We start from the raw sequence: 139,772 nt of genomic DNA on the forward strand, positions 1-139,772 counted from the left end.
ACTTTAAACACGTGGATAGTGTCTTAGCGGAAGAGAGCTGGCTTCAGAGAACCTCTCAGGAAATTTACTCTATGGCAGGGGTCAGCAAACTTCAAGCCAAATGCAACCACCACCTCTTTTTGTAAATAAAGTTGTATTGGAACAAAGCGGGCTTGTCATTTACAGATCACCTACTACTGTTTAAGCTACAATAGCTGAGTTGAGAAATCATGACAGACACAAACCCTAAAATATTTACTATCTGGTCCTTTACAGAATGTTTGTTAGTCCCTGGTCCAGAGTCCAGCATGGCTGTCCATCCTTCAAAGAATACAAAGTGACACGCGACTGTCCCGTGTGCTGAAGAGCCCTGCCACTTGGCTTGTTAGGCAGGAGGACTTCTCTTCTTAAATCTATTTTTAAAAAGGCCAACAAACAGTCTCAGGATACCTGTCAGGCCGATGAGGGAGTTCAGTTTTCATTGTGCTCTTCCCAGGAACTCAGTGAAGGGGAAATAGAAATCTTAATTTTGGGGAAATTGCACAGGGGAAAAGGGGAGGGAATCAGTTACAACACCCCATTGCGACACTCAGCACAGTTGAAAGTGACAACAGCAAGGGTTTCTCATTTTGGAAATGTGAGGGCATTTCCGTTTCTCAGAGTAGGACAGGGCGGCTTGGGTGAGTGACTATTTTCTTTATAAGCGGCAACTCGGGGCCCGAAATGGCAGTGTCGTGTTGCCTCGCTGCGGCCACAGAATGGAAACCGGCAGGTGTCCCCTCAGTTACCTGATCTCTTTCCTCCTTTTCCTGTTCCATTCAGAGACAGCCTGCCATCCCTTGGGGAAGAGACCTTGCAGGATGCAAGCCTTCAGGTAAGGCCACCCCTGAGGAGGCGGGGTGGATAGAGAGGTAAATGGATCCACCGCGGCTGTTGGGGGGGCCCGCTGGCCTCTGCAGCACCTGCGGACTGAGTTTGGGCTGGAAAGGGAGGTCCGTTATTCAGAAAAGGGGAGCCACATCCATGGTCTTCAGGGCTTGTGTTTCAGAATATCTCAGATGGGCAGAACTTGGCTAAAGGCCTGGCTTATTCTCCCGGAGACTCTGGCAACTCAGTGAGTGACAGACAGGTGCCGTGGAGCCAGGCCAGGGCTCTTTGCTGGGCCGCGTGGGCAGCGCACAGCCCAGAGGCCAAAACTGCTGGTCAGCATTGCAGGTCCGTGTGGACATGATGGAGGACCCCATTCCTTTGCGGCCTCAGTTTCCCCATCTGTGACATGGGGTTAAGGATAACCCCCTGCTTGCCTTACTGGGTTGTTGTGAAAATCAAACAGTGCTTGAACACTACTGTGATTTTTTTAAAAAACTGGGCCAGGAGTTTTGTGAGAGAGATGTCACCAACCCTGTTGTAAAATCGAGAGGCTGTGATGCTGTCCCCATGGGCCCTCTGTCCTGGGACATTGCAGGCCTGAGCCACGTCAGGGTGACTTCACCGTCAAACCGGGTTTCCCTGGCTTGGGGCTGCAGTTCGGGATTCCGTGCGTGTGTGTGTATGCGTGTGAGTGCATCCTGGGCAAGTCATTCCCCTTTCCAGACACGGGAACTGCTTCACGAGCTTTGCCTCTGCTTCTTCCTACTGGCTGGGGGCTCCAGGAGATGCACCTGGAGGTCTCGAGTAGGAGACTTATCCAGGAATGCAGAAGAATCTCGAAAGGTCAAATGCTCAACGTGTGCAAAGACCTTTACAGTTTGTCCAACCATCCCTCACTGAGCTCACGAGCTCCCCCAAAGTCACCTGATGCCACGGGCCTTGGTAGCCACACTTCACTTGTGAAGAGATGAGGCGCAGGTCCAAGGTCACGTGGGTGGGCAGCGGGGCACAGAGGGCCCACATCCTGGCTGGGGCTCTGCAAGCCCTGCTCTCAGCCCCTCACCACATGTGGCTGGTGGCTACCGTACCGGACGGTGCCGAGAGAGAACACTCCTGCCCCCAGCAAGTTTTATTGGATGATGCTATTCTATGATGTTTTGCTGAAGTAGAAGGTGTCTGCTCTGGGAATCTGAGGATGAGGAGCAAGGTGAGGAGAGGGGTAGAATGTGGGTGCACTGCTTTCCAGCTGTGGGAGCTGGGCCGGCCTCGACCTCAGTCTCTCCTCCATGCCAAGGCTGGGCTACAACACCACAGCCCTGGCAGAAAGTTGAATGCAGATTCAGTGAACTCTGGGGGACACAGGAACAGGGGGAGCGCAGGGCTGGGCACACGGAGGTTGTTCACCATAGCTGGGGCCTTTCACATTTCAGAATCTGGGATATTAACCAGAAGACCTTCTACCTGAGGAATAACCAACTCGTCGCTGGATACCTGCAAGGATCAAATACTAAATTGGAAGGTGAGTGGTTGCCAGGAAAGCAGATGCTGTGTGGGTACCGGGTCACTTTGCCCTGGAGTCTCCAGCTTGCCCTTGGAAAGCTTAGGTTCAAAGTCCTAGTCCCCACTGGGTCTTTGTGGTTGAGTTGGAAGCTGGGGGAGGCCTGGCCACATGTGAAGGCAGCCTCAAGAGGGTAAGAGGGTTAGAGCCTAGGTCTGGAGCCCCCACCTGCTGGCACCGTGTCCCGGGGCCAGCACTGGCAGGGAGAGGGCACAGAAGGCAAGGTGCTCCCTTTCCCTCCTGTGACTATGAAGCCTTCCGTGTTCCTGTGTTGTTCACACCCTAACTACCACCCAAAACGAATACACCACATCTAAGGCTGGGTTATGCCCCTTATTCATGGACACCACATTCAGCCGTGGTCTGGTCCTTGCTCTAAACAAGCTGCATGACCTTGGGCAGGCTTCCCCCACTCCATGGCTCAGTTTTTCCTTCAGTGAACCGAGGCCTGCCTCATGGCAGTCTGGGAGAGTCTTTCAGCGTGAGCTTCCTGGGATGTTTCCACATCCCTGTTGCCTGATTGGTACTATGGGATGGCACGATCTCCATCTTCCCACCTTGTTCTCAGCCCCCTGCCTTGCCCCGAAAGAGTGTGAGACCGGCCTTTCCTGTCCTTCTATTAATTCCCCTAACGAACAAGCCGAAGTGCAGAAAGGCTGAGCTTTTCACTGTCACATGAGGGCTCAGAGATGACCAAGGGACAGGGTCAGAGTCACCCAGGTGCCTGTAGACCAAGCCCCAGGGCCCACTGTGTGCTATCTCCCTGCCTGTGGGCAGCACCCCTGGGGACCTGGAGCACAGGTGTCCTGCGGAGAAGGGAGGACAGGGACCACGCAGAGCAGAATCTAGGTGACACGGTCCTTGAGGGGTAACTCGATAACTCCTTGGTGTGATCTTCCATTTGAACGCAGACCAGGAAGATGGGACCTCACTGCTCTTCTGACCTTTGGGTTTTACTTCGGGTCGGGATGGGATGGGGAGACAGAGAACTCTCCTGCGAGAGTCCGGGCTGCCTCCCCCTCTCTCTACAACCTGACCCTGCCTTCTGCTCTTCCCCAGAGAAGTTAGACGTGGTGCCCATTGAGCCTCATGCTGTGTTCCTGGGGATCCGTGGGGGGAAGCTGTGCCTGGCCTGCGTCAAGTCTGGTGATGAGACCAAGCTCCAGCTGGAGGTAAGGACCCGCCTCCGATGACAGCCACCCCAAAGCTGGCGGCTGGGACAGCCGCAGTCGGTTCCTTCCTGGGGCCCTGTGGGGCACAGCTGGGCAGTTGTGTTGCGCTCGGCGTAGCTCCCGTTCCTCCGGCAGCGGCAGCAGTGGGGAGCTCTGCTGGGGGGGGCACAGTGACTTCTCACCACCACCCCACCCGCTCCACGTGCTCTCTCAGAGCTCCGCGGCCAGCGTGGGACTCCTGCCAGCATGGGTGCTGCCTTCCGAGACAGATTATGCCACAAAGGCAAGCCTCCGTGGGCAAAGGCATATCAAACCCCCACTGACGTCGTACGGCTCACGTCCCATGGGCCGAAGCCAGCCGTGTGGCCAAGTCTAGTCTCGAGAAGGGCAGGGCCGGGAAGGACGGTTCCTTCGAGGGCTTCATTCTCTGTGTGCCACTCTCGAGCCCGCCGGCTCCCGACCTTCTTAGACTCGCCCTCCTCCAGGGAAGCCAAGCTTTAGGACTTTTCTCTTCTAATCCTTATCTGCTCAAACCCACGAGTTAGCATCCTATCCAGGGCCCTGTACTCCTTGATCCCTGCAGCATGAACGGGCTGCCAGCCCTGGGAGGAGATGGCTTTGTCTCAGGGGCTTGTTGGTCAGGATCTTAACCCAGTGTGAGTGGCTGTGACCGGGGCTCCGTCCCTTACCCCCAGCCGTGGACAGGGCCATTCTTTGGGAGGGTGACTACTCCGTGGAGTGGGGATGACCAGGACGTTGTGTGTACCGTGTCGAATGCACTGCATTGATCTCTGCCCCCCATTCTCCGCCGCGCCTCCTTGCCAGAGAGAGGCACAGGCCCCGACAGAGTACCAGCCTCCATGAGCGTTGACCTCTGCGGCTGATGCCATGTGTTTACCAAACCTACTGGCCCATGGCTAGAGGGGCCAGATTTCCCAAAGTCAAGGTGTGACCGTGGGATGGCCTCTTTGTGTCACTGTTGTCCTAGGAGAGCCGGGACATGTGGCCTGCTGCAGGGGTCCCCGGTCAGAGTTTCCCCAGTGCTTGTTCTGGGCCGGCTGGAGGCCAAGTCCTGGTTGGGAGAGGGAGGCAGCACGGGACCTATGGGCTTCCCAGCCCTCACTGCTCATGTCTTGGCTTCCAGGCAGTTAACATCACTGACTTGAGTAAGAACAAGGATCAAGACAAGCGCTTCACCTTCATCCTCTCAGACAGCGGGCCCACCACCAGCTTCGAGTCTGCCGCCTGCCCCGGCTGGTTCCTCTGCACAGCACTCGAGGCCGACCGGCCCGTCAGCCTCACCAACACGCCCGAAGAGGCCATGATGGTCACCAAGTTCTACTTCCAGAAGGACTAGTGGTGGGTCCATGCCGCACGTCCCCCACGCCCAGCACACCGATGACCCCGGAGACGCCTCTCCACCCTGCCCCGGGGCCCCTGGGCTGTCGTTGGGGCTCAGAGGAGCAGCCTTGGTGGGGTGGACCCTCGGAAGGATGGATGAGAGCCCCGGTAACAGGACTCTGTCGCCAGCCTCCTCAGCTAAGCAACCTCGATGCTGCCTCCACGGTGGTCTTTCTATCGTGCAGCTCAAGCCACCGCACTGCCCCAGGCCTTTCAGCACTGCCTGTGCCTCCCGGTCGAAAGCCAGGCCGCTCGGCCAGCCTGGGCCCCCTCTGCTCTCCCCTCCCTGACTCCTTGGCCTCCTCCCTCGCACCGTGGCCACGTCCCGGATCCCTCATGCCCCTCACTGGCCTCCCAAACCTTGTTTTGCCAACTGATGCTGTTCTGTGGGGAAAACTTTTAGAGCCTATGCCACGGTGGAAGAGAAGGATTTCCTTTTTCTTTTAAGCCAGCTTCATCCAATTTGAAGGCGAGTCCTTTCTTTAGAGACTGTGTCCTTTCTGGAAAGGGGGCAGGGGAGGGTGGAAGGAGCTCTCCCTTTTGATTTCCCTGTCTTCTTTCTGTAATGCCCTACCCTGCAAAACTGCGAAGTTAGTGTGTTATGTTGGTCCCTAGTGTTTTTTTCTTTCTGTGACGTTCCTAAAGTCTGGCCCCCACTGCTCAGGCCGGGCACCATTTCCACCACAGACCTCGTACAGCCGCCTGCCGCGCTTTTCCTCCCTCAGCCCACCCATCAAAAGCTCCCAGCTCCCAGGGCAGCACAACTGCAGCTCCCCTGGGGCTCCTTCCAGGTCTCCTGGGAGGGAGGAATGGCTCTTGGACCATTTTAGCCCTTCAGACACTCTGAGACTTGCTTGGAAGACGGTTGTGCCTCCGTCTGTGTTCCGCCGCAGACTATGAGCTCCTGAGAGCAGGGAGCGTGATGACCCGTGTGTGTTTCGGACCCTCAGCACGTGCTCCATAAACGTGTGTTCTGTGTGTTGAGTGGAAAGTTTCCTGCTTCCTGTGACTGAAGCTGTTTTACAATAAAATCTTGAAAACTCATCTACTTTGCTGGTTGTGTCTCTGGCCTCACCAGGCTTGGCGCATAGAGAGCTTGGGAAATGGGGAGGCCAACGGGCCTTTCTCACCCCGGGGACTGGGCCTGGCTGCCTCTCTTCTGATCTTCTGAGAGTCCTTTCCTCCTTGGGCTTCACTGTCTCTGGTTCACGAGAGTGAATCTTCCTGCCAAGAAGGTGGGTAGCACCACTGTCACACTAGCCGCCAATAGCAAACAATCCAAACACCCATCACAGAGGAACGAATACAGACACCAGGTGTGTGCATACAACACGACGGTTGACAGCAAAGAGAGTGGATGGACTGCAGTCGGCTGCTCTCCACAAAACAGATGCATCTTACCCACATGATGTGGGGAACAAGATTGACAGAAGGCCGCACAGAGCATGAGTCCATGCACAAAAAGCTAAAACAGGCAAAACTGAGCCGTTGTGGGGAGGGATGTGTAGACAGGTGGTGCAAACACACGGAGAAGCAGGGACGGGCTGTGTCTGAAAGTGGGGCTGCTGGCTGACTCCTGGGAGACAGAGGGTCAGGCGGGAGCCCCCGGAGGCTTTTAGGATCCAGGACACACCATAATTCTTGGCATGGATGTGGTTAGGCGGTTTGCTGGATGTATATTTCACAATTTCAAAGTCTAAAAAAAATGAAAAGCCTTGCCCCCTGGGGTGTGAGCAAAGGGGGCACTGGGAAATAATGAGATCACCAGTTGGAATATTGAATCTGGCCCCGTGAGATGGAAGTGCAAGACCATCCTCAGACACAGCTTGGCTACCACTCAGAACTCCTGCCCGGCTTCTGCTGACTTCTGCCCTTGGTCTCTGGAGCCCTCGAGTTGAGCCCAAGGATGGTCTCCCTCCTTGGGGCCTGCTGGTCACTTGTTCCCAGCGGGAGCTGAGACGGGGTTTGCAAATAGCGCTCTTGGCACTTGTCTCCAAGGCCCGGGAAACAGAACCTAACAAAGCTAGGCCGCAAGGCTGGGCTGCACATCTCGAACCTGGCTCTGGCCGGGCCTTTTGTTCCTCTCCACTTCACAAACTAGACTTCATGCACCGCCTTGCTGGAAGAGGAGATTTCATCGCTAAAAACTAAGTTCAACAGGTTAAAAGATAACCGTTTGGAGAAAATCTTTAAGATCTCTAGATCTCGGCTCCAGAGGAGGTCACCCTCGGGTCAGCTTTCTCTTCCTCATATGGAAGATGGAAGTTGTCACACTTGCTCCCCGGGGACGGCCTGGGGATAAAATGAGCCGGTATGGGCACCGTGTTGTGTGTCAGGGAAGGGTGCATGTGGCTGATAGATTTTTAGTCCTGGCTGATAGACTTTTAGTCCTGGTAAAGGGGGAAGTTCAGGGCCGAAAACCCTTCAAGGCTTAATGGTAATAACAGCAACAACGCTTGTGGGGCTGGCTCTTCAGCCATCCTGCCTCCTCTGACAAAAAAGAAACCTGAGGCTCAGACCCTTCATGTGATTAGATCACGCAGCCGGGTGTAGGTAAGTAACAGGTGAGGGAGCAGACAGGCATGCACAGGAGCTCTAGAATGTTCTGGCTCTCCTGCTTGCAAAGTGCACTCACGGACAATGAGTTAATATCCTGCAGGCTCCGTTTAGTCAACTCTAAATGCAGGTAATAGCTAGTGCACAGGGCTTACTTACTCGAGCTTTGCAATATTACTGTGGTAGTAAGTCGTACTGGTATTTGTTTTGGAAGAGTCAGTGCTCAAGGGAATCTGCTCTAAAGCCTTGCTGCTCAAAGTGCGGTACCCAGAGCAGCAGTGGCAGTGGCAGCATTTGGGAGTTAGAAGGCAGAGTCCCAGGCCTTGTGCCAGACTTCCTAACTTAGGATCTTCATCTTTAGCAGGTCTCCAGGTGATTCAATGCAGGTTCAAGTTTAAGATAAAGGTCTGCTTCAAAGTGCAGTGCTCATGCGGTGTATAAACTCAGGCATATTTGTTAAACTGACCCTCATAATTACAAACCAAACCCATGTCCTCAACAGTACTCCCACTAGCTCACTGACGATACCCCAAACTCCCCTCTTAAGACCTCCTCAGTCTGGTAAAGTGTTCTTTAAGAGAGGAAAAGCTTTAGGGGCCCCTGAGTGGCTCAGTTGGTTGAGTCTGCCTCTTGGCTTCTGCTCAGGTCATGATCTCAGGGTCCTGAGATCGAGCCCTGTGTCGGGCTCTACGATCAGCGGGGAGTCTGCTTGTCCCTCTCCCTCTGCTCTCTCTCTCTCATAAATAAATAAAATCTTAAAGAGAGAGAGAGAGAAGAAAAGCTCTAAGCCTTTTCCATCCTGCTAGAACATCATCAGCTCCACACACGCAGGGATTTTGATCTGTTTTGTTCTATGATGTATCCCAAGTACCTAGATCAACACCTGGAATGTACAGGGTGGTCAATCAATATTGGATGAAGAAGTGAATTGGCCATTGATGTATCAGTAGGCACTAATGTATTACATGCGTCAGAAAATTTGGGAAGACAGGGAACTTAGGCCAGGGAAGTTTTGAAAGGGGCCCAGAAGCCCAGGGCGCTGCATGTCGCAGAGATTTTGGAGCTCATCAAGGAAAAAGCAACGGCCACAAGGTGGCAGTAACGCACCCACGCTTTACTGGGCCGCGCCTTGACAGGTTCCCTTCCTTCACATCAGAAGTTTGTCCAGCGGTGACTCAGTAGGGAGTTGCTACTTAGGAGGAGAGGTGGGGCATGGGGACTTGGGGGAGAGGGGACTCATGTGTCTAGGTGATGTCACTCAGCCACACAGTGGGGAATTTCTGGGTCAGAGAGCTCCAAATCACAGCGGCAGCTTGGGGCTTTTATGGCCTGGGGCTTATCCATGGCTATCAGATGTTGGGAACAATTTCGTGGGGTATGCAAAGCAGGCCGGCTCTAAATGGCTAAAAATCTGCTTATATGGGTGATGTTTAAAGCAATTGGCTGTGGAGACGTTTGAGTTTGGCCTCAGGTGGGCTTTGGAGCTAGCCCATCTCAGTCTGCTGTGAACAAATCAACCGCCGAGGGCCCGGTATGCAGAGGCCACCTTTGGCTCATTTAGGTAACACAAGGCTGGGGGATGGCTCAGGACAGGCAGGCCTGGGCAGCACGTGAAAGTGACAATTTTGTGCGAATAGGGGGCAGTGAGGGTGACTGGGAGGTGGGAGGCTCAGCTGGAAGAGCGAAGCTCAGGGAGGGACGATGAGCAAACTTCGGAGAGGAATGTGGCCTTCTCTGTCACTTGGAGGCCTGACTGTGCTGTCAGACCACAGGATCATGGAAGAGCTCATTTGAAACTTCGAAACTGAAAGTACAGGGCTCCAGTCTTTCAGGCTTTCACAGTCTAGTCAGAATTTCCCTGCTAACTAGCTGGGTGACCTTGGCCAAGCGCCATCTCCTCTCTGGGCCGCGGTGTTCTCACTTACACAAGGAGGGGGTGAGACTAGGCCCGTGGTTCTCATTCAGCTCACCTGTGGAGCTTTACAAAGACTGATGGCGGTGCCTGACGCCACCCCCAGAGACTGGTTCGGGGGTGGTCTGGGCACACCCAGGTCAAGACCCCCTGGACCGGAAGGCTCCTGTGTTCAAGTCCTCCCAGCTGCTCCCTCAGAGTAAGCCCCATCCGGTGGCATCTGGAAATGCAAAGGAGGGAAATGGTCCTTACCTTCAGAGAGAAGCTCTTGTACCAAGTCAGTGGTATATTTTGACTATATTTTAACTTGAGTTGAAGGTAGAAGAAGGTTTTCTACTTTCTTAGTCTGGTTAAGACACATTTTGAGCTTCATTGTTTTTTTGGCATAAATTATGCTATAATAGTAGATGTTAAATTGGTGTAAAATTCTTGCAAATCTTAGGGAAACCAAATAATGTTGTGTTTTCTCTTCATAAAATCATGAGATCCCTAATCATAGCAGCAAGTCTTAACATGCTTGATATTAAACCCAACTCTCAGAAAAGTTTGGAAAGATAGCGAAGTATGTGTTTTTGGGTTCTTATCCTCAAACCTGACAAAGCCTAAAGAGAGGGACGTTCAGCTTTCAAAAGAATGTTTTGCCTCTGGGTCTCCTGCTGCATCAAGTATGTGGGGTTTAAAAAGAACAACAACAAAAAAACCCCAAACCAAAAAAACAAAAAACCAGTTTAAGAAATGTCCACCAGAGGTCAGCATTTTGCTGAAGAGAATCCTATATGAAATAACTAGGTTCAGTTTTTAAAAAAACTCTCTGAGAAACAGCTGGGTTTTCATGCCAAGGGAAGTATATTCTCATTCAACCTCTCAATCAGGCTGTAGTCCTAATTTGAGCTATTTGCCTCATGAAGTACATGAGCCCTGAGAAGTATCCAACCAACGGTGTCTCTTACTGATGTCTCTTTTCCATACGGTGAGATTCAGGAAGTTCACCAGGTCTTCTTGTATTTGCTTGAAAATCGACATCCTGTGGTTCTGTTTCCAGCTGAGGACTCGGTAGCTGGATGATTGATTGATGCATGGAATTACCACCACCCCCTCCCCCGACCCCCCAGGGAGAATGTGCACCGCCTTGCCAGGAATCAACACAGGAGCCCCAGTGGGCATGCCTGCAAGGGACACGGGCACTTTTTTGTGTGCTGGAAAGGGGTTAATGGAGCTCACAAAAGACATAAACAAAAAGGCCTGGACACTTAATACGATGAGGACTGGATCCAGGTCCAGGGAGGGAATAAACTGGCCTCTATCCGCTCCCCGGGGAAAGCCTACACACAGTCAGCTGACTCGGAGTCAGAGTGGAGGTCACTGATCCTAGTGACCAGGGACTGCAAGCTGCCACACCTTGTTATCCACCTCTATTCAGGGGGGTCTCCCCGCCAAGGGATGGGAACGGCCAATTCTTAAAGTCAAGGCATACTCTTCCTTGGACCTTGATGGAATCATCTGGCACCTTCTTCTTTCTCCTTGGCAGTATTCCTGATTAGTCATGGAAGTTTTCTTTCCTTCCATTGAAGGCCTGCGGCTGAAGCACAGGCGCAGGGGAGAGGTAGGCAGGGGCTAGATCCCGCCAGGCCTGGCTGGTGACGGTCTGGATCATAGTCTCTATCCTGAAGCCCGAACAGGACTTGGAAACTCTGAAACTTACCGTGTCAGCACCCCAGGTCCCATTTTGGGGTGCACACTCTCCTCCTCAGCACCACCGAATTCCTAGTCAACCTTCATATCCAGGCTCCTGGGCCACGGTTTCCGTGAAGCCGCCGAGGACCATCTGTGCCAGCCCTCGGTACACCACTCTCTTGACACCTCCACCAGGACCTGTGGCTCAGACCCCTGATTTGCACAGTACTGATGAGACCTTTCCAAATGTGCATGTTTTAACTGTCCCCTCAATGCCTGAAGGTGGGGACGAAGCATTTTGCATTTTGCAACCTCCAGAGCACTGGGCCACTTCCCTGAAACTGATGAAAACTCATTGCAAACAAATTCCGAAGTATATTCATTTCCCATGCACTTCCCATTTACTTTTTCCTCTTCTTAGAGTGCTCTACCCCAGAGATCCCCGGGGAGGGTTTCCTCTTCTTCCCTGAGGCCTCTGCATACTTGGCCCCTTATCAGGTCTTTTCTGGTCCCCCTATCTAAAATAGCATTCTACCCCTTGCCCCCCAAATCCACCTGCATCTCCCTTACTTGCTGTCCTTGTACCTTGCTTTGTTTTTCTTTCTGGCAATGATTACCTTCTGACACGTTATATATTTGCTTGTTTGCTCATTTAAATCTATTGCCCTACTACATTTTAAGCTTCATTAAGGCAGGAACATTTCCCCACACCAGTGCCTGATTAGTAATTCAACAGTCTTCTTCATCAAGCACCTGCTCGATGTCAGTTCCTGGTGCTAGAGACAATACCCAAAGTGCCCCCTAGCAAGCTTGGCCAGGCATAGAAACCTGTTCAAATATATACTAGCAATGGGTAGTATTTTTACACGGTTAAAACCTGTATTCCAGTTTTCCTCTCCTTTCTCATGTGGTGTGGCGTGAAACAACAATTCCTTCTCCTGGGGTAGATATGGAGGCCCAAGGGTACTAACGGGGCATCTCTATGTCCTTGTTCTGAGAGCCACAGAAATCTCAGGGGTGTGATGGAATGATCTGAGGAGAAAAAGAAAGGTTTGGAATGTGAGTGAAGGGTCACAGCCAAGACAGCATGAGCCACAATGGGAACTGAGTGGGAGACCCCACCATCCTAAACTATTCACCGGCCTCCCCACCCCATAGGGCAGGATCCCAAAGCCCGTCCGAGCGCTTTGTTCTCAGCCCCTCTCTTTCTGTAAAGACCCTTCCCCATCACTCTCTAGCTGCCGGCCCCCAAGGCTCACATTTCTGCAAAGGAGCCTATATCTCCTGACCTCCTTCTACCACAAGTGGGTCCAGGGCTGACTTTGCGTTTCCAAACAGACCGAAGAGCTCCGCTAAGCACCGGGCCATTGTGCTCCAGGAGGGGCAGAACTTTCAATGTACTGTTGTCTTTAACATCAAATTCTTGGGCAGAGCTTCCAGTGCTTTCAGACCAGAGCAAAGGGCCTGGGGACCGTCCACATCTCTAGCCCCTCCAGAGGCCCTCAGTCAGGAGGCTGGGCGCTGCAGTCAGCAGAGGGGCGGGGGCGGCTGCACAAGGGGCTGGCTCCAGGCCGGCCACTTTCCCCTGGAGAGGGTCGCCTAGCAACAGGAAGCCAGACTTGAAGTCAGAAGGCTCAGGAAGAAGGTCCAGCTCCATCATATCATAGCTGGAGGATTCTGAGCAGGCTACCGAAGCTTCCTGAAGCTCTTTTGATTCATTTGGAAAACCAAGATCATAACTTCGCAGAGTTGTTTTGATGATTAAATAACATACGTAAAAGTACTCTGTATCAAAGCTCTCTGTAAAACCCGGTTTCATAATGGTATAACCCAAGTGTCTCCAGATGTCTCCAGGCTGTGGAAACAAAGCAAATCACACAGTCCGAGTGTCCGGGTCCCCATCCGGCTTCCCCTGAAGCCCCTGGCTGCCCCCGACAGGACTGCTGGGATGACCCAGTAAGGGGCCTGCACTCGTGTCTGTCAGAACCTGAGCCCCAAACCTTCCACCACTTACTTCCCTCCTGTCCTTAATGCAACAGCGTCTGCGCCAAGGGCAACTTCTCCAGATGATCCCGGAGCGTCCAGTTCTCAAAAGTGTCCAAGTGGGTTCCGAGAAAAGGAAAGAACATTTATTTCTCCAGCTTTTGTACCACTAGGTGGCACTTGTCGCCCCAAAAATTGCTCAGTGAGGCCTTTCCGTTCCCAATGAAACACTTGGCCTGTGATCGTTTGTTTCATTAACGAACAAGTTGTTTCATCACGTTCCCCAGAAGCAACAGCAACATTTTGCAGGCACAGCGAAGTCGGCTCCGGATTTGGGAAGGAAACGTAAGGACCCAGTGTACAGGGCCGCCGTCCCCTCCTCTCCTGCTCCCACTGTCCACAGAGCAAGGCTCTAAGACCCCCTCTTTGGAGGATAGTTTCTGCTTGGCAAATGCCTAATCGAATGGCCCCATTCTTCACCCAGAACGAAGGACCCACCTGCCCCAAATGCCTTTCCAAGTGTTCATTTTTTCCCCTGACAAAATTGTTTGCTGCTTTGAAATAACAATTTCTCATTCAACATAATGCTTTTGAGATTCAGCCACGTGTTGTGGACAATCAATAGATTGTTTCTTTCTAGTTGCTGAGCATATTCCAACTTATGAATAGATCACAACTGTTTACTCATGGGCTTTGGGGGTCGTTTCCAGTTTTCGTATTTGATAAATGAAGCGGTTGTGAATATTCCTTTGTACAAGTCTTCTCACGGACATTTAGTTTTCATTCTCTTGGGTAAATTGCTAGGAGTGGTGTGTCTGAGTTGGGTGGCAGATGTGTGTTTCATTTCATAAGAAATTCACAAATTGCTTTCCAAAAAGGCTGCACCTTTTTTTACATCAACAAAGTAACGGTTCTACTTCCTCACCGATATTTGGTATTATTAGTATTCAAATTTTAGCCATTCTTGGAGGGGTGATGTGGTATCTCGTTGTAGTTTTATTTTGCACAAGTGATAGTGAGCATCATTTTATGTGCTTATTGGCAATTTATCTTTCAGTGTAAAGTGTCTGTTCAAGTCTATTGGGCTTTATTTTAATTGAGTGGTTTGTATTTTTACTACTGATTTGCAGCAGTTGACTATAACCTGGATATAATTCTTCTGTCAGATATATGTTTTGTGAATATTTTCTCCCAGTCTGGAGCTTGCTTGTTCATTTCCCTAACAGGGTATTTTGATGAACAGAATTAAAAAATTTTTAAATCTAATTATTGTGTTATGAAATCTTGGCCTCTTACAAAGTTGCAAAAATTGTCTCCTTATTTTCTTCTGGATATTTTATAGCTTCAGTTTTATAGTTTTCTATGATCCATTTTGAGTTAATTTTTATGTGTCATGGGAGGTGAGACACAAGGTTATTTTTTTTTTCTTTTGTAACTGCTTTGTTAGTTTTCATCATTCACATGCCACACAGTTCAACCATTTAAAGTGTAAAATCCAATGGTTTTTGGTACTGTCATGATTAATTTTATGTGTTGGTGGAGCTGAGAGATACCCAGGTAGCTGTTAAAACATTATTTTGGGGTGTGTCTGTGAGGGTGTTTCTGGAAGATGTTAGCATTAAATCAGTAGACTAAGAAGGTGGCACTCACCGACGCTGGTGGACATCATCCAATTCATTGAAAAGCACATAATGGCAGAGGAAGGGTGAATTTGCTCTCTTTGCTTGAGTCGGGGCATCCTTCTTCTCCTGCTCTGGAACCTCAGCTCCCCTGGCCTTTGGGCTCAGACTGGGACTTACATCACCAGTGTTCCTGGCTCTCCAGCCTGTAGACGGCAGATCGGGAGCTCATTCCCATCATAAATCTCCTGTTTTGTAGAAATCTCTCTCTATACCCTGTCGGTTCTAGTTCTCTGGAGAACTCGGACGCTAGCATTTATGGAGTGTTGTACAACTATTGCCACAATCAATTTCATCCTTTTCATCACCCCAAACACACACCCCATATTTTTAGCAGCCACTGCCCATTTGCCCTTTTTCCTAGTCCTGGCAACCACGAATCGACTTTCTGTCCCTTTAGATTTGCCTATTCTGAATGTTTTATACAAATGGAATCATGCAATATGTGGTCTTTTGTGACTGTTCTTTCACTTAGTAAAATGTTTTTGAAATTAAATCCAGGGGCACCTGGGTGGTTCCATCAGCTAAGCGTCTGCCTTGGGCTCAGGTCCCCATCTCAGGGTCCTGGGATCCAGCCCTGCACTGGGTTCCCTGCTCAGTGGGCGAGTCTGCTTCTCCATCTCCCTCTGCTCCCTCCCCTCAACTCGTGCTCTCTCTCTCTAATAAATGAAATCTTTCAAAAAAAAAAAAGAAATTAAATCCATATTGTCGAATCATGTATCAGATAGGACGAATAATATTCCACTGTATGCGTACGCTAAATTTTGTTTATTCATTCATCAGTTGATTGACATTTGGGTTGCTCTCCTTTTGGCTACTATGAATAATTCTGCTATAAACATTCCTGTACAAATTTTTGTGGGGGGATATATTTTCATCTCTCTTGGGTATATACCAAAAAGTGTAATTGCTAGGTCATATGGTACTTCTATGTTTAAACTTTGAGGAACTGTCAAACTGTTTTCCAAAGTTGCTAGATCATTTTATGATTTTATAATCCCACCAGCAGTATATTGGGTTCCAGTTTCTCAACAGAGAGATTAACTCTCTTTTTTATTGTAGTCAGCCCAGTGTGTGAAGGAGTATCTCATGGTGGTTTTGATTTGCATTTCTCTGATGGCTAATGATGTTGAACATCTTTTTTTTTTTTTTTTGTGCTTATGAGCCATTTGTGTATCTTTTTTTGGAGAAATGTTTATTCAGATCCTTTGCCCATCTTTTAGTTGGGCTATTTGTTTTTTTGTTATTGAATTGAAAGATTTCTTTATTTACTCTAGATACAAGTCCCAAGGTTCACATTTTACCATGTGGATTTCTAGGTGTTCCAGAACAATTTCTGGAAAGACTTTTCTTTCTCCACTGAATTACCTTGACACTTGAAAAGGTGCCAATTGCTCATATGTGTATGGATCTATATTTGAACAGTCTGATTCTGCTACATTGATCTGCTTCTCTGTCTATGCCATTTTGGTTTGAAGTGTTTCCTTTTTCCCTGCGATGTCTTCTTTGACTCATTAATAAGTTATAGGATTGCGGACCCAGCATTGGGGCCCCCTCTAAGAAAGACAAAGCATCAACACTGCGTGGTAATGCAGAGCATGGACTGTAGGTCCTTCTGACTGTGTGATCTTGGTCAGGTTACTTAACCTCTCTGTGTCTCAGTTTCTTCATTACGTGAAAAGCTTCCTACCTCATTGGGTAGTTGCGAGGATTACATGTGTTAGGACAGGTAGAGAGCTATTGCCTGGCACCTAGTTAACAGAATAAACATTAGCTGTTGTTCCTCGTAGAGAGCCTGGTCAGCTCCATTTTAGGCAGCATCAGATAAGGAGATGGGCTTCTCCAGGTTGCCAGTCTCTAGGAGAGAGCTACATATCTATCCCTGGCTATGCTGGAAATAGGGAATCACTTAACTCGGATTTTCACACACCGTGCCTTACACAACTACAGAAATAGAAACTAGATAGTGCCATCAAGTGGAATCCTGAAAAAAGCTTCTTGCCAATGTCAACCAATGTCTGAGGATATGTTTGCTAAAACAGGCTCGTTTCAAAACCCAACGACTCGCCATCACGCCATCAATTCCCGACGCAGCCAGCAGCTAGCTAGCGCCGTAAGTGCACACGCACAGACAGCTGAAGTTCTGGGCTCTGCAATCACGCAGTTTTCCTCGCGCCCAAAGGGCTTGCGGGGACCCGGAGCAGCGCGCGGCTCGAGGCGTGCACACATCTGGGTCTGGCCTCAGTTTCCGGTTTCTGGGCCGAGAGAGACGAAGCAGAGGGCCCCGGCCGTGGACGGCTCGGGCCCGGGAGAACGCAGGCCGGCGGGCCAGCCCGCGCCGCGGCCGTCAGACCAGTCGGACGGCTTCGCCCCCAGCCCGCCCCTCCCCGCCCGCGCCGCCGCCCTCCCTCCCGGAAACCCAGTCCCTCCCGCCGGCGCCCGAGCAGGACGCGCGCGGCCCCCGCGCAGCCGCCGCCCGCAGCCCTCGCGCTCCCGGCCCGCGCCCGGGCGCCGGGCCATGGGGCAGCCGGGCCGGCGGGAGGCCGGATCAGGAGCCCGGCGGGAAGTGGGTAAGGGCACGCGGGGAGGCCGGGCCCGGGGCGCCCCCGCCGCCCTCGACAGTGACTGCGTGCCGGGCGCGGGGCGCGCCGAGCCGGGGAGCACCTGCGCTGGGCTGCGGGGCCTCGCGCCGAGGTCGAGGGGGCCCGCGGACGGGGAGAGCGGGAAGAGGCCGCGGGAGGGTGGAGAGCGAGCGGGGGAGGGGGCCCTCAGAGTCCACCCTAATCTGGTGACAGGGACGGCACACGGTGGCGACAGTGCCCCACTGGGAGAGTCAGCCCGGGGCCTGGGCTGCGGTGGCTCCACAGGCTTCTCCAGCTGGGCCGGCTGGATCTGGGTGACAGCGAGAGCTTCGCTGCTAGTGTCCGTCGCCCTGTGCCGCAGTGGCCCCTGACCTCCTCCCTGCCCTCTTGGATGTTGGCCCCTCTCCTTGGCCCCTCTGGGTGTCTGGCCAGACATCAGAGATTCCCGGGAAGGTAGACAGTGTCTGCTCAGCTAACAAACTCACATCCCCTCTAGGTTCCTTTCTGGTCCTAGAATGGAGTCTGGCTTGTCCTTTCAGTAGGACGGTGGAGCCAGGGATGTGCGTTCTTTGCTGGTTTCTTCCATGCTGCAAGATGGATTTTGCTGCTCTGGTCAGTGCACGCGTCCAGACCCCTGTGGCTGTGGCCTGCATGCTAGGTCAGGAGGCCAGCATCAAAATGAGGGCCTGGGCAGCTTGGGGCTCCACCTGCCCTTGAACCTCATTAGCCCAGCCCTTTCCCCAGCCCAGCCCTTTCCCCAGCCCAGCGCTGATTGAATGTAATTAGCAACTAATTGGATGTCTGTGAGCCCCTCTGCTTAAGAAGTACACCAAGGTCAAGGTTAGACAGCAGATAGTGCTGAGTGATTCGTTCTTCAGACATGGTATTTTCTCTCTGTGGGGCCTGTGAAGAAGAGCCATTCGTTTATTCATTCATTCAACTCAGATATTTACTGAGTGCTAACTACTAATCAGGCAGGTAGGCATCGGAAATACAACTGCTCTTGTTTAGGTATGAATTGTATGAGAGGGAAACAAGGGGGTGAATCACATTATTTCGGAGAGTGATAAATGCTGTAAAAACAAAAGACACTGGCTGGTGATGGGCATGGTGGTGAGACAAGAGAAATTAGCCCTTAGCTAGACAAGGGACAAGCTTTCTAAATGAGGTGGGAGGATGTACGATTTTCAGGCCCTAAAACTCTGGGGGCTCAGAATAGGATGTCCTCTGTTTCCATGAGCAGGGACTTGAGAGCTGCCCATGAGGGGTGAGTGAGCAATGGGTGAGTGGTGAGTAGCTCCTCTCTGGAGTCCTCAGAGTACACTTGGGGGGCTTACATCAAGGCGGAACTCTAAGCTTTCCCGGAAGACAGGCTCTGTGGGCTCGCTCGCTCATTTGTTCATTCAACAAATGCTTACTGAGGGCCTGTACCTTGCAGGCACTATTCCAGGTGTTAAGGATACATCAGTGAACAATACCGTCTTGCCCCCTCACAGAGCTTATTTTCTGGTGTGGAGAAACGAATAATAGACAACAACAACAGTGATTTTAAGGTCCTATCTGATAAATGCTACGAAGAGAAAGAAAGTAGCTTGAGGGGTTAGAAGGTGATGGGCTATTGTGTTCATAGAGTGGTCAGGACTGGCTGTGCTGAGGAGATGAAATTTGAATGGAGACCTGAATGTAGATAAGACAGAGGCATGTGACTCTCTGAGAGAAGAACATTCGAGGCAGCGGGAATAGCAAGTGCAGAGGCCCTGAGGCATAAATAAGGCTTGAGCATGTTGGGCATCTGAACATGCCGGAGGAACAGGAAGGAGGTCAGTGTGATGGGGAGGCGAGCAGGCATTTCAGAGGCTCTCCTTGGACGGGGCCTCAGCCTGATGACCAGAGGCATCCAGGAAAGCAGGTGATGCTCCCAGGTGCTGTGGCAGGAAGATTCATATGCTCCCTGGCAAACCCAGGGTCAAGCCTGGTGGTTTACACTGAGCAGGGGAATAGATGATCACTAGAGATAGAGAGTATGTGTCTTGGTGGGAGAGGCATCACTTGCTTTCCTTACACCCAGAATCTGTCAAGAACACCATCATGGGCCCACAAAAAAGAGAGCTAAAGTGGGAGGCCGATCCCAAGTTTTTAAAAAGAGGTAAAAACTCTGGAAACTGGATATGGGGAGAAAAACTCGCCTTCTTGGAAGATTCCAATAATCTTTCATTCTTTAATTAGGTTTTCTCAGTAGTAGTCTTAAAAGGAAAACAGAAGAGTATATAATAATTTACATTTATTGAACACGTACTGTATGCCAGGCTCTCCTTTGAGCACCTTATGCGCAAACACAGATCCTCACAGCAAGTCTGTGCGAAGTGGTACTGTCCCATTTCACAGATGAGAAAACTGAGACCCAGAGTAGGAAAGTTGCCCACTTTTACACAGCTAGCAAGTGAAGAATCAGGATTTACAGTCAAGTGGTACAGTTTAGAGTCAAGTGCTGAGAGACAGAGACGGGGTGGGGGAGGTTTTGGCTGAAGGGATGTTTGTCCACAATGGAAAGGGATCCTAGCGCCTAACAGCAGGGGGTGGTTAGAGAAGACAGTAGGGGTTGGGAGCCCATTCCACTTCTTTTGTTCTTTTTAAGATAACATTTGCATGGGTTAAAAATTCTTTAGAAAGTATTTTTAAAGGTATCACTTGTATGTGTTAAAAATCTTTTTATAAATGTTCATTGAAACAGCCCGTAGGGTGCACAGTGAAAAATCTCCCTCCCCCTCCTGTGCTCTCAGTTCCCCTCTTCAGAGGCGATTTCTAGAGAATATTTCCAGGGAGATAGGTTCTGTTTGTAAAGGAGCATACAAGTATGTGTAACTTCTCGTTTTCTACACAAACAGTAATAATACTCAGTTCTGTACTTCTTTTTGTTTTACTGGAGATACTTAACCTGATTCAGGACCTATGGAAATACTTGATCCATTTTAAATTGTAATGTCTCCCTGAGTGGAGGCACCATGTTCATCTAGTCAGTCCTCCATGGGCTTCGAGATGGTTCTCCCCATTTTTGTGTGTGGGTTTGATGTGATAGACAGTAGTGCGTTAAGCACACTTGTGCCTACATACCTGCTCACTTCTGTGACTGTTTCAGCAGGAGAAGTTCATGAACGCAGGATGACTGATTTAAACGCCCCGAGGATTTTAGGTGGTGGTTGCTGCTGCCAGCCGGCCTTCCAGAGCCTTGGTGTGACTTGGAGCTCTTGCTCTGCAGCGTGACAGATAGAAACCCCTGGCACCACATTGTAGTTTTCATATGTATTTCTAGTGAGTGCTGTTAGGAACCTCACGTGTGTTTTTAGCTCTTTGTCTCGGTTTAAATTGGATTTTCGTCTTGTTGTTGTTGTGATTGAATTATCTGGGGTCTTATTAGGATTTCTTCTTCACCCCTCAAATCTTGTCCCGTCGACTGCCCCTCCCCATCTCCCCCTGCCCTGCTTGTGAGCCTCAGCTCCATGGATATATTTCTGGTAGGTTTTTCCTGGGACCGGGATGTATTCTAGAGAAATAGATGATGTTGATCTATGTATGCATGTATTTTAAACCTACATAAATTGTATTGTGCTACAAATCATGCTCTTCTTGCCTTTTAAACCCGAGGCTGTTTTTTTAAAAAAGATGGATCTGACTGCTGTGTTGAGCCCTCAGTTCGTCACTCCCGATTCTGCCCCGCGCTCCCTAGCTGGCGTTACGGAATTCCTCTAACAGTTGATTCTTTTCAATTAGCAAGAATCGCGCCTTGCATAAACCTCATTGGCTACGTGGCTTGGTCTACAAAGACTGTCTGGAGAGATGGCATTATGGGGAGAGGCTCGGAGGACGAGGAGGATTGGAGAGATGCATTGGAGAGTGGGGACAGGAACAGAGATGACCCAGTGCGCCAAAGTCCCGGGAGCATTGAGGCCCCTAGACTCCCCTAGACTTCAGGGTCATGCTCCAGCGTGTGGATGCGTGGTCCTGGGAGAGGCTAGGGGGTCTTCCATGCCAGTGTTGGGCCTTCCCTGATGGCAACATGGGTGACGGAGGGGGTGGGAGTCAGCAGGAAGAATTTTTCAGGGGCAGGAGTGATCCCCTGGAGAACTGGGGACTTCTGCCCACGTGAAGGGGCAGGAGGTCCCTGCCGTTCTCCTGGTGAGGGGGTGGGGGCTCTGGGGTGAGGGTGGAGCAGTGGCACCTGCCGGGGAGGGTGAAGCCGCAGGACGGGGCACCGGGGTCAGGAAGAGTCTGGCCTGGTGTCGGGGCTGTTAACCTGGGAGACCGGGGCGGATGTGACGCCGCAGACAGGACCCAGGAGGGGCGGGCCTGGGCACGGGAATGGGAAGGCGTGTTCGTGGGACATGGGCATACTGTGGGGCATGCTACTAAATCTAAGACCTGCTCATCCGGCTAGAGGATTCCTGCCGGCAGTTAGGACCCGGGCATCAGCGAGCAGGTGGGAGACGAACCTGTGGGGTGAGGGAGGTCATCCCGGGAGAGAGTGTAGGCAAGAGCGGCCCAGGCAGAGCAGAGACTGCGGCGGGCAGGGGAGGAGAAGTGGATGGACTGGCTGAGCTGGCCAAGGAGGCTGGGTGCACTCTGGAACTCTCCCTTTGCTGGTTCCGTGACCTCAGGGAAGCCTCCTCTCAGCATGGGAGCCTGGGCAGGGGTGAGGGCGGGGTGGGCCCTGCCTTCCTGGTGTCTCCCGGTGCTGCCTCAGAGGAGGCAGCATAGACGTGCAGAGACAGGAGGGAGAGGGCCTCGGGCGGCGCAGGTGTGTGGGCTCTCTTCCCAGGGGTGAGCTCTGAGGCCCCAGTGCCGTTCCCACTGGAAGCTGCCACTCCAGGCCGCCCCTCTGTCCCTGCGGGCGACTGTGGACAGAGCACAGATCAGCTCCTGCTGGCACGGGGAGGGCACTAAGAAGCCCAGGGCTTTGCTGCGCTGGGCAGGGTTAAGCCCGGGCACCCCCGGGGAAGTGCGGGGCCTTTCAGGTGGCCCCAGGAAATGCCTTGCTCTAAGTGTTGTCTTCCTCCTTCGCCAGGTCAGAGCATACCTGTTCTCTCTTTTCTGTAACAGCGGAGCCTTCCATTCCTGCTCGTTGTCCTGTTCAGCAGTTAATGACTGATCAGAGCTAATTAGCATTATCGTATATAACTCCCAGTTCTTTCTTCAAAGTAAATGCTCAAAAGGTTTGAGTCAGCCGTACACAGTGTCTACTCATTTACTAAGTATCTTGTCATGATTTTTGACAGAAGAGTTTTCCACCTGTACGATTTTATTTCATACTTTTCCTTGACGACACACAATGTTGAAAATAAAGTAGCCACTGTTTACTTCCATGTGGTCCTAAGAAATAACATCTGTGGAAGCGCGGGTATTTTTTAAATGCGTATTCAAATAAATCCTCAACTATTAAAAATGTTCATTATGTGTACCACGTACCTGCTTAGGCAAACACAGCCTCAGATTCATGGCGTCCTGGAGGAGGTCATCTTTGCCATGTAGGAGAGGGAAAAAAAACTCTTCCTCTACCCTCTTAGATTCAGTCACTGAGACAGGCAAATTAAACTGACGAAAGACAGGTTAACAGTAGAAAGAGGTATATTGGCATGCCCCTGAGAGCCAGCCAAGAAGTAGCTGGCTTGTGAAATGGTGAAAAGCCTATATACCTAACTTCGTAGGGGGATGGGGGCAGGGAGAAAAAGGCTTCTATGGGAAGAACCAGTAGGTTTCTTTAGGAAAGACAAATGGGTTTTTAGAACAAACGAGAGATGAGAAAGTTTGTGGTAACGTTTGTCTCTATGGTATGGGTGGCCTTTGAGTGTCCCTCAGGGCCATCATCCTTCTTAGAGAAGGGATTTGGGATGGTTTTTATATGGTCTTCTGGGAGTAGCTCCACCCTGAAGAAGGAATTTATGGTACCCTTATTTTCCAGAAGTTGCTGCTATTAGTCAGATGAGGGAAGCACTGAGAAGCCTTCTTCTTGCATCTGTCAAATCTCAAAAGTCTTCACCTTAAAATAATCTTCATAGTAACTCTGGGGTTCCAAGCAGGTCCCCACTCCACCAGCAGAGAGGCCACCTGGCAGTCCCTTGAGGGGTGGTGACAGTGAGGGGTCGAAAACGGTGAAGGCCCTCCCTGCGGCTTGCTAGCGCCCCGCCTCCACTGGAAAGGAGGAACGAGGTTGGCAGAGAACATCGCAGTCTTTAAAGTGAGGAGAAATAGTCATTATTTAATTCAGCATGTTTAATTTCCTAATACCTTTCTTATTTTTGCTGATGGTAAACATAATACATATTTATTTTTTAAAATTAGATACATACCAAAAAAAGTATAAAGAACTTTCAATCACGTGTACTGTTGCCACACACAGATAGCCACTATCAACCGATGCTTTGGTATTTTGTTGCCTAAATACACAAACAAGGTTTTTAAAAAATCGAGATCATAATGAATATGTAATTGGTATTCTTAATAATATGCCATGAGCGTCTTTCCACTGCATTAAATACTCTCTAAAACTGAGCTACTTAAAGGTGGCTGAGGCTTACCATATGGCTACAGCCTCTACCATAATCTATTATCCAATTCCCAGTTGTGGGTGCTAAGGTTGTGAGCATTTTTGCCACTAGAACAACTGCATGCTCCCGGACTTCAGCAGATGCTGGTGAGCATCTGTTGGGTGCCAAGGGGGTTTGGAGACTGAGGTGAATGGCTGGAATCCTACCCGCTGCTTCCCTAAGGAGGGCAGACCCAGGACGGGGGGGCTGTAGGGAAGGTGCCCGTCTGCAGACGCGCCGAGTTGGGAGGGAGCGGAGAAAGGGAGCCTTGGCAGACGGAGTCTGGGGTCCAGGGAGCCGTGGCCTGGGCATCTGTGCCCACGGAATTGGGCAACCAAGTCCAAGAGGTAGAAGCTTGTCACTCACTGTTGTCATACTTCCTGCCCCGCTCCAGGAAACCAGGGGCCGCACTGGGGCCCGCATAGGTGTTGGGTGGTTGGTGGTGGTATTGCCGCCGGACTGGGTCCCTTTCCTCGTGGCCCTGCCTCTGAGAGACTTCTCCCTCCCATTCTAGGACTATAGGCATTAGGGAGGGAAGCCCTCACCACCACCCCCACACCCCTCCCAGCCCCCAGCTCTGGGCTCAGATCCCCAGGGGGCCCAGAGTCACGTGGGCCAGTGCAACTATAACCATCTAACCTGGCAGAGGAATGTTTAGGGAGGCGGGTGTCCTCCGGACTGTCCTGCCTGAGGCCCCAGGCATGTGGAGGCTGGAGAGCTGGGAGGGAATAGGGCCTTTGCTGGAGGAAGGAGCATGTGGCCGCCTTCCCCCCCAGGCATCCCTAAAGGACAGAAGTTTGTCCTTTAGGCACACAGGAGGACACTGAGTACTTCTGGCTTTGGCTCTCACGCTGCCCAACCACTGGTGCCCCCGAAAGGATGGTAGTGAGCTTCTAGAAGCTTCGAATTGGGAGAGATGCTGCCATTAGTGCTGCTCGCTTGGAGAGAAGGCCTGCTCCTTCCCATCAGCAGAATGCGGGTGGCAGCGGGGTAGAGCAGAAAGTGGATTCGCTTGGGTTTGGCAGTCCTGGGTTCAAATGCGGCCAGAGTAACTGCTCAGACCCTCCGTCTCCTCATCTGTTCGGCAGCATGGGGGTAATAACACCCCATTCCCACCCCAGCTTCATGCGCACTGGAGATGCTGCTTGTGAAGGGCCTGGTGAATGTCAGCACATGGCCGGCAGGGGCAAGTCAGGTGCACCTCCCTTCCCTGCCGCCCGCCCCCCCTCACGCCTCCGCCTCGCAGGAGGGCAGACTGGGTGCTGGAATCCCCAGAGCCCGTCTCCTGGAAGGCGGGCCCCATGCCCTCTTCTGTGCTCAGCTTATCAGCTGCCCCCTCCCCACCCGTGCTGAGCCGCTTCCTCTGTGGGCAAACAGGAAGTCTCTTACCTCGAAGGAGGCAGGAAGGGGCTGCCTGGCAAGGCTGCGTGCCCAGGGGCTGTGGTCAGGAGAGGAGGCTGGGTGTCCTCTGGGCCCTGGGGAGGGGATGGTGGGCCAGGCACGGGGAGGGGTGGCCGATCAAAGCTCGAGCTGGCAGGGCTCTGGGGCAAGAGCCCGTTTCCTTCCTCCTGCCCTCCTCCAAGCCCCACAGCCACTGAGTTGGTGCCCTCCTTGCCTGTATCCAGGGATTCCCCCCTCCAGAGTTTCAGTCCTGGCAACCTTGGGAAGGAGATGAAAGCTCGGAGATGGAAGGGAGCCAGGGGCAGCACCAGTCGGGGAGTCTGCTTTTGGAGATTGCTGTGAGCAGGAACGCCCCACACCCCTAGATACGTGCCCCATTGGCCTGCAGACGAGCCCCACCGCCTGGGAGGAAGGCGGGGGGGGGGGGCGCATTCCATCGCCCATGGCATTGTCCCGGAGCGATCCAGGAGGAGACGATGAGTGGTTTTCGCTCATTCATTCCTCAAGTGGCGGTGGGCACTTATGAGCCAGGCCTCTGCCCCACAGCCTCGGTGCTCCGCAGGTGAACGCCGGGCCTTGCCCTTGAGAAGGTCACGTGGCAGGGAGCGTGCGGACTCCGAAACACACGGAGGAGGTGGAGCACTGGGCCCCGCCTGACCAGCCGCGGGGCAGTCACGGGAGCTGCTGGTGCCAGGATCACGGCTGCGCACGGGGGGGGGGCAGACCCGGGGTCGGGGTCTGGGAGGTCGACCCCAGGTCCTCCCCTCCTCATCAGTCCTCACCTCATGGCCGCTTGGCTTCGGATCCCCTCATGCCCCCTGCTCCCCCAACCCCTGCTTGTCCATGACCTCCGTGTGGCCACATTCGATGGCCACTTTGCGCCTCACCTCCCTAGCCTTTCTGGCAGCATTTGACATAGCTGACCACTTCCTCCTTCTAAAGTTATCTCCTCCTCTTGTCTTCTGTGATGCCACACTCCCCATGTTTCTGTCCCCTCCTTGACAGCCCCTTCTCACTCTCCTTTGCAGACCTGTCCCAAGTAGTCTCCATCAGCCCGCGGCATAGCCCCTTCGTGCTGCTCACCCACGCTCACTTCTGCTTAAACAGCTGGTCTGCCCACTCAGCCCAGTGTGTGTCCCAAGTCCTCCGCCTCCCCTGTTCTGCTCTTTCTGCACCCCTCCAAGCCCGCCTCCCCTGGACTGCGGAGCCCCCAATGGGTCTCCCTGCGCTCAGTGAGCCCTTGACTGGCTGTTGTCCGTACAGCAGCAGATGGTCTTATAAACCAACATGGCAGGGCTCCCTGACCTGCCATTCCCCCGCTTAGCATGCACGCTGGCTGACCACCGGGGACCCCCTGGCATCTGGTCCTGCCCATCCCGCCTTGTCTTCTCCCACTGTCCCCTGAGCCAGCTGGCCAGCCATACTGGCTTCGCTTTCTGTCCCCTTAATGCATGAAGAACTTTCCAGTCTCAGGCAAGGAACTAGACATGCTGGCTCCCCTTCGTCAGGGTATAAAGGTCCCCACAAGCATTGCTGGTCCCCTGCCTCCGTCCCTGCTGCCGGCCCTCCATGCTCCCCGCCCCTTCCTTCCTCAGCATCCCTCACAGTTTACAATCAGATGTTGATTGCTTAGGCCACTTGTTTATTTTCTGCCCCCGTCACTAGATTGGACCCTCCCTGGGGACAGACGTCCTGTGTTTTATTCCTGAGGGCTCAGCAGCTTCTCACATAGGGACCGCAGGAGGATTGGGTGCTGGCCACCAGGGGCCATGTTCCAGAGAGGCCCTGGGAGGCCCGAGGCCTCGGGGGAGGGTTTGCATTCAGGCTGAGGTGACTTTGGGTTCCTGGCGTACATAGCTGGGCACAGTTCTCTAAAATCCCGAATACAGAAGGAGGGGCAGCCGGGGGGAGGTGAGGAACCGGGTCAGCATTGCAGTGAGTCTGAGGCACTGGTGAGATAAGCCTGCCCTCCCATTTGCCAGCCCCAGAGAGTGAACAGTGGAGGGCCCCATCGGATGTGTTCGAATATGTAAAAGTTACAACTGCAGCCGACAAAGTGTTCTTTCTATAAAGTGGGTCCTATCATCCTACCTCCCATCTTAATAGTGACCGGGGGGTCCAGGCTTGAATTGAGATTCTCGGCCTCCCGCAAATGTGGCTACTGCAGCCGAGCCCACTTCCAACCTCCAGCCCCTGCCACTGCCCACCTCCCCTCCCGCTTCTCTACCCTGTACCAAGTGTGCACGCTGGGGTGGGGGGCAACCTGCCTACAGGTGCAAGCCCCGTCCATGCCCTCCCCGTCTCTAGGGCCGCACAGAGCGGTGATGCAGTTCCTCATGGCAGGCAGATGGCACGTGGGCCGGGAAGCTGAGACTTCCAGGCTCCTGGGTGCTCTGAGGGTGGTGGAGAAGGGCCTGGTGGGCCCGGTGGGCCTGGTGGGCCTGGTGGACCTGGCCTTGTGAGGGAGGGACGCAGCCGGAGGAAGGGTAGAGCTGGAGCTAGGCCCTCTAAACTATGGGCCGGGGTGGCCTGGGTCAGAAGGCACTCTACTTCTGGGAGCCGGTGGCAGGGTCTCCTGGACACTTGTAATGGTGCGGACTGGAGCTTGTGGGTGGGGGGGCGGGGTGCAGGGGTTTTGGAGCCTCAGCAGGGAAAGTGGTAGCGGTTGGGGCTGGAGACGTCGATTGTGCAGAGAGAGAAGAGACTGGTGAGTGAGCGTGGCTCCCCACCAGCCTCTGTCTCACACTCGTGGACACCTGCGACCTGCATCCTGCAGACACATGATGGGAATTCAGCAGTGGGAATGCATGACAGTTGGTTCTCGTGGTCAGACACTCTTGAGTTCTAACCTCTTCTGTGCAACCCTAGGCAGTGGCATAACCTCTCTGGGTCTGCCTCCATTCTGTAATGGATATAGCAATGCTCCATAAAGGAGCTGAGAGGGGCGGCTGAGGTGCCACTGGGGGACACTTTGTAAAAAAGATAGTTGTAGCCACACCGCGGTTACCTACATGAGAAGAAGCCACGCCGCGTTCCCAATGTCATTTATGAGAAACAGAAAAAGGAAAGCTGCTAGGCCCAGGGCCCTCCTCTGTCCCCCAGGTGCCGGGCAACAAGGGACTGCCAGCTGGGGCAGAGATGAGAACCTGGTGACAGAACCACAGGGAGGAAGGGGGAGGGGCCTGTCCCCAGCCCAGGGCACAGCACCTTCCCCTTTCTCTCCCCAGGGCCCTTGACTGAGGAGAAGGGTGTCGGCACTTCTCTCCGGGCCTCGTGCAGGGTAGGGGCCTCCCGGCAGAGGGGGGCCTGGGGAAAGGGGCCAGAGGCAGTGGGCCTGGGAATGGAGGCGCTTGCCTTGTGGGCAGGAAGTGTGAGGTGGTGAGCAGCTCGGGAGCCCTGGGGAGGCCGCAGGCTGGGAGGGGTGAGCGTGTGTTGGTGAGGGGAGCGGAAGTCGGAAGCACGGCAGCCGCATTCTCCATTCACGGGTGGACGGCCCTTGCATCGGGAAGGCCCGCTTACCCTTTGCTGGGGCCTTTGGAGGTGAGCAAGGTGGGCCTGCTGGGGGTGGCGCCCACCCGGGAGGGAGCTGGGGGGAGCAGGGGATGCGGAGGGTCCCGATGTGGGCCCTTGTGGTAGCTGCTGGGGCAGGTGGACAGGAAGGAGGCCCCTGTGGGCCCACTGCGTCCACACCTTCTGTGAGCCTGGCAGGGCTACCGCCCTCACCTTCGTCTTCCTTCTCTCTGTCCCCCTCCTCCCTCAACCTACCCCTCCCAATCTGGCCCCCACTTACCCTGGCCTCTCCAGAGCCGCTGGGGGTCTGCAATTACGAAGGGGGACGGGGCAGAGGAAGGGGCTCCTTCCTGAACCCCTTGTGGGCCTCCCTGGGTCCCTAGTGATGACTGGGGCGGGGTACCCAGTGAGGGCTTTTGTGGCCAGAGGCCCCCAGTGAGCCTTGGAGAGGCTGGAGAGAAGGAAGCCAGACAGGCCTGGGCTTTGGGGCGGGGGCAGCTTTGGGTGCAGGTGCTGCAGGGGCTCAGATGCAGAATCCACCATTAGGGGGCCCCCAGCTCTACCTCGCCTTCCGGGCCGCACCCTGAGAGGACAGGTTAGTGCTAGGGACCCCAGTAGCTGGCTTGCCAGGGCAGCCTAGGCTTGGACCCACGGACCTGATGCATGACGGCCATCGTTTTACTCACAGAAGCCTTCCTGTTTGGGACACTGAGGCCTTCTGCTCATAGCTGTCATCCTCATGGTAGATGGAGTCTCACGGAGGGAAGGGCCTTTTGGGGCCTAAGATCCTAGGGTTGGTGTCACTCCTCTGCTAAAGACAGACAGGGGAGGGTGACCTGTCGTCGGCAGATAATAAATACCCCTCCGGCCTGTTGAAGCTCAGCCAGGTTGGAAGGAATGTGCCTCAGATGGGCCTGTCTCCCCAGCCTCCTGGGCCTTCAGAACATCCCAGAGCTGCTGCTTTCTACAGATAAGGAACCACCCAGCACAGGGCTTAGAACCTGGGCTGCTGGGCTCTCAGGGGAAGGAAGGGGAGACCCAAGAAGGGGGGGTGAGGGTGGTCCAGCCTGGCCCTGAGCCCTCCTCGGGGGTCCTTGTCCTTCCCAGGGGACAGCTGCTCTGGGGACACAGCAGTGCTCTGCCCCATCCTCTCTGTACCCCAACATCTCTGCCCCTCATCTTCTCTGCCCCCCATTCTCTTCCCCCACCCTCTCTGCCCCACCATTCTCTCCTCCCTCTCTGTTCTCCCTCTCTGCCTGAGCCCCAGCTGACCCCCCCCCCCGCCCCCGCAGGGTCCTCAGCACCACTGCCCCCCCCCCCCCCGCCACTGCACACTTGCATGAAGGCTTCTTCCGCGTGGGCAGGATGTGGGGCTGCCCCTAGTCCTGTCTCTCACGGTGCTCTGGCCCAGGTTCAGGCAGGAGCATGTCCTGCAACTCCAGATAAGGAACTTCTCTTTTCCTCTGCCCTCCGGATGATATCCCTAACCTGGCTCCTCCGAGGGCTATGTGGGGACAGGCCATCTCCTAAATCCCTGGACGGGCCAGGAGCCTCTGCTTTTTCCATAGGAAGGAAAAATTTCCAGGGCAAAAGGGAAGAATGTCTGCTGAGTCTGGAAGCTTAAAGGGAGTGAGGGACAGAGACAGGTCGCTCCTGGGGCGGGGGGGCGGGGGGGAGGCTGAGCGTTGAGGGAGCCCCCTGGGAGGGTTGTTTGTGGGCTTATTGTTTTTGGCTTCTCTAAATGACCAGCAAAGGAGCAAAGTTGAACTGAGCAGGACATGCTATTGCTGAGCACCTACCGGGGGCCAGGCCAGCGGCAGCTCTCAGGCCCGTCCTGCTTTATCACAAATCTACAGAACAGCTTTAGTCCATCTTATTTCCTTATTTTACAGATAATGAAGTTTTTGATCAGAGTCACAGAGCTCGTCAGTTGTAGGTAGGACTTCAGTCTCGTCTGTGAGCCTCCAGACGTAGGGGGGCTGCAGACATTCAAGGCTGCCACCTCCCCTCTCGGGGCAGGCTCTCCCCCAGCCTCCTGTGGCCTCCCTGCACTTCAGAGTACAGGCTGTGTGCCCAAGCAGCAAGCAGGGGGGTGAAAAGCAAACCCACTCTCAAAAAGTACAGTCCAGGAGCCAACTGGTCTCCTTGCCCTCAAGATCAAGACAAAGTCGCACTGAAGCCCAGGGCAAGGTCGGGTAGGGGTGGGGGAACTTAGGCCCCTTAATCCCCCAGCAATCAGGTTCTGCGTCCTGCACTCCCATCAGCCAGGCCCCGCTCAGCCCCTGCAGCGTTCCCCACTAGGGTCAAGAGGGGGCACCTCCCCAGCCTCCTCCCCGCCTCTAGCCTCTGCTCTTTCCCATTCCTTCCTCTCACTATCTCTGGAGCTCAGAGCATTTTGTTGGATTCCGTAGAGTCATTCCACTTCTCCCGGAACTTATCCTTCCGCTCCCCAAACCAACGGAGGGCCGCTTTATTTTGGAGGTGAACAAAACCCACCTTATGAGGCACGTGGCAGACTTTCTTCCCCCTTTGTTCTGGTTAGGATACCTGAGAGAAGCCATTTCAACAGAGATTTCACTGAACATCAGGGCTGAGAAAGTAAACCAAGAAAGTTCTCGGTGTGGGAGACCTGGGCTTCTGGTCCCCAGTTCCTGGCCCACCTCTGCCTGAGAGGTGCCATCCTACCCCCAGGAAAGGAAAGCCCTTGCTCCACCCTTGGCCCTTGCTGTGTCAGGCTGCCCCCAGCCAGGTGACTAGTGGGACTGCCTTGATGGTCATAGGAAGTGACGTCACCCCTCAGTTCATCCTACCCCTTCATTCAGGGAGGAGCAATTAAAAAAAGGAGGAGAGAAAGAGGGAGAGGAGAAGGGGAAGAGAAAGAGAGGAAGAAAGGGGGCAGGGGAGGAGAGACACTTCTTAAACTCTCCGTGACAATGGCCTTGCACAGGCCGAGAGCACAAACAAGATGATTGATGGGTCTTCCTCACGTCTCCTCCTCTCTATCCAGCTGCTGCCTGGGAGCCAGGACCCATAGGAACATTTTGGCTGCTGGCCTGGCAGGACCCTACCTCTGGGAAAGCTCTACCCCAAGGGCACTGGGCTTCCTGGGAGGAAGGAAGATGTGATTGGTTCATGGGCAGACTGCCCTTGGGAGGAAGTTGTGAGGCCAAAATGATGCTAAATCTCCTCCAAGCCTCAGTCTCCCGAGTCCTCTAGTAAGGTTATTGAAGAGGGGCTTTCTGAGGATCCATCCCTCCCACCCACTCATCTGTCCATCATCCATCCACCCATCCGTCCATCCTTCCCTTTTATCCATCTGTCCATCCATCATCCATCATCCATCCATCCCTCCATCCCTCCATCCATCCCTCCCTCCCTCCCTCCCTCCCTCCCTCCCTCCCTCCCTCCCTCCCTCCATCATGTCATCTAACCATCCACCATCTATCCATCCATCATCCTTCCCTCCCATTCATCCCTCCCTCCCTCCCATCCATTCATCCATCCATCCATCCATCCATCCATCACCCCCTTTACCCCTCCCTTACATCCATCCATCCATCCATCTTCTCATTTCCACAAACATTTTTGGAGTACCACTTCTGAGTAAAGCAGGCATTGCACTGGACTGTGGGAAAACAGATGAATTCAAGAGACCCTGCTTCACAAGTAATTCATGCTTCGTTTAATTCATGAAGGCCCAAGGGAACTGATTTATGGGTGGGGAGAGAGAGTGATACTTAAGAGAGCCACAGACCTGGATACAGACCCCAGCTCCCCTACTTACTAGCTGAGCTCCCTGGGTCCATTTCTGACAGTCTCTGAGCCTTAGCTTCCTTATTAGTAGGAAAGAAATGTTACCACTTGTCTCATTCATGGGGTGGCTGTCAAGACCCACAGATGAGCTCATAGCTGTAAAGCACCGAGCTGGGTGACGGGTGTGTTGCGGGGGCTCGGTACATTCTTTTCACCTCCCCCAGGGGGTAGGGTTGCCAGCTAAAATACAGAATGCCCAGTTAAATGTGAATTTCAGTTAAACAGAGTAAGTTTTTAGTATCAGTATGTCCCAAATTTTGGGCATCCTATATGTATATTTGCTAAAGGTGGCAACTCCACTGTGGAGCTGTGTGCTGCCCATTTGGAACTGCCAGCCTAGAGCCAGGAACACCTCCGGAGGGCTCTAACTCTCCAGGTGTCCCACGGGCGGTCCCGAACTTCTCAAGGCAACACTAACCTTTAACTTTCTAATGCACTTGAACTAAAGTGTAAGGACACGCACCCCACCCTGAACTTTGTAGGTGGAGTGGGTAAAACACACGTACTCAACTGATACAGTCCTTCAGCACGTCCATACTGAGACAGGTGAACAGAAGCACAAAGAACCTCTCTTCTTGGTGCTCACGTTCTGGGAAGGGGATGCAGATGAGGACCATGTGGGTAAAGCACCCGCAGTCACACCCTGGGATAAATGCTCTGAGACGAGAGTGAGGGGTGGGGTGTAGCCAGGTCGAGTTTGATTCAGAGTCATGGCCTAGCCAAACCGCACACCTCTTCCCCCACCCAATGCTCAATCAGTCTGTCTGTGTGTCTGCTTCCTCCCTCCATCCCCCAGTCCCCACCCCACCTCCCTCGGACCCTTGAGACTCCTAAGGCCCCAGAAATCGGCTCTTTCCTTTTTGGTCTCTGGAAAACTGCTACAGCTTCTGATTTTTTTCCCCTGGAGCCCATTGAGGAATGCCCGGCTTCTTCTGGGAAGGCACATCCAGTGATCTTTGATGCCTAGCAGAGTCATGAACATCTACCCGTAGCCCTACGGGTAGGGCTTAATTCATATACAGAGTTATTTAGAAGTACATATTTGCAAAGAGGAATGCGTGGGACTCTTGTCTCATACAAATTTCAGGATGGCCTTTCCATGGGCCGAAGCTAGCATTTCCCATCCCATTTATTGGCGTTTGAACTTTTCCTATCAAGTGAGTTCACTAATGAGGGTAGGGGGACGGATGTCATCCAGGCCAAGTGCTCTCATGGCCACAGGGACGTGCTCCCAAGGATGGCACACACTCACAATGTGTGGACGTGTGGAGGAAGAAGCACCAGAGCAGGGGTGTGGGGAGGGGAGCCAGCTAAGCACAAATAGACCAGGTCTTGGCAGGGAAGGGGAGGGTCAAGGGACATCGGCCTTGGGGTCTGGAAGTGAGCTGTAAACAAGGTGCTTCCCTCCACCTCTGTCTCCTAGTGGAACTGCCTTCCCAGTGTTCCCTGTACCCTGTGGGCTGCTTGCTCGAGAAGGCTGCAGCGGGGGGATCTCCCTTCCTTTCTCACACTGGCCTGGAGAGGGAAGTGTGGATCTGGAGGGGCTGCCCAAGTACAGACTGCCCAAGTGGGTTGCGAGATTCACTCCTCCTTCCCCCTTGGAAATAGGATGATGGCAGCTCTCTTACGCAGAGAGGTCGGAGAGTAGAAAACGGACCGCTGCTTAGGGGGAGGAAGGTATTCTGGGATTGCCCCTTGGGCCAGCCGAGGACTGAGGGAGCAAAGCATGTGCATCCTCAGCCTATAACTGGGGGCTGGGGTGTGGGGTGGAGACAGAGAACCAAGAAGGAGCAAAGGCCGAACTAGGAGACCTATCCGAGAAGAGCCAAGGGCGAGACCAGGGCACACCGATTTGATTCAGAGCACCGAATACAAGATTAAAAATAAGGAACAGCCCCACGTTTGGGGAAAGTATGTTCTCCACCGTCACTGCAGGAACTTGGCGGCCCTGAAGGCTGGCCAGGGGCTTTCCCCAGGGATTGTGAGGCCCGAGTTCAGCAATGACAGATTCTTGCTCCAAGGGTGGACTGGGGGTGTTGGGACAGAGAGGGAAAAGTCCAGAAAGGGGTTCTTTTTCTGAGGGACTTTTAGGAAGAGGCCCTCAGGAGGAACAAGAAACTGAACTTCATGGTGGTCCTGTGTCATTTCTGTCAGGCGCCCTCCTGAAAGAGGGCACGGTGCCAAGCTATGTTTTCCAGGTGACCTTAAGCAATAGGTTTGGACAGTAGGCCCCCCACCTGACCCCGGTTTTGCAGCTCTGGGGGTTCCCATTTATCAAGAGTCTCATGGTAGGCCAATAAGTAGGCAGCAGGTGGTTACAAGTTGGGAGCAGGTGTGTGTTTCTTTATACCTTTGTTCCCCCAAATAGTTTAATACAGCACACAAGCACACACAAGACTTCAGGGTGGAAACACATGAGTGAAGGAAGTGGGCCAAAGGGAAAACCAGAGAAGATGTGATGGACACAGGGGTGCATTACCCAGTACTGGGTACCTGCACTGGGAGGGCCCGTGCACTTAACCCTGAGCGGCCTGGGATCCACTACAGTACCCAGTACTGGGTACCTACGCTGGGAGGGCCCGTGCACTTAACCCTGAGCGGCCTGGGATCCACTACAGTACCCAGTACTGGGTACCTGCGCTGGGAGGGCCCGTGCACTTAACCCTGAGCGGCCTGGGATCCACTACCAATTGGGGAACGGGTCGGGTCAGGAGTTGCATAGTGTCCGTGGGCTCAAAACAAGCCATTGTTCTCAGGGCCACCCAGAGAGCCATGTGACTTGTCTACATGCAGAGGATGGACACGTGCGCTCCTGGAAAATACCCTTCAAGATTCCTTGGCCGCATCCATGTGGTGCTGGTGCGGCCCATGCACTGGGCAGTATGAGCAGGTGTGGTGCTGCCCCCGTGGGCTCGGCCACTCCCTCTCCTCCCCGTGTAGCGGGGTAGGCCCAGGGGCTGAGGGTCCTGCCTTGGGGGCCGCCGGCTGAGTGTATAGCTCAGCGAAGGATGAGGCCCCCCCCGGGCTCCTCGCCTCCAGTCTGTATCTATTTGGCTCCCACGTACGTTGCCTGATGTGTGTTTTCGGCTTGCCACTGCTTTCGTGCTGTTCTAAGGAACATCCACCTTCCACTCCTGCCGCCAACCACTTCAGGGTCTGCATTCTCCGTTCCAAATGCCCAAGAGAAAGATCCAGTGTGTCCCGTTTATCTCTCTCAGCGAGGCCACTTGGCCACCTTCAGCCAACAGATGAGTGTCTTTGGAGCAGGTGCCGCCGTGGTGCGAGCAGTTGGGGTTGTGGGGCGGACAGCATCCATGGTGCCCCCCTCACCCCTGGCAGGGCTGTGGAGGGCTCGTGCCCCTCAGCCGGGGCCGGAAACCTGTCTGATACACAAGACGTGGGCCTCCAGGGGCTGGGTGCCCTTCGCTAACCCACATTTGCTTTGGGCACTTGCAGGGTAGGCGTGGATTCCCCGCTGCCCCCCACCCTCCCCCGGGCCAGCGCTCCCCCGGATCCACACAATGGGACTGTGAAGGCAGACACTTCTGGGGGCACCGGAGCAGCTTGCACTCTGGAGGATGGGTGACGACAGACTCTCTGAACACCCCAAGCCCATGGAATTTCTCAACCTCTATTTGGGAGACAACCTGCAGCCCAGCCCAGAAGCACACCTGAGGGAAACGTGCAGCCTTCCTGACCCTCCCGAACCTCGTGGGGAACAGACCTGGGCCTCTGAGCCTCCTGAGAGGCCGGATGCTCTGCCCTCATCCCAGGGGGAGCCCAGGCACAAATTGGCGGCCCCCGGGTCACCCAGGAACAGCCATCCTCTGGGGAGCCCGAGGCAGAGCCAGAGCACGTCCACCCAGGTGGTATTCTGGGCAGGCATCCTGCAGGCCCAAATGTGTGTCCTGGACCTGGAGGAGGAGCTGGAGAAGACAGAGGGGCTCAGGGCTGAGCTGAGGTGCTGCCTCCCTGCGGCCCCTGTGGAGCTCCCCCCTTTCCCCTCCAGCCCCGCAGGCCCCCGGAGCTCAGGCCTCCACCCCAGGTTACCGGTGGAGGTGGCCCCAGGGGGAGACAGCAGTGGCCCTGAGGGGGAGAACCAGCACTCTGTGTGGCCAAGGGAGGGAGGGACAGACTCCTCCCCGGAGTGGGGTGCTGAGGAGGAGAGCATATTCTTCGACAATCCCCTCTTTTTGGAGAGCCCTTGCTCGGACACCAGTGCTTCTGGAGCTCGTTTTTCCTGGGGGTTCTCAGACTCCCGCACGGATGTGAGACCTGAGCCCCAGTGTCGCCAGATCCCAGAGCCTCCACTCGCAGGAGGGGGAGTGCTGTGGGAACTGGACAGTGAGCCAGGTTTCGGGGATGGCGCAGCTGATGACAGCGGACACACCACGCCTTCATTCCCTGTGCCCACCTACAAACCTCACTCCTTCTCGTGGACTGTGGAGGGTGAGGCCACCAAGGGGACCCCTGAAGCACCTCCTGACTGGGGGGAGAGTGAGGTAAGCCAAGCCCTGGGGACCAACCCACGGCGGTGCAGAGGGACATAGAAGGAAAGGCCTTTCTCCGTGGTCACTGGGCCCAGAACACTCTTTAGATGCTAGGGCCTTTTGGAACCCTGAAGTAGTATAGCAGAAAGGCAGGCCAGTGTGGCCTTCAGAATTACAGGACATTGTACAAATGCCATGATGTCAACAGAACATGATGGCCATTGAGTCCACAGATGTCCCTATCTCACCAGCTCCAGAGGGCTGTGTCTGGACACATTTGGAGAACAAACAGCTCCTCCAATTTCAGTGTGTTCCAGGCCATTCTTAGACTCTACCCCTCCCGCCTCCAGGACATTCCCAACCGTAACAGGGCAACCTCTGCCCCAAGCAGGGAGGTATCTGTTTTAAGAGTCTGGTCTCTTGAGAGATTTCAGCATTTGGTTACTTTGAGTTCACCGTCTTTCATTCCCACCCAGGCACCTCCCTCCCCAGGGTCGATAGATCGGGCCGCATGACAATGGCAGAGGTCCTTGATAGCAACTAGGACCAGCTCGGGGGACAAGTGACAGGAGACGGTAGGGCGCATAGTTTTCCCAGGGGAGGCCTCTGCTCAAGAGATAAGGAAACTCAAGATGTCAGAGCAGGGCTGTAAGTTTCTAATCTCTCTGGTCCCAAAGAACAATGCAGAAGAGCCATTAACTAGACAGCTCTCCCACCTGACCCCAAGGTCACAGGAGCTGCTAGGTACTGTTGGAGATCCCTGACCGGAAGGCTGGGGCGTCCAGTGCGGGGCATTGTGGCTCTGTCCCGTGAGAGTGCATTCTCGCGACCTTGTTGCTCTAGGACCCTTGGGGTCCTCAGAGGGAAGCCTGGGAGCCCCATCCTCACAGCAAGTGGCATCTGCTTCCATCCCAGTGCCTGGGCGCTGTCACCCTCCCTATAATACAGCCCGTCCTTGGGCTGGTACTGCGGACCACAGAGGGAGGAGGGTGGGGGCAGGGAAGACTAGAAGTCAGTGGGCATGGATGAGGGACTCTGGAGGCCTCGTGGGGTGCATTAAAGGCCCTAAGAACAGTTTCCCTCAGGTCAAACCTCTTGCCTCTCCTTCTCTCTAAGACTTCTCTGGCAGACAGTCTTGACCCCGCCCCACTTGCAGCATCCTGTGTGGACAAAGCATTGACCTGGGAAACAGGACAAGTCAGATCTGATCCCAGCTCTGCCATACAGCCTGTGCAACCTTGGGCAAGTCACTTACCCTCTCTCGGCCTCCCCTTCCCCAACTGTATGGAGGAACGTGAGCCCTGGTGATTCTTGATTCTCGGGGTGGGCAGCAGCACCCCTAGGATGCAGGTCTTCTCTCATCCAGGATTCCTCCTCTGATCTGGGGCCCTGCTGTCTGGGTGGGAAGAGAGCAGGGAGGGAGGGGCCCTGGATACTCAAAGTCATTCTCCCCTCCCCCTCCCCCTCTCGGTGCCTCCAGGGCTCATGGAGATACTGTGCCTCTCTCAACAGGCCCTGCCCAGCCCGGAAGGCTGGCAGACAGAAGAGGGTCCTTCCTGGCCCCAGGTGCCTCCGATCTCCCAGGACCGAGGTGAGACCTGTTATGGGCTCTGGGAAGTTGAGTGTGGGAAGCTTTGGATCTGGGTGGGGACAAAGATCTCCTTGGATCCATAGATATCATTAAGAAGTCCCATTGTATCAGGTTGAAACCAGAGCAGGGGTGAAATCCTGCTTCTCCTGTGACTACATTCATACAATGGTTTTGAAAATGCTCATTTCATAGAATTAATGAAGAAATGTGCCAAAGACCCAGCATTTCTGATGCCTGGGTCTTAGGGGTTTAGGAAGTCCTGAGCCCCAGGGTTGCCTGGAGACCGGAGTTCTGGGAGCCCTCTGCCTGCCGCCTCTGCATGTGGGAGGTCCCTACTGCCGCCTGCCAGAGGAGGGACAGACCGGCGCTGCCCGGCTCCAGGGGGAGGAGCCCCAGGGAGGGAGCCTGTGGAGGTGGCAGCCCAGGCGGTTTTCCCCTTGGCCCTCAGCCTGCCGCTAGCCCCATGTCAGCTTCCCTCCATGCTCTTCCTCAGGTGACAGTGATGCTGAGTGTCCCCAGGAGTCTGCTCTGCGCACCTTGGCTCCTGGCCCCTGGGGGAGCCCAGCCTCATCACCGGAGCCTAGTAGCCCCGAGTCTGAGAACAGAGGCCCTGGCCCCAGGCCCAGCCCCGTGTTCTCCCGGGAAGGCAGCCCAAAGCCCCGGTGTCCCCACTGGGACAGCAGTCTTCCTGAGCCGACGCTAGATGCTTCACGCCCTTCACTCTTGGAGACAGATAGGGCAGAGCCACGTTTGCTGGAGAAAGAGGAGGCAGGAGAGGCCTGGAGTGAAGGCCCAGCCAGGACTCCAGAGGCGGGAGCCGTCCAGCCTGGCGCTTGCTTGACCTCTGCAGGAGGGTAAGTGTCCGACTAACCAGCTCTCTGGCTTCTAATTTTGGATACATTTACGAATACCCTGGTCTGGATGGAGCATGAGAAATGCCCACTGGGATTTAACATATTAACACCTGTTAAGCCAGGATTCTATGACTGGGTGTCAGCAGTTTTGAGCAATACTGGAGGGTCTGAAAGCACGCGAAACCCAAAAGCAGACAGACACGTGGGGCAGGATTTGCACGTGCTGAGGCCATGCCCCAAGAGCCTGGACACCAGGAGAGGGGTGGGAGGTGTTCAGCGGACCTGACCAGGGCCATGTGCCCGGAACAACGGGAATCGTGCTAGGCAGGGTGGGGAGTGGGAAGGTCAGAGCTTGTGATGTGGGGATGACACATTGCTTTGAACTTGAGGAGGTGCCTGGGAGAAATCCATTGGTGAGCCTTAGGCCAAGGGTGTGGCTCAGATCTCAGGGGAAGCCAGAACCCCAAGGGGAAGTTTGGCTGGAACCAAGGAAGTGGATCTTGGGGCCCATGGCAGGATCGAATAACCCCAGAACTGTGGCCAGAGGCAGGAATAGGACCACTGGGAAACCAGCCTAGATGTCTGCCTGCCTCCAGAAGCTGCAGGGGGCTGTCAGTGCCTGGGGCCTCCACCCAGGAAAGGGGTTTTGTTCTCTGGCTGGCCGAGGAGGGGACATCCTAAAGAGGCCGGGAGGAACCAGTGATGGTTTGGGTTGCACTAACTTGAGGGTCGCCCCCCCCCCATGTCAGTGTCACTGGGTGATGGGGACAGAACCTCAGGCAGTGTGTGTCTCTCATGCATCTGGAAAACTATACAGCCTCTGGAGGTGTTGGGAGGCTTGGGAATCAGGGGAGTCTTTCAGGATCTGAGAAGAGAGGGCTCGTCATACCAAAAGTAAAGTCAATTCAACCCAAAATAAAAGTAAGTAAATCCACCTGAAATGAGAACCATATGTTCATAGTAAGTAATGAAAAAAGGCTCGATTGGGGCTTTTCTTGCTGTGATGCTAAATATTACATAAATAAATAAGTTTAATCTTATTTTCAGCACAATATTGGATTAATTTTCCTGGCCCGAGTTTGCTGGTCCAACGGGATGTTTCGTTTGTGCTTGACTATCACAGTGAGGTCACAGAGGTTATTTTTATCATATTTTATTTTTTCATTTTATTTCATTTCATTGCAATTAATTAATTTTTTATTTTTTGTTTGTTTGGAGCGGGGAGAGGCCGAGAGAGGGAGAGAGAGAGAGAATCCCAAGCAGGCCCCACGGCTCAATTAATTTAATAACAGCTTCATTGAAGAAATAATTCGCATACCATACAGTTCACCCATTTAAAGTACACAGTCCCATGACAGTTGATATTTGCATTATTTTTTTCCCCAGAAGTAACTCCCCATCTAGATATTATTTTAGAAACAACACTAGTCGACTAGGTCATTTCTGTAAAAGCATTTTAGGGCTTGCGCAGCTGATGATCCAATAGTTCTCTTCAGATGTGACATGCGGGTCGTTAGTTTTCTCCTCTCCAACTGTCCACTGGACTTAACTCCTTCAGTTCCTTGTTTGTCCCTGGCTTTTCTGCGATTCCTGGAATCTTCTGGCCTCACTGACACGGACTTCATGAAGCCCTATGTTTTTGGGGGATGAGATTTGTAGGTCACTTTTCAGTGGGGCTCTGTTGTGCCAGCCCCGCTGGGTGTGCAGGAGCCTCAGGGAGAAACGAGCAGAGAAGACACGGCCCAGTCGAGGGCAGAGATGGAGGTCCGTGTTAGGAGAGAGGGGCTGTCGAGCACAGCCTCATTTGATAAGTGGTCAGTCTATCCGTGAACATTTGCAGGTTCTGCTGATGTGGCTTACCTGTACATCTCCCTAACTGTGGTCACTGGGATCTGGAGTATTCCGATAAGGAGGATCCCCTAGCCCCGGTTGTCGTGTTGCAGGGGAAATGGAAGAGTCCGGCAGAGACTGGGCTTGGTGACTTCCAAAGTTCCGAGCATCACATGCTGAGTGTTCCCCTTGGGTGTCGGGGCGGCCTGGTCCTGTGTATGTTCATAATAAGAACAGGTCGCCATGTGGGCTCCTGAGGTGAGGGCTTGTTTTCCCACAGGGCTGCCGGTGTGAGAAGGGAGAGGTCGGAAGCCACCTCTGACACCCCCCCCCCCCCCCAGCCCCCAGCTGTGGCCATGCCTGAAGCCAGTCTGGCTTCTTCTTCTTCCCTCACCCTTGCACCTTCCTTGGCTCCAGCTCTAGGAGGGAAGCCTGGGGCCGGGGCCGGGAGGGGCAAGGGGGCAAGGAGGCATCACGAGCAGGGGAGGACAGGTGAGGGAAACAGGTGGCTGGTGGGGGTCAGGGAGACAAATGCCATCCCTCCTGGGGATGGATTCAATACCACTGGCGTCTTCAAAGGGCTGCACCTGCCACCTGAGGTGAACTAGGCTCAGAATGTCCTCGTGGTTTACCTGCAAAGGTGCTGGGTGCTGAGCTTGGCCTGGCAGGTGCGCCACCTCTCTGGATCCTCCCGGTGCCCAGGCCAGGCCAGGTCAGGGACCACCCCGGCACTCCAGCTCCCCTGCTGAGTTTTGGGTGTGGACTGTGAGCCCCCCTTTCTGTCACTGACCTGGAGGGACGCTTGACCCAGTACCCCTCCTGTCCATCCCACGTGGTAGTCTGAGGACACTGTTGGACCTTTGCAGGCTTCCCGAGAGCCCCATGCCCCAAGCACAGTCCCTGGAGGAAGGCCAAAGGCCCCAGACTGGAGACAAGCTGGCTAATGGTAACAGCACCGACAAGGTGGCCTGGAACTTGGCCTCTCGCCTCTATCACCTGGAAGGCTTCCGGAAGTCTGAAGTGGCTGCCTACCTGCAGAAGAAGTAAGGGGCTTGGAGCCTGAGCAAGGCTGGAGGTTGCGTCAGGAGAGGGAAGAGTGGTCCACGGACTTCCGTCCACGGGCCGCCGCATTGCTGACCTTCATCCCATCGTTCCCGTCCGAATCCATCCCTCCCCCCACCCCACCCCGGTCTCCTTGTGGCACCTGCTCTCCCTCTTAGTCCCACTTGTCACCCCTTCTCCACACTCTTGAGCCCTGCCTAGAGCCACCGGACCTGGCCACCTCGTCTCCCCCACCCAACTCCACGTGTCCTCCCCACTCAGCAGTAGACGGGGGCCCGTGGCAGACCAGACCTGGGCCGCCCCCTTACCCTCTCACCCTCTGGGGATGTGCACAGGCCCTGGGGCCCCCCTGGCATCCGCGGCTCCAGCCCAGACCCCTATCCCCCCCCCCCCCCGCCCCCAGGCGGCCTTCATTCCTGGTTCTTTTCCGCAGCAATGACTTCAGTAGGGCCGTGGCTGAGGAGTATTTGTCTTTCTTCCAGTTTGGAGGCCAGAGCCTGGATCAAGCCCTCCGGTAAGGCCTCCAGGCCCTCTCTGGGGAGGAGGGATGGCTGGGAGGTGGTAGCCCCGGTGAGGCCAGAATCTGATTGGCCCCCGGCTCTGGAGCCTGCTGGCTGCCCCAGCCCGGGCTCTGGCCTGGACTCTGGCCTTCCTTCCAGGGTCTTCCTCCAGGCCTTGGTGCTCAGCGGGGAGACTCAGGAGCGAGAGCGAATCCTCTACCAGTTCTCCAAACGCTTCCATGACTGCAATCCCGGGGCCTTCTCCTCCGCAGGTAGGGAGGGCTGGGCCCCGAGGGCAGGGCAGGGCACGCTGGGGTGCCTGGGAGAGGGATGGCACGGGAGTGCCGCCCGGGGGAAGGGGGGGGGGGGCTCTGGGTAGCGGCTCCTGGGAGTGTGTTTGGGGGAATGTGGAGGACCAGAAGCCTCTGGGGTCACCCTGCCCAGCGTGGCCAGTGGAAAGGCAGGAGTCCCGGGTCTAACGAGCTTTCTCTGTACTCGCCTCCCGCCGGGGCAGATTCCGTTCACACCTTGACCTGTGCCATCATGCTCCTCAACACGGACCTGCACGGACAGGTGAGGGGGCGGGGGAGCTTGAGGCCAGGGGCCTGGGATAGGGTCACAGAAGGGCTCCGGGGGAGGTAGGGCTGGAGGACTGGAGCAGGTCTCAGAGTGGCCAACAGGGGGTTATTTTCTGCGGGTCGGGAGTGTGTGCCTGCTGCCCCACCTCTCCCAATGGCCACAGAACATTGGGAAGAGCATGAGCTACCAGGAATTCATAACCAACCTGAACGGCCTGCGGGACGGCGGGAACTTCCCGAAGGAGCTGCTGAAGGTAAGGCACAGGGGGCTGCCCCCTGGGCTCGTGATGCCGGGGCTACCTCTGTAGCTCCTTGTACCCCGGGGGGAGGCGGGGCGCGGGCGATGCTCAGCCCGGGCCTGGCTCTGCTGCCGTGCCCTTGGTAGGCCACGGCCTGTTCGTGGAAGGTACTAGAGTGTGCGTCCTCGCCAGCAGCAGCACCATGGAACTTGTTGGCTTGTGTGAATTCGTAGGCCCCCTGCCTTGGACCCTACTGAATTAGAATCTCTGGGGCTGGGACCCCCTAAAATGTTCTCTGGAGTTTCCAGGTGATTCTGAGGCATGGGGAATCTGAGACGCACTGGGGTTTTGGGTTCTCGGAACGAACAAAGGGCAGGGTTTTAAGTGGCAGTAAGTCTAAGACTGAGGAGCCGGATGTTCTGGGGTTTGAATTCTTGTCTTGGGCCATTACACCCATTACAGCTTGCTCGAGTTCCTCCTGGGGTAGCACCCACTTTACAGTGTGGTGCTCACAATGAAATAAAGGTTGCCAGGGGCCTAGCATGGCGTGGGGCACACAGCAGGCTTTTCACACGCAGTGATGCCCTGGTTCTTTTGTCTGTGTGGTGAACATTTCTGGAACTCTTGCTGTGTGCCCGGCACCCTGCGAGGCACTGCCAGGTCTATGAAGGCAAGCGAGGTGCACGGCCATGAATACCCTTTGTTAGGTCCTTTCAGAGTCCCAGCACCTCGCTTACTCATTCCTTCACCATCCATTTGTTGCCCCTGTTTGTCCGCTGTCCCTGCGCTCAGATCCCTCTGGGCGGGATGGTACTGGATGATTCATGTACTTTCCAGGAGAACTAGCTCGGGCCTCCCTCCCTAAGCTCGGGTCGGGACTAGGATTGCTTTGCTCATCCTGTCTGTAGCGTCGGGCATGGTGCCTGGCACGTGGTGAGCGCTCCGTAAACGGTCGCACGCACGGGCACATGGATGCACGCGTGCGCTGCTTCCTGCTCGAGGAGGAAGGGCAGCTGTGCTGGGGGTGGAAGAGGCAGACCGCAGCTTGCCCCTGTCCTGCCTCTGCCAGGCAGAGTCCGGGCCCCACGGGGCCGAGGCTCCCTGCCCACTGTGTGCTTCTGTTCTAGGCCCTCTACTGGTCTATCCGAAGTGAGAAGCTTGAATGGGCCGTGTAAGTGAGAGTCTCCCTTCCCTCCACTCCCCGCTCCCCTCCCCTGTCTCTGGGCCTGTCCTCCCTCCACCCGCCCACCTGAGAGTCAGAGGAGCCCGGGGGAGGCAGGGGGGCCTGGACAGTGCTCCCCTCTGAGTGGGATGCAGCCAGAGGCCGGACCCTGGGTGAGTCTCCAAGAGGGTAGAGGAGTCCAGGCAACACCTGGAGGAGCCAGGGGCTGTGGGGGGTGGGGATGACAGGAATGGATGGGCTGGCTTTGAAGGACTCCTTTTAGGGGGTCCTGGGGTATGGCTCCCCAGCAAGAGAGAGAGAGGGTGGAGGGCGCTGAGGCCGTGGGCTCCTCCTAGTAGCCTTTGCCCAGTCAGTATCCCCCAGCCTGATTCTCTGATGTCCAGGGATGAAGAAGACGCAGGCCGAGCAGAGAAGGCCCAGGTGTCTCCCCCCACTGGCAAGATGAGCAACCCCTTCCTCCGGCTGGCCCAGAGCCCCACGGCGCCCACCTACAAGCAGGGCATCCTGGCTCGGAAGATGCATCACGATGCGGATGGCAAGAAGAGTGAGTGTCTGCTGCCCTGCTGTGTGGGGAGCTTGTGTTCGCCGCCGAACCCGCGTGTGGATGTGCGTGCGGGCGTGCAGAGTGGCTCGGCACAGGGCCGCGGGCTGACGTGTGGGCCGGCGTGCAGAAAGATGGCACGGGTCAAGGACTGGCAGCCTGTGTTCCTTCCTTGATGGTGACCATGTGCTGGGCGCCGGCTAGGACGCCAGGGAGTGGGGGTGCAGAGACAAGACAGACCTAGGTACTCCCTGCCCCCCAGCCCCCCATGGTAAGGGGGAGGTTAGATGAGCACATCAGTGTCTGGGATAAAAGGTGGAAATGGCTGAGGGGTGTAGGGAGGGTGAGATCAAGTATGGGGGTGTGGAGGAGGGCTAGGTTTTGGTTTGGTTTGGGGGGTGAGATGTGGGGGACAGGGATGGGTGGGGCTTCTGGGAAATGATGGTGTCTGAGCTGAACCTTGGAAGACAAGAGGCCAGAGGGCATTCCTCTCAGACAAAGGAGCAGGCAGAGTCGGCTGGGAACAGGGGGTGGGTGACAGCACGGCAGGAGGTGCGTTTGGCCTCGCTCCGCAGACAGGTGGAGACTTTAGAGCAGGGCAGCGCCAGGACCGGAGCAGTAATGGGACCCTGGCTGGAGAGGACAGGGTGCAGTGACCGGCCGGGGAACTAGCACTTGGCTGCCAGAAGCCACAGGGCCTGAGCAAGGCTGGAAGGTGACTCCAGGGAAGCCAGCCTTCTTCTGCAAGAGGACCTAGGCCCCTGTGCCTCTCTGGACGGGACCAGAAAGACGTCTGGTGGCACCGTGCTTCGGTGTGGGAGTGTTTGGAAAGGGGACAGTCGGTATGGACATCTGCTTTTGTTGTTGTTTGTGGGGTCTGCGCACGACTGCCTGGGTGTGAGGCGTGGCACCTGCTTGTTCCTGATTGTTTTGTGGTGTTGGTATGCCGCTGCGTGTTTACATGCACCTGGGGAGGGACTGAGTTGGTGGGGAGAGGGGACCACATGTGTCTGAGTCTGGTTGGGGTGCCACCACCTCCTGTGTGTTCTGCTCCTGGGGCAGCGCCGTGGGGCAAGCGCGGCTGGAAGATGTTCCACACCTTGCTTCGAGGGATGGTCCTCTACTTCCTGAAGGTAGGAAGGGGGTGCACAGCCCTGACAGGCAGGGTGGGGAACAGGGAAAGGCCCAGAATGGTTTGGAGGGTGGGCCCCTGTGATCACCTCTTTTCTGAGCCCCTGTGCCCTGTGGCAGGGAGAGGACCACTGCCCCCCTGCAGGGGAGAGTTTGGTGGGACAGATGGTGGACGAGCCCGTGGGGGTGCACCACTCGCTGGCCACGCCGGCCACCCATTACACCAAGAAGCCACACGTCTTCCAGCTGCGGACTGCTGACTGGCGCCTCTATCTCTTCCAGGCTCCGTAAGTCCCCGGGGGGGACAGACCAGCAGCAAGGCTCTGGCTCTCTTGTCCCTGGTCCCTTGCTCACCACTCTCTGATGGCTGCTGGCCGGGGCCCTGGTGGGAGCAGGAGAATGCTGCGGCTGGCAGGGGTCCTAGGCGTCCTGCACCTGCTCCCCTGACCCCACCCACTTTGCCACTGCAGCGCCTCTTCCCTGGTGGAGGGGCACCCCCCCCCCCCGCCATCCACCCTCCTACTTCCGAACCTAGGATTCCAGGAAGCCTCTAGCAATTGATTTTTATTTATTTTATTTATTTTTTTTATTTTTTTTGCCGTAGATCTAAAATCTGTTGCCTTCCTAGATTTTCCTCTTTGACGGATGATAAAAACCACCGGCAGAGGTCAACCACCTCGACTGGTGGCCGGGCTTCTGGCTTTTTGAGGCGCTGGGTACTGAGAGTCTGGAAGGCTGTGCAGACCACAGGAGGCTGTGGGGAGAGGGGCAGGGCCGGCTCTGTCACCTTGGGGTCTGACGGCCTCCTCTGCCCTCAGCACTGCGAAGGAGATGAGTTCCTGGATTGCGCGCATCAACCTGGCGGCCGCCACGCACTCGGCGCCGCCCTTCCCCGCCGCGGTGGGCTCCCAGCGCAGATTCGTCCGGCCCATCCTGCCTGTGGGCCCTGCCCAGAGCTCCCTGGTAAGGGGAAGGGGACTTCCCGGGCCCCGGGGACGAGGTGGGAGATGGGAGGTGGGAGATGGCTGCGCACGTGGCCTAGGAACCGGGAGAGGGGTGCGGTGCGCACCTGGGCCTGGGAACGAAGGGAGGATGTGTGGGCTGCACACCTCGGTGCAGGAACCAAGAGGGGTTTGTGGTGGGCTGCACACCTGGGGCCGGGAACGGAGCGGGGTGCGGTGGGACAGCTTCCCCCTCCGCCTCCCGCTCCCAGGAGGAGCAGCATCGATCCCACGAGAACTGCCTGGACGCTGCCTCCGACGACCTGCTGGATCTGCAGAGGAACTTACCCGAACGGCGGGGCCGCAGCCGGGAGCTGGAGGAGTACCGCTTGAGGAAGGAGTACCTGGAGTATGAGGTCAGGCTCCGGAGTCTCCGCCCTCCCTGCTCTCTCCCGCCCCCTCGGCCGGGCCCTCTGCCGCCCTCTCGTGGCCGCATCCGGCCTTGCAGCCTTCGTTCCCGGGGCCGCTCAGGGCTGCGGGAGGCCCTGTGTGCGCTCTCCCGTGCAGTGGCTTGCACAAAGTGTGCGTGTCCGTGAGCACTCAGACCCCTTCACTTCTTGTCCTGGGGGTACCTAGAAGCTGCTTGTCTGGAAACACTCACAGGGGACGTTTTGTCACTTTCACCTAAGAGTATACTGTATTTGGCTTTACCTAAATTGCAGGTAGAAACGGTATTTTAGTTGAATTATTTACCCTAATACCTACCTAGTACTAATAGGCAGTATTTATGGAGTTTGTCTTACTTGCCTGTATTATCTTGTTTAGTTGTCTAACAACTCTGGGGTAGGGACCGTTATCCTCACTTTACAGATGAGGAAACAGGCAAGGAGAGATTAAACAACTTGTCCAAACCTGATGAATTCATATCCTACTCCAGTCAGGGCTGTGCCTCATTTATAGTCTTAACTAAGGACCTTTTTAGCCCTCTGATCGATGCCGCACTGTTTTATCCCCTGACCGCCCCCCCCCCCCCCCCCGCTGACCCCCCACCCCCTTACATCTTACGCCTCTGGTCAGTGCGCATGTTCTGGGACCTGAAGCAGGAGGGGTAGATGAGGGGCAGTATGAGAACAGAGGGGGTCAGAGCCATCCAGAGGTGGAGACCAGAGAAGGGAGCGTCCGTGTCATCCCTGGGCTGTGTTTGCGGGGCCTCGTGCTGCCCCCTCCCTGCCTTTGTGGCCCATCCCTTGGCTTGTTCGGTGCATCCTCAGCCGTCGGTACACTGCTTCGCAGGGGCCCTGGGGTGACAGGACCCAGCTCTGCCTGCAGAATTCTAGCCTCTTCCTGCCCATGAGCAGCTGCAACCTGTAGCAAGCCCCTGCCCCTCCCTAGACCCCATTCCCCTCCTTATAAAGTGGAGACAGTGATTCCTGGGCCACCCAGCCACCCGGGCTGGGATGAGAATCTGGTGGGGTGGAGGATGAGCATGCACTTAATACACTGGGACCCGTATCCGAAGGCTGCTAGTTACGGAGGCCTTTGGAGTGTTAAACAGATGAAGGTGGTTAGCATCCCGCTCTCCAGATGCCAATTGTTAAAATGCTATTCAGACTCAATTAGGCTTCAGTACAGATGTGAGCTGTTTGTGTGCAGTGCCGCACAGATCAGGCCTAGTGGGTTATGGATCTCTTAGTGTCTCAGGGATGTAACATGTTCTGGAGACGTTAGTTACAGCACTACAGGGTGGTGGCTGTTAGAACAGGGCTGGGCTGCTTATAATACTGTCCAGATAACTGCAGGGGTCAGGCACGGATGCGGCTCCCGTGTTCTGCACAGTCAGCTGGCTCAGGCTCAGTACAGACGTTGGCTGTTGGTCCAGCCCTCTTTCTGCAGAAATCTTTACCACCAGAGCTTTGTACACGTGGGAGCAGTCTGCCCCTCGTGATTCCGGCCTCCTCCTGCCCTGGAGCTGGGGTGGCGCTAAGGGGTGGGGCCCATGTGTTGCAGAAAAGCCGCTACGAGACCTACGTGCAGCTGCTGGTGGCCCGTCTGCACTGCCCCTCGGATGACCTGGACCTGTGGGAAGAGCAGCTGCAGAGGGAAGCCGGAGGCACTCAGGAGCCCAAGCCCAGCCTGAAGAAGTCCCACTCCAGCCCCTCCCTGCACCAGGAAGAGGCCCCCACCACAGCCAAGGTGAAGCGCAACATCTCAGAGCGCAGAACTTACCGGAAGATCATACCCAAGAGGAACCGCAATCAGCTCTGAAGCTGGCACCACCACATGGACTCTGGCCCTGTGTTCGGGGCGGGGGGGGGGGGGACCTGAGATGAGACCCCATGGAGGAGCCTTGTTTCAGGGTCCGTGTTGGGGGATGAGGCCCTCCCCTTTCCCGCTGAAGGACAGGCCCTGTTTCTCTGCAGTCCTCACTGGAGCTTTCCTAATACTGCTGTGCCGACCCCCACGGCAGCCCCAGCTGCCCCAGTCCCTGCTCACTCCCAAGGGAGGACAGAGGTCAAGGGTTTGGCTGCACTCCCATGTCACCCTCCCCCGTTCCACAATCCAGAGTGGCCACATTTCTTGGGCCTGGGGGCAGCTCGGTGGTTATTTGAGAATCCGAGCCCCCGCGGGCCCTGAGCTTCCAGGAGGGAGGCTGGGGCAATGGAAGCCTCTGGGCAGTCAAGCCAGGGGAGCCACAGCCCTGAGGATGGTTTTGCTCTGGGAGTCAGGTGACCTGCAGTGAGAGGTCCTGGGAGACCCCAGCCAGCCTCAGGTGACTGAGAGAGCAGGGTGGCTCGACCCCGCCCCCTGACAGGTAGGCCTTGGGGCGGGGGGGGGGGGGGGGGGGGGGGGGGGGGGGGGGCTTCGAGGATAAACTTGGTGAGGCTGACTCTGGGGCCCTGGGCCTTTGTGTCCTTTCTCCCTACAATCATCCATGCACCCAGGGCAGATGAGAGAGGCCCCACCTCACACACCCAATTGCTAATCCTCAGAGCAGAGCCCTTGGTGGTCAGTGAGGGCCAGAAGGGGTTGGGGCCTCCAGAGCTCCATGGAGAGCCATGGGAACAAGGGGCCTTTGTTTCCCCAGAGCAGGGAGGGAGGTCCTCCAGGTTCGGACCCCTGGGAGAGGCCGAGAGGCAAGAGGCCGTGATACATCCCCTGAGGTCTCTCTTGGAAGGAGCTGGTCTGAGAGCTGGGAGAGCCAGGTAGAAGGCTGGCTCCCTCCCACACACCCCATCCCATAAAGTTGCATTCCCAAGGAGGGGCACCAGGGCACCTTCCAGACCCCCCTTCCTCCCCACCAGCTCTCAGGGGGCTTTGCTGCCCTTCCTGGGCAGTCCCCCTGTGCTGCCCTCTGGCTGCCTCCCAGCTGGGCTCTGGGGGAGGTTCCGGACACTCACGGACCTCAGGCTCTGCCTGTGGGAAGGAGGCTGGGTTGGCGAAGCAGCCACCATTGTCTCTGTTCAGCCAAGTGTGCGAGCAGGCTGCCCGCCAAGAGGGCCGCTGCTGCCTGTCTGCAGCCTGCTGGCTGGCGCACTGCTCTCCAGCCTTCCTGCCAGGGCCCCTCTCCTCCCATCTGTGCTGGAAGCCAGCCCTGGGGTCTGGAATGCCACCAAGTGGGGCTGGCCCTTAGGGACCACAAGGGGTGTCTGGCCAGGGCTCAGGGCCGGGCCGGGTACCCAGTGGGTGCACAATACATGCAGGCCAGTGAAGAAGGAGGTGTGCACAAATGTGTCAGGAAGGGAGGGTCAGGCAGATGTGCGCAGCTGGAGCCACCTGCAGGGGGCCAGGCTGGGTGTCCCTCCCCCCCCCCCCCGGGCGCATCTGTGCCTATGCAGGTCTATGTGCCTGTGTAGGGGTGTGTGTGCGTGCGTGTGTGTGTGTGTGGAGCACTGCGCGCGCAGACTGTCAGAGCCTCAGGGGGCCTCAATCATTTGTTCATCCACTCATTTGTTCATACATTCATTTCACAAATAATATTGACCACTTTTTATGGGCCAGGACGAGGGCATTCCAGAATGACTGAAACACATCTCTGGCCTCCCGGAGGTAACAATCCTGTTCTCTGGTTCCTTGCTTTCATATGGAGGCACACTTCATCTTGCTGGGGAGACATGCTGAAGACACATTCCCACCCTTTGCTCAGGGATTCGGATTCAGTAGATCTGGGTCAGGGGCACGGATATATATTTTTAAAGCGGCTTGGGTCACTGATGTGCAGTTAATAGGTGAAAACCTAGCATCAGGTTGATGTGACTTGCCCCAGGACTGACATAAGCTTGGCCTTGAGTGGGTTATTTGATCTCACTGAACATGTATCCATATTTCTAAAACCAGAATAAAAGGTGGAGGTTTGTCTGCATTTGTGCATGTATGTGGCACTGTGATGCTGCTTTGCTCGTGTGGAACTGGCACCTGTCTTTCACCAGGGCACCCGAAGCCTTCCGAGATATCCGGGCTGCAGGGCGCCACCTGGCACAGCTTGCAGACTGCGTAGTTAGGCTGCAGTTCTGACATGTAACCGCTGGGGGGCGGGCTTGTATCTTTCAAGTTTGTGGGGCCCGAGTGTCCAGCTGCAGAGCTCCGCTCCCTGAAGAAGAGGAAGTTAAGTCTGTTTGTCCCCAACCATCAGCAGAACCAGGACCTTCCACTTTCCTAAACCCACAGTGGTCCAGGTCAGGCCTCCCACCTTCTGGAGAAGTCAGCCTTGCAAACGGTTGCGACTCTTGACATCTTCCTGCAGATGGACAGGAAAAAGGGTTTCTGGAGCCATATGGGAGCAGCCTAGAGTTCCCCAAAGAATTGTCCCCACAAAAGTGAAAAATGAGTGAGCTCCCAGTCCCAGTCCTGAGGTTTGGGGCAGATCTGACCCACAGGCCTCTGTCTGACCTTGTGTCCACCCTCACTTTCTTTCCCATCTGGGAAGTGGGTTGGTGCATCTCTTTGCAGACGAGGGGACAGGCACAGGTTCTTGGTGATGAGCTCAGGCCCTGTAAGGCTGGCTGAAGTTTGTCTTTGGTTCCTTCGTTCCCTTCTAGGGGGGCTCAGCCTCCAGGGCCCTGGGCCCACCATGACCCAGGTGATACCCCAGATATAACCTCTTCCTGGTCTCCCGGCATCTCTGTTTTGTGTGGCTTTCTGCTGATAACATTCATTTGTTGGTTGTTTGCCAGGCACCAGAAAAGAGTAAAAGGCCGCTGAGGCCCAGGGCTTGGGTCCTTTCCTTTTGGGGTTCAGAGTCCGATGGCAACAACGGGTGGGCTATATTGGAAGGAGCTGGGCTGCAGGACTGGGGTGGGGGTGGGCAAGGGAAACGTGGCAGTAAGCGGGGGGGCAGGGCCTGGTCACACAGGACCTCTCCTGCCACCGAGTGAGCTGTACCAGCCGGAGAGGCACAGGCTCGTGGCTTGGGAGGCAGTCAGCCTGGGAGTCTTGCTTTAAGAAATGACTTGAGTCAATAAGGCCAATAGGTAGAGTCAGAATAAGGCCTGGAGACCCTCTATACAACCTGTGCAACTTTTCTGTAAGTCTCAAATAAAAAAAAATGAAAAGGGGGGGGGGAAGCCAATGGCCTGGAAACAGGAAAACCTGGCAATCCCCCTTCTGGCCCTTCTCCCTCCCTTACCGCCCCCCCCCCCCCCCCCCCCCCGACGCGCATGCCGGCACATATTCGCACAAACTTATGGCTTTCCTGAATGCCACACTCTCCACCAGGGCTCTTCCCCACCGCCCCTCTGCCAGCTTTCCTGGATGTCTCTGCCCCCTTGCGTCTAAACGTGGCTCACACCTTCACCTGTCCCTTCCTCCTCCCTTCGCTAGAAGAGGAGGTGCTCACTGCATTCCTGGGACTGACCTCCTCCCCGAGACCACACACCACCCCTGCTTCTCCTGCCTACCATGACCTCTCTCCCTCGGGGGTACCCTCTGGGTCTTTGGGCCTACTTTCTACCCCCTTCCTTATCCCTTGCAAACAACTTCCAGTATATCACCCTCGCGAGGAAAAAGGAACAGAAAAACCTGCATTTGACTCTTCGCTTCCTGTAGCTGAGACCCACAGATGTGTGGTCTTTGCCAGCTGTTTCTCTCCATTCACACCTGGCTCCCATTCACACCTTGCAAACTGGCTTCTGCTCTACCCTTCCCTGAAACGGGGACACACCAGAAGGGCCACTGGTGACCCTTAAGCCTCAAATCCAATGTCTTCTCAGCCTTCATGTCCCTCACCTCTCAGCGACCTTTGACCCAGAGACCTGTCTGGCCCTGCACAAGGCCCAGCGTGATCTGGTCTCAGCAGCCGGGACCGGGAGTCGGACTGCCTGGTATCAAGTCCCAGCGGTCCCTTTTCTAGCTGACTGCAGGCCAGTTACCTAGCCTCTTGTACTTCGGTTTGCTTCTTTATCAAATGGGGATAATAATGCTATTTACCTCACAGGGTCCTTGTGAAGAATAAGTAAAATTATGCACATAAACATCTCAGAACAATGCCTGGCACCGAAGGAAAGCCTAGCAAGTTAGCTATTAGTCCACGGCCTTGCTGGTCTTACCATATGCACCCTCCCCTCCTTGGGGCCTGGCTTAGGTTCTGCGAATGCAAGCAAGGCCTTTGCTTTCCTTCTTCCTGGAAGGTGCAAGTAACAAATCTGAACTCAAATGGGCTTTAGCAAAAAAAAAAAAAAAAAAGGGAGGGGGACATTTCATCGCTCCCATAATGGGACAGTCTATATCCAGGTCAGGTGAGGCTTCAACTAGGGCTCTGCACTGAGCCTTGCCCCCCTCTGTTCTTCTGGGCTCCATCTCCCAGGCTAGGAGGCAGGAGCAACCCTCATGGTCCCAAGATGGCCCCAGTAGCTACCAAATCGCCCTCTTCTTGGTGCCAGTCTAGCACATAGAGACCATCTGCTTCTTAGGAAGTTCAAACTCAAGTCCAGGAATAGAGTCTCTCTGAGCTGCCCACTTTGAGCCATGTGCCCCTCTCTGAGCCAATCACTAGGGTCAGGGGCTTAGGGTAGTCAGAGTCTACCTTCTGAGATGGGGGTGGTGGTGAGGCAGTATCACGCAACAGATGGGGACTGGGACCAGCTGCAGAGAAATCCTGAGTACTACTCGTACCAGGAAGGGGAGGACACCAACTGTATCTGGATGCCGTCTCCTCCAGGAAGCCTTCCTTGAGCCCTGCTGCCCCAGTTAAGTCTGTAACTTTCTACATCCCTCGCTTCCCCTGCTCGCCCCTCATTCCCTTCCCTCTTCTTTCTGTCTCTGCTCCCAGTAGAACATACGCTTCCCAAGGGTAGGAGCTGGGCAAGTTGGTTTCCACCGCTCAGGGCCCAACAACGGCAGTCTAAAAGTGTAGCTCACGATACTGTACCCCTGCGCCCCGGGCTTCTGGCCTCCGCGTTCTCCTGGTTCTTCCCCCTTCTTACACGTTCTTTTCTGTCTTTCCTCTGCTTGCTGCTCTCACCCCTGAACTCAGCCTTCCCCCCAGGTGCGGCTTTTGGAGGCCTTCGGGATAGCTTCTGGGAAAGCCTCCTGATGTAAATAAACCTTCAGCTCTGGTCTCGGTGCTGGATTTCGGTCCCGGAGTTCTAACTGGGCAGGACGTGGCCCTCAATAATCTTCCCGGAGGGGGTAAGTTTCTGTACAGATGTTACTTATTACACGTAAGACTGGATTTAGTGTTGTCCCCCTAAACCTGTCCTCTTCTGACTCCCCCGTTTCTATTAATGATTCTGTGATGGTTCTGTGACAGTGGATTTGAGAGGCAACACAACAGGATTATGAGAATATTTGAGCCAAATGGGCCTTTGCCTCACCTTTGGTGTCAGGCGGAAGCTTCTGGTTTTCTGACGTTTTTGTCTCCGTTGGTGTGACACGGACAGGGTCTGGAGGAGGTACATGGACAGAAAAGCGATGACTCTCAGTCAGGTAAGGGACTGTGAAACCCTTCCACCTGGCCACCACCATGAGGCTCAAGGCCGATCTACAGCTCAACGGTGGCTTCTCAGGACCACTCACTGTGTATTTTCTGTGATCCTCATGCTTCAGTTCTTATTTGTATTTTCCTAATTTATTGCATGCATTTCCTGTGAGCTGTCTCAAATCCTCTCTGGAACAAGGTGGGGAATACATTAATATTTAAAATAAAATAAACAAAATGTCAGTGTGTGTGTGTCTTAGGTTGGAAATTCCTTAAGGGCAGGGACCATGTCTGTTTATATAGCACCTGGCACAGTATCAAATTGAAGCTTAACAAATGAATTTTGATGAAGAGGGAGAAGGAAGCTGCCTGCAGGAAGATACAGAGATTTAGACTTCACCCTCCAGCTACCCCTCAGCCAAAGCCCCCTTTGGCAAGGGGCGCCCTCCCTCACTCCGTTCCTGACCTTCCAGGTCCCCTCCTGCCATCGCTGCCCTGTCCACACTCCTCATAACGAACCCTGTCCTCACACAGACCCTGCTGCCTTGCAGATGCTCCCCTTCCTCACACAAACGCAGCCCCAGACGCACCTCACTCAGGGCTTCACCCCGAAACACCCAGCGCCCCCCCCCTTCACCCTCTGCCCCAGCCCCACAGGCTCAGCCAAGGCCGGGCAGCCTCGTATGGTGCTAGGGACCGCCACCGGCTGAGCGGTTGGAGGTGCTGTCCCCACTCGTGCCTTGGCCCCGTGGGGGCCTCCAGCCAGGCGGGGACGTGGCAGAGGGAGGGAGAGGGTAAGCTGCTTCAAAACTCCAGATGCAGCAGTTAAAAAGAGGACAGAGGCAATGATCCTTCAAATTGCCACATCTGTATAATCTGCCTTTTATTTTCTGCTTCATGAAGTTTTATTTCCTATTATTTATTCACCTCCCCGCCCTCCCCTCCCCCGCCTCCGCTCCTCCTTAGCAGGCGACATGCTCAGATGGGCCCTGAGCCTTGGCCTGGGTCTCAGCCCACCCCCACCCAACCCCCACCCTGGGCCGGCTGCTGAGAGAAGGCACCTGCTCCCCCTTCTAGGACGCCCCCCCCACCATTGTGCTACAGCCCCTATGGGCCCCTCCCTCCACCCTCCAAGTGGGGCTTGGCTGCAATGTGCTTGGGGAGAAGGGGTCGGGGAGGTGAGGTCTGTCCCCCAAGACTGCTATCACTGTTACCACCACTTAGCAGGAGCTTATGGGAAAGAAGAACCCAAGGACCCAGAACTCACAGCCCGTTGGAGTCTCTGTCCCCATGTACCCTCTCCCTGCTCTCCTGTGTCCATTTCCCACCCTCCACACCTCTCCCTCCACCCTTCCCCTCTGCTCCTCCTGGGCCCCAGCCTTGCTGAGCTGGGGAGGGGCAGGTATTGAGATGGGACGAAGGGGGGACCAGCCAAGCCCACACAGGGAGGGGCACCTGCCCAGCTGGTTCAGGCCCTGAGCCCCCTCTTCCCCTTCCCTCCCTGGCCCCGTTGCAGGAACAGAGAAGCAGCTCCAAGAAAAACCCAGGGCTTCAGGTCCCAGGCTCCTGGCTAGTGGCAGGCGAGGCTGGAGTGGAGTGAGAGGGTGTTTGGGAAAGGTGGCTTATGTTTTGCCTGCCCCTCACCTAGCACCCTCCTTCTCCCTCCTGGGAACACACGCACAGGGGAACAGCCCTTTTCTGGGGATTGAGGTCTGGCTTTTAGGCCCCAGCGGGGTGTAGGGTTTGCGTTTGGTGTTCCTGGTAGCTGCTTGAAGACAGGGATGCCAGAAAAAGGCCTGGGAGGGACAGGAAGGATTTTGCAAATATTATCTGAAATCTGAAAGCGCTTTACATCTCCTCTCTCACGGCCTTCATCACTTTCCCACCTTGTATTGTAGGGACTTTCATCAAAGCCTCATTTCTAAGTTCGGAGGGATCTGGGGGTGGGGGTGGTGGATGGTGGTGTTCTCTGCTTAGTGCCTGTCACTGAGTCTGGCACGCGTAGTAGGTGGTTCGTGAGAGACCCCCGGATGAACGTGTCAGCGAGTGTGAGAGCTCAGGAGATTTTTCCCACCCCCGCCTCTATTAACTGTGGCACCTTAGCCTACCCTCTGGTTTCTGCCCCAGTCCTGGAACCCTTTGGAAGCCTGGCTTAGCTCCACCAGCAGAGGCAGGGCCCCAGCACCCTGTGTGAGTGGGGCACCAGAAGCCACTCCACCCCACCCCGACAGAGACCTGATTCCAAATATGGCAATATGGTGTTTCCTTTGGTGTTCAACGGAAAATTACCTGCGGAATTGGGGAGAAAGAGGCTTCATACCTGAACCAGTCAGATGAGGCTGGGAATGCCTTTCACTGACCCAGGCAACTATTGAACCACAGTGTTAGGGCTGGACATCATGGCCCATGCCATGCATTTTACAGCTGAGGAAACTGGAGTCCCCTGGGGTCTCCAGTGGGGAGGTGATGAGGCGGAGTCAGAGGCCCACACCCCAGCTCCGGGCTCCTTAGCTACATCACTGGCCCCTCTCTCTAGGGGAGGCGTGGGAGAAACAAAGGTGATGATCAGGGGCCTGGTTCTGCTGACAAGAACCAGCAGGTTCCGGTACTCCTCAAATTCAGTCCCCAGAACGGGGGGCAGAGCAGCCCCCTCTCTGCCACCAACATCTAGTTTCACCAGCCCCGTCCCCCTCCTTCTTTCTTAAGCTTTTCTTTCTCCTCCCTTCTTCCTTTGGTGGGGAAATGAGTTTCCACTTAGTGCATTCAGCCTAAGCGCACCCTTTTGTGGACGATTTGTGGATTTGTGTCCTGCTGCGGTGAAGTCCCCTGGGCGGCCGGTAGAGCGAGGGATCGGGCCCAAGGAACCTTCTGGCCATACTCCCTGGGCTGGGCCCCCCGGGGTGCTCTCATCTCCCCAGGGGGATATATGTGGGGGAGCCGATGTGGCCGGGAAGTCGGGGGGGGGGGGGGGGCTCCCGGGAGGCAGGGGCAGGCCTGGAAAGAAGGCGGGATGGTGGTGGGAAGATGAGAGGGCCTGAATGTGAGCTCCAGGGCCATGCTCCGGGCAAGGCTGCAGGGGCTGTATGCCTGGGGGCCGGGGAGTTAGGCTTGCTACCAGTACCCCCTCCCCAAAGCAAACAAACAAAAACCAGACAACCAGGATTTATTTGCGAAGGAACAGGGCTCCCGTTGGAGGCCCACTCCTGGAGTGGGTGGCAGGCTGAGTGTGCGGTTGTGTGTGCGGTGGGCGCAGCTCCCTGGCGTGGGGGAGGGGGCCTGGGCTGCGGAGGAGGAGGAGGTGGTGGTAGTAGGGGGTCTCGGAGGGGGTGGGGACCCGAGGCGCGGGGGGGGGGGGGGCGGTGGAGGGTGTTGGCTTCATGCTGGTACTGGTTTGATTTATCCCTAATGAGTTCTGAGCACATGGCTGCTCCCGGCTCACTCCAGGGGCCGGCGCGGCCTCCCGCGGGCCCCAGCCCGCCCCGACTCCAGAACAGCCGCCGCTCGCTCAGAAAAGAGCCAATTTCCACACTGCACAGTCCGCTTCACTCAAGGGGAAATCACATTTCCCTGGGAGAGCCGCAGGCTGCGCTCCGCTCCACGACCTGGCCAGCTGCCACGGGGCACGGGGCTGCGCCCGGCCTCCCTCCTCCCCTCAGCCAGAGCCCCGCTTCCCGCCGCCGCCCCGGAGTCCCCGGTCCGGCCCCCCGAATCCCCGGGCGGCCTCTGTGGCTTTGCAAGAGGAGGGAGACAGGGTGCCGTCGGGGGGGGGGGGGGGCGGCGGGGGGCAGGGATGCGGGCCAGCAGGGGGCCCGCCTTGCCCGTGGCCTCCCGCGTCTTCGAAGGCCGGCCAGCTGGTTCTGTCCCAGGGCCTGTGACGCTGCAGGTGGGGTTGAAGGTGGTGGGGTGCGACTGCCCGAGCGAGCGGACAGCAGCGGGCACGCGCACCTGCCCTCAGGAGCCGGGGCCTCTGTGCCTGTGTCCCCGAGTCCCCCGAAGAGCAAGAGGAACAGAGGAAGGTAATGAAGAGAACAAGGAGCCAAAACATTAGGAGATGGAGAGAGGAGAAAAGCGTCCTGGCATTTGTGGAGCAGGACGCAGGACCCCTGAGCCCTTCCGGAGAACTCACCTGCTCTCTCCCACTTCCACACCCCTGCAGAGGCCAACTGGGCGGGGGGTGGGCAAAGGAATAATTGAGTCAGATCCCGCAGAGGAGGGACTGGAATAGAAACTAAGAGAGTAAAGTGTCAGGACAAAGAGGTGAGAGAGGTTGAAGGTCGGGGTTTTCGCCACAAGAATCACGGTCATGGTCACTCAGCTGGCTCACTCCCTCTGGAGGGTGACCCATAAGCTGCGGCAGAGGAACAGTGAGATCCCCTACAGACAGAAATGCTGTGTGACCCTGAAGGTAGGAGAATGGCTGCCAAGGGATGGCCTGAGGAGCCACTCAGGGCCAGGGGCAGAGGGGAACCAGGATCACCCCCGCCCTGCACTCCTTCTCCACCTGTAGCCTGACATCTGGGCCTTCCATCCCGGACTGTTGGCCCTGTCATGGCAGTGCCCTAGGTGGTCACGGGCCTTCTGTTCTTCCCCACAAAGTCACAGCTGCTTGAGGTCTCTGCAGAGGCCTGGCCACGTCTGGGTATCCAGGCCTTGGATTAGGATGCAGAGTTGGCCTTAGATGAGGGGTTGGGCTGTGGTCCCTGCTCCTCTGAATGACCTTGAAAAAGTCAAGTAATCTTTTGCTCTCAGTTTCTCCAGTGCCAAATGGAGCCAACGTTCAGGAACAGAGACAAAGATTGATGCGGTGAGTTTTATAAACAGAAACTAAGCTTATGTGAAGGGTTAGTATATCTTCCGAGGATGAGGGAAGAGGAAGGGGGGCATTTAAGTAGGGAGCGAAGGGGGCTGGGCAAGGAGCCCCAATCCCCACCGGCTTCCCTCTGCCCCCGAAGCTCAGTCCCACTGATGAGGGGCACTGAGGTCTCTAGGCCCCTCCTCCTGCACCCACCCCGAAGGACAAGGACATCAAGAATCGCCTAATGAGGACCTAGGTGGGTACACACTGGAAAAGGTGTGTGCATTTGGGGAAGGAAGCAGGAGGATGGGGAGGGCAGGCAGGAGAGGGGCGATCCTAGCGAGTGCCTCAACTTCGCTGGTCCCCTGTTTCCCATCTGTAGACTGTGGCCGTGAAGTCCTCTTGCCTGAGCTTGTTGACAGGGTGGAGTGCATGCCCCCGTGGAAAATACACTCTCTTTAGTAACAACGTACGGCAAGAACATCGGAGAAGGGGTAGGGTGTGGAACCAGCCTGGGGCTGGCCTTGGAGGCAGGACTCGCAGCTGCCCCTGTCCCCACCACTGCGGGCTGTGCGGTAGGGGCCCAAGGGTCACACCAGCTCCAGCCCACCTTAGAAAGATGGGCTCTACTCCACCTGGTGGCCCAGCTCCACCTGGTGGCCCAGCTCCACCTGGTCTGAGCTGCTCTGTCTCCTAGCAGGAACCCCTTCGGCCGCCTGCAGGGGCTGCCTGGCCGGCTCAGACCTCTGCGAGCTCCTGGTACCCTGGGCTGGCCTGGCCGTGCTAGGAGGGGTGAGGGGCAGGTCACTGAAGCGGATGAGTGAAGATGAGGGAGCAGGAGCGGGGAGAGCTGCCCGGAAGGCTGAGGAGGCGTCCACACATGGGATCTGACCGGGATTGCTCCCGTTGCTAGGGTGAGGCTGGGCCCTCTGTGCCCTGGGAATGCTCAGGCCCAGGCTTCATCCTCAGTTCTCCCCACCCCCACACGTTCTACTCCCACAGGCTTTCACAGAAACCTTGCTACATGGTAAGCCAAACGCTATGTCCCCACCCCCCCTTCCTCCTCATACTCCTTTACCAAGCCCTGCCTGTGCTGCCCCAACATCTCTCAACAGCGTCTCCAATGCTGGGGCACCTCAAATCATTGCTTTCCCCCAATACATAGATGACTGCATTTTCCAAAGGGGGACCACGGTTTGACCATGGATTGAATGTCTGAATAGGTACCGGCCAGGACACACTGCCCTTGGCCCACACCACACACTCACCAGCACCTGCTTTAGGCAGAGTGCCCTGCACTGCTCAGCCCACCTCAGAGAAAGAAAAGGGAGTTCTGAACCAGGGTCACCGCCAGCAAAAGCACAGCCCAAGTCCCTTTGCCATTTGGGGTTTGGAGAAGGCCTGCCAGGGGCACCAAGTGTTCCAGAGAGGGCTTTGGCTGCAAACGCAAAATCGCTCTGCAGGCTCCTTGGGGCACCGTGCATCTCAAAAGTGATCTTGGATGAGGGGGTTCATTGTTCCTCAGAACCAGGTGGGAGGCTCTTTTAGGGCACTCAGGGACCCCGAGGCTGGAGATGATGAGGAGCCGCAGATATGAAGGGATTCAGTCCTGCTGCCATGCTTGTAGCCAGAGGGAAGTGCCGTTAGTGGACAACGAGCCTCGACTCGCGTCCCCTCAGAAGAGATGAGACTGATTTTCTCTGTGGGACGATCCCGTGGCTCTATTCTCACGCCATCCTTGGTGAGCATCCCTGGCCTCTCTTTAGGGAGGACCAGGGGGTAAGAGCCCGATGTCTCCTCCTCAGCCCTCCCAGTCTTGGAGTCCCTGGTGGGTGAGGAATTCTCTCTTCCTCTGACTCAAACTCAGTTGTCTGCCCTGCTGTCAGCATTCACCTGGGCACCTTGCCCCACCTTGTTTCAGCGGCACCCCCACATGGAGAGGGTGCCCACAGGCCAAGCACCCTGGTGGGGGCAGAGCCCTTGCGGCCACCATTGTGTGTTGACCCTTGTTCTCCAGCTCTTCTTAGACAGGGATTGTCTGCGGTCCCCGCAGGCTCCCTCCGCCCTTCCTGGCCCTGCACACCCAGGGCCTCCCCACTGCTCAGTCTTCCCAAGAGGGTTTGATTGAACCCACCACTTCCCACCTTGGGCAAGTTATTTCATTCTGTCCGAGCCTCAGTTTCCTCAAATTGTCCAATGGGGCTACTCCCAACTTATTTACGTGAGGCCCTTCGCACAGAGCCCGGCACACGGCACGGCCCGGAGAACATCTTCCCCCCCCCCACCTCCTCTCCTGCTACAGGGGGCGCGGGAGCCGTTATGCAGGCTCCAGTATATCGTGTTCCCGGAACCTTCACCAGTGCTCCCCGCCGACTCTCTGGCTTCCTGTGATTAACCAGAGCGACTACTTGAGAGTCTACGATTGGCCCGGCACCGTGTCATGTGCTCATTTTATCCTGTGTTCATTCACAGTGGAAATCAAAGTTGAGGATAAGTGGCCGCCCGGCGTGAAACATCTAGCAACAGAGGGAGAAGGAGAACGTGCAGTCAGGACTCCCGGGCATCAGACGGTCCTTCGGCTCCCCCCGCCCCGCCCCCAGAGTGAGCTCATGGTCCACGGGACTCTGAGGTTCTCTGAAGAAAGCCCAGACCCAGGCTGCTTCCTTCCCCAGCCAAGCCCAAAGCCTGAGACGAAGAGTAATGGTTTATTGAGTTATGTGGTAATGGTGGGTTGTCTTTAAAAAAAAAAAGAAAAGCATCAAGGAGAGAAGCCCAACATGGCAGGGAGACAATTCACTGAGAGGCCAAAGTCTAGGGGTGGAAAGAGGGAAGCTTGACCCAAAGAGAGCTCCATTTACAGTATTTACAGTCAGGCTTTGGGGGGCAAGGGCCGCGGGGGGCCAGAGAGGGCACCTCCATGCTGGCTTCGGGGGGTTGCCACGGGGCCTCTTGAGTTGCTGTGGGCTGGGGCTACAGGCGGCATACCTGGCGTGGCAGGGGCTGTCGGCGGGGGTGGGGGCGCGGAAGCGGGTCCCCAGCAATTCTGCCTTGCTCTGCCCCGGGCAGGGCTGCAGCTCACTACCCAGGAGCCGGGGGGTGGGTGGGTGGGGGCCCTTGGGAATGTCTGTCTCCAGCTGGAATGGGCTGGTCTGGCTATGAGGGAATGATCCACCGGAGGAGAACCTGGGGTGTGCTCACACATTCTCAGCAGCAGGCAACAGGAAGGCCCCGGGGACCATCAGGTGGAGCTTCGGGCTTCGACTCAACCCAGCCCTCAGCCCTGGCCAAGAGGGAGGTGCAGAAATGCCAAGCAAACTGAGTGGAGAAGGTGGACAGCCGGAGCCTCAGCTGTGGGGCAGGCGGGAGGTGACTCTCAGGGGGGCGGCGAGGGAGAGCCTGGGCGCCCAGCTGCGGTGTGGGGGCTGGACAGAAGTGCGCACAGCCCGTGCCTGCAAGAGCATGTCGATGGTGGAGCCACGGGGGCCTCGGTGTGGCCCTAAGCCCATCGTGGGCCCATGCGCCATCCCTCTCGAGCTCCTCGGCTGCTCCGCTCTTCTCTCCATATTTCTCCTCCAAGTGTGTCTCTTTTGGAACGGGACAGTTCTCCCTGGGACTTCTGCCACTCATTAAGGAGTCTTAGAGGACAGTTTGGCCTTCTCCAAAGTCATCCTGTCTTTCATGGTTCATTAAATCAACCACACAGGGAGTGCGCCGCAATGCTGGACTTGTGGTTATTTTTCATGTAATAAATAAAGATTCCTTTGTGTGACTCTCTGGGGCCTGTCCCAGGCCAAGTCCTCCTGGTGCTCAGTTGCTCCCACTGTCCCCATAGCAACTACAGATGGTCAAAGGCCGTGGCGGTGGTGGGTGGCGCACTTGGCCTTGATGTGGAACTGTAATAATATGGGGAACCTGGACATGTTAAAAAAAAAAATAAATAACAACAACACTGCTGGTCAAAAAGGGGAAATTGCACCATAGCCTCTCCTGCATCTGCTAACCTTGAAGACAACACAAGTTAATCATCTACCCCTCCGGCCTATCTGATCATCAAAGATTAACTCCTCTCTGGCCCTATTTCCTCCTTCTCTGGCCTCACCTTTGGGTTTCTGGCCAGAATGAGAACTATGGCTCCTTGCCTCTCCTCCCATGATTGCTTTGACCTTCAACACCCTCGTTTCAGGGAGAGGGCAATTGAAAGCAGTTACATCTGGAACCCTGAAGAACTAAGCACACTTGGGGATCCCTGGGGCCTTCCCCAACCTTACCTAAACAGCGCGAGGTCAGAGAATCTTCCTGTTAGGGCCCAGAAGGACTAGACTCCTGACTGGCCAAGGGGAATGCATTTGAGGGCCTCCATGGGGAGGCTCTGTCCACCTGAAGGATGGCCAGCCCAGGCGAGCTTGCATGGAGGTGCCCTGCCCCCTGTCCCAGCTCAGTACCCTCATCCTTTCTGGTGAAATTGAACAGAAAGGTGGCTTGGAGTTGAACCCATCTGGCAAACAGAGCCCAGGGGAGCCACCCTCCGGGTCATTGCTGGAAGCAGGAGGTAATGGCGGGGGTGGGGGGGGTGTTAGGAAATGGATGGTCCTGCCAGGCCTGTGATGGTGCCCACGGAGTGGGCCGTACTTGCTTCACTGCTTCTCTTGGGCTCAGGTTTGCTCTGAGGCCCTCAAGGTCATCGCTCAGGGAGACTCTCGTGGAATTCCTCAAGTTCCCCATTTGTGGGACTTGGTTTCCTAAAAAGCTTCTCTACCCAGCCCATGGCGCCGGGGCAGGGGAGGGGTGAAGAGTAGCCTGTAGCTCACTCTCTGGACCGCCCCCCCGAAAGGTGTCCACATCTCAAGCCAAATACCGGGAACGTGAGCAAAGGATCCCCATGTAAGGGTGCTGGTGCCGAGTAATGAGACCCGGTGCGCCGCTGAGATGGTTAATGTGCACGACAGGATGGCCTCGTTTGCCCAAGGCCTGAGCCCCATATCTTACACAAAACAGAGTTCAGACACATGGCCTCAGGCAGTAGGAGGGAGAATGACACGGAGAAGTCTCCGGCCTGTGTGCTCTCCCTGCAAACAACCAGGGGCTCTGCCTTCCCACCACGTGCTTGGCCTGCCAAGAACACCTGTCTCCCCAGGCCCTCCATCTAACCTGGGCCTCCCGGCTGCCTTTCAGGCAGACTTTTGGCCCAGCCTTGTACCCCAACCCTGCCCCACGCAGCAGAGGGCCTGGGTGGCCCCGAGGGGACTTACTCAGCAAGCTGGAGTTGGGGAAGCGCCAGGCCTCGCTGTAGGAGGAGTAGGGGGTGTGGCCGTAGGCATTGCCCGAGTATTCACTTCCTGTTGGAGGCACACAGGTGAGAGGCCTGTGAGGTGGACACACCCGTGTAGGCTTGGGGGTGGGGGAGAAGGGTCTGCAGTGCTGGCATTGGGTGACCTCTTGGGGACAGGGGGAGACAGGGAGAGCCGGGGCAGGGCCAAGGTGAGCTCAGAGGCCCCTCAACCCACCCTTTGGGGGCCCCTCAGTCTGCATCATTTTGGACAGGGCCCTTTATCGCCAGGTGCCTGAGGCACTGCCCTGACAAGCTCAGTCCTCCCAGCTACCCCAGCAGGGAGATGGTATTATAAGGCCCATTTTCCAGGTAAGGAAGCAAAGGCTTGGAGACCTGCAGAAGCTCATGTGGCCAAAGGGTTGGGTGGTGTTGGGAAGGTACGCTGTGATTCCAGCGCCCAGGTTCTAGCCACTTTTCCTGCGGCCCGGACCTTCCACAGAAGGCCGTTCCAGGAGGGCCCGAAGGGAGTGAGAGGGGTCAGAAACAGCCATAGAAAGAATCCCTAGGTCTGAGTTTGTTAGGGACGGGGTGGGGGAGGAGGTGGCGGGGAGGGGCGGGGGTGCTGAGTGAGGATTAGGGGAAGGAGCAGAGGGAGGAGCCCTGCAGGGCACCAACCTCTTTGGGGAATCTGTCCTGGGACTTGCTCTGAGGATGTCTGCGTCCCATATTCCAAGTCTGCCACTTGAAGCAAACTCAGTGCATGAATCGAAACAAAGTAAATCAGATCACCTCCTTCAGTGAGGGGATTCTTAGCTTTACCAAAGGAATGATTTACCAAAGAAATCACATAAGGATTCCCTTAAACAAGAGCAACAAACCCAAGCAGCCCATTCCGTTACCTTCGGTACTCGGTACTTGATAGGGAGCTTAAAGTCTGCAAAACACTTTTCCACACCCTCGGCCCTTTTATCCTCACGAGCATCCTATGAAGTACCCATTAATACCACCAACTTATAGGAGAGGAAGTTGGAGTGCAGCAGGATTAAGCAGTTTGCCTCAAAGCACAGCATTGGTAAATGGCAGAGCAGAACTTGACTTTAGGGCTCTTAACTCTGGATTCCAGATAATCCCTTTATGTGCTTCCGAGCTGATTCCCTCTACAAAGCCAGGTCCCTGCCAACCCGGCCATCTCCCCTATGTCCGCGCTGCCTTTCAAAACCTCATCTGCTGTTGGGAGCTAAGTGCCTTCTGTGGCTCCCTGTCTCTTTGACAGACTCTGGACGGGAAGCTTGAAACTGCCTGGCTCTTGAGCTGGCCTGCCTGGAGTCAAATCTGTGCTCCCCACTTCCCAGGTGTGTACCCTTGGACCAGTCACTTCACCTCTTGGAGCCTTGATTTCCTCATCTGTAAAATGGGGTGAATTATTGTCCCTATCTCATGGGGTTTAGGGAGGATTAAATTTGATAACATCCATTGAATGGTGAGTCCCACACTTGGTATATAAAAAGCACTCAGGAAATGCTAGCTTTTATTATTTTCCCATTAAGCAGGTGCTAGAATAAAGTTCAACAGAGGATCACAAATGAAGAAACTGCTCCCCAGCGAGGGAAAGACATTTACCCCAGGTCCCGTGTTCAGTTAGAGCCTGCGCTAGAACCGTGGCCCCTTCGCTCCTATTCCAGGGCTCTTCCTTGTATCCCACAATGCTAAATGTTCCCCACTTACTGCTGGTGTACCCCAGAACTGCCTGGTTTCAGAGCACCCTAGGGGGGAGCCAGGGCCCCCGTGCCTTTCCTTCCACCCGGCGCCAAACACCGCTGGCTCTGAAGCATAAGGAAGAGAGGCGGAAAACACACAACGCTTCCTCTCTCATTTTGTCACTTACTCATGCATTTCACCTGCTCACACACTTACTCACTTACTGAACACACATTCACCAAGTACCTACGTGCTTCAGTCACACACAAGTTGGCGTAGGGCTTGGGGCTCAGGAGGTGGCACACACCTGGCTGGGCGCAGCATCTCCCCACCACCAGATCTGTCCAGCTGCCCGCAGCTGCGCGGATGAAACACCCCTGCACCCACAAAAGGCTAACCCGTCCTCTTTGCATCCCCCCCCCCACTCACCTGTCCAAGGTCTTGGCCCCTACAATCCATCCCTTCTTTTTCTGCTTCATCGATCTCTCCCTTCCTAATTTACCACTCCCTCCAGCCAGCGAACGTGGTCTGCCATCTTCTCTTTTCCAAATCGTTTTCTGCCCCACCTCCGGCTACCAGCCCCCTTCTGTGCTTCCTGGCCTCTGCCCTCACCTCCTCATTCCCGTCCAGTCGGGCCAGAGCAGATCCCCTGAAATCACACAACTTCCACCCTGATCACTCCCATGGTCACTTCTATGCCCACTCCCACCCCTCCCCCAACCGATTCAGGTCATGGCTCCTTCCAATGTCTTTGGGTTTTGTGATGCCTTTGCTGCCAGATCCACTGTCCTCTCCCGCTCACTCTCTTTGCTGGTTTCTTCTCTGCTCAAGCTCTAAATGCCCAAGGCTCGGTTTGTGAGCCTTCTGTGATTTTCCATCCACATTCTCTTTCTAGTGATCTTTTCTAATCCCTTGGCATTAAATAACAGCTCAGTACAATGGCTGACATTTACGCCCTAGCCAGAATTCTTTCCTGACTTCAGACATATATCAGGTGCCTACTGACTTATTAAACTGGGTATTTGGAGGTGTCTCAATCCTCTTATGGCCAATAGAACTCTTGATTTCCACCCGCCACAGGCTTTACCTCTCCCTCTCCTGGTCTCCCCCATTTTTACTTGCGACCACCACGTCATGCATTTTCCCAAGCCCCAAGCCTAGGAGTCATCCTTGGAGCCTCTGGTTTGGAACCCCCACAGACAAATCACCAGTAAGTATTGTTGGCTGTACCACTAACATATCCTCAGTGTCTCTTTCCTCCTCCCTCACTGCTACCTCCCCAGCCCAAGCCACCGTCATGCCTTTTGTTTTTTAAGATTTTATTTAATTATTTGAGAGAGAGTGAGCGAGAGAGAGACAGCACAAGCCCGGGCAGAGGGAGAGGGAGAAGCAGGTTCCCCGCTGAGCAGGGAGCCCGATGTGGGGCTCGATCCCAGGACCCCGGGATCATGACCTGAGCTGAAGGCAGACGCTTAACTGACTGAGCCACCCAGGCGCCCCCACTGTCATGTCTTGAATGAATGATTGCAATTGTCCCTCCCCTAATTGGTCTTTGTGTTTCCCGCTTTTGACTATCTACTATCTGTTTTCCCAGCAGCCTGAGTAGTCTTAAAATTTGACCCAGCCACTCCCCAAATCCCCTCATTTTGTAGTGCTTTCTCCATTCACTTGTTCTTAGATATACTCACCCCCTTTTTATCTGTGATCATGCTAAACTAGTTCCTGCCTTGGGGCCTTTGCACTTGCTGTTCTTTTGGGCTGGGGATGGTCTGCTCCAGTTTATCACTTGGCTGACCACTTTGAACACCTTCTCAGAGAGGTCTCCCCTGTTCACCAATCTAAGGTAGTTATCTCCTCTCCCTGTGGCTCTTAAGGACATCATTCTACTTTATTAGATTCATGGCACTTACCACTATCTGAAATTATCTTGTTTTGTTCATTCATTGACCTGTTTACTGTACTTTCTTCTCCACTATTAGGTTGTAATCTCCATGAATAGAGGGACCTGCCTTGTTTACTGCTATATCCCCCAGCATCCTATACCATAGATATTCAACCAGTATTTGTTAAGTGAAAAAGTGGTGAATGGATGGAAGGATACAAGAATGGTTGAAAGGCTGGAAATGGAGGATGGAGGATGGGAAGATGGATAGATGAAGGGATGGCTGTATGGAAGGATATATGGATGGATGGATGGATGGATGGATGGATGGATGGGTGGATGGATGGGTGGGTGGGTGGATGGGTGGATAGAAGGATGGATGGATCAATGAAAAGATGGATGTAAGAAAGGATGGATAGATGAATGGACAGAAGGAACGACGGATGGAAGGAAAGAAGAATGGAAGGATGGATGAATGGGTAAGAGGGTGCATGGATGAATGGATAATGTGCGTAAAGATACATGGGTGGAAAGCTCAGTAGATGGATGGATGGATCCATCTATCTGGAGTTGCCAGTTCTGCTCTAGAACTGGTGTGAGGGTCATCAACTCTGTTAATGAGGCAGGAACAACAATAACAACAACCACAAGAAGGCAAAACAGGAGATGAGTGGATAAGAGAAGTCTGTCCTGGTCCTGTTCTTGTGTCGCTTTCTTATAGTTTGCGTCATTACTTCTGGTATTGTGGGAGGCAGTGTGGTATAGTAAAAAGAGCCCTAGATTTGAAATCAGAAGACCTGTGTTTGAACAACTCAGCCACGTAGTATGGTTCATTAAGACCCTGAGCACACTAAGCTTGTTCCTTATCTGTATTAAACTAGAATAATACCAGCCTTCTAGTCCTATGGTAAGGATTAAACAAGAAAGTTCTATCTATGAATGACCAGGCACACACAAGTGCACAATAAGTGATCTTTGCCTTCCTTCCACAAATGATTGAAGAATGTCATTGGCATGCCTTGCATTAAGCAAGTGTTCTGCACCTACCACACAGTAGGTGCTCAGCGAAGGTTTATTAATTTAATTTTATTTTTTTTAAAGATTTTATTTATCTGTCAGAGAGAGAGCACGCGTGGAAGGCAGAGGGAGAAGCAGACTCCCCACTGAGCAAGGAGCCCGACGTGGGACTCGATCCCAGGACCCAGAGATCATGACCTGAGTCGAAGGCAGACACTTAACTGACTGAGCCACCCAGGTGTCCCGAAGGTTTATTAATTTTAATGGAAGGAATCTCCACTCAGCCCCCAGGAAGATTGTGGCTACTGGTAAGAGATGGACAAATCATATTTTACAGAAAAAGAATTCCTTAAGAATTCATTTGTACCATAGAGTCCCTAGGACCCAGACGATGCATTTAAATAGTATTGCATTTTCTGAAAACTGGTTTACAGATAACTTATTGGGGAGCCCGTGCACTGTGCAAGGCAAGGCCCACCACCCCTTTTGCAATTCCCTGGTAGTTGATGCTGTACTTGGGCTATTTTTTTTTTTTTTCTTTTCCACCACACTCACTCAGGATGAGCTCTTTCTGGAAACACCTGGGGGCCTTTGATGAGAGGCCCAAACCTTCCAGCTACCTCCCAGGTCAGACTCCAGGCCCCAGGACCCCCTTTGCCCTGGGCTTGGCCCCCGGGGAATGATTCATAATTAAGAGAAAAAAGCCCTCTGCTTTCTGTTTCCTCCTCCTCCTCTGAGCAGGCGGCCAGGGAAGGTGGAGAGGTTGGAAGGGGGATGGGAGAGCCGACTGGAGCCTGGGATTTTGATTGAGAGGCCCCATTATCCACACTCTTAAAAAAATAACCGAATCTTTTCCTTTTTTATCTTGACCAATCTCATTTCACGCTCCAGAAGAGGAAGGGAGGGAGGGAGGGAGTCCAGGGCCAGGAGGGAGAGAGGAGTCGGTATTCTGTATTTTCAACGCTGCATTAAGCACATCGCCACGGTAACCAGGCAGCAACAAGTGCTAGCTCAGCAGGTTCCCAGGGAGTGCAGATCCTCCTTCCCTCCCTCCTGTCTCCCTCCTCCCTCTCCTCCCTCTGCCCAGGAGAGACCAGCCCACCTGCCTCAGCGAGGGGGGGGGCGGTGGGGGGGGCAGAGTGGGTGGCTGTTGAAGAATAACCCTGGCCAGGGAGGGAGGGAAGCAGGCCTGGGTGGATGTGCTAAGTCTCTGGGGTCAGAGCCACAGAGGCTGGCATGGGCATCCCAGATGCCCTGATTCAGAGCCCGTTCCAGAAGCTCCGGGTCCTAGGGCCTCTTGAGGCAGTAGAAATGGCTCGATTCTGCCCTCTCCACCCTTGGGTCCTTCCTCTATGGTTCTTGAAAGAGTGAGTGCGACTCGCCCAAAGAAACTCCCCTTGTCCTCCTCCCTTGCCTAGACCTTGACACCCTGGGTCACTGTTGGGCAACGATCACGCTGGTAGATAAAGAAGCCCAAAGGACTGGCAGATAGGAATCCAGGACAGTTCCAGTGATGGTGGAGAAATCCTCCCAGCTCATCTCCCTGTAGTACCTTTGGAGTCCCTAGAACGTGGGTCCCACCCATGCAGTGTGGAGTGAGGGCGGGGTATAAAGGAAGGTATATGTCAACCATCTTCGTCATCATCATCACCAACACCATTCGTACTCAGATTTTATAGAAAGGGCATACAGGTTCATCAGAGGGAAATGACTGGGAGACCACGGATGGCTCGAGAGCCAGGTTGCTGTCTAGCTCACACGGTTCTGCAGACCCCTAGAGCACTCTCCATCAAGGCTGACTGAGTCAACGGAAGAAGTGGCAGAGCTTGGATTTGAACACTGGTCTGTCTCAGCCCTGCCCATTTCATCACGGGGAGTCTGGGAGCATGTGGGAAGAAGGAGGCTGAGCTGGGGGAGAGTTAAGGAGCCGGGACTGCAGCGACATCTTGGTTCAAGGCATTTACAAGATGTGCCCTTTGGTGGGTCCTTTGATGCCCTCTGGGAAGTCTGTGCATGGGACACACCCTACCTCTTGCCCCCTTTTGCTCCACCTTTGGCCAACACCTCCCGGTTGTAGGACTCCCCTCCTGCCCAGCCCCCTCCTTACCTGCCACCATGCCTGCGATGGCAGAAGAGGCATAGCTGCCCTGCCCACTGGTGGGGATGTGGGGTGGGTATCCGGGCAGCGTGGGTCCCACCATCTCTCTCCCTGGAAAAATACAGCAAGGAATCGCTAGTTAGGCCATCATGGGCTCCTGCACTTCCTGTCTTGCTTCCTTGAGGCTCAGCAAGTCTTTTCCTCATGCCATGGCCCCTCTCTCCAGAGCCATTCTCCAAACCCAAGTCCCCCCTCATCCCTCCTTCGAGTTCAAGCTCTCCCCTCCGTCTGGCCTTCCGCAGGACGCAGGCTCCACCATGCCGGGAGCACTGGCTAGTGCAGTCCTGCCCTGTGGCCCGTCCTCTGATGATTGCCCTTGTGTGAATCTTAACTCACCCATAAAAATGTCATGGTATTGGAGGGAGGCGGGGGCTATGTCTTCTGGGCCTTTGTTATCCCCCCAGCGTCCAGCACAGCAGTGGGTGCCGCTGCCCTAAGTAATACAATGCCCTAAGGGCCACTGGACTCAGACCTCATGGTCTCTCAGCCCCAGCTCTGAGGATCGAGAAAGAGGCCCTACAAAGGATGGCACAGGTGTGGCCTTTGGGCCACTACCTTTGACTAGCCTTTTTTGGACCTGCGGCAGACATTGCCAATCAATCACTGCACTGTTTTCCAGTGGGCCGGAAAGGGTGTTCCTCCTCCTCAACCCGGCCTTCCACGTGGGTACAACCTATCAGAGCTGTAAAGGACACAAAACCTAGGGGGCGATCCCTGACCTAGAAAGGAGATGTGGGCTGAGAGATATTTAGTGTTTACACATGAATATGAACCACACATCTGTCAACCCCATTCCTGAGGGAAAAACAAAACAAAACAAAACACATTTTCAGCAAAACAGACACCCATCTCTCTCTTAATAATTTGAGGGTAATGCCTTTGCCTTGGTGGCACTGAGGTAGCTCTGGAGAGACCTGATTTCCCTGGTCCCACCTCTTCCTTACACCTGGAAGTCGAGCTTTCCCGTTTTGGAGGCCCCATCTGACCGGGTGAGCTTCTTCAACAGCTGCCATGTCCTGCAGGCCCGGATCAGACTCTCCCTCACCCGAGGATTCTTGGCAATACATCCTGGTTTGCCTACCTCTGTCCAGGTTATGACCACAGTCCCAGCATATTTATTAATAATGTCCATTTCACTCTCAAATGCCCCCGTGTGAACGATGAATTACTCGGTCATCCCAGTTCTTGGTGATGTTTACAGGGTTTCTCAACTTCAGCACTATTGACATTTGGGCCCAGATAATTCTTTGTGTGGGGGCCATCCCGTGCACGGCAGGACATTCAGCAGCATCCCTGGTATCTACTCACTAGATGTCACTAACAGTTCTCACCCAGTGTGACAACCGTAAATATCTCCAAATATTGCCATATGTCCCCAGGGGGTAAAATCACCCTGGGTTGAGAATCACTATGTTTACTTATGACCATTTCTCCCCAAATGCCTCTGCCACCCTGGGGGCAGCTTCTTCTCCCAGGACTTACGTGGACTCCCTGTGAGCCTGTCAATCAACCTGCCAAGATCGTCCTCTCTACAGCCCTGCTTGTCAAACTTTTCTCCCTGAGGTTCCCCCTCAGGTCCCCCATGCTTCAAACTCTTCAGGGGGTGGCCAGGAATGATGAGAGGGAAGGTATGGCCCATGGAACCTTATGAGTTGTCAATACGTATCGGAGTGACTAATTCTTACCTCGATTTCTAGAGATTCCCTGAAGACAATTTGTGCATTCAGTAAAGATTTATTGAGTAAGTATGATGTCCTAGGCACTTTTCTGAGTACTAGGGATACAGCAGTGAGTAAGAATGCTAAATTAGCAAGGCCAGCCATTAAATCAAGATGGGGCATGAGTTGGGATGAGCATGTGGAGCCAAGCCTAGGGGTTAGCAAACAAGACCAGGCCTTCTGGGCTTCTGCCCTTTCTCTGGAGGGAAGGGTCTAGGAACCAGAGGACCTCAGTCCTTAGTCTGCTTCTACAGCTAATATTCTAAGTGCCCTCAGATCAGCTACCTATGTGTCCAAGCTTGTTTCTTCTTGGGCAAAATGGGAGAAAAACAGTAAGAGTAGCCTTATGCGCCTTATTACTATCGCTATGGTGTTACCAGCATAATTCAGAGCCAGGGTTTCATGCTACAGGTGGACATTGATCAGTGCAATGGACACCTTCTATAAATTGTTACATGTCATGGGAACCATTATAGAATAAATCCTATTTGAATGAGCCATCAGTGTTCATTATTTAAAACTATGTGAATGTTTTCATAAAAATAAACACCACCTCCTAATTTGTTTGACTTCTGGTACAATGTGCAGCTATGGTTGGTGCTGGACCAAACAGGGTGGAATCTACCAGAATTCTACAGGTGGGGGTTCAGTTCACTTGACCCAGGGTCCAAACAAAAGAGGAATTGGAAACCCAGGGGAGGCAAGGAAATTTTAGTATATTTAGAAGTAGAGGGAGGAATATGCAGGAGATATACCAAGGTAAAATCTGGTTTTCTTCAAAGAAGAGTGCAATACCATCAGCTATCAGATTCAGCCCCCTCGGCCCTCAGATGAAGCACCTGGCCAGGTACTGGAGCCTATGAGAGCAAGGGGTGACAGAAGCCTATGAGGGGCAGCGCGGGTACAGAGGATGGACAGCTGCATGCATAGGAGAGTGATGGAAGAGACTGGTGGCTAATTCAGGTCCAAAGCCTTCTCTCTTTCCTCTTTCTGCTTCCTCTGGGAAAGTGAGAGAGAGAGAGAGAGAGAAGACAGCTCTAGATCCAAGCCAGGCTGTGGCTGAGTGACAAACTATTTAATTGCTCTGAATCACATCTTCCCGTCTGTCTCACGAAGAGCTAGGTTAAATTAGAGATTGCAAATTAGGTTCAGCTTACCACTTAATTCTTTCATAGGGGCTCCAGGTACACTATGTGGAGCAGGATTCTGAGGCTGCATCTGTGTCTACCATGACTGGGGCTGGAGGCGAGGAGGTTAAGCCTTGGCTCTCAGGCCACCTCTCTGCTGGAGCTGGCCTAGGTACTCTCCAGGGCTCCTGTGGTCCCACGTTCCCCCTTTCCCCCACCTGCATCTGTCCCTTTCCATCACCTGACCCTGCTGCTTCTTGAGCTTTACAGCTCAGTGGGCCAAGCACCGGGGCATGTGCTCCCCTGAAGCCACAATTTAATTTAGTCACAGTTGCCCTGTCGGAGCCCATCCCATGAAACTAGCCCCTAGACTGCTCTTAGAAATAAATTCATCAGCCTCATTTCCTTAAATTCTGAGAGTTTTAATCTTCATCTCTCCTTGGTCACCAAGTTTTCTCCCAGTGAGGCAGAGGTTTCTGAATTAAAGAACACCCCAAAGGTTTCCATGAAAGCTGGCCCTCCTGGAAAGCCGAGGAAGACTTTCTACAGGATGGCTCTCACCCAGGCTGTGGCACCTTAAACTCCCCTGTCAATCCCTCAAAACTCTGCTTTGGTTCCTTAAATAAGTGGTTTCTTCCAAAAAGACGAGAACCTTGCAACCTTCTCAGAAATGAAACCACAGAAGCCATGAGGTAGATGCGCTCCAACGTGGCCTAACCGTGACCTTTAACTGACTTACTTATTTTTAAGGCTCTTCATCATGAGTTTCTTTGATTTGTAACTCCCCAGCACTCAAATATACTTCCAACATGGCCCTATTTTTCAGAAGGTGATGTAGACACAGATCCATGATGGCTGGCTGTGAAGGGGTTCTATAAGAAAACACGAGCACCCCAGAAATATTGATAAATGTTCTAAATATTGGTAGCATCCCTTGGAGGAATTCAGAAGGTAGAGGTGATTTCAGACAATTTTATTTGCCCACTTTGATGCCTGCCCTCTACGTGACCCCTTTTCAATTCCTTATCTTGTTCTGATAGCAAAGAAAATTTATAGCAATCCAGAAATCTCTTTGGCAGGACTAAATATAATTTCGCACAAAAGAATGGAGGCGGGTAATGGACTCTTTGATGATAAAACCAAACTCAGAGCTTTCTGATCAACTGAGCTGGAATCAGCCCCAGAGCAGCCAGGACAGGGATGGCCTCAATATCCCTCTTACAAGTGCGCTGGGACCCAGACTGGGGCATCTGAAGGGAAACAGCAGGAATATTAGGGGCAAGCCTATTGTTCCCCAAACTCCGATGCTTCATTTTTGGCTGATTAGGGAGAAGCGGAGACCCAGAAGGACAGTCACCCTGAAAATTGCACTATCAGAGCCCCTGGGCAAGGAGAGGAAGCGATCCCAGGGGAAGATGGTGATGCAGCAGGGAGGGTCTTAGGAAACCACTCAGAGGAGGCGAGCCAGGAGGGCCGAGCTGAATCTGGAATGAACACTCACCTGGTCCTGCCTCCTCCTCTTGTCTGCAGCACTACCTCAGAACAATTTAGTCTTGGCTACTTTCTCTCTCTTCCAGGTTCACCTCTTCCTCCCTTGGATAGATTTCTAGCCCCCTAAACTCTTGAGATCCTTCCTCCCAACCTTTCTTCTCCCTGGATCTCCTCCCAGCCCGCTCACCATGGCTCAGCCACATGGTAGGCACTTAGGTCCATTCTTGACCAGAGGCTGCAGGTGGATAGTCTTCAAGGAGCTCCAGGCCTACACCCTGGGCTCTGCATGGACACCAGCCATCGGGTACCTTGTGCCGGAGCCACAGAGCTGCCTCAGCTCTGTGAACTGCAGCCCTGACTTGCTTCCTGCTCTTGGTAACCAGCCTGGACCCAGTCCTTCCAAGTCTGGGCATCTCTTGCTTTTTGCAGAGCCCCCGCCTCAGGTGCCCCATATTTGGCCCCTGGGCTGGGCATTGCAGCCCCCCACTGGCTTTCACAGGGGCCACACTCTGCACCCTGGCATCTGTTGCAGCTTCCTTACCCCATGCGAGTAAGTATGCTTCCTACCACTATCCAAGACCGCTTGCCACGGCCATCTGCCCTTCCCTCTCCACTCCACAGGGCCTGCCAAGTCTCTGGGCAGCTCACACAGTAACCAAAGTACTGCTCCCCATCATCACAAGCTTTGCCCACACCTCACCCCTTGCCTGCCTTATTGTAGCCCTCCTGGTCGGGCATTCACACCAAGCAGGCAGCCTCACCCAGTGATCGGGCCTCTCCACCCCGCAGTGGATTTGAATCCCTTTACTCCCTGGCTCCCCTCCCTCCCCCCCATCCCATTTTCTCTGGCTGACATCATTCCACTCAGCTCGCAGATTTTTCTCCTTTAATCACTTTGGTCAAAACAAATGACCCATCTCCGCTGACTTCACCCGCTTTTGAAATTTTGAACTCTGAGTCAACGTTAGCTTCCTTGCTCCACACCCCGAAACACTGCCTCTCTGCCCACACGCTGGACTTCCTTTGTTAACCCTTTACCTCTGTGCCCACCTCTTCCAAGAGGACCTCCCACATTAGATGTGGGGATGCACAGAGAATAAAAATCCCAGGTGCCTGCCAGACAGAAAATATACGGTCAGTTATAAGACAGGGTCTGTGAACTTGAATAAGACAACCCTGTGGTCCCTCTGGGCAGGTAGAGGTCTTGTTCTTCTGGTTTGGTGGTTTTCAAGTCCAGGGGCTTTTAGGGGGCAGAGTCCCGACTTCAAACAGCGTAGCTCTTCATTTGTCTGGTCTGGATACCTGGCTTCTATAAAAGCTGTCATTTCAAGAGAGTGTTTTGAGGCCCAGCAAGTTGAAAACCACTGGTCCAGAAGGGCTGGCTTACTTCTGGCTTCCTCCATGGGTTTTAAGTTCAATGCCTTGGGCCCACATCTGAAATAGTCCCATTTCTGAGGAAGCCTGTCAGATATCTGAAGAGGATTATGGGTCTCTGCTCCCTTTGCTCACTCCACTTAAGGCCTTCTGCCCAAGCTAGACACCCTGACTCTTTTGGCTGCTGCCCAGGTTCTTGCTGGATGGGCTGATGTCCTTCTGCCAGGAAGACCCAGTTTGATTTGTAATTCGGGGTGCATGCAGGCTGAGCCCTCACTCTGCCAGACACCACATGCCTATTCAGGGACCTTGACCAGGCCCTTCTCCTTCCCAGGCCTGTTTCCCATCAGTATAAGGAGAGATTTGCTCTAGATGCCCCGGAGTGCTTCCAGCTTTAAATGTTTTGAGGCCAATGAGGTTCCTGATGGGAGGTCCCCTTGTTCTCCATCTCTCCAGTTGGTGAGTTACTCTGCTTCAGTGTTTTCCAAGGGTGACCTTGTTAAGCTGGGTACAAGGAGAGCTACACTATGGAGACCCAATGGGGACGGACCCTGTTTTCTTTAGAAATTTGATCCAGAAATTAGCTACAGAAGCCAACGACTTTTTGCCCTCCAAAGTTCTTTTTTATTTCTCACCCAGACCAAGGGCTCACTGCTTTATACTGCCCAGCTCCTGACCTCAAGGTCCCTGCTGGTCCATGGGGCTTTGGGGCAAGGTTCTAGAAATCAGCCAGGCACCCCTCTTACAAGCATCCCCAGAGTGCCTGCCCCTCCCACGGCCTGACTTTGCCGGCACGGACGGAGCACCACATCTCGGCACGTCCAAAAGTTGCAGGAAGATGGAGGGAACAGAGTGATGGTGAACAGGACTGAGGGCCAGAGGGGGGGCTGGTCCCCAAAGCAGGGGGCTGGTGGCCGGCCCTGAGGACCCCCCCCCCCTCCCGCCCCCCGCGAGAGCTGCCCGGGACCTCCCTGTCGTACCTGAGAGGAGCGCCTGGCCCGTGAACTGCCCGTACACGGAGGCAGCATGGGGAAAGGCATTGAAGGGCGGGACCGAGGCACCGGCTGGGACCCCGGAGCCGACTTGCTGCAGATCCAAAAAGGCGGAGCTAGATAAAGAGGAAGGGGTGGAGCTAGAACTGGACACCTCGGGGGTTTCCTGCTTTATGGCGAAGGGTGAATGAGGATCTGCCGGAGGGAGGGAGACAACAAGGAGAGAGGGGTGTGAGATGATGGGGTGGGCACATGCACGAACCCAGCCATGAGATGTGGGGGTGGAGTGCGGGCGGGGCGCTGGGGCAGGCGGCTCCTCTCTGAGTCTGGGGGCAGCGGGAGGGGCTGCGCGGGGTCCTCAGGGTGAGTGAGGGAGGGGGCGAGAGAAGCTCTGCCTCCCTGCTGTGCCTCTGCGCCTGTGGAAGGACAGTGTGTGCCCTCTCCCCTGCTCCGCGGCGTTGGGGGAGCGAGGAGGCGCCCAGGAGGCCCTGGGCTACTACAAGGCGGGACCCTCTGGACCCACCTGGAGGCCTAACCGGCACAGCCCACCTCTCCTCTGCAGGCCCCGGGCCCTAGGCCCCTCTTCCTCAGGGCCAGCCACGCCCTGCCTTCCAGCCCCTCTGTGCAGCTGGGGCCACGTGGCCCAGGACATTCCAGGCATCGTACCTGCCACCACTGGGTAGGTCTGGTGAGTCGAGAGGTTGCGCCCCAAGGGTGTGTTGGAAGGGGTCAGGGTGGCCTTGCCGTCGTCCAGGGCGGCGCTGTTGAGCAAGGGCAGCGGGTAGAGGCCCTGGGGAACAAAGAGAAGTCAGCGCACAGAGGCCCTTGGCAGCAGGCCTCACTAGGGACCCTGAGGCCTAATCTCTGCAGAAGTGCTCCCTTCTTCACTGTCCCCTTCTTTCCACTCATTCTGGACTCCACTTAGCCTGTTTAATGGGTTCTTATGTTTCTTATTCTCCGACTCCACTCGCAGCCCCATCCCTGGCTCACAGCTTCCCCTCCTGCAGCCCTGGGATTCCAAAGCTGGCTGGTGGCCTGAGGGCTTGGCTGCGTGGCCACCTCCTTCCTTGTCTCCCCACATGGTCTGGACCCACAGGACACGGGGCGGGAGCAGTCTGCCTCGGGCGCGGTTCTAAGTGCTTCACTCGATTCATTAGTTTATTCCTCTCCAGATAGGAAGCACAGCCACAGGGAGGCCACGAAACCCGGCATGTTCCCCTATGGGGCAGAGGCAGGATTGAAACCCAAGGGGTCCGGCTGTCATGTCCATGCTCCCAAATGCTGCGCTAAACTGGATGACGTCATGACCATGTCCGTTTGCAAAGAGCTCACATGAGAGCTTTGCCCATGTTATCCTGTCTGTTGACCCCCAACAGCCCTGTGACGTGGGCAAGCGATGTTGTGTCTGTTTTATATGTGGAGAGCCTGAAGCCCAGAGGGGCCAGTCCCCAGACAAGAATGACACAGGTACTAAACCGCCCCCGGTGCTCTTTCCTTCAGGGAAGCGGCAGACGTGCCCCCCACGCCCACCGGAATAGGGGGCTGTCTTCTTTTTCTCCTCTATATCCAAGTCAATATAAATTCACTGCTTCCGCTGGAAGGTGATTCTTGGGGTTAATTTTGTTAAGGGAAAAAAAAAAAAAACTCGATCAAGTACCTGCGGGGTTTTCTTTCTCCCTTGTTCAGTTACGGGCAAGCGCGCACTACCCCTCCCCGTGACTCCCTCCCTCGAGGGGACAAGACAGCACACGCAAGCACACACCTGTCCCCCACGAGTGAGTCACACACGTCACAAATACACTCTTGTGTGCAACAGTACAATCAAGGAATGCTCCGTGGTTACATAACAGCTCCACTAAAGGCAATCACTTCCAAGGATTTCCGTGGAGCCGGTTTTTCCAAGGGGCCCCGGCGCTTTCTGGTTGCCTGCCAGGCACTTTTGGAAGCTGCAGGCAATTCTAGAGGCCACCAGGGCGTCGTTATCATGTAGCCGAGATTACTGACTAAATGGTGCTCTGGTTCCATGCTTTCCGAGGGGGGCTTGCTTTAAGGCGGGGTGGAGCTGCTTAGAGCCAGGCTTAATGAAACTGAGCAAAATACCTAATTTCTAGAGTGTAAGAAAAGTTTTAAAATGCCTTATGGATGTGTTGATTTGATAACAGATACCTACTCAAAATCCCATAGCTTTCCCAAATCCAGACAATTCAGTGGGGGGAAAAAAAATCCCCCAATCCTCCCAAAGTCCCCAGTCATCCCAGTGATGGCTGGATTTCTTCCCGGCATTGAACTTGAATTGGGGTGCAGAGTGGCATAATGCTCTAGCACGAGGGCCAGTTTGAGGCCTGGGTCTGCAGTGAACAGCCACGTAGCTGTGGGCTCCTCGACCCCTCTGAGCCATGACTTTCTCATCCTTATAACAGGAAGAATAGAATCTGCGTCACCAGGCTGATGTAAGGATTACCTGAGATTTTTTTTATACATACATTCAGTGCTTAGCCCAGAATGCCCAATACGTTGCTCTAATAGGTATTATTATTTGTGAATTCTGTGAAGAGTCATAAGCTGCAAAATTCTCGGTCTGTGTCATAATATTCACATTCTGCTGATCTGTTCTTGTTGCACTTGTAAAATAGAGGACAAAGAACCTCACTGTGACTCCTAACTGTGCCTGGTGGTGAAATAGCAACCAAGAGTGAGGCCACATGGTGTTTCCGTTGAATGCTTTCCCCCTTGTTGATCTTACAGGAAAGATGACTGTGCCATCCCCGATCCTCAAGTCGGGTGTGCGGACCTGTGATTCTCTCTCTCGGCACCCCAGGCCAGAGGGCCTTCCTGGGCCCAGGCGAGAGCACGCAGTGTCCTTCGATGGCACAGTCCGAGTCACCAAGGGCAGGAAAGGCAGGGGCTCAGACCTAAGGAGCCCTCGGCACAGGCTGGATGCTCACCACCCAGCCGGGTGAATGAATGAGCAAGTAGAAGATTGACTGTGGGAGGAATGAATCATGGATGGACACTGCTGAGCCTCAGCTTGCTTATCTACAGGACAAGAGGTTGGAGCAGTTCCATGGTTTTCCAAACTCTGTTTCTCCAGCCTTCGAGTAAGAACTGACATAGAAGCATTGTATCTAGAAACAGGGCACCAGCGGGCCAGTCTGAATGAAACCAGGGCCGGCAGACCTGAGCTCCGCAACCGTTCGCTCCCCCAGGCTCTGACCACCCTCCCAGGCCCTGGGTTATCTCAACACAAATGCAAAGACTGGTCTCCGTGGTCCCCGAGGTCCCTGTGGCTCTAAGACTCTCTAAGACCACAATTCCCAGGCGCATGGGCCAGCTTGGTGCTGGTCTCGGTCTCCTTGTCATCATCAGGCAGGGCCCGCTGGGGGCTCAGCCATGGATCCAGGAGGTGGCCCTCAGACCCAGCGGGTGCCCAGCATCTCAGCAGCAGGGTTTCTGCAGGACAGCGGGTGCTTGCACACAGAGCGGGCTCCCTGTGAGCGAGCCCACAGCTGCAGCCATGTGCTGACTCTCGGATGAGCACCCGGGTCCTCTCCCCAGGTCTGCTGACGGCCAGCTTTCTCTGCACCCCCTCGTGGTGGCCGCAGCCCAGGCTGATAAAATCGCTGACGCAGATTGCCTGCCCAGCTGCAGCGCTGGCGTGGGCCCAGCAGCCCAGACGGTGCCTGGCGACAGTTCAGCTGCTTACTGGCATCGTCCACATTGTCCTGCTCAGACTTTCAAAGCGTAAGGCTTGCCTCACTCCTGGATCAAATGACAGCGTGAGCAAAGTGGGGTGAGTGGACCCACCCTAAGGGAATTCCTCAACTGGTGGACCTGGGGAGGGGGGATGGGGGATGGAAGCCGCGGCTACTGGGGACAGATGCACATGAACGAAGGGACCAGTGGTCCTGGAAGTTCTGTCAGAGTTGCGGAGTCTCTGCTGGGCTCGGGGTTGGGGTGGGGGGAGACCAGTGACATCTCTCTTAGCTTTTCCTAGAAGCTGACCCACTGTAAACCATTTCACCCATCCAGAGCACTAGAAATAAAAACTCCCCTGTAACTTGCAAATTATTGTTCTGGATTTCTCAGCTCACTCACCAATACACCTTTACTGAGTATCTATTCTAAGAGAGGCACCTTGTTGGTGCCAGAGATTAAAAAAAAAAGATGCTTCAAGATGCTGCCCTGCCTTATGAAACCCACTGCCTACACCCCTGCCCACTGGACAATTACGGTATGCCGTGAGAAGTTACTGGAGTGGTGTGCTGGATGGGCGGAAGCACAGATGAGGGAGAGATGAAGCATGTCTGGGGGCAGGGCGTGATTCATGGGTAAGTGATGCTTGAGCTGAGTCATAACGGCCAAGCGGTACTTTTCCAGGCAGAAAGGTGGAAGGCAAGGTGCTCTGCGGGGCGTGCATGCAGTGTGCCAGTGCAGAGGGGTGTGAACGAGAATGACATGCTCGTGAGCGTGAGTAATGCAGATCAACGGTGTGCAGGTGTGAGTGGCCAGAGGTAGGCCGGAGGTGCTGGTCGAGGTCATGGTGTAAGGCTTTGAGCAGCCGCTTCAGAGCTGTGGGACCTGACCCTGCGGTCTGGGAAAGCCCCAGAGGACAGAGGGATGGCATGGCCTGGGTGTGGTGCTCTTCCAGAAAGGGTGGAGCTCAGAGGCTAAGGGTGACGGAAGGCAAGAGGGCTTGGGGGAGGAGAAAGGTGCCCGCATCTGGTAAAAGAAAGTCTGTGTCGACTTGGAGCTGCATGAAGCATGCACCCTGAGCCCACTGGCAAAACTTCTAGTTGCTTTGGTGGCAAGACTGCAGGCTGACTAGGAGTCTTCCAGAGACTGTGCTTTGCTGGGCCCCTGCCTGCCACTGCTCCGGGGCTCACCTGGCTGCTCACCTGCTCGCCTTTGGTGTGGCTGGGGGAGGCATAGGCCTCCGGGTAGTGCTGCCTCTCGAATGGGCACTCGAGCGGCTCAAGGTGGTGCTGGCTGAAGGCGTCCGTGCGCAGGTGCTTGCGGGGCCCGCTGCTGCTGCCCTGGGAGTCGATGCTCAGCCGGCAGCTGTCCTGGTCACCTGGCATCCCCAGGCGGGGAGAAAGCTTTCAGGAGACCCATCTACCCATGCCCCAGGCCAGGGTGGAGGGGCCGACTCGGGCTGCAGAGGGACAGGAAGGATCCGGCTCCAGGCCGGGGGACTGTGGCCAGCTTAGGGCAGGCCATGTGCTGTAGGCACCTGCAAAGTCCAGAGCCACCAGTCCCCTTGGAGCCTGAGCAGACTGCCCTCCTGCACCCCCAACCTGCCCTCTGGTTCCCCAACACTCACTGTCGTCCATTTTCCTCTTGCTGTCGCTGCCAGGCTGAGCGATCCCCAGGAGCCCGTTGATGGAGTAGGTGGAGCCCAGAGAGTCTGACTGGGGTGACTCTGGGGGCGTTACAGCTGAGCTGGGGACTGCGGTGGGATGAGAGGGAGAGGGTCGGCATGTGCAGGGGACACCCCTCAGAGCCCACTAGCAGGAGGGTATCTTGGAGTCGAGGCTGCCTGAAGTGTTGCCACCCCTAAGTATGTCAGTGCATCTTTCCTGGGACCCAGCAAGGCTTTGTCCCTGTGGAAGGGCTCAGTCCACGCTGGGGGTGTGTCTTTGTGGGCGTGTGTGTGACTACGGGTTTGCAGGTGGGTGTGCGTGTGCGAGGGTGAGCATGCCAGCACGTCAGCACTCACTCAGCGTATGTCCTGGGCTCAGGGACTTGGTGGCCACGCAGCTGTCCATGGGGAGGTTGAACGGTTGCTGTACTTTGGTCCGGATGATTCTGTAAGGAAGACGAGAAAGGCTATTAGAGAGAAGAGGAGGAAATAGGACTCACGCGGCCCCGGATCCTGTGCCTTTTTGAGAGCTCACTTGGGTATCTCAGAGGCACCTCGAGTACAACCTGTCTGAAATCAAACCCCTGACCTCACTCCTCACACCTGGTCCTTCCCAGTGTTCTGTTTCATGATCAGTTCCACTGGTCACTCAAGGTGGAAATATAGGTGGAGCTTTACATCTGCCTCCCTCCCTCCTCTATTAAAGCCATCATGAGGTTCTGTGGGTTTGACCTTGTAAACCTCTCCAGCATCGACTGACTCCTCTCTGCATGTCACTGTCAGCAACATAATGCAGGCCATCACCAGCTCTCTCCCCTCACTCCTGGGGATCACTCACTGGCCCACCCCTATCTGCTCTTGACCCTTTCTAATCTCTTCTCCCTATTGTAACCACAGTGGACTTTTTGAAATGCAAGTCAGCCTCCTGCTTACAGTCTGCCAAGTTTCTTATAGGTCACAGGTAAGAATATGTGACATGGCCACCAGCCTCTAAAGGGCAGTTTTTGCTGACATTTCCACCTCAGCCTACCTCGTGCTCCCCTTCTATCTGCTGGCTTTCTTTCAGCTTCTTGTCTAAGATCTGTGAGCCACAGGGCCTTTGCATATGCTGCCTCCAAGCTCCTTTGGCTCCCCTTTTCACCTAGTTAACTCTTATTCATTGTTTCTTACTCAGGAACATCTTTTCGTTCCTTCCTAAACCAAGCACCCTATGCTAACTCACATACCTCATGTTCCTCTCCTTAGGAGGACTTAGAGCTGCATTTTTACAATTGTGTGTGTGGGCACTTGATTAGTACTTGATTAGTGTCTCTCTTCTCACTAGACTATAAGCTCCACAAGGACAAGGATTGTGTGTTCCCAGGGCCTAGCACATTATGAGTGAATTACGTATACAGGAATGAATGAGTAAGTAAATGATTGATCGAGGCTGTGAGTGAATAATTGAAAAACCAAACAATTGAGTGAATGCTTGAATGAGGGCCAGGTTAGGGGTCGTGTGGCCCAGGAAAGGGTCACTTCGAGATTCTTTTATTGAATGAAAGAGGATATAGCATGTGCGGAAGGAAACTGGCGAAGTACAACCCGGGGTGGGGTGGGGTGGGGTGGTGGGGGAGGGAATGTCACAGAGCAGTGGGGAGGTGTGATACCTGCCCCACGGCGCCTGGGGTCTTCCTGCTTAATTCTTCAGCAGGAGTCCCCTTCCTAGGCTCTGTTCCACCCAAGCCAGGCCCTTCTTTGGATCTCCGTCATGGTTCCCCCAAAGCCCAGGTGCCCTGCCCCCCGCGCCCCCCCCCCCCACGCCGGCTGCTGAGTCCCTCTCACCTGTTGATGGAGCTGACACTGGGCACAGTGTCATTGTCACAGACACCCTCCGCCAGGAGCCGGTCTCGGATCTCCCAGGCAAACATGGTGGGGTTCTGCCGCTTATAGTCTCCAATCTTCTCCACCACCTTGGGGGTGGCCACCTTGGGCTTGGAGCCCCCTATCACTCCAGGCCGGATGCTGCCGGTCTCGTAGTACCTACTCCAATAGAGAACCCCAAAGAATTACCCAATAAGCAGGTGGGGTCTTCGGGCAGGGACTTAGCCAGAGACTCTTGTTCCTCTCCAAGGCTTCAGGGGGTAAAATGCACCCCCAGGGCTGCCCTCAGACACTTGATGTTCCTGGCACTGTCTGCTTCCCTTGCATGAGTAAGTTTATGCTGCTGCCAAACCAGAGCCCTCTGCTAAAGACTTCACCCTGGACACCTGGCTTCCTCTCTCTTTCCCTCCTGCCAGTCTCCTGCGTCTGAGCTCCCGCCAGAGCCAACTTCGGCACACAAACGATTTCCCTTCTTAGAAAGGAGGTTTTGCTGCGCATGCTCTGTGCGTACGTATAGGTTCACAGTGGTGGGTTTCTCGACGCAGCTTTCCGGGGTTAAATCTTGACTCACCGTTCTTGGCCATCCTGGCTCTACCCCTCCCCAGGAAGCTAGTTTGGATGGTTGGGCCCTCTGCTCTGTCTTACTGCTTCACCTTTGCTCCCCTACCTTCTCCCCCAGCCCCCACCTCCCGGCTGGCCACTGGTTTTCTACCAGATTACATGGTTCAGGTGGAAGCTATTCTTCCTGGACTCTGGAATGCCAGCCTGGCCTGGATCCCTGGCCATGTCCGGCCCCTTAAGCCAAGCCTGCTGTCTCAGGCTGTCCACTTTTCCTCTCCCCCGAGCCCCCAGCCAGCTGCTTTGGTAGATCCTTGACTTATGTCAGGATAGTTTTCCCCTCTTTGGGTGGAAACTCTCTGGTCTCCTCTACCATAGAGTAAAGTCTGGTTCTTTAAAACTCTGCTTGTCTGTCATAACCATCCCAGGCTCAGCTCTCGGGGACACTGCAGCCCATCTTGGGAGCCCCTCTCCTGACCCGAACCAGGGAGTGCCCTTGCCATTGGCAACTTTAGTCAGGAAGCCAGGACTCTCCGCAGTTCAGCTACAGTCAGGTCCCTTTGCCTCGTTAAACCAGAACTCCTGCTGAACCCACCTGTGAGCTGGGTGAGGGAGGCAGGTGCACTGAGCCGATGCAAAGCCCCAAGTCCCCCAGGGCAGGGGCATTTGGAGAGTGGCTCTCCAGACTACGCTGTGTCAGCCCAGACACAGGGCTTTGCTGCCTCTGGTCCTTCCTGAACCTTTGAGTCAGTGGTCCTCAACTCTGGCTACAGAAAATTGGAATCCCTTGAAGGAGACTTAACACTATACAAAAACTTGAGCCCGTTCTCCTAAAGTTCTGCTTTAGTGGGTGTGGGCTGGGGCCTAGACATAATTTTTTTTTTTTAATTAAGTTTCCCTAAGTGACTCTAATGTGCAACCAGAGTGATGAACCACTGCTCTGGAGTTGAGTGTTCATGACTGGTACATGGTCATCTCCTAAAAATCACAGCACCCAGGCCTGGCTCCCAGAGGGGATGCTGTGATTTATATGTAGGTCTGGACCAGGCCTTAGGGATCTACATCTCGTCAAGGAACCCTGGTGCTTCCGTGGCAGGTGCTCTGGGAATTAAGAGTTTGAGAAGCACACTCAGACATCCCTCATGCGGGGGGTGAGACTGCAGGAGCCACCTCTGATCCTGTGTCCTCTCCCTAGTGGCTCCATTTCCCGTGGTCTCAGCCAGGGTGGGGGTGGGGTGCTTTGGGGAAGATTCTTCTGCTTTAGGAGTAGAGAAGCCCCTAAAAATGAGAGATGGGGCAAAGGAGAAAAGCGAGAGGCAGAAAGGAAAGGAAGGAGAAATGGACGGAGAAGGAAGCAAGGACAGGAAAGTAACAGAAGAGCAGCGGGCGGGGAGGCCGGGAAGCACCACCCGGATGGAAGCTGGACATCGGAACGACCGAGTGCCCCGGGGGCAGGGGTGTGGCTGCCAGGTGGGCCGCTCCAGGCAAGCCCTGCAGGGAAGGTGGCACGTGGTGAATTTCGTGCTTACCTGCCAAGGATCTTGCTGACACAGCCATGGCTGACTCGGAGCTGGCGGGAGATGTCACAGGGCCGCACGCCCTGGTGGGCCAGGTCCACGATGCGTTGACGCACCACTTCAGGCAGGGGTCTGCCGTTCACAAAGGCCCCGCCCAGCTGGTTCAGCCCTCCGTGGCCTAAGAAGACAGTAGTCCCAGGAACAGCTATCAGGGCCGGGCAGGGCCGGGGGGTGGGAATTAGCCCTTGAGTGTGGGTGCGTTGTGCATGCGCGACCGTGTGCGTGTGAACTCTCACCATCGTGCCCTCTGGTGCTCCTGCTGATGGACCGCCTCCTCTCCCCCACTGCAGAAGGAGGCTAGCTCCCGTTGGGGAGGGTCACATATGATGCCAGAGGGACACACTGCAATCTGGGGACCGCTTGGGCCTGCTCAGTTTCCTCTCAGACCTTCAGCCCTTCACTCTGAATAACAACTAACTCCCCACCTTCTTCCCTCCCTCCAAAAAGTATATAAAGAGCTGGAGATGCAGGGCCTTCCCACTCTGATGCTGAGCTGTGTGATGCTGGTGAATGTCCCCTCTCCTCTCTGGCTCTCCTTTCCTTATCTATAGAACGAGGGCATAGACTACACCCGCGGTCTTTATGTTTGTCTTTGTCTTTCTTCTTAACACAGAGCCAGATTTTATCAGCACAAGTGCATTGAGAAACACAAATACAAACAAACAAAAGCAGAGCTTCTGTGGTCGAGCTGAGGCAGAGTGGGCCCAGGCCTTGTCTGTGGGCTCCCAGCGCAAGTGATCCCATGGCTTCTTCTCTCTCTGACAGGCCAGAGCACTACAAGGGCGGGCAGAGATCTCCCCGGCACGCGTTCGCAGGGGTTCCAGGGACATGACATGGCGGGCTGCAGGCTGTTGTGCAGAACGTGGACGTGCCGTGGATGTGTGGGCATGTTCCTTAGCGGCCTTGCTGCCTTGCCTTCTGCCCTCTGGCCCCAGCCTGTGTTTCATTCTGAGCCCATCTACCTAGTCAAGCATATATGTACTGAGTGCCTACCATGTGCCAGGCACTCTACCAGGTCCTGCAGGTGCCCAGGTGAATAAGGCGGGTGTGATCTCTGTTCTTGTCTCATGGGTTTACTAAAGTGAGGGCCCAGACCAACAAACAGCCAATCACCTGACCACGTGACCACTGCTGGGGCCAGGGCCAAGTAGGGAGTTATGGGGACCACTGGAGGGGACCAAGCCCAGGCTTGGGGGACTCTAGAAGGGTTCCTGGAGAAGTCTACGCTTTGACTGAAGGTAGAGAGGTGCTCACCAAGGGAAGGAGGGAAGGGAGAAAACTGTTCCAGGCAGTGGGAACAGCATGTGCAAAGGCTTAGAGGCAAGAAGGTACTTGTCTGTTAGATTTACCAACCTTCTCAAATCTTGCAAATCTCGAGACCCAGGCTGGGCTCATTCTGGGGCTAAGATCGCCCTTTTGTTGATGAAGAAACTGGGGCTTGGAGGGTGTGAGTGACCTGCTTTCCATGACTTATGTGACTCAGCCTGTGTGAGGCGCCACCAAGGCTCTGGCCAAGGATTAAGGCTTCCATCAGTGCTTCTTGGGTTGAACCCTGTTCTATGGCCAGAACCAACCCTGGAACCTTGGCCCTGCAGCCTGTGCTGAAGGTGCCATGATGTGGGCATGAAGGACACCTTTTCATACGAGGGCGTGATTTGGTGATCTGGCTGGGATGGTAGAGCTCCAGGGGTGGGAGTCAGGGGGAAGGGGCAGGCGAGGAGGAAGAGCCAGCCCCAAGCCTTCTGTGTGAGCCCATTAAGGACTATTTATGGCCGAGGGTGGGAAGTGCCTCTACTGGGCACACAGTGCCCATTACTGCCCACGGACTTAGCACATTCAGAACTGCCTTGCCATGTCTCCTCGGGGGCCCAAGCCGGCTTCGGCAGAACAGTCAATTTCTCTTAAAAGAAAAAAAGAGGCTATGAGTCTCTGGCCTGGGCACTAAGTCAGGAGGAACAAGCCTGCTGGCCAAATACCCAGCAGGAGGGACACAGTGATCCATCTCTCTGCTGGAGGCAATTGGGTGAGCGTGGACACAATTTCCACTGTCCCATACTGCTTGTCCCAGGGACTGCTTTTCCACAAGGGCTGGGAGGACATCCCAGATAACCCACTTCTGAATCCCTTCCACTGGCTTCTCACGGCCATAGGCCATCCTTGGAGAATGGCTAAGCCATTTGACCCTCACTCCATCCTCGTGGTCTTTTGGCTCTTTGGGTCCAGACAATGAACACAAGGGGGCGCCAGACAGCCACCCAAACGCAGACAAGACCTTGAGACTGTCCAGCTTTGTCCCCATTTTCCAGAACTTAGGCTGCCACCTCAACCACCAAGGCTCAGGTGTTTGTGCTAGGACCTCTATATCTGGAAGCAAGGTTTCCTACAGGCGGAGTTCTTCACCCCTAGAAAGGTAGCAGGTTTAAAAAACCAAGCACCATTTTTGGGGTGACCTGAATTGGGTATTGTGCCTTAAAAAACAAACAACAACAAAAAACCAACCCTGTCTGTCTCTCTATTGAAAAAGCTATGTGGGCTATTGTCCTAAATCTTCCTGAAGGACTGATCAGGATCCTTAGAGACCCAAGCCCTCAAGAACCCTCCTTGAAACCTTATTTATTAGATCATCCAGCATCAGTGGGAAGGGAAAGGGGTAGTCATACCTCTGGCCCTTAAACTATAAATTATCTAGTGCTTTATTTTATTTTACTGGCTTTGAATGACTTTGTGTTGCTGTACAAAGAGCATTGGGCCAGATTCCTGCATTGACTCTACCTGTTTTAATTTTATCATTTGAGAAAGTGGGTTTTTTTTTTCCAGCCTCACTGTTCCCATCCATTGAATGGGACTTCTTGCTGTGTCTGCTGCTGACCCTATAACAACTGCTATAAGAAGATGGGGAAATGGGGATGTAGGAGTGTTTGGTTTGCTGAAAATTTTGATTTTGTGCAAAATTCTTCTAATTTTTAATATTTACACGGTTGAATGTTATGACCCCAAGCTTGGCCTTAGGGCTGGAACAGTGGTTCTCAAACTTGAGCATGCATCGGAATCACTTGGGGGGCTTGTTAAATCATAGGCTGATGAGCTCAATGCCCTGAGTGTCTGAATCAGCAGGTCTGGGATGGAACCAAGAATTTGTTTCTAGGAAGTTCCCAGATGCCACTTGTCTGGGGCCACATGGCGCAAACTACTGGTTTAGGCTGGGCGATGGCTGGTAAAGAAAATCAAGAGAGGAACTAAATACTTGTACCCCTACCACCTCGGCCCCGCCAGCTTTAAAGAATAATAATTCATACTGTTTTTATATCATAGTTTTCATTTCTTCGTGTACGAAGTGCCTACCATGAAGGTGCAAAGCACTGAGGAAACCATCTTGAAAAGGACAAGGAACTGGCCCTCAAGGAACTTACAATCTTCGGGGGATCCAATCACATATATTGGGAATCACCATGCTAAGGGAGAAGTTTCTTAAGAGAGATTAAGTTCAGGTGCTGGGGGAGTCCATAAGTGGTCAGTTGGAGGTTGCAGGGAGGGATGACTAGGAGGTAACCAGGTGAAGAAGTTTCCAGAGGAAAATAAATCCATGCACAAGGTCTTGGTGCTTTCAGGATATTGGAAGACACTTACTGTGGTGTAGGACAGGCAGGCAGCAGAGTCTGGAAAGAGCCTGCTGGCTGAAGATGGCGATGGCCCCCATGGTTTGAGGTTTTGAGCTGAGTCCCTGTAATGGAAGGACTTTTGTCCTTCCTGTGTCCGGTGTGGGGGAGTTGGACTCCTTTGGGTGACTCACCACCAAATGCCCAGAGGTGGGTGCAGCCTTCCTTCCTGCACCGGGAAGGGCTGGGCCACCCACTGTGCTGACCACCTTTCCATGCAGCTGTGGACAGGGTGGGCTTTGAGGCCGGAAGCCAGGAATGAGTGGGAGCCCCTGGTTGGGCTAGGAGGAAGATGTGAACCAGAAAGAGGTTTGAAGCTTCCTAAGCAAAGGCCCTTTGCATGGTCTGGAGCATCGTGGGTGGGGAGTGGTGGGCATGGAAGAGGAAGACAAGCCTGTCTGGCTGGACACGAGCAGGTTCTGAGTGTGAAGGCCCTCAGACAAAGGGATGCCAACTTTCCCAGGGCCAGAGAGGACTATTCTACAGTGAGGGGTCTGGAAGCCTGCAAAGCCCCAGCTGAACAGAGATGTATACTATGGAGAAGTGACCGTGTAGGGAGGAGTTAGGGCTTTCTTTGGTCATTTCTTCACCCCTTACAGAGCTCTGAGGAGCAGGAATGGTAGAAGGAAAAGAGAGGCTCATCACACAAAACTCCTGTTACAGGCACCAATCCCACACCCTTAAGGCACACGGAGCGTTTTCCCGGGCCCCCCTAGTCCTCTATACAAGTCTCCATCATGGCATTGATTACGTTAATCGATCTCTTTGTTTATTCTCTTTAAGGGCAGAGGCCCTGTCTTTGTCTACCTGGCACCTGTCACAAAAGTCTAATTAATGCTTATATACATGTGACAGAAAAGTGCTTTCCAAATGTGAGGGGCCGGTGTGCAGCCACTGTGCAGACTCCCCACGGTGGGATCCCTAAGTGGCCGACTCCAGTACTTTCCTCTTTCTTCCTGTTTCGTTCCTCACGCCTTTGCCCAGTCCCAGAGTGACACACTGGTTCAGTGGGTTGTTCTGGGAAAATTTCTCCTTAACTACCTGGGGTTTTTGCTTTAGCTCCAAAGGGTGGCAAGGTGGCAGGACTATCACGGGAGGGGCGGTGGCTGCCTTGAGATGTCCTTTAGATCACACGGTGCCTACTCCCCTTCCACAAAGGAATGGCCTTGCTGGCGTGAAGCAGGCTCTGACATACTTAGCCTGGTGGCATTGTCATCGCCCCTCGCCCCTCCGCATGCTCGCTCGCAGGCCGATGGTCTCCCACTGTAACCTCCCAGCTGCTCCCCTTGGCCCGGTGCCTTTCCGGAATAAAGGCCAGGGTCTCTGCCTCATACCACTCCTAGAGAAAATGTCCCAGGACCACGGAAACCTAGCGTTCCAACCTCTCGTTCCATCTCCCACCGCAAGCGTGCACACTGGATGGCGCCAGCATCCATGGCTATGGGTTACCTAGGCACCTAGGCCTTGCTCTGGCACAAAAGGGGCTGGCACTAGGAGAAGGAACATTCCGCATCTGCCTTCAGCCCCGACCTGCTGCATGGCCTTGGTATCTGGGCCTTGTACCTCTGCTCCCCAGGCTAACTGGAGCCAAGAGACAGTAGCTGGCTAAAGCTGTGGCTTATGCCTCTCCTTCATTTCATATTGACCCCATCACCCTTCTACCTGTTCTGGAACGCTACTCCACAAATTATCCTCATATTTCTTTTATGTTATTTACCTCTCCCTTTCTACTAGGTCTTCCCCCTGGGCCTACAAACACAATGAAATTCATCTATGCTGCCTCCCCACCCCTGCCCCCTCCCCCCAATATTCTCCCCTGGACTGTGAACTTTTTTCTTACTATTGTTTTAGACCAGATTTCTCAAGAAGTAGTCATACTTGCTGTTCCCATTGCTTTCATTCCCTTCCTGGCTGCTCATTGGTTACCCTGCCGTGTGCCTCGGGCTGAGCATGTACTCAGACACTCGGTACTGGGTAGAAGGGGCGTGGTGTGAGTGTTACATTTTCCTCCTTGAGGACGTTTCTGTGACAATGTTGTCTCCTGGTTCCTCATACCTTCAGACCTGCTTTTGTTTCTCTTTACTGGGGTTCTCCTCCCTCCTTTGTTCAATTAGATGTGTCTATTTTTCAGGCTTTTCCTAAACCCCAGTGCTGCGCCCACTCTAGACGGTCGTCTTTGGCGATCACCCCCGCTCCCAGTGTTTTCCCTACTACCCATGCACTGATGGCCCTGTAGGCATCCCCGGGATCTCCAGCCCAGAGCTGTCCCCCTACGTTTATGTTCAGTTTCCTGTTGGAAATATCCTGTTGGGTGATGAGGAGTCTCCTTGCTAGTGCTGTCTTGGTTGGGAACATCACGAGCTGCCGCACAAGCAGAGAACCTGCCCTACGGCATCACCTCGTGCCACCTTGCACCACACCGCCCTGCACCCTCATTGGCCTTCTGCATGACTTCAGAGCTAGTAGCGCGTCCTTCTCCCTTGGGGCTTTTGCACATGCTGTTCCCTCTGCCTGAACTCTTGTCTTCCCCTCTTATCTAGTTAACTCCTACCCGTCCTGTATAGCTTAGCGCAAAGTCACTTGGGCTGGGTGGCTTTGCTGTATCCTACCGAGAAGGTTAGGGCCTGTGTTTAGACAATCTCGACCAATGTCCCTTACCTTTCCTGCCTGGCGTTCATTCAGATTTTAATTTTACATTCATTTGCATGATTATGCACACACAGGAGTAGCGACTGTCTCGCCCACTAGATTGAAAGCTTCGTGATGGGGGCAGGACCATGTCTGTTTTGTTCATTATTAAATTGGATTAGGCATTCAATTAATGTATGCCCCGTGAATTAACTAAGGGCCTTTAGCTTCTTCCATTCTCCCCCTATGGAGGACTCACCAAACCATGGCATTTTTACCTCCTAAATATTTACCTAACCAGTACCTTCTTAGCCATCCTAGCATTCACACATCCACGTATTCGTGCATCCATTCAATGTATATGTGCTGAGTCCCCACCACATGCCAAGCACTTTACTGGAGCTGATCATACAGAATATATGCCTGACCTCATGGAGCCTCCAGTCTAGAAATAAGTAGGTATTTACAAAGTAAACACACAAATAATTGTGTAAGTATTGCTTGGATGGTGCTAAGAAGGACACAGTAGGGTACAGTATTAAAGAACAATGGGGGGAGGGTGAGAGACAGAATTACTTCCAGGTGACCCAAGAAAATCTGGGACAAAGGTGAGTAGGAGTTAATTAGTCATGTGGACTCACTGGTCCCTGCACTCAACGTGCACATGTGACCTTTTGCTGGGGAGCAACGCATCTAAAACCCAAGTCTGACCGTGTCCCTCCTGAAGAAGCCTGCTGGGGCACAGCCCCATCTGCCTGCCTGCCGAGGGCTAAGCTACTAAGCCTGGAGGACAGGGTCCACATGAGCTGAGCCTGGCTTATCTTTCCAGCCTCCATCCCTACCTGTCTGAGCCCTATTTCCGATGACCTAGCAATGCGGAATTACTTGCTGGTCTTTTGCAGCCTCTGAATCCTCGCCTGTAGCCTGGTCTGGGCTGCCCTCCATGCCGGCAGTGGCCTTTCCTAACTGGCTCCGGATCGATCTGTGCTCATGCCTTGAGTCCCTTCGAAGCTACGTCCTACAAGAAGTCTTCCCTGCCCTTCCTGCCTGCCGTCTCTCGTCCTTTCTTTTAAACATGCCAGGGCACAGTGTCTACCACTACATGCAGCAGAGAATGTGTCTGTTTATACTGTCTGGGCCCTGCTGCGACGACTGTGGGCCCTTTGAGGGATGACTGACGTGGCTTTTTTTTTTTTTTTTTTTTTTAATCTGTAAAGCCCTCATATGCTAGTACAATGCTTGGTGCACAGTAGGTACCCAATAAATGCTTGCTAATTGTTGGAAAAAAGGCAGGAAGGAGGGAAGGAAAGAAGGAACCAAGGAAAGAGAGGGGAGGACGGAAGGAAGGAAGGGAAGGAGAGAGGGGAGGGGAGGGGAGGGGAGGGAGGGAGAGAGGGAGGAAGGAAAGTAAACAGGCCCAAAACAAGCCTGGTGAAGCCCACACATCCTTTGCCCTATGCCGAATTGTGTCTTCCAAAGTCACATTCTCTTAGACATGAGCTTTTTTATAAAGGGTCCGGGAAAAGAGCAGTTTGCCCTCCTCCAGGAGCCATGGGATGAAGGCAGAGGCCTTCCTTTACATCCGGCCTTTGACATCAGCATGAAATGTGTGAGCCCTTGTCATGAACTTACAGCCCGTTTGGTTCTGCAGGAGCTCTCTGTGGGAGCAGAGCTACTGTGTCATGCCACCCCCATGAGGAAACTGTCACCAAGGTGGGTCTGCCAATTCTGAGGTAAGAAGCCTTTTCCTTCTAACCCTGGCCTCAGAGGGCCTCATGGAGAAAGACGAGGGGTGACCCACACAGGTTGACCCCTACGGGCTTTACGGCTCCAGGGGGGGGAGACTTTAGTGTGCCTCAAGGGAAAGAGCCACAAGAGACAGCTTGAACTAGGGATGACCACGGTGTAGTGTCAAAAACTACCCTTCCTGGGACTTGGACACCCCAGAGCCGGAGGCTCCCTTGAGGAGAAGTTTCTGACTCGGGGCCGTTGCGCAGGGCTGCCCTTTTATGTCTAACAGGATCCAGCTGGTCAAAAAGAAACTGGTTTCCCAGGTCTCGCTGCCAAGAAGCTCAGCATTGTGCTCTGTGTTCAAGGCTGAGGGCCTGACCAAGCCAGTCCTGGAGCCCTGTTTCCTCAGACCCCCTCTGACATCAAGTGGCATGTCAGTCAGAGTCCAGTCAGAAACCAGAAGCCCGTTCTTAGGTACTTCAGCAGAGGGGCTTCGGTGTGGGAGCTCGCTTCTCTGGGTGCTGGAGGGCTGTAAGAGCACAAGGGAGCCCTGAGGTACCCCTGAAGTACCCCTGAGGTGGGGACTGCAGGAAGAAGCCACTGCTCCTAGCGGGGAGCTAAGCGAAGAGGCCTATTCTTGCCTGGTCATTGTCTTGCTCTTACAAGGTCCTAGAATGCCCGGAGGAGCAGGAAATAATCCCAGCTCTGTCTTCCCCGCTCCTGGAGCCCCTGTCTAGGTGGTTCTTCATTGATTCCTGGGCTTGTTCTTGTTGATTTTTTTCCTCCTGGTGTGTTGGGCTCTGTCCCTCTTGTGGGGCTCTGTCCTCCCTGCACTTGAATGCAGCCCAGAGGTGTCTGGGGTGAGGCCATGAGGACAGGCTCCAGCTCCCGACTTCTCACAACCTGAAGCCCTAGCAAATCCGAGGGTCCCCGGAGGCCCCTGGAACAATAGGGTAAGAAGTTTGGCTCCCTTGGAAGCTCTGCCTTCAACCGGCCCAGAAGGTGGGAGGGCTTAGCACTATTCTTTCCTCCTCAACAGGGAGAGAGGGCTGGGAGGGCGGAAGGAGGGAGACAAAGCGTGGATAAAGAGGTTTCCTTCGGATTCGTCTCTGGCAGAGAAAGAACCACATTTGGCGGGTATCTTGCCAATGCTGGACTTAAAGAAGAGGAAAGGGGAGAAGGAGGAAAGGAGCGAGGGCTACTTTCAGGATTCAGCCTCCGTCCCCCATGAGTCAAAGCTTAGGCATACGGCCGAGAGCCAGCCTGGCGGGAGGTGCCGACTCCTGAGCTAGGTTGAGCCCTCTGAACGCATCCTTCCATTAGTCCTCCTGGCAGCCCTCTGAGGTAGGTAGCCCCTTGTCCCCATTTTACAGATGAGGAGATGAGAAGCAGAGGTCGCGTGCAACTTGCCCAAGGCCGCACCACCACAAAGGGGCGGGAGTGAGATGTGGGCTTCGGGCCTCCACGCACCGCTCAGGCCCGCGTCCTCGCCAGCATGGCCCCTGGCCGCAGGACGGTCGGCCCCTTCTTCAGAGCCACAGTGTCTTCACCACGTCACCCACCAAACCCACTTCGGGGTCCTCCCCAGCTTTTCATTTTGTTGAGGCCTAACCTTGCCTTTTCTATGGTTTTCTTCAGGCAGAGGACTCACCGAATTCGGTTCTCTTTCGCCCCCCTCCCTTGCGTGCTGGTTCATTCTCCTGCGTTCTGTTCCCCTCCGTCGCCACCCCCCCAACTTTGTGCCAAGTCTGTCCCCGCTCCGGGGTTCCTTCCTCTGCCCTCTGTCCCTTGTCCCTTCCCCTTCCGATTGCCCCCCTTGTCTCCCTTTCCACCCCACACTGACGGTCCCTGTGCCTCCCCTTCTCAGTCCTCCGAGCCCCTTCCCTGCTCCAGTCCCTGGATCCCGTCCAAGATGGCAGAGCCCGCCCAGGCCACCTCTCCCCTACCCCCTTCACCCCCGGCGTTCCCTCCTCTCCGCCTCTGCGCGCCTTTGGCCGGCCCCCTCCCTGCGCCATCTTTATTGCCTGCATGACTGCTCAGGTTCTTTATCCCATCTTCCCCTCAAAGGCATTCGCAGCTCGGCTGTTATTCTTGTATTAGCATTGAACCCATTAAAGCTAATTTGTTTGCCCTAATCTCCATTTATTTTTCCCTAGTTGATATTAGATTTCCCTTTCTATTGCTCCAGCATGATTTTCTCTTTGTCTTCCTAATGGTCTACCCCCCTCTCTCTTCCTCTATTAATCTGGTTGGCTTCACTGTATGTTTCAAGGCCTTTCTCCGCCTCCCCCAGCCCTTAGATTAACCCTGTCACCTCCCTCCCAGGAAGGGCCCCAGTGCCCGGATTTCCAGGAATGGAGCTGCTGTAAATGTCAACAGACCTCTAAGCTTCCCGAGAAAAGTCCCATTGGACGAGAGGCCCTGCCCTGTCCAAAAGCCAGTCTGGATGCCTGGGGAGCTCAGGGGCTGGCGAGCTGGAAGCGAGGGGGAGAACATGGGCTCTTCTGAGTCCTGAGGGGCCACCAAGCCCAAGGGTTCCCTGGCTAGATTCCCCTCTGGGGCTGCCTCAAAGATTTCTGGAGGCCTCTGCAAGCTTTCTCAGATCTATAAATGATATCGGTAGGCCCAACAATTGGATGGGCCACTTTCTCCCTGTGATTAGTTTGGGCACGGTTCCCCCTCCTTCCTTGTTTCTCCAGCTAGAGACACACTCCCTCCTCTTCCTGAAGAGGTGAAGCCTCCTCTCTGACGATGTGGCTTTGGAGTGGCTAATCTGCACCTCACACTCTGGCCTTTGTGTTCCCCAAAATAGAAACCTCCCTGAGCCAGCTCCCAGGGAAATTTATTATCCCCTACCTCCTCCCCTCCCCGATTGCCCCTGTCCATGGCCCTCCATCTGAGTCTCATTATTAAGGCCTTTCTCAAGGTCCATGCTTTGCCTGCCCCCTAGATGCCTAGCTCCTTGAGGGCAGGCATAGCGTACTATCTGGCCGCATAAGCTTGCCTTGCGGGGGGACAGCCGCGCTCCCGCCCTGGCTGCATGCTGGAATCACCTGGGACCTTTGGAAACTTTCTACCTCCAGTCAGTTCAACCAGAGTCTCTTGGGAGGGTGTCCTTGAATCCGTATTTTTTTTTAAAGTTCTTCTGCTGATCGCCCAGAGTTTATATCCACTCAGTAGATGGTCAATAAATATTTATTGAAAGCATTAATTAATTGATTAAACATAAACTTCTGGTCAGAGGCTGCAGTGGATCTTTCCAGTGATGGCTCCAGGTTTCCTAGAGGTCATTCTTTTCGGCTCCTTCCCACTGAGCTTAGATACCTCCAGACTCCTGACACTGCATGGCAAGGGGGCGGGGGGCGCTGCGGCAGAAAGGGCCGGGCGTCTGTCTCTGGGGGGAGAGAGGTGTGCAAGGCGGCGGCAATGCCAACACCCCCTGGACATGTATTAGAAGCCCAGCAGCCCCACAAATCACTGTGCTACACCTTCCACCACCCTCCCTGGGGGTCAGAGGCCTGTGGATATTAATGCTATTTTTTAAAATATGGGCCTATATTGAAGCAATTTTCAGTTCGTTAGATTTCAATTCAATGAGCACCCCCTCTATGTCTAATAATATTCCAGCCTGGGTGTGTGTGGGGAGATGGTTTCTGAGTAGAAGTTCTTGCCCTTGAGAAACTTACAAGTTAATAAACCCTGACACATTATAAAACCTTAAAATTTTAAAATCCATTCACATGCACTATCTCCTTCAATTCTTTTGACGAGCCTGGGGAATACCTATGGTGGTGGTGGGGGAGGGCGTGCATGTGTGTGCATATGTGTGCGTGTGTGTGTGTGTGTGTGTTGAGGATGAGGGTGAGTCATTAATAATTCACGTCCTGATGACATATGTTGTGGAACATTCTGCTACGTTCTACAGCTCAAAGTTATAATGTTATAAATGTGGGTTTTGTGGACATTGATTTAAAAATCACCCAGAGATGGGGAAAGGTTAGGTCATGATCCCAGTGTCCTGGGATCGAGTCCCGCATCGGGCTCCCTGCTCCTTGGGAGCCTGCTTCTCCCTCTCCCATTCCCCCTGCTTGTGTTCCCTCTCTCTCTGTCTCTGTCAAATAAATAAATAAAATCTTAAAAAAGAATAAATAAATAAATAAAAAATAAAAATCACCCAGAGGTGGGGAAGGGAGAGAGTGGGGAGGTAGCTAGAAGGGCCCCTGGAGGGGAAGGGAGAACACGGCCGGAGAGGGAGAGGGAGGGCAGCAGCCCTCGGCAGGTGGGGTACCTGCAGTCCCTGGGAGGCCAGAGGCATGAGGGCATCCTGGATAGAAGTGAAATCACGTGACGAAGAGAAGAGGGAAGTCTTGCCTCACCTGGAAGGTTGAACTCAATGACCTCTGAAGTTCTCTCTAACAGGGATTCTCTACTTCTGAGATCTTAACTGAGGTAAGAGGTGACCGACTAGCTCAGCAGGGAGGTGGCTGGAAAGGGTGAGATTTGGGCTGAACTTGAGGCAGTTAGAAAGGTTGTGTGTCTGGGTGTGTCTGGATGTGTGCGTGTGCACGGGTCTGTGTGTGTGCAAGGGGCAGAACCCTCGGGTCTGGCCGTCCTGAGGAGTGAAACAGGTAGGAGCAAATGAAGAGGAACCGCTTTTTTGAGCCTAACACACCGAGCAAAATCTGTGACAAAACTGCGTGTCTGTGGTTTCCACACCTGGCGACGGCTGGTTCCCCAGGACCCGGCACCGTAGCCGAGTGGATTACACACTCTGAAAGCCACGCTCGCTGCTGCATAAGGAGCCAGCGAGGCACAGATGGGGATAGACTCAGCCTGCAGGTTATGGTTTCAGGGGAGGGAACAGGGGTGCTGAGACCCAGGTTCCACCCACTCTGTGACCTGGCTTGTTTGTGCCTCAGTTTCCTCATCTGGTCTGAAACGAGCTGATGATCTTTACTGTCCTCCCAGTCCAATAGCTGCAACTCCAGGACGGCCCTCGGGTGCAGAGAGAGCTCTGTGGGAGGACCTTGGACAACTTTTCCACACAGCAGACTACCAGGGGGTGGCCCTGAGGCCACCTGGAGGGAGATGAGGGAAAGTGGCACACAGTGGGCCTCCTGGGCTGCCATGTGACCTGTATGACGGTAGAGTGAGACACTCTGGCTAACTGAGTATGGAGGTGGCCATGAGCAGTATCCTATTTAGTGCCAGAGTTGTAAGCCCTTCTAGAGGGTCCTTGGCCAGGAAGGGAGCGACCTGTCTAATGTCACATACTCACTTCATGGCACTGCCAAGACTCACATTTTTTGACCTAAATCCCTGTTCATTCCACGTTCCAGGAGACCCTCTGGGACCTGAGCTCCATCTTGGCTAGGGCCATCTTAGCGGACAGAGGAGGAAGAAAGGTGTGGAGATTGGGCAGAATGTGTTCTGAACCAAGGCACACCCTAAAAAGATTTCTGCTGCTCTTACCAGCTTGTTTGCTTGTCATTTCTATTTGCTTATGTAGTGAACCCAGCCTGGAGGCTCTGTTCTGTGGGTTCTGGGTTGGGAAGCAGAGTCCCTTCTTCTGTGGGAACACGGGGGTGGGCACAACAAGAAAGGCTCTACAGAACCCATATTGGCTTCTCCTCTTCTTCTGTCAGTCCCAACAGAGGCTTCTACCCTTGGTGCCACCTGGACCTAAAGCAGCTAAGGGTCCATTCAGGGCTGAGTGGGGAACTGACCCAGACCAACAACCTGCAACACTCAGATCGTTATGCGTGGAGTTGTGTCCCCTCAAAACTCACACGTTGAAGTCCTAACCCACAGTACCTCAGAATGTGACCTTATTTGGAAATAGGGTCTTTGTAAATGATCAAGATGAAGTCATTAGGGTGGGCCTTAATCCAATGTGACTGTGTCCTTAAGAAAAGGGAAATTTGGACACATAGGGATGACACGGGGAAACTGCGATGCAAAGACTGGAGTTATGTTGCCACAAGCCAAGGAACACCAAAGATGGCCAGTAAACCACCGGAAGCTGGGGGAGGGGCATGGGAAACAGATCCCCGCTCAGAGCCCTCAGAAGGAACCAGCCATGCCAACATCTTGATCGCAGACGTCCAGCCTCCAGAGCTATGAGAAAGTAACTTTCTGTTATTTCAGCCTTCTCCACCCCCGCCCAGTTTGTGGTGCTTTGTTAGGTCCGCCCCAGCAAGCTAATGCACAGATCAACAGGGTTCTAGCTCTGAACTGGATCCAGCAGACTTGGGGATGCCCCTTTGGGCTAGTCTCCTGGGATATTTGGCTGCCCCTCCAAGTAACTGTCCAGTCTAAGGCAGGCTCAGTCAAACAGAGAGCACTTTCCAACATCTGACCCTCTCTATGTGCACCCACTTCTCTTGACAATGCTGTCATCCCTACAGAGCCACCATCTTGGTCTCCATTCCTGATCCTTCTATCATGCAGCAAATTCTTCTTTAACGTAAGAATGTCAACACAGCAGCATAGCAAAGCCTTTGTGTAGGTGCCAATCACTCTTGCCCGGCCAGGCGGGGTTCCCCCCAAGTCAACCAGGACTTCTAGGCTTCTCCTCCTTTCAAGAACTTTCTGGATTCAGTCTAAGGGTTGGTTATGGACTCACTTAACAATTTGCAGAGCTAATGGCAGGTAAGTGATTCTTAAATTTAATTAAATTCAACAAATATCAACTGGGCTTTCGTTGTACCAGGGATGAGTTTTCATAACTCTGTGAGAGAGGTAGGGCTAGCATGTTGAGCCCATTTTCTAGATAGCTTGGAAGGTTAACGGGCTTGTGCACAGCCAGTGAAGAGCAGACCTGAGACTGCATGTGAGTTGGATCCACTCTTGCCCACAGCCAGAGGGGAAATCTGAGAGGCAGGATGCTTCTGTACAGGAAGAATGGCTGTCTCCCCCGCAAGCTGTCATGAGAGTCTCCACCTGTGAGAGACCTCTGGCTGGGCCTTGCTGGGCTGACTCTAGATCTGTGGTTCTCAAAAGCTGATCCACAGTAGAATCACTGTGCACTTGTGATGGGTACAGATTCCAGGGCCCTACATCTGTTTACATAGCCCTGGAAGCTTCTGATGCTGGAGCGAAGACCACACTTGAGAAACACTTGTATAAAGCAAATTTTAAAATGGTTATTTCATTTAGCAAATATTTATTAAACATCTAGCACGTAACTACAATGTGCCAGATGAATTTGAAGAACTCAGTTCCCAACGTATGGAATCTTGGAAGCATTGGTCCTCACAGATAGCCCTAAATCTGGCCATCCACCCTGCCCAGCTGATGCCCAGCATCCACGAGGAAGGACCCCTGTTGGGTCAGTATTGTCCAGGCCTGCCAATGTTTGCTACTCCCAGTGGTTACTCCTGCCCAACCTCAACACCCCGCACCTGGGCCTAGGCCAGCAAGGTGCCTCAGGACCGGGGAGGTGTCCCAGTGGGGCAGCTCAGGCCTCAGCGGCTGTATCAGGTTTCCCAAAAAGGCTACAATTCTTATCTCCTCAGTCACATAGCGCCCCCTTATTATAAAGAAAATCGGACAGTGATTATAGCAATGTCATATGGAAGGACCAAGTGGGCTTCACGTGGGGAAGAGTTTATTCGCAAAGCTCAAACAGACAAGTTAGGTCAACTAGCAAAACAATAAAACATGCTAGTGGAGAATTATGTCAAAACTCCCATCACGGGCATCTGTGGAGCCCTCATATGATATAGGATTTTATGTCCAAGTGCTGGGGATGTAGAGAGAACAAAGAGTTCTCACTCTTGCCTAGCTCAGAGGTGAGTGCAGTGGGGAGTCAGACGGGATGGTCGCTAAAGCTGAGAGGAGCAGAAAGGGCCTGATTAGGGAAGTGGAACTTGAGCAGAGCTTTGTCTAAAGGGTGGGAGTAGGGGCGCCTGGGTGGCTCAGTCGTTAAGCATCTGCCTTCGGCTCAGGTCGTGATCCCAGGGTCCTGGGATCGAGCCCCTCATCGGGCTCCCTGCTCAGCGGGGAGCCTGCTTCTCCCTCTCCCACTCCCCCTGCTTGTGTTCCCTCTCTCGCTGTGTCTCTCTCTGTCAAAATAAATAAATAAAATCTTTAAAAAAATAAATAAATAAAGGGTGGGAGTAGCGATGATGTTCCCAGCAGCTGCCATTGCACGGGCAAAGGTGCAGAGGTGGGACTGTACACAGTGTGTTTTGGAAACAGAGACCAGTTGGCTGGAACATAGGTTTGCATCTGGAAGTGGTGGGAAACAGCGTCAGGGAGGTGGGATAGAATGTTCTCGAATTATACACCAGCGGTTTGCCCACAAATGCCTGTTAATGATTGGATTAAAAGGAAGTGCAAATGGGACTCTAAGATGATTTTGGAAAATCACCAGGCTAAGATTCTCTGGAACAGGGCTGGGAAAAGAGAGAATTCAGAACATTTTAATAATGTGAATCATCTAGCCATCACAGATTATTGCCAAGCTGTTCCCCTTAATAAAAATACCACAAAGCTCAAAGAGGATAAAATAAGTATGTGGCTCTAGCAAGGGAGCTGAAGGGAATATGAAAATCAACGACAAGGGAAGCGAGGATGGAAGTTTTCATGCACCGTGAGTGAAACACTCCCAAACATGTACACTGAGTGCACTCGACCCAGGCTTCCTAATGGCAGGGTTGGTCTTGGCACCTTAGCCTGGCCTCTCTGGTCAAAGCCCCCTGTCGTTTGCCTGAGTTCCACCTGACGTTCTATTGCTGCACCCTTAGCCCAGAGCTGACTCTGGTCCCTGGAGCTGCACACACTCCTAGGACTCCACATCCCTGCTCCCCCTGGTCTCCCCTAGAGTCCCCTGCTAGAATCCTGCCCCTGCCTCAGGGTAGGCTTCCACCCCTGCCCCCCCCATCATAGCCCCACCCCTTCCTCTCCCACTAGCTCAGCATTTTGTGTCTATCTGGACTGACTGTTTCCTTTCTCTCTTCACTTGTGACTAAACGTCCAATTTGTTTCCGTTATCTCTAGAATGTCAGCGTGTCTCCCCGGAGTTCTGCAACCCCAAAGTCTAGCTCCACGCCTGCCATGCTGAAGGGTTCTGTAGATGTTTACTTATGAAACTGAATGTTAGAGTACGAATGTCCTTTGAAACAATTCGGAGTTAGAGCTCAAGGCTTATGTGGCCAGGCATGACTGGGTGAGAGGGTGAGAGTATGTCCTAGGACCTTGGAGTAACGAAGCATGGGGTGGGGGGGTGGGTATGGTCGGAGACCAGCACAGGGCACTGCCAGGCAAGTTCAGGCATGCGGGGACTCAGAGAGAGAGAGCAGAGGGACCCCAGATGCTTCTTGAGAAGCTAGAGTAAAACCTCAGGGGACCCAGCGGAACACCCACTTAGGAGAGAAATAGCCCAGAAGGAGAGGAGACAGGTCTGTCTCAGGGCAGGAGAGGGCTGGGAACGGAAGCATCTCTGGATAGCAGACCAAGTAGTCTGTGCTCCTGAGGAGAAAAATAAATGATGATTTCTATGGCTGGTGTCAGGGGCTAAATGTTGGTGTCCCCCCAAATTCATATGTTGAAGCCCTAATCCCCAGTGTGATGGTATTTGGAAGGGGAGCTTTTGGGAGGTAATCGGGTTAGATGAGGTCATGAGGGTGGGCCCTCATGGTGGGCACAGTGCTTGTAATCAGAGCTTATAATAATGCTTATTCTTATAATAAGAGACACCAGATCTTTCTCTCCCCAGGCACATGCACCAAGGAAGGGCCACATGAGGACACAGCATGCAGGCCCCGTCTACAAGCCAGGAAGGGCACCCTCACCAGAGCTTGACCATGCTGGTGCTCTGATCTCAGACTCAGCCTCCAGAACAGTGAGGAATCAATGTCTGTTGTTTAAGCCACTCAGTGTGTGGCACTGTGTATGTTTTTTTGAAAAAGATTTTATTTGAAAGGGGGCGGGGGGAGAGAGACAAGCTGACTCCAAACCGAGTGCACAGCCCAATACAGGGCTCAATCCCACAGCCCTGAGATCATGACCTGAGCCAAAATCAAGAGTCAGAAGCTTAACCGACTGAGCCCCCCAGGTGCCTCTGGCGTTGTGTTTTAACAGCCTGAGCTGACTAAGACAGGTGGCTGGGACAGAAGGTGTGGGGAGACAGGATCTTTGGAGGAAATCTCAAGGAGAGGTGTCTTGGCCCTAAGTATGCTCCATAGCAGCCGAGAGCGAGACAGGGGAGCCACTTATTCAAGTTGTGTGGGAGAATGTCCTTACTCTGCCACAATCACCGACCCTTAAATGACCGACACACGCATGCTAGATACCACGTGCCTGGAAAGCAAGGGGCTTTTTGAGAAAGTAAAGGTGAGAGAGGTGGGGGCTCAGGGACGGGGCTCCCTCCTGGATGGTGGCAATGCAAATTCTCTCTGATGGAAATGTTCCAGTGCCTTCTGATGCAGGTATGCGCATCTCATCATTTCACAGAATTGGGGTGCTACGCCTGCCAGGTGGACATCAGGCAACTCCAGTCTCATATCAACACTAGCTATTCTATTTTTTTTTAAAGATTTCATTTATTTATTTGACAGAGAGAGACACAGCGAGAGACGGAACACAAGCAGGGGGAGTGGGAGAGGGAGAAGCAGGTTTCCCGCTGAGCAGGGAGCCCGATCTGGGACTCGATCCCAGGACCACAGGATGATGACCTGAGCCAAAGGCAGACGCCCAACGACTGAGCCACCCAGGTGCCCCAACACTAGCTATTCTGACACCTGTCAGGAGAACGGGCCCCTGGAAGGCCACACACACTTCCACCAAGAACGGGACCGAACAGCAAGCTCCACATAGCGAAAAGTATAACGTGCTGCTAAATCGATCTGAGATCCTAAGGAATATACGAGGTAGTGGCCATTAAATAGAAAAAAAAAAAATTACACCTTGAACTTGAAGGTGGTTTGTCCACAAATGCACTTTCTCCTGCCACTATTACTCAGTTTCATTATATCAATGAGCAACTCGGTCTGCTCCGCAGGGAAACATTGTTTGAGAATCACTGATTTATGAAGGTTATACAAATATTTGTAGATCAAATGTACAAAGCATTCGTGATGACACCATATTGTTTGTAATAATCCATTCTGCAGGTGCTGCAGCAAGCCTTGTGCATCTATGAGATTGTGGTGCACACTCACGTGGCCCCTGAACATTTTCGTGATCAGGGGCGTGTGTGCTCATAAGGCTGCAGGCTGAGGACCGAGGGGCTCAGGGGGCAGAGCTGCCAGGGAATTCTGAGCAGGGGTGAAAGATGAGACAGGATATTCTCATGGTCTGAGCAGAGGAAGGAGCCCACCAGTGACAGCCCTCAGCCACCTGCCTTCAGGGTTGCCATCCTCAGGGGACCAAGAGGCCAGATTCTAGAATAAGCAGGTCCTGCGGCTGTTGCTTGCCTGCTTGGTAACACTGTCCTCGTCTGGGAAGAGCCACTATGAACCCCGGAGACAGAGCATTGCTAGTGGCTCTGACACTGGCCTAACGAGTGGTCCATGTGAATGACTGCCTTTTGGTCTCATTTGAAACCAAGGTCTCTGCAGGGCCCCCATGACACCTCTGTCCTATAACTTCAGTGGGGCCCCGGGGAAGAGGGCTTGGCTGGATGCTGGAGTTCCTCAGCTCAGACCTCAAACTGTAGGTTGCCAGAACGGGAAGGTCACAGGCTGGTGACTCATGCTTCAATTGATCTGAGTTGACCCACAACACAGAGCAGATTCCCCGGATACCCTTGGACCTCACTTTGTCTACCATGTCTATTACTGGTTGCTTCTCAGCAATGTGGACTCAACCGGGACTCAGCAATAGCGCCTGTGTTTTTCTGGCTGTATCTCTTGAGGTCTCTGAGAGCAGAGGCTTCTTTGGCCTTCCTTTTTATCACGCACAGACCTAGGACAGACCTCTGCACACACATGTACTTTGTTAAGACCCTTCCTAGTGTTTATACGTGAGACCGGGTAAGTATTGTACATATGTGTGTGAGCATATGTCCCCCACATGTATTTGAGTGTGGGTGTAACTGGTTATGTGGGTGTGTGCATCACATACAGAGAACTAGGGCAGGGTACAGAATTTAAGGGGGCACTCACTCTCAGGGCCAGCCTTACCTTTGCATGAGCACTTCCTTAAATTTTGTCCTCCCGGCGCCTCACCCTAGTCCCAACCCTGGTTGGGTGTATGTGTGAGTGTGTATGCGTGTGGCTCTGTACATTTGTGTGTAGGGGAGTGCGTGTGTTGTGTATATGTGCATGTCTATGTGTGCATTTGTGTGTCCATGTGTGTTGGTGCCTCTCCCTGGGCTTCAGCAGTCCCTGTCAGCAGGTGTGGGAGGTCCCTCTTCCCGGTTCCGTGGGTCAGTGCCCACTTAGAAGAGGCTGCAGCCAGCACTCCATGGACGTGGGTCCGCCCTCCCTCTACCCTAGCACACTCTGAAGGCAGCCCGGTGTCACCGAGTGAGCCCTGATCGTAAGCACGAAGCCTCTGCTGTGCCACTAGGCCCGTGGGGTCCGGAGCAAGGCACGCCCCTGTGAGTCTCAGTGTCCTTGTCAGGAAAACGTGGCAACAGGGCTTCACTTGGGAACCCCTGCTGGCCTTGACCAACTCTGGGTCCAGGTAGATATTTGATGTAACAAAACCCTAGGGAGCTCCTATGTGACGCCCACAGCCTCGCAGGTGTTCCGGGAAGCCCAGATCTAGAAGGGCAAGAGCCACTGAGAGAAATATTCCTTTACAAAGTGGACTGCAAAACGTGCCATAAAAAGGAAGTGGTAGGGGGCCCTGGGGAGCTGGAGAGGCGGGGAGGCTTTAGGGGGAAGTGGCATCTGAGTTGGGCTGGTAGAGGATAGCTGGGGGTGGGGAGAGCCCCCAACTAAGTACTTCACAAGCCTGAAGTCAGCCAGTCCTCACAGCAGCCTGCCGAGGCAGGAACCATGCATCTACTTTTCTGTGGGTTGTAAGTGGCTGAACGCAGACTCAAGACCCCCCAACACCAGCCCCTTTGACACTCCCTTTTGTCCTCCAGCAAGGGGAAAGATAGGCCCCCTGGCCTCAAGATGGGCACCATCTACATGGGGTGGATTGGCAAACACACACCAAATTGTCTGCAAACAATAGAAGGCTGTGCACAATCACATCCTTGCTGTGGTACGGACAGTGACTTCCAGGGAGGTGGGGACAGAGAGCAGTGTGGGCAGGGGCACGATGCGCTCCTGGCCTCAGATCTCCCGGGGAGAGGGACACCTTCCAGCCCACAGGACCCAGCCAGCCAGGGACGCAACTGTGAGGAGGCGATCAGGACAGCAACCGTGTCACCGCCAGCAGGATTCTTGAGACCAGGTCTCACATGCGAAAGGGTGAGCCCTGCAGTCTGGGCCGGCCTGTCACAGTTAGGGGCCCCTTGCAGACAGCTCTGTGGCCAGCAGGAGAGGGGCAGCTTCGGGGGGGGGATGGGGATCTTCCTGGTGTGGGGCATTGTCATATCATCACAGAATACGGGGACTGGAAAGACCTGCTCCTTGTCACACCGTCAAGGAGATGGCAGGCCCAGAAGGGAAATCCTATAAAGTCTGCACATCTCTGAAGGTGTGGGGGATATGCATCAGAGGTGTCCGGCAAGCGTTTCGATTTAGCAGATGTGGGCACATCTCCATGGCATTTGAACCTACAGATCGGCGACATCTTGCCATGAGCCAGCCAGCCGCCCCACTCTGGAGTCCCAGTGTAGACCCCCATGGAGCTGGCTGAGCCTGCACAGGCTCACGTGCTGCTTCTCTGGAGCAAGTGGTCCAAGGACCAGCTAGACTCACAAAGGCCAGATGAGCTTTTTCTGTTGGCGGCAATGACATGGTTGGGCTGGGGTGGCTGTTGGAGATAAATGACCTTTGGTGTTCCCACCGCCCGGGTTGTTAGTTTTCAGTCCTTGACCCGCCACTGAATTGTTTGGTCTGATTATTTCCCTTCCTGGTGCTGTGGGTCTGTCCCCTTGACAGGGAATCACAAGACTCCAGTGGCCCGCCCGGAGAAGGTGCCACTCACCCCTGTCATACCTTGACCATCCAGGGCAGTGAATGCCACCATCGCTGGCATGGTGCCCTGCACATGGTGGGCGGCCCACCACAAGGGCTTGTTACATTGAGTTAAACCGCTGACCCCCAGGTTCCAGCTGGCTCCCAGCTTGACTCCAGTACCTCTCCTGCCCTAACACTCTCCCTCCAAGTCACAGCCAGATTCTGCCCAAGGACCTGTCAAGAGGTTGCCTCATTCCTGCCACTTCCATTTTGACAGCACTCGAGAACGACCTCAGGGTTAGAGGAAAGACCAAAGCGGAGCCGGAGTCAGTGATATGGTGCTCAGCTAATTTTAAATGTCACCCAGGCTTTGCTGTCATGACAAAGCTGGATTATTATTATACAAAGTAGGAAAATATAAAGATGCGGGCAGGGTGGAGGGAGGGAGAGAGAATAGTGAATTTTTTTAAAGATTTCATTTACTTATTTGACACAGAGAGAGAGAGAGAGAGAGAGAGAGAGAGAGAGAGAGAGCACACAAGCAGGGGGAGCGGCAGGCAGAGGGAGAAGCAGGCTCCCCAAGGAGCAGGGAGCCTGATGTGGGGGACTTGATCCCAGGACCCTAGGATCATGACCTGAGCCGAAGGCAGACGCTTAACGACTGAGCCACCCAGGCGCCCCAGATCAGTGAATTAAAAAAATAATAATAATAAACGTATGGTTTCGTATCGATTAAGAACAAGTACCTAGACGTGTCTTTGTGCGGTCCTCTCAGAACTACACATCCACTTCTCCGCACCTGTCCTCTAAGACCCTAAATTTTGCTAAAGTCCTAGAATGTTCTGGATTCCAACATAAAGTCCATGCATAGCCCATTCTAGTGTTTCCCTTATGACTGGGTTTTCTGGTAAAGCGAAATAAGGAATCATCTTGCAGAGGGGGCTGCGATAGGAGCTGATAATGGCCATGGGGGTCTGAGCCAGCCCTTCTCACATGTCCTTTCATTTAATCCAACACTCCTAGGCAGTAGGCTTGTTCTTTTGTCCACCTGGAATACTTAAAAGATCTGTCCTAAATTTTAACTGGAACAAAGTTTCCATGCGGGGTTGCAAGTTTCACAGGAAATGCTAAGACAATGTAACATTTGGGCATTGGCCCTCAGAAGTTTTGGAGACTCACCTCTCTGGTGACCAGTGTATGGAGGAGGACAAAAAAAATTCTTGACTGGCTGCTATGTGCCAGGTGGGGATACTGGCCATACTTTCAGTACTTTCTAGAAGCCCTGCAACATCTTCGTATTTTATACACATGGGGAAATTCAAGCCTAGAGAGACAGCTGACTTGCCTAAGGTCACACAGGGAGAAACTAGCAAGGTCAGCAAAGGCAAAGCCTCCACGGCATAGCCCCTCCTGCTGCCTGTGGGGATGGGGAGGCTCCCATGGCCCTGGCTTCCCAGTGACTGCAAAATCCCTAGCCCTCCTGACACCTCCTGGCCTTGGGAGTTTATTCTAGGAATAATAGTTCTGCTGTCCTCCTAGAGAAGCTGAGTAATAAAAAATGCAACACACACAGAGGACCCTGGGTGTGCAAACATGCAGTTCACATGATGACAGCAGATTAAGCTGTTTCTTAGATGCGTCACCCAACCAGCTCCCCGACCTCTCTGCTGTGCTGGTCTGACAGCAACAATATGTCCCAGTGGACTAATTAGCACTAACTACTCAGGTCACTCCAAGGCCACTTAGGAGAACAAGTGCAAAAGAAAAACTGATGAGCATTGTGGCTGGAGACAAGAGAAGAAAGACAAGACTTAAAAGAAGGCAGAGAAAAAAATGTTTTTATTTATTTATTCTTTCTTTCTCAGTCTCTCCGCTTAAAACTACAGACAGGTTTTCATCGGAGAAATGCAACCAGCTCAGGAGCTGGGCAGCTACTCTCACAGTGAAGAGTGCAAACGTTAAAATTAAACCCCTTACCAGCTAACGTTACAAGTTGAACCGCGCAGGAGGCTCTGAAGGAGCAGATGATTTGGTTTTGAACTCCTGAGTGAGAGGGACCCCCCTGGAAGCAGCAGAAGGAATAAACCTAAACTCGGGGAAATGAGATCCGACACCTTAAGTGGCTGCCCGTGCACTGGGCACCGGCAATATCCCCTGACTTCGTGGACGGCTCTTCCCAGTAACTCTGAAACTTCCATCACACCCACTAACTCATTAGTCTCTGAAGTGGACCCAGGTAGGCAGGCCAGGTGTGGTTTGGAGATGCCAAGGGACTAAGTTCCTTGCTGGCCTACAATAAATTGAGGTACCAGAGGATAGCTGTCCCCCTTTTTTTGGTGTAGGTGGAAACATGGCAGCCTTGGGGGCACGCATTAAAAGAAAGCCCCCTCTCTCTGCCTTTCCCAGTGGATGATCATCTCCTTCTTCCTAATAGCGACCTCCAGGAGGGACATTCTGATAGGTACCACCTTCTCCCATTGTGCAGATGGGAAGACCGAGAACTGCACTGCAAAGGGGTCTATTGTAATAAGCAGGAGAGTTAAGGACCCTGATGAGGAGAACGAGCTGACAGACTGAAGGCCCTGCCTGTCGCTGTCACTATCACTGTCAGTACAGGCTCTCATGTCCTCTCATCAAGGGTTCTGGTCCGAATTCCCAGCAGAGTTGTGTGTGAACCAGCCAATGCTACAGGGAGTTTGGATGAGGGACTTTGGGAAGAGGGGCAGGTGGAGAAAAGGGGGGTTGGAGTCAGATCAGCCTCTTCTGCAAAAATGTCAAAAACAATACCTGCCTGGTAGAGTTCTGGGAATTAAATTAGAGGATCTGTGCCCTCTCCTGTGGAATACCATACCAATAAGAGCCCACGGAGAGACTAAGACAGCTTCCATTTACTGAGGGCTCACTAAGTGCCAGGGTGTGCTGAGTTCTTTGTGTATCACAACTCTTTCTTAACTATTAAAGCGACAATGCAGAGCTAGAGCAGCTGTGGGGCTAGCTCGCCGAGCCTTAGCGAGATTTGGCATCTTATATGGCATTCAGGACTAGGGAGGGATCCTGAGGCATGAACACAGAAACAGAACCCACCTATCCCTGGGGGAACTCCCGAACCTCCCTCCCCTTTGATCTTGGACATGCCTCAGGAAGGAGATGCTGGTTTCTGCCCAGCCCCATTCCTGCGGAAGGAGCCCCAGTCAGGGTAAAGCTTAGACTCAGTGACATGAATTGTGGGTTTCAAATAGAAAACTTCCTGGGAAGATTTTTCTGGCCCATGGCCCGTGTAAGGGACATTTGCTCACCGTGTCCCCACCTGGCCAAGGGAGAGATCTAGGGGAGCTTTCAAAAAACCCAAAGAGGCTTGTCAACCTTAACTCTGGACCTAAGGAAATAGTTATGACCCTCAGAGATCCACTTAAAAGTGCCGTGACCACAGATAAATAAGGAAGAGTGGATGCCTCTGCCCACCCACCCCTACCCAGAGATTCCGTCACTGAGTCACTGATCACCTACTGAATGAACTGGGATTGGCCTGGGATAGTGGAGCTTTCAGGAACCAGGAGACCCCTAGATGGCTGTTCTCTACTCCTTCCCCCAAAGAGAAACATCTAGTATCTCTGCAGGTGTGGTCACTGCACATACTTCCTAGGCAGAATGTCTTCTAGCTCTTTCTCCAAAAGAACCCGGGCTATAAAGTGTTCCAGTCTGAACCCAGAAAAGAATCACTTCTCCAAAGAACTCTGAGTATGCGGGTGCATTCTCCTCTTTTATAGGATGTTTTACATCCCTGCGTCCTATCTCCGAAGGGAGTGGGGGCCGGTGGGGGCCAGTGACTCAGCCATTTCCCAAGTTTCAACTAAAACAAAAGCCAATTGCAGTCTTGAATAGGGGTGCATTCTCCTGTCCTCTCCTTTTAAAATCATCTTTTCTTTTTTCCTTAAAAGAAATTGTTTCTTTTATCTTTTGGCTCCTTGTGTCCTCAGAACCCCAGAGCTCAAAGCTTTCTCAGCGCAACTGAGAACTCGGCACCTCTTGGACTGATAAATAGAGCAGCTTTAAAATGCTTAGAACTGAAGACAGACCAACTGTGGTGAGAGAAAGTAAACACATCCATGCACCAGTCAACCCTAGCAAGCTCCTCGCTGAGATTACAAACTGCAGTTCCTGCCTGAGCTGGCAAGGATGCTGGAGCAGGCTGCGGAGGGTGGGGGCACAGAGCCACAAAGCAGGCTCCCTTGCCTCAGTTAGTCGTGCCCCAGAGGAGACAGGTCACCTGGGAGTCTGCTCAGGACCAGGATGGGATGTTTCTAAGCCTAACAGACCTTGCCAATGGGTTTCCCATTGGTTTCACACTTGGAAATGTCCCAAGAGAAGAGGGGACCAGCTTCATTCTGATTTAAAAGGACTCATCTCTCTCACCCCACGTTCTTTGTGTACAGGTGAAATTCACCAGTGAGAAAACTGGGATTTTTTTCACGAAATAGAATATGATCACTACCTAATTTGATAAGAATATTTGAGGAACTTTTCCTATGAAAAATAAATACTTTAAATATCCCCCCGAAACACACACACACAACTTGTTTTTATGAGAACCAATTAATAAATGCTAATTCATTCAGGCATATCTCTACTAAATTACCGTTTCATTTAATTGCAGGGGAATTTTCCATTACTAAACTCTCCCTTGCTGATTTTTTTGCATTATTTATATATTTTTTCAGTTTCACTAATAGTGAGATTGGTATGTGATATTATCTGCTGTTTGTACGTCTTAAATTTCTTTTTTTATTTAAAATGTTTCCTCATTCTTGCAGCTCCACGTAATCTGGGAGAAACATCATTAAAAGCAGACAAGATTTTATACATAAATGAAAAGGCACTGGCTGAAATTAACCTGGCAGGAGCACATCTTGTCTGATTGTGCTTCTCTCATTTCAGGCGGGCATGAGTGTGTGCAAGTACGTGCCTCCACTTTGGGTTTGTGTGGAAATGTTTTCCTGTCAGTGAGTCACAAGTCTGTCTGTGGAAAGACTGTGGGTACACAGCTAGGAATGAAGATCACAGGGGCTTTAATAATAAAAATAAACAACACTCAAATCTCTTTACAAGCCCCCAGAGCACAATGCGTATTTTCTTGCTTCCTTTTTATGGACACCAAATCAAGACTTTGATATCTAGATACCCAACAGCCAGACCAGCTGGCTCCTGAAAATCCTGCCTCTTTTCATGCATAGAAAAGTGGGGAGTTGCCAGTGGTGTTTAGGGGTTGCTTAGGGGCTGTGGTAGAGATCCGTGTTCAAAAGGATGTGTTTTGAAGTAGAATTCCCATTTTCTTATATTGAATGACACAGGTCCTGTGCACCTGGCTACCTTCGCTTCGGCAATAAGTTCTTTCATTTTTATTCTCTCCAGCCACTTTCTCCCTCTCTCTCTCTCCTCCCCCTCCCCCATTGCCTCCTTTCAGGGTCTTTCTTTTGCTCTTTATTCCGTCCCTTCTTTCTCTTTCACAGTAACATATTCTGGAGGATGTGAATGATTAAACTGTTTACTCCGAGGTTTAAGTACGAAAAGGCATGTCACCGAAGTAAAGTTTCACCTTCATACCCAACTCTATCAATAATTACAGAACAGGGATGATGATTAGTAAATCTTTCTTACAATTTGCTCTTACGAAAATGATGCCATTTATTCTGAGCATACTGAGTTCTATTGATTTTACTTTTCACAAAAATTAATTACAAAGCATAGTAACCTTCAAAATGAAGTCAGCATATAAAGGGGTTGTGAGTAGATCCAGGGAAAAATATATACCCAGTAAACATGTACCCCATTAAAATTAGAGATTTGAAGCCATAAATAGAAAGTTTTGACATATTATTATATTAGTGGAGGATCTCCTTTGAATAAAAATATTGCAATAATTAAAATTTCATGAGACTGACTTTTTGTTTTGTTTTCCTTCATCTCCTTTGTCCTCTTCAACAAAATTAGGCAGAGTCTTTTTGGGTATAGACTGATAAAATTAATTAACTTTCCTTCCACCCCAAAAAAGTCCCAAATAAATGCTTCCAATAGACATCAAAAAAGTGTCAATTAGAAATAATTACTTCTTATCAATCAGTGGAGCAATTAAAGTGACAAAGCTTGAAAAGATACTTATCTTAAAACTAATTCACAAGGTAGCTAAATTATCTCCTAATTAACTTGCATTGAGGAGTGTGGGAGGATGGACCATTTTGAAACAAAGATGAATTGAGGAACCCCAATACCCCTTTATGTTCTTTGAGACTGTTTCCCATCCAGAGACCTTGTTTTCAACCCAGGCAAGAAAACTGGGAAGAAAATAGATCCTTCCCAAAAGCATTTGGTCCCCTTTTCTCCTTTCTTAAACCAAGAGGAGGGAATAGGGCTTTGCATCTCAGATCTAGGAAGTTAGAGCCATGTTCCTCCGTGATCTTCAGCCTCATTTGACCACTTGAATAACCTATTTTCAGTGGCTGGGGAAGAGGGTTGCCCCAAGTTATGGCACATAACTTTTAATGACAATCTGCTTGCTTTTACTAAACTCTCGTCTTCACTGATACAGTATTATTTTCATTTTAATATTTATGTGGCATTTATCTTTAAACATTAAAAAAATAGTATTTGCTTTAAAGGATCTTTGTTCCCTGATGCTACAAAATTCCAGTAGATTACTGACCGGAGCAATCAGCGTAATTCCCTAGGCGCTCTCCACAGCCCTTCAGAATAAAGCTTGTAGGGGGGAAAAAAAAATAAGACCTCTCTTCAAAGCAAGATCAGCCGAGAGTGAGCCAGACCAGGGTGAGCTGCAGGGGCTGGCCGGGTGGGCAGAGGCCGCGCAGGAAACTTTTCTCCCGCTTCTTGGGTTTTTGTAAACGGTGCGCACGGCCTCGGTCCCGCGAAAAGCCCCGTGGCCGCCTGCGCGCCCCGGGGAATTTTGTTCCAGAGAAAACTTAAATGGAAGCTTTCCAAGCAAGGGCAAACTCAGGAATGGAAGTGCCTGGGGAAAAGAGGGAAGCTGCTAAAACCCGAGAGAAATGGGCTTATAAAAATCGGAGTCAGCTTATGAATTTATCTTTACATATAGGCATCGGTGTTAAGTAAACTGATTAGAAAGAAGGAGGTCTCTGGCTCAGGTTTTCGTAAGGGAATCTAGAAAAGACATGGGATAGCCTTGAAATGTTTGAGCTGTGTTTTAGGCAGTTTTCTTCTGTTTTATTAGCATTAAATTAAACGAAAGGAGAAAGGTTCATTTTCCCTCCTTGCAGCTTTATTTCTTTATTTGTTTGGGGGAAGGTTTAGAAGCAGCCCCTCTGCCTTCCTTAAACGGAAAAATAACCTCTGTCCTGGACCTGCCAGGGAGTGGACGGCTCTCTCCCCAAACCCAAGGGCAATTTACATCTGAGCCAGTGGGGAATTGGCCTCTCATCTTCTGGGCCTGGTGCTGATTAAAAATAAAGTACAAATAAATTGTGTCTTTTTTTTCTTTCCTTCTTTTATCCCCATTTATTCTAATGAGTGCTTCTAGAATGAAAATTAGCGAAAACAAAATCAAGCCAACCCAAGGGGCTGTGACCTCGTCTTATTTCTAGCAACAACAGAGGGAAAGGGGTCTGGTGCAGCACGGTAAATTCGAGGTCCCAGGGCACCCACTCCTACCATCGCCTGAAAGGTCAGGGGAAGGTCGGGCTGCGGGCGGGCGGGGCGGGGTGGGGGGGAGATGGAATCGGAACCGAGCGGAATTGGCCGGGACCAGACTGGCGTAATATGGGGCACTAAGCGCTGAGCGCTCGGCCTCAGAGACCGTCCCGATCCCGAGGCAGGGGAGACGTCCGGTATTGTACCCTGGTTTGGCTAATGACTGCGGGGCTAAAACCTGGTCCTGGCCTCAGAAAGTGGTGAAGGAGCGCGCGCGGCGCCGGAGCGCGGCCGGGTAAGGGGAGCCAGGCAGGTCGGCTCGGTTCCCTGGCTCGTCGACCCCGCCGCTCCCGGGAAGGGCCGCGAGGTCTCTACTCCGCGCCCCGAAAGCTGCCCGTGCTCCCGCAGAGGCGGCCGGGACGGGACGACTCCGGCCGCGCTCTCCTAGGGGGACAGGATGGGGAGGCAGCGTACTGCTGACTCCGTCTCCCACCCTAGAGGAAGCCAGAATGAGCAACCTTCCAGCGCCTCGCGGGGTTCCCCGCACCCCTCGTTGTGGGGCCTCGGCCCCCGGACCCGGGGCTGCGCGGCGAAGCTCGGACTCGTGGCGCTCTCGGCTAAATAGAGATCTCAGCCGCGCGCCGCGCCCGATCCGACCCTGCTTATTATAACAAATGTCCCGTTTGCCGTGCGGGACTTCATATTCGCCGAGAATTCATCTGAAATATTGATTTCCTCTCACTTCGCCGGCCCAAATCGATAGCGTTGCGCCCTGGCCTCATAAATCGCCTTCCCCGCAGCCCGCCCGGCTCCATCCATCACCGCGGGCCGGGCCGCGCCTCTGCCCGCTGTCCACACTTGCTGCGCGCCGGGGCGGCCGTGACCACCGCGCCTACCGTGCCCACGGCGCCCGCCGGCCCCGACCCTGGGGCTCCGTGTCCGTTAACACCTTCCCCCTTTACCCCCCCCCCCCCCCCCGCACACACACACAACCCCGGCCTGGGCCAGGAGGCGGGGAAGAGCAGGCGCCGCGGTCAGGGACCCCCGAGTGCTTTGGAAGGCCCTGGGCCGGGTCGCCGCTGGGGAGGGAGGTTCGGCCCCGCGGGCCGCCCAGTGCTCGCAGGCCGGACGCCCCGCGCTCGGCTCTCCGCCTGGCCCAGGCTCGGCAAGGAGGAGTCCGAGAGCAGCCGAGTGTACTCAGAGGCCCCCCAGGCCCGGACCACAGGCTTCTTTCCCGCCGGCTTGAGGGGTGTGCGGGGCTCACGGTCCCGCCGGGGCAGCCAGGGGCAAGAGCTGCGCGCACCCGGGCACAAGGGGCGGCCCAGGGCCTGAGAGGCACAGGATGTCCTCCCTTATGGGACATGCAAGACGGGGGTGGGGCGCGAGGGACACCCCTCTGACCCGCACGGAGAGCTCCTCACCGCTCCGTGTGGTCCGCAGAAACCAAGGCCTGGGGAGGGAGGCTCGCCGGGCCGAGGGGGACCTCGGGGGCCTGAGAACGGCGAGACGGCCTCAGCGGAGAGCTAGGCCAGCGGCGCCCCCAGCTGCGTCCCCGCGCAGGTGGGTCCCACGAGCCCGAGCGTCAGCTCCCCAGCCCCACCGGCCCGAGCGCACGCACGGACGCACGGCGACGCGGGGGCTCCGGGGTCTCGGCAACGCCGCGTCCTTACCGGATCTGATGGAGTTGTGAGGCATCGCCGGGGAGTCGCTCGCAGCCCGCCGAGGGCTCAGGGCTTCCTCACGCAGGTCCCCGCCGCGCCCGCCGCCACGCCGCTGCCCTGCACAGACCCAGGGGAAAGGGCATGAGATTCGATGTCCCCTGTCTTATGCCTTCTCCCCGGGCCCTATCCCTTAGGCCCTCATCACGTGGCAGGGGTCGGAGGATTTTTAGGCGAAGGGTGGCCCACTTCGGCCTGGCTAACACACGTTTGCCCGGAGGATCCGGGATTAGGGGTCCTCTGGAGGAAGCTCCGAACTCCAGCCCAGGGCCCTCTTCCCCTGTTGCCCCAGCCTTATCCAGTTTAACTTAGGAAGGGAAAGGCTGCCTGGCTCCCTGGGCCCCTCTCCCTTCTCGAATCACCGCTGTTCCCCAGTCAGCTTTCAGCCAACCCCTGGGCAGCATACCTGGCCAGCCGGCCGCAGGCCCTCACTGCCTGGGTCAGCCCGCGAGGGTGCCCTGGGCCCTGCTGTCTCTCCTCGTTCTGAAGTTTGTTCCCATCCACCCGGCATCGCCGACCGGTTTTATCCCGCCAGGGCCCTGAGAGATGGGTCTGGAGAGACTCGCAGGCCGCGGATTGGCTGGCTGGGTGCAGGGGGGTGCGGGAAGGGGAGGATTTTGCAAGGGGGACATGGCTGAGTGGACTCAAGAGTTAGAAACATTCGCTGGAGCTTCTGTTTCCAGCGGAGAGAGGAGAGGGAGGCCGCTGAGCCCTACCTCAGCAGGCCTGGAAATATTGGAGGAGTGGGAGATGGAGGCCTCAGAGCCTGAGGATGAGGGTCTCCAGTTCCTCCTGGGGTCACTGACCACCAGAAGTGAGACACCCTGCATCCCTTCTCTCACCCCCTGCTCCCCTCTGGGGAAGCAGCTTTTTCTTTTATAGGAGGGAACTTTTGTTTTTAAGCCTGTTTCTTAAGGTAGAAGAAGCCTGCAAATAGGGCTGGAGACAGGAAGGCCCCGCCTTCTCACCACAGGTGTGGACTTTTTCCAAGGCAGAACCCTGAATAGCCCCAGAACCCAGAACTCATAGTCTCCATCTCACCCAGACAGGAGCCACACCCTCGCACCATTAGATTAATGAAAATGGTCCCATAACCTTTTGGACAGGGCTTCTCCTCCTTCCAAACACGCACAGCCACCAGCCAGTCCTTTGAGGATTTTGAACTTGGGAGAACAGCTCAGAGGGCGGGCAGTGAGGGTCTAGATCTCACTTCAGCAGGGAAGGGTGTCAGATGGGGACAGGACTGAGCTGACCTCTGGCCTAGTCTGGGGGAATCGGCAGCCTTGGGAGCTGGGGGTCCTGGGTGGGGAGAAGAAGGGGTGTCTTGGGTAGGAACGAGCTGCCTCCTCTTTGGTCACAGGTTTTTCTCTTCAGCCGGGAGGCTGGGCGCAGGGAAGATTGTGTGTGCCAACAAACGTGTTGGAACATCTTACAGGCTGGGGTGGGGGTGGGGGGCAGGGACTGGATGGTCCCCAGTCTCAGACCAGATGGCCAGACTCAGGAGCACAACTCTCCGCTCGCACTGTACTGTCCTCTAAGTACCGCGCGCTAACCGATTGCGCCACTGGAGCTCCTCAGGAGCACAACTCCCTGGCCTGGAGGGACTGCTGCAGGATACAGAGGCCAGAGATGGCCGAGTGAGAGGGGGGCTGAAGGGGTAGAGGGAACAGGTTATTCAGGGGGATGTGCGTGTGTATGTACACGTGTGTGCACCCGTGTGTGTAAAAACACACAATTTTTCTTAACAAAAAAAAAAGTTTTATCTTTCAGGTTAATCCGCTTCTTCCTCCCACACAGACTTTCTTGATTTAGTAGAAATTAATCATTTTGTGAAAAGAAAGAGAAGAGAATATGCATATCCCTGAGTGGATCCTCCACGTTTGTAACAATGGCTCTAAACAAAAACAGTCGGGGCTTTACTGTGTTAAAAGTTTCTCCAAAATTGTTATTTAAAATTGCTCTGTAGTTTCCAAATGTCCAGATACTGTACTTCTCTGGAAAGACCCCCTGGAGAGAGAAGATCAAGGGTGCTGGGTTGGAAGTGGACCTCAGTGCAGGTCCCACGGACACCACCATGGGCCAGTTGGCCACTCCGGTGCCCGCCCAGCCTCTGTAGAGGAGCTGTGGGGCCGTAGAGGTGAAGGCAGACTGTCCACTCAGGCTCCCTCCCACCGAGGAGGCAGTGCCCAGGTGAGTCCGACAAGCTCCGACCCAAATAGTTCTGCAAACCTCAGAGGGTCTTCCCAAGCCAGGGGGCTGATAGGTACCAATCACCATGGAAACTCATGCATCTATTCTTGCCAGTGCTTTTCTCCCCCCAACCCCTTAACAAAACAAATCCACCCCTCCCCTTTTCTGGCAAACATCCTCAAAGGACAAAAACATCAACTTATCAAAACATTCTTGTCTCATTTGTGAGCTCATTTAAAAAAGTAATTTAAATATGAAAACGAAAAGTGCAAAAAGCCCATTCACACATCATGAGAGCACCCCTTTCCCAGACTACAGGTGACAGCAAGTGGCCAGGAGGAGACCCACCAGAGAAGTTCTAGAGCTAGCAAGCAGTGAGAATACAGTAAGCCCTGTAATACAGTAAGCTGAGGAGATAAACCCGGGCCTCGCGGTGCTTTCTAATTACAATCAGAAATCAGGCCTGGGTTCCTTTACTGCTTCTTACTTCCCTGCCACCAAGGTCAAGAAAATGGTTATTTTTAAAATTTTATTTTTAAAGATTTGTATTTATTTGACACACAGAGAGAGAGAGAAAGAGAGCACAAGCAGGGGGAGTGGCAGGCAGAGGGGGAGGGAGAAGCAGGCTCCCCACTGAGCAAGGAGCCTGACTTGGGGCTGGGTCCCAGGACCTGGGCATCATGACCTGAGCCAAAGGCACATGCCCCCAACTGAGCCACACAGATGCCCCAAGAAAATAATTATTAATCAGCACCCCAACTCAAACTCTTTGACATCACTCTCCTCCTTTGCAAAATGAGAGTTTGAAATATTTATTTAAATATTTAAGTTAAATATGTTAAAATATATTACGTCTACTTAAATAAAAGAATATATATTTGGAAAATTCATATCCATGATTTTAGTTACACATAAAAATCTTAAGCCTTCCTCTGATGTTACTTAATATTTCAAAATAAATTTAGCATCACAAATGAGAGACTCTTGGATCAATGGTACATTTAGAACACACTTTTAAAAACCAACACCTCCTTCTCCAGCTTTTCTTAGATTTGGTGCCTATACGGTTTTCGTGCTGAGATTATCAACTGGCAACCTGTGGTTTAAACCCAGTTACAACTTTTTTGAACTCACTGTTTTTCCAAGAAAATGTAATTAATTGCCAATATGAAATTAGAGAAGAAGGAGTAACTCTGGCTTGCCTTTAAAAATTGGACAGATCTGGCCACAGATCTGAGTGTTTCTTTGTGGAAATAAATGTTCTTTCAGCTTTAACATTCAAAGAGTTTGAAATACATGCCAGGTATAGCTGCCTAACTCCCGTGAGTATTCTGTGATTTTTTTTTTTTAAGTTGACCTGCTGAGCTTTCAAAAGATGATCTTTCTTTCCAGGACTCGGCCGACATCGGCAGAACGAGCGGTTGGGGTTTGCCAGGGATGAGACAGGGCATTCCCTAGATGTGGGATTTTCGGTGCTAAAACCAAGCTGCCCTAAGCACAGCAGTTGGCCCTCATAGCTGACAGAACTGGGAAAGAGGGTGGTTTGGGGTTTTTATAAGCAGCTCAGAGTTTACAGGGCCTACTGGGGTGGCTGTTTAATTGCACAGGTGGAATCCTATCACCTTCTGGCTCAGGCTCCTTGGCCCCCTGAACTCCAGCATGGGCCATGGGCCTTACTTCTTAATCCCAAGACAGGGAGGGAATCTGGGACCCCTTCTCCCACTTTGACATGAAGTCTCAGAAGTTCCTCTATGCAGACCAGCCAGAGGCCAGCCTTGGGGGAGGATGCCCGCCCCCCAAGCCCTCCTTGCTTACCTGCCATGCCCCCTTTCCCCACATGGGAAACAATTCTGGGACTAAAGTGCATTTCCTGAGAGGAAACCAGCAGCTCTCTGCTAAGAGGTAGAAGGTGGGCGTTTCAGCCCTGGCTATGTGAAACAGGACCATCTCCTTTCTCTGAGCCTCACTTGCTTATTCAGTGGGATGTGGGTGCAGGTGCGGAGTAAGGAGGGTAAGACCGGCCTCATAGGTTTGTTGCGGGATGAACAGAATTATGAATGTGGAAGACCTTTGGAAACTACAGCTCTGCACAAAAGTTAATTATTGTTAGGCAACAAGGCCGGGCAATACTTTCAAGAAGGGCAGAATTATAACTCCTCTGAAATTTTGCTGGAGAAGTCCATTCCTTTAATCCCCTCCCAAAAGCACTGAGAGTTTTTCAAACAGCCCTGTGACCCACGGGGTGATGGTCAGGTGAGCTGTGGGACAGGAAAGCCCGTGTGCTGTGGGCGTGGGGTGGGCTGCCATGGGGGCGGGGATGTCTGTGAGGGGAACAGTGTATGGTTTGACCCACCAAAGGAGGAGCAGAGCCAATGGCAGAAGGGGAGGGCCAGCGCCAGGGCAGAGCTCCCAGCCTCGCCGACCTCCCCCCCTTCACAGAGGGCAGAAGTGTTGAGGGCACCTGCAGGTTGTACTCTGCCTGCCCCGCTCCCAGCCGTGCCCAGTGGGACTGTAGCCTCATGGGATCGCTACCCTGTCCCTGCACCTCAGGAAATGGCTGACAGCCTGCCCAGAGGCCTCCTGGTGGCCCTGGCCCTGCTGGAGAATCAATCATTAATGAGCCCCTGCTCCACCCCTCCCCCTCAGGCTGTCCAAACACAGGAATAGAAATACAGGTCCTGGCGGGTGAGAGGAAAGGCCCGGGTGTGCAAGGCAGTCTGGAAAAAGCCACCATCGGCGCTGTTTGTCCGGTTGGTTTTGAGTTGGAGATATGTCCTGGGCACGTGTCTCTCAAGCTCTTTGCCTACCCTGCAGTGTCTGCCCCCGGGGTGTCTGGAGGACCCCTGAGTAGGAAAGAGCTTCACTGGGGAAGCAGAGAGGAAGGTGACAGAAGGAAAGAACAGGAACAACATATACAGGGAGAGCACGTCAACTTTTTTCTAGTTTTAATAGCTTTTTTTTTTTTAAGTTACAAATAATTAGCAAGGCCCTTTTGCGGCCCATTTTACAGATGAGAATACTGAGCCCCAGAGAAGGTAAGTAGCATATCTAAGGTTACCCAGTTGGTAGGTTGTTGACTCCAAAAAAACCACTAGCGATCCAGGCCCTGCCTTAAGTGTTGGAAATACTGGCCACGCCACCCTACTTCCTCCCGCTCCCCAGCACCTACCCACCCTCCAGGCAGGAAGGAAGGTTCTGGAACCCAAAGGGTGGCCAGAGTAAGGTCAGACCCCCATGGCCAGAAAACTTTCCTGCCACAGGAAAGGAGGGCAGCTCACTTAGCAGGAATGCCCTCCCCTTGGCCAGGCCCTGGTCCAGCCCAGAGCAGCTGGAGTCAGGGCACAAGAATCTTCTCAGGCCAATGCCAGGGCACTGGAGTGGGCTGCCTTCCTGACCGCTGTTTCTGGGGAGGCGCCAAGGAAAAAACCCAGACCCAAGGCTCCTCATCAGACTCTAGGCCGGCTTTGTTCTCTGTGGCCTTGGAATGCCAGAGGTTCCTGCTGTTGATACAAACCACAGAACAGGGTATGGCCTCCCCTAACCCCTGGCAGTGCCCAGGGCGCTGATGAAAAGACCAAGAGACCCTGCTGGTTAGGGAGCAGGGTCGGGGGAGAGATTGATGGATAGAGAAGATTCAGAAGATCTCATATGCCTTTTGCCCCCAGCCTTCACTGCCTGGCCCCTGGAAGGCTCCCTGCATTCTGAGCAGAGCAATCCTGGGCGCTTTGCCACGCTTTGGGTCTCGGCTGGACTCAAGACCTCTTGCATTCTGTTGTACAGCCCCTGACTTCCCTGCTTTTAGAGGGGGAGCCCTGAGGGTTTACAGCTTTGGACCCTGGTTTTCGTATCTCACCTCTAGTGCTCCAGCAATATGTCCATCCTTGCTGTTCTATGGCCCCCATAGGAAGGTAGACACACTATCGCCTTGAGGGAACAGGAAGCATAGAGTTTCTAATAAAAAGCACCACTACTATTATTTACAAGGTATCATTAAATGCTAGGGGCTATTGAGTGCCTTATACACACCCAGCGAAGCTGGGTTTTGAGGCAGCTGGGGCATAGAGGTTGCTCTGGGTCACCCCATTGCTGAGCAGTAGAACCAGGATCTGAACTGAGGCTCATCTGAAACCTGAGCCAGCATTCTCTCCATTACCCCATGGGGTGTTTCAAGGGCGTGGACAGCCATGTAGCTTCCAGAAGGCTGTTGGAACAAACTAGAAAACAAACTAGAAAATGAGTCTTGTTTATCAGTTTCAGGGGCCACCTGTGGCCGATTGGGAAGAAGCTTGACCACTAGTAATGAGACCGAGGCTTCCTTGGCCCTCAGAGAGGCCAGGTAAATGAAAGAATGAAAAAAAAAAAAAAGAAAGAAAGAAAGAAAAAAAGAAAAGGTTGGGGTCACAATGCATTCTACCTCTCCCTCATGGAATTCCCGCGCATTTGGCAAAGCGAAGACACCAAACTCATTTGTGGCAAGAATGAGTGAATCATCCACCCGTACATTTTTCTTTTTCTTTTTTTTCAGCTTTCTTGAGGTATAATTCACAAATAAAATTGTAGGATATTTCAGGTGTACATCGTGGTGAATGTGTGTATACATTGTGCAAGGGTCCCCACTATCTAGTTAATGAACCCATCCATCACCCCTCATGTTTCTCTCTCTCTCTCTTTTTTTTTTTTTTTTGGTGAGAACCTTTAACGTTCTATTTCCTTGGCAAATGTTAACAGTGTGTTCTCTAAGCAAGTGTTAACAATGACAGTCTCAGTGTTTTACATTAGATCCTCAGACCTTAAACCTATGCAATTTTCTAAACTTTATTTAATTTTTTTTCTTTTTGGGCATATCATCTTTATATAAGGTAGCATTTCCTTTTATTTGTCCTAAGCGCTTCTACTTTGAACCTTACAGAGTATGTGCCGCGGTCTTGCTGATTTCTGTTTATTTCGTCCCCATTCCCTGTCAGTTACAGACTTTGATCTTGTCTGCTCTGAGACTTTAGTTTTCCAAGTAGAATTACTTCCCTCAGGCTCACTCCAGCAGAGAGAGAGCACAGAGTCCTGGGGAAGGATCTTTTCCCACTTGGATCCTGATACCGCCCTCCACAATGCAGAGATGGTGTAGGAGTCATGATGGCAGGGCTGGGAGTCTGGCAGCCAAAGCTAGAAACCTGGCACATTCCTGTACGGACTGTGTGATTGGTGCCAATCACCCAATCAAACTTCTCTGAGCCCACATTTCCGAGTCTGAGAAGTGAGACAACTAACGGTACTTCTCTTTTATTATATTGTGGTGATTAAGTCAGACAAAGTGCTTGGAACGCAGCGGGTGCTCAGAAAATGTTAGCCACAGTAAAGACGATAGAGACCATTGTCTCTAAGTATGGTGTCACTGCCACCATCCTCAACACCAGGAGACACTGGAGGTTCCAAAGGTGGTCATGGAGTGAGAGGACTGGGGAGGAGGACTGAACATTCTGTAGCCTAGGGCCACCTGTCCCCCGGCATATGTGAGCTGTTTCCTTTCCCCCACCATCTGCAGATGTGCACTCACCCAGCATCCTGGCCCCTATCCTCTGAATGCCCTCTGAGTGCCACACTCATGGATCAGAACCTGCTCCATTGCCTGAAGGACCCGCCAAGTTCTTCAGCCTGAGAACTCCCCTCCCAGAGAGTGTTCCTGGGGCTCTAGAGGGTGGAGTCCAGAATAGAAGACACCCGTTTCTGGGAGGTGTCCAGAGCTCTGACTCTCCAGACTCAGCTTCGAGGTGGGTGATGTCTGACCTAACTGCCACGTTCTAATTCATTGAAAAGCCAGAGTCTTCGTGAGTTTTCTTTCTGTATTTATTTATTTATAGCTTATATGCATAATATATCATAAATAATTCAAACAGTAATGACAAATGGCTCCTACCCTCCAGTCCTTAGCCAGAGGTAACCCTGTTATCTATTTGATGTTCGTCCTTCCAGAACTTTGCTATTCGTACCTTATGTCTGTTACGGTAGAAATTATGACCTTTGTTTTAGGAGTGTGTGTTTCAGCATACATAGTAGCATACTGTATGTAAATCTTGCTCTGCAAGTTGCTTTTATTCGCTTAGCCATGTCTTGAACATTTCTACATGTCAGGACATAGCTCTACCTTGTTCTTTTGAACTTCTCAATCACAGTCCAAAATATGGGTTTAATGCAGTCTAAATAACTGTCCCCCTTTCCATGTATTTTTACCTTCCACCTTTTTTTTCTTATCAAAATTGGTCTGCAACAAACTCGTTGTGCACATGTGTGAATATTTTCCTGGAGAAATGGGAGACGAGAAATCAATTGTGGGGGCACAGGGTGGGCACCTTTAAAATAGGCAGGACTAACTGGCTTCCCAGCAGTCTAGTCTAGCTTCTCTCTTCATTGCTCTTGAATATTCCTTCAAAGATGGAAGGTAAGCAGGTCAGGCAGAGTAAGAAGGGAGGTACCTGTGAGATTTCCTAATCCGGGGTCATTGTCATCCTCTAGGCAGTGACCAAGGTGTACAAAAGTCAGGGTGTGCGCCCTGAGTGGGGAATGCTCTTCATTCTGAGAACATTCCTGACTGCACAGAACCAATCAGGGAATGAAGAGAGGGTACACTGCAACCCCCTGGGATCCCAAGGTCACCTTCACAGATCAGACTTCATTGTTATGGTCTTTCTTTCAGGATTTAAGAGAGAGCTGGCCCCTCATGCCTGAGACTCAGTTGCTCCATTCCAGAGCCTGAGGAATTGTGAGCTCAAAATCGGAGAGACCTGGGTTTATGACACAACCCTGCCCTGAGCTTTGTGATCTTGGGAAAGTCACTCACTCTGATTCTCAGGTCCCTCATACTTAGTAAAAAAAAAAAAAAAAAAAAAAGCATATCATATTCACATCCTATCAGCAAGTTCTGTGAAAGTGGTTTGCAAATTGTTAAGAAATGGAGAAATGTGAAGGATGATGAATTTGAAGCAATTACGATGATGGATATAATGCCGGGGTTGCCTCACTGGAGAGCCTCTCTCTCGCATTCCTTCTCTCTCTCCTTCCCTACCTTTCCCTGAATTTAGTTGCACAGATGTTTATTGAGCATCTACTAAGATTGGAAGAGGCTGTGTTGCCATGATTCCCTGAGGGGTGATGGGAATATTACGGCTGGAGAGAAGCAATGTTGTCATACTCAGCTCTTGACTCTCGATTTCATCCTTGGTCTGGTGGTGGCAGGTCGCAGCCCTGCGAAGACCCGATTGAATATAAGTACTAGTCCTGTCTTTTCTTCCTACATCCTCTGAAGGGCTCAGGGCTTGGGTCCCCAAAAAGTTGTAACCACTGCAGGCAGATCTGGCTCTTCTCACCTCAAAACCTCCCAATGGCCAAGGGGAAGTCTCTGTCTGATGACAGATCAGACAAGAGAGGATGGAGATGTTGGTCCAGGATGCAGACTGTCATAGACCGGCTGACGGACGGGATGGGGAGGGTGCGTGTGCCTCAAGTTGCCCCAGGGTTTTGGATTTCAAACCCCATCCCAACCTGGATACCAGTAGCCCCCCTGTGGCTGAACCATAGACAGATGCTCAACGGGATGAAGGAGGGGGTAGAAAGGTATCCAAGGTGTGTCTGCCTCTGCATAGGGCAGTAAAAAAAGAGCACAGGCTGACAGTCAGGAAGTTAGGGTGCCCGGCTTGGGACGGAGGCAGCAGGACCTTGGGGAGGTCACTCAGCTTCTCGGGCCTTCGTGTCCCCTTCTCCATAAAGAAGAAGAATGCGGGAGCTGGAATGTGTACTGGCTCCCAAGTAACAGTGGAGAGGAGAATTTCCTAGAGTTGTGCCGCCAGCGAAAACCACTCACTGTGCCTACACCCAAGTGTTCTTGTTTTCAGTACAAAGTGCTTAAGCCTATCTTCCCTTTTAATCTCATTGGGTTGGCTTTTGGGAGCCATTGTGTGAGCAAGCACTTTGAAAACCCTTAGGTTGTAATAATACCGTAGCCTGATACACTATAGTGAATAAATGCTGTCGTATCCACCATTTCATTTAATACGCTGGTCAGTTCATACATCTATTACTATGCATTATTATGTATATCTACTATATAATAATGTAGAATACTACATATAATATCTATTATCAAATAGATAATATATCACTATATATAATAATACTGTATGTATACATACTATTATATATAATATATATACATATATACACATATATATACATATATATGTATATGCTGGCATGAGATTCTAATATGTTCCAATGCATATTCAGTGGCCCCCTCAGTCACTCAGAGAAAATGACAAAACTTCCAAGTCCTCCTCCATCAGCGCATGCCACCCCGCCACTTCCTTCTCAGGTCTCCTTTCCTCTCCCCCTCTTTTATTCTGCTCCAGACACACTGGCTTCTTGGCCTTCCTCAGATATGCCAGGCTTGCTCTCACTCACTTAGCCCATGCTTGCCTCACCTCCAAGTCTTGGCCCAAACCACCTTCTCACTGAATCCTTCTCCAGTCCTCCTTGTTGCAGCCTTCTCCCCGACTCTTTATTCCTGTTCCTCTGCTTTATTTCTCTCTGCCACTGACATATCATATTTATCACTTATTTATTTGTTGGTCACCTGCCCCCCCCCAACCACCCGTAACAGATAAGTGGCATGAGCATGGCAGGGAGTGCTCATCGGTTTTACTCACTTTTGTGTTCTCTGTGCCTAGAATAGTGCCTGGTACACAGGTGGGGCTCAGTAAACATCTGTGTTTGCATGAGTGTTTGATGAAATGAGTGTTAGCAACAAGGATAACAATGATTTTATTGTGAACAAGTGGTGCTAGGCACTGGACACACAGCAGCTAACAAGACAAACACTGGGCCAAAGTCTCAGCTGTGCATGCCCCTCATTGGTTCTTGGCAGCTGGTGGTAGAAGCAGAAACTCAGTAGCCCTTAACTTTTTACCTGGGAAAGCTGCTCGCCCGTTCCTTCTTTGTTCCAGGCATCTGAGGATGCTCTGGGTAGCATCTAGGTGGAAGTTGGGCTCAAGCCCTGGCCAGGGTCAATGAGAGGTGTACAGGAAGCAGCCTCCCCTAGATTCCAAGGGCAGTGGGGGACAGCCAGACCAACCTCCTCCTCTTTGGCATTCAGCCCTGCCACCAAGGGCTCCAAATCTCTGGGCAAAGGTCACAGCACCTGCTGCCCAGAGGACATGTGACCAGAGTGCTGCTGAGTTGGAACAAGCCACACAATCAGGTCATTGTGCTAAACATGCAGGTCCACTTGCCAAGACACACCCCATTCCATCACTGCCAGGCCTTTCTGGGGCCCTGATTTACAGGGGCCCCAAACTGGGGAGGGTGTTGTCTCAAAGGTCTTAGGGGAGAAGGGGTGTCTTCTGGGAGACCCATTTACTCTGGTCTGCTCTGAGAGCCAGGAAGAAGTAGATCAGCGAGAAGCAAGCAGTAAGTCCATCCTGGCTTTAGGCCCCATGAGGAGTGGCAGCCACTGGCAACATCATTACTGTTGGACTCTTGGTGACACTTTGGCTTTAACCATTGTCCTCCAACCTTTGCTTTGGGTGGTTGAAGACTGCTGATCACTAACTTTGATATTTTAGAAATCCAAAGGTTTTCCTCCTATCATGACTGGGTCCAGGGATTCCCATGAAGCCCACTCTTGGAAGGAGATCTTCCTTCACAGAACCAGCAGTCCACTAGACAAGGATTTGGGGCTAGTGAACTCTGGGTGAACCTGTCAGACTAAAAAACATGGTGGGTGGGGCGTTCTGGAGAGCCAGACCAAGCTGTCAGGGAGTTCATCCCAGCTTCTCTGCTCTTAAGCTGAATGGCCTTGGGCAAGATACCTAACCTCTCTGAGACTTAGTTTCCTCATCTATAAAATGGAGATGATAATGCTTGTCATATATGATTGTAGATGATCTTAAACAAAATGAGGTCTGTAAAATATTGGCATGCACCACAAGAATGTGTTACTGTCGCTAGAGGAATGAGGAGTCGGACAGGGCTTTGCAGCCTCTGCACACTCAGGCAAAGCTTACTGGTAGGTTTCACTCCACAGGCCATTCAGTGACTGTAAGAGAGTCCCACCAAGCTTGGGTTGTTTATTTATTTTTTTCCCTTATAGGTGACCCTAAGGGAGATGGCCTGATGCGGTAGCTTCCAGCTGGGTGGACACAGCAACCTTGATTTTAACAGTCAGGAGAATAAGGAATTTGCTTGTTACACTGCAAGATTCTTGAGCACCCGGCGTGTAGAGAATAAAACAGAGGTGAATCTGCACTTGATCTTAGCCAAAAGTCTGAGAAGTGATAAGAGGTGAATTGGAGTCAGGGAGCTTGAAGTCCCAGGTACTCCTTATGGGTTCAGAGGTCCCAGTTCTGCTTTGCTGTAGTCCTCAGCATACCTTTCCATGATGAAAGAGGGAAAGACAATAAACAGCACTCACCCTTTGCCATGTTACTTGCAGGAAAGATATTGTTTTACAGGCTGGGGTCCAGGCACCTGAGGGACCCTTGCCCATAACCCTGGTTCTTGAGCCCTGGTAGGTGATTTTTGCGTTCCAAGTTTTATCTCTCCAGAGTCATTCTCCAGAGGAACATCCTCCCTTCCCCACCCGTACCCACTGACATATGAAAGAAGGTCTGGGCAAAGGAGGAGGAGCATTACAATTATTAGAAGTTAATTTTTTTGGCATATATGTGTCCATTCTCCCACATCATTTGTTGAATAGACTCTCTTTTGCCCCATTGAACTGCTTTTGAACTTTTGTCAAGAATCCGCCGGACATATTTGTATGACTCCATTTCTGATCTCCTAAGACCCATTAATCTATGTATCTCTCCATCTGCCAATACTATACTATCTTCGTTACTGTAGCTTTATAGTAATTCTTAAAACTGGGTAATGTGAATCCTACAACTTTTTTCTTTATGCAAAATTATTTTGACTATTCAAGTTTTCTTTGCCTTCCCATAAAAATTCTTTTACTTTTACTTTTACGATTCATTTAACGGCAAGTGGTAATCATCAAACTGGTAATGGTTATCCTCAACTTACTACACTAGTTGTGTTGTCATTTCTCAGGGTTGATCAGATAACGTAGGGTCAGACATTCCCCACAGAAGATGAATCATATGAATCAGAATCGGTTCATCACCAGCATTTATAAAACCAGACGTAGAAAAAGAACTAGGTCTGGGGACTCGTGCATGGGCTTAATATAGCGAATGTTTAGCCTGGGAGGAGCATTACAATTATTGAGCACCTACTTCTTCGTAAGCACCAACTAGGTGGTAGACGCTGTCCAAGGTGCTGCCTGTGTGCCATGTCCGCCATTCTGGGCGCTCTTACTCCTTTCTAAAGAAAAGGGCCCCGAGACCTTGAATTTTGGAGCTGGATAGTCTTGGAGGCTCTGCTTTACCACTTACTGGAGGGCCTTACCAAGTGACTTAGCCTCTTGCGGCCTCAGTCGCCTCCCCTGTGAGATGGGGATAATTAGAATACCTACATTTTGAGGGTTGTTGAAGATTGAATGGGATGAGATAAGTAAAGCACATGACACAGGGCTTGCTAAGCGCTTTGAAGTTCTTAGAGATCATGGTGATAATAAAATAGCGCGGGCTTTGAAAGGCTCCCCCAGATGTTACCCTTGGCCTCAATGCTACCTGGAATTCCCGGCTACGCAGCAGAGAGGTCCTGACGCAGACAGTTCTGGGAGTCCAACCCTATTTCTCACTTGCCTAGTCCCTTGGGGCCATTTATTTCCTCCAGACAATTTTGATTCTGGGGTCTGAGAGTTAGGTCCCAGGGCGCTGGGCCAGCGGCGCAATGTCAGAGCTATTCCAAAGGACAGAAAGGCCCCTATTCTCCTCCAGGCGCCCTCGTCTGCGCGGGGAGGAGGGTGGGGTCGGGAGAAGGGGCCGCGACGGGGGCGAGCACCGCGTGGGCCGACTCCCTCCCCTCCCGGCGCTGGCCGACTTGCTCTAGTTCCCTCCTCCCACCGGCTGGGTCTCCAGGTGCCTTCTTTTAATTAAAAGTCTTTAGCCTTCCGCGACACTGGCCCTCATTTGCATGGGAGCCCTCCCTTTATGCCGCCTCGGCATCAGAGCGAGCCAGGAGGTTAACCGAGCGTCCTCGCGCCGAGTTCCGGGACAGCCGGCTGGGCTGAGCCGAGCGCCCGGTCCCCGCCGCGGCACCCGGGGATTCCGCGGGCCGCGGGGCGGGGAGCTGCCGTGTTTCCAGCCGCTCTGCCGCCCGGCCTGGCTCGCCTGGCTCGAAGCGGGCGGGAGCAGAGACGCCCGAGGCTTCCCGGAGCCGGCCGGGCGTGGGCCAGCCTCCCGCTTCTGCGCGTTTACAGCCCGCGCCCTCTGCGGTCCTTGCAGCCTGGGCGGGGTCGTCTGCGTCTCTGCAGCCTCCGGAGCGGGTCTGTACGCCTCGGAATCCGCGAGGAAGGCGGGTGTTTTCGGATCGCCTGTGTGTGCCAGCCACTGGACCGAGTTCCTGGGGTGTTGCTGGGCCAGTCACGATTCCCGCCCCAAGGAACCAAGAGCTGATCAGGGGAAAATTGTATTGGCGATTATGCAAAGGACTGTGGTATCCAGGCAGAAGGTGGTTAAAAACTGCAGGAAGGCTTCACCTCAAGGGGCCCTGGAGTTCAGAGGAAAGCGGGAAGTGAACTGCCAGTTAATGCCAGTGCCTTACCTACTGGGAGGAGGGGGAGGAGGAGGAAGAGAAAGAGGGGGAGGAGGAGGTTCTGAAGCTTAGAAAAATCAGGCAAATTCACCAAGGTGATATAGATGGTTTAAGCCCAGGCCAGCCCTCCTCCTAGGCCCATCTTTTCCCACTCTGAAGGAGAGGAAGCATCCACCCTGGAGTGACCAGACTCCTTCCCTTCCAGGTGCTCATGCTGGAGTGCAGAAGATAAACACAGACCCGGGAGACTCTAGGTCAAGGTCTTTGCTTCTGAGCCCATAGTGGGCTCTACCTCATGGTTCTGGTTTCCTCAGCAGACCTGGAGTTTTCTGTAGGACCTCCCCCAGTCTGTTCAGTGCCCCATCCACCGGGAGTCCCTCCATCACCAGCAGCCCCAGTGTCTCAAGGCCAGGGAGACGAGAGCAGTCAACCCTTTCTACGTAGCAGGCCCAATTCTTAGAGATAAGGAAGAGGAGTTGCCGCAAGCGCCGCTCTGTCTTTGCTTCCATTTTCACTCCTCCTTTTCTCAGATTGATTCCAAAGACCTCCCTTCTCCCAAATTCTGTGAACTAGTTTAACTCCTCCTTTCTTCAAGTCCCCTTTCCCCTTTTCATTTCCTTGGACTTGACAGACACCATGGAGTCCTGGAGTTACTGTGACTTTCTCCAGGCAGAGTGCCTGATGCAGACTAGACAACCAATAATGAATGGATGCGTGGGCTCAGACTCCAACTCAGGCTTCCATGGTAAAGACAGAGGAGGCAAGAGACATGGACCAGCATGGGGAAGGGTTAGAGCCCCTCGTTCACTGGCTTGTTTCCCCACCATCCCATAGTCGTCTGGAGTGTAGACAGCAGGCTATCGTGCCATCAGCCCATCCTACAATACTCCGGAAGAAGGTAGGCGGCATTCCCACTCACTTTACTACGTGAAGCCTCTGGAACTGGAAGTCTGAAGGACTCCTTTGCCTCCTGGAGCCAGCCCAGCCCAGCAGACAGTCAGCTGACAGTTCTTCAGGTCCAGAAGAGGGCGGGGTGAGCTCAGGACTTATTTTAGAGGTGAGTTTTCAAGGCATTTTCAGGAAGGCATTCCCCTTCCCTGCTAGTTGGTGGAGCACATGGTACAGAAGTCTTCCATTAGCATTTCTTGGCCATGCACCCCAGAGAGGGCTGAGCTCTCCCTTCGCCCTTGCCATGGGTGCTCGGGCAGACTGGGGGAGGTGAGGAGGCTGCCGTGAGGAATGGCGGCAACAAACACCTCCAGAGCACTTTTCAAAAGCATTACCTCATATCATCCTGGCGAGCAATGGCTGACGTTCTTGTTGATCTGCTTCATGGATGAGCAAAGTAAGGCTCTGACAGGCTAAATCATATATCCAGGGTTGCCTAACTCCTGAGTATTGGCCAGGATATGGCCAGAGACTAGAGTGGTTAGGAAAGGCCATCTAGAGAGCAAGTGGGGCCTGGAAAGGACCCCCACCTTTCCAGGCTTGCCCAGGAAAGTGGAATCTTCTTGAACAGGACACTTGAAAGAACACCTTCCTTGAAATGGCCTCCAGTAGGTCTCTCCTCTAATTTGGACACTGCGACTGTCAAGATGTATTAAAACACAAACAATTTTTGTTGAGAAGAGTGTGAAGTATGAATCCTAAGGCCCAACAGACACTAACGAGCCCTGGGCCATTCGATTAGCTTGCTGTCACCCAGAAAGCAGAGAGCATGACCCTCAGGGGATGCCCCCACAACTTGAAAGAGCTGTGGGAGGATTGGAGATGAGGAGCGGAGGGAGACAAAGGTCTGAGCAGTGAGCCCTGTGAGCAGAAGCATTAAGGGAGGGGTGCTGAGGGCTGGAAAAAAGGCCTCCCTGAGGCCGGATCCTGAGACTGCCTTGCTTACTGCCTTGCACAAATTTTGGTACATGTGGGTTCTCAAGAAATATTGGAAGTGGTAAGTATTAAACGACTGTGCCCAGAAGAAATCCTTGAGGGAGAAGATATGGGAGCAGGAGAGGAGCCGGGCAGGCAGATCTTGTGCAGGTGGATTCTATTTTCAGATTGGATCCTTGTGAGACAGGGCATGGGTGGGGGGTAATATGCGCCAACGTGCGGGAAACCCTCCTTTTCTTGGCGGCAGAAAAAGAGAGACATTTCCTAAAAGGTTTAAGAAAGTTTAATTGATTTTAATGCTGAATATGCAATTAGGCTTGGCCTGGGGGTGGGTTCTGTGGGACTGGGTGAGGGTGCTGGCTTGGTAGAATGGGGACAGTTCTTCACTGATGAGGTGAAAGGAAAGGTCTGGGTAGGTCTAGAGGCTCAAGGAAAGTTCATCCTGTAGAAGGGAGGCTTGTCTCCACCTAGTGCAGACAAGAGAGCATCAGCAGTGCCAACGATCTTCCTGGATGATATATTCATTAAACTGTTTAGTTGCAAGTAAAGGCAACTAATTTAGATCAATTTAGAGAATATTTTCACTGCTAAAGCAAGTAGAATTTCTTCTCCTTCCCCCTCTTCCCTCCCAACTCCTCTCTCCCTCTCTCTCCCTCCTCCTCTCCTCCCCCCTCCTTCCTCCCTCTCCCTCCTCCCCTTTTATCTCCCCTTCTCCTCCTCCCGTCCCCCCCTCCCCCCCTCCCTCCTTCTTCCGACTAAATTGACTTCTTTGGGCTTTAAACCTGCCTCTAGCCCTAACGTGGGGACTTTGTGAATTAACACATGAATTCATTCTTGGCATTTTAAATGCAACTGTGATCAAATCCCCAGAGGTGATCCCCCCAACAGCTAGTACGGAGATATCTGGGATGCTCCTGAGTCCAGCAGGTGCTTTATTCTGTTTGGGCTAGACATTCCGGCTGAGAAAGGGGTTATCCTGGGCCACAGGTCACATGGCCTTTTCTGGAGACAAGTCAGGAAAAATGGTGGAGGCAGTGGGCAGTGGCTGAGGTTGGTGAGACTCACTTTTCAGAGTCAAAGAGAAAGAGAGCAAAGGCTCATCAGGCATAGAGTCTTGGTCCCTGCATTCCACATCTGTGTGTGCATATACAGGGGTGTTCTTTCCGTCCCCTACCTTGGAAGTCTTCAAAGGATTCCAAGAGCTCAGGACCAGCACTGGTCAAAGTTCACAAGTTTTGTTTGTTTCACTCCTAGCTCCTATTTCCTTTTGGAGAGTGGGATGGGGATACAGAACAAGTTGGGGGAAGGAGAGGGGCAGCAAACGTGATGAGTCCCTGAGGGCTAAGGCAAAGGAACAAACAAGTCCACAAGAAGCTGGTCTGGGTCTATGAAGGTCTGAACACTTCAAATGTCCTTCTGGGATTCCCAGCCAGTGTCCTTGGGGGTTTCTTTCCATTGGCTAGCCTGCCTGTAAGTCAGGTAGGTGCCACCAGGTGGAGAAGTATCTGGATTACAGCCTCATGAGTGTGGGTAACTGAGAAGATAAAAGGGTTTAATCATCATTCTTAAAACTGTTCCTAAGCGTGCACACACGCGCACACACGCGCACACACACGCACACACACACACACACCCCAAAATACTAATTATTGAGAAAGGACTCCTCCACCAGCAAGTATTGTAAATTTATGAAAGTTACTTAGTTATCACTAATCCTCTCCAGGACTTTGTTGCTTTTTCTTGCAAAATGATTTCTAAGTCCCCTCTGAAATTCCAGGAGTCCATAATATAACATTTACAACAAGGCTTATTCTACTTACCTTTCATTTTTCCTAGCTTTTTAGGACTGTGGGATCTCACTCCCATTCCCCATCTCTTTCTTTCTTTTTTTTCCTAAGTTTTATTTATTTATTTGAGAGAGAGAGATAGCAGAGGGAGGGGCATAGGGGGAGGGAGAGGGAGAGAATCTCAAGCAAACTCCCCGCTGAGCTTGGAGCCTGATGTGAGTCTCCATCCCAGGGCCCTGAGTTCACAACCTGAGCTGAAGCCAAACTGACTGAACCACCCAGGCGCCCCTTCGTCTCTTTCTTTTTTTTTTTTTTAAGATTTTATTTATTCATTTGACAGAGAGAGAGAGAGAGCACACAGACAGGAGGAGTGGGAGAGGAAGAAGCAGTCTCCCCACCAAGCTGGGAGCCCGATGCGGCGCTCGATCCCAGGACCCTAGGATCATGACCCGAGCTGAAGGCAAATGCTCAACTAGACTGAGCCACCCGGCTGCCCCCCTTCATCTCTTTCTTTCTTATGGTTTCCTTCAGCTGTGTCTCTTTTAACATCAATAACCATTCCACATCAATTTCCTCAACTTCTTTCTGCTCTATTTAAAAGATGTCTCTATCTCTCCACTTATCCATTCTCCCCTTTTCTCTGGTGTATGAGACACAAACTGTGTGCTTTCTTGGATTCTTTCAACTGCCTCTTTTCTCTCTCTTATTTGGAGCACATTCCATCCTCTTACTTCAAGACTTGATCATGCTGTGAGATCTGGCATGTTGGAGGGCAAAGATTGAATGAGACAATCCAGATGTTCAGGGGCATTTGCTCGCTGTTGGGTAAGTCTTGACTGGTGGGAAAGGAGATATTGGAGGAAGATGGTCCCATAAATTCTCCATCTCCTCTCAGTGGATACTTCACTGAAGGTATGGTTTTCCTCTTGCAACTCTTGCAACCAGCATGCTAAATCAACGTGTCTCGGGAGTGAGCTGTTGTGTGTCTTCCCAGCTTGTTGTCAAGTTTCCACCAGCACAGTCATGCATTTCAGCGCAGTGCTTCACGCCTTCTCCTGCCTTGCTTCCATCTCTTCTGAACCCTCACTGTCCTGGCCTTGCACCTTTCCTCCAGGTAAAGTGTTTGCACTTCAATCCCTGCCTTAGGCTCTGCTTTTGATAGGATCGAGGCTGAGATAGTTGGCCTCAGAAGACAGTGTCCACTTCCTTCTAAGGATAATTCTCTCACTTGGGTTCTCATTTCAAATGTCTTTCGGCCTCCTCTGTGCTTCAATAACAGTTCTTCAATTCTTTTTGAGATATAATCAACATATACATTTTGAGTTTTCTTTTTTTTAAAGATTTTATTTATTTATTTGACAGAGAGAGACACAGTGAGAGAGGGAACACAAGCAG

At 53.3% G+C, this 139,772-nt stretch overlaps 3 protein-coding genes and 1 pseudogene across 17 annotated transcripts in view; 2 read left to right on the forward strand and 2 right to left on the reverse strand.

Moving 5' to 3' along the window:
• IL1RN (interleukin 1 receptor antagonist) overlaps positions 1-6,024 on the forward strand; it is a 14,108-nt gene extending 8,084 nt beyond the window's left edge. The window contains exons 2-5 of the mRNA XM_027623540.1: positions 802-853; positions 2,280-2,368; positions 3,467-3,579; positions 4,724-6,024. Coding sequence (XP_027479341.1) covers positions 802-853; positions 2,280-2,368; positions 3,467-3,579; positions 4,724-4,936 — 467 coding nt within the window. The 3' untranslated portion in view covers positions 4,937-6,024. The remainder of the gene's footprint in view (positions 1-801; positions 854-2,279; positions 2,369-3,466; positions 3,580-4,723) is intronic.
• Positions 6,025-17,224: 11,200 nt separating this feature from the next.
• On the forward strand, positions 17,225-51,968 carry PSD4 (pleckstrin and Sec7 domain containing 4). 4 transcript variants are annotated; one of them, XM_027623326.1, is made up of 17 exons: positions 17,225-17,354; positions 36,125-37,170; positions 38,275-38,400; positions 38,671-38,749; positions 39,243-39,603; positions 42,300-42,476; positions 42,929-43,009; positions 43,155-43,267; positions 43,510-43,568; positions 43,738-43,827; positions 44,940-44,983; positions 45,379-45,539; positions 46,599-46,669; positions 46,788-46,954; positions 47,486-47,630; positions 47,881-48,024; positions 49,616-49,873. In XM_027623326.1, exons 2-17 carry the CDS (start codon positions 36,247-36,249, stop codon positions 49,871-49,873), a joined length of 3,000 nt encoding a protein of 999 aa, XP_027479127.1. In that variant the 5' UTR covers positions 17,225-17,354; positions 36,125-36,246. The 4 variants fall into 4 exon arrangements, with proteins under 4 accessions (XP_027479127.1, XP_027479126.1, XP_027479129.1 ...); XM_027623325.1 differs by lacking the exon at positions 17,225-17,354 and adding an exon at positions 28,592-28,885; XM_027623328.1 differs by lacking the exons at positions 17,225-17,354; positions 38,275-38,400 and adding an exon at positions 28,592-28,885.
• A 6,647-nt stretch (positions 51,969-58,615) lies between these two features.
• PAX8 (paired box 8) lies at positions 58,616-120,314 on the reverse strand. Of its 12 annotated transcripts, XR_003524656.2 has the most exons (13): positions 120,221-120,314; positions 119,767-119,874; positions 88,351-88,516; positions 86,225-86,425; positions 84,758-84,846; positions 84,362-84,487; positions 83,925-84,112; positions 79,708-79,831; positions 79,030-79,236; positions 72,289-72,390; positions 65,565-65,651; positions 63,514-64,227; positions 58,616-62,831 (listed from the first exon to the last, which is right to left on the reverse strand). XR_003524656.2 is itself a non-coding variant. In XM_027622195.1 (12 exons), exons 2-11 carry the CDS (start codon positions 119,789-119,791, stop codon positions 65,565-65,567), a joined length of 1,221 nt encoding a protein of 406 aa, XP_027477996.1. In that variant the 5' UTR covers positions 119,792-119,874; positions 120,221-120,314; the 3' UTR covers positions 62,838-64,227. The 12 variants fall into 12 exon arrangements, 11 of the variants coding, with proteins under 11 accessions (XP_027477996.1, XP_027477991.1, XP_027477989.1 ...); XM_027622195.1 differs by lacking the exon at positions 58,616-62,831 and having other exon boundaries at positions 62,838-64,227; positions 79,030-79,157; positions 83,937-84,112; positions 86,225-86,422; XM_027622190.1 differs by lacking the exon at positions 58,616-62,831 and having other exon boundaries at positions 62,838-64,227; positions 83,937-84,112; positions 86,225-86,422.
• Positions 120,315-133,162: 12,848 nt separating this feature from the next.
• On the reverse strand, positions 133,163-133,268 carry LOC113938810 (annotated as a pseudogene).
• Between the last annotated feature and the right edge of the window lie 6,504 nt (positions 133,269-139,772).

The sequence above is a fragment of the Zalophus californianus genome, chromosome 8 (genome assembly GCF_009762305.2).
Source record: "Zalophus californianus isolate mZalCal1 chromosome 8, mZalCal1.pri.v2, whole genome shotgun sequence".
Taxonomy (NCBI): domain Eukaryota; kingdom Metazoa; phylum Chordata; class Mammalia; order Carnivora; family Otariidae; genus Zalophus; species Zalophus californianus.

Excerpts from the sequence above, each read along its gene's own strand:
- PSD4 (XM_027623326.1), top strand. The coding sequence starts at position 36,247 with ATGGGTGACGACAGACTCTCTGAACACCCCAAGCCCATGGAATTTCTC. Across the intron at positions 38,750-39,242 it reads TCCGATCTCCCAGGACCGAG|GTGACAGTGATGCTGAGTGT; the intron begins GTGAGACCTGTT and ends GCTCTTCCTCAG. Across the intron at positions 45,540-46,598 it reads CGATGCGGATGGCAAGAAGA|CGCCGTGGGGCAAGCGCGGC; the intron begins GTGAGTGTCTGC and ends CTCCTGGGGCAG.
- PAX8 (XM_027622187.1), bottom strand. The coding sequence starts at position 119,791 with ATGCCTCACAACTCCATCAGATCCG. Across the intron at positions 88,517-119,766 it reads TCACAACTCCATCAGATCCG|GCCACGGAGGGCTGAACCAG; the intron begins GTAAGGACGCGG and ends CTGTCTTCTTAG. Across the intron at positions 84,488-84,757 it reads GAGCCCAGGACATACGCTGA|TCCCCAGCTCAGCTGTAACG; the intron begins GTGAGTGCTGAC and ends ATCCCACCGCAG.